The sequence below is a fragment of the Oncorhynchus mykiss genome, chromosome 27, assembly GCF_013265735.2.
Source record: "Oncorhynchus mykiss isolate Arlee chromosome 27, USDA_OmykA_1.1, whole genome shotgun sequence".
In the NCBI taxonomy this organism is placed as follows: Eukaryota; Metazoa; Chordata; class Actinopteri; order Salmoniformes; family Salmonidae; genus Oncorhynchus; species Oncorhynchus mykiss.
The window spans coordinates 13,191,557-13,323,690 of NC_048591.1; the positions used below are offsets into that span (position 1 = coordinate 13,191,557).

At 42.9% G+C, this 132,134-nt stretch overlaps 5 protein-coding genes and 2 long non-coding RNA genes across 12 annotated transcripts; 3 read left to right on the forward strand and 4 right to left on the reverse strand.

The window, feature by feature from the left end:
• Positions 1-6,298: 6,298 nt before the first annotated feature.
• LOC110507591 (mitogen-activated protein kinase kinase kinase kinase 5) lies at positions 6,299-24,717 on the forward strand. Of its 2 annotated transcripts, none has more exons than XM_021587674.2 (31): positions 6,299-6,633; positions 12,510-12,567; positions 13,856-13,946; positions 14,152-14,216; positions 15,011-15,066; positions 15,192-15,239; positions 15,537-15,579; positions 15,695-15,767; positions 15,874-16,005; positions 16,328-16,390; positions 16,532-16,613; positions 17,696-17,812; positions 17,997-18,078; positions 18,181-18,233; positions 18,379-18,440; positions 18,592-18,636; positions 18,751-18,771; positions 20,145-20,190; positions 20,330-20,489; positions 20,717-20,787; positions 20,936-20,977; positions 21,288-21,443; positions 21,731-21,791; positions 21,894-21,996; positions 22,256-22,314; positions 22,473-22,576; positions 22,823-23,000; positions 23,137-23,205; positions 23,348-23,440; positions 23,616-23,739; positions 23,830-24,717. In XM_021587674.2, the coding sequence occupies exons 1-31, from the start codon at positions 6,493-6,495 to the stop codon at positions 23,924-23,926; spliced, it is 2,595 nt and encodes an 864-aa protein (XP_021443349.2). In that variant the 5' UTR covers positions 6,299-6,492; the 3' UTR covers positions 23,927-24,717. The 2 variants fall into 2 exon arrangements, with proteins under 2 accessions (XP_021443349.2, XP_021443348.2); XM_021587673.2 differs by having other exon boundaries at positions 6,304-6,633; positions 20,687-20,787.
• Positions 24,718-24,922: 205 nt separating this feature from the next.
• Positions 24,923-30,714, forward strand: LOC110507592 (WD repeat-containing protein 20). Its single transcript, XM_021587677.2, has 4 exons — positions 24,923-25,745; positions 26,289-26,471; positions 27,593-28,969; positions 29,194-30,714. The coding sequence occupies exons 1-4, from the start codon at positions 25,275-25,277 to the stop codon at positions 29,239-29,241; spliced, it is 2,079 nt and encodes a 692-aa protein (XP_021443352.1). The 5' UTR covers positions 24,923-25,274; the 3' UTR covers positions 29,242-30,714.
• A 104-nt stretch (positions 30,715-30,818) lies between these two features.
• LOC118944664 lies at positions 30,819-34,672 on the reverse strand. The gene is made up of 3 exons (XR_005039965.1): positions 34,359-34,672; positions 34,159-34,243; positions 30,819-34,026 (listed from the first exon to the last, which is right to left on the reverse strand). It is a non-coding gene; the product is annotated as an uncharacterized LOC118944664 (long non-coding RNA).
• A 1,564-nt stretch (positions 34,673-36,236) lies between these two features.
• LOC110507594 lies at positions 36,237-42,691 on the reverse strand. Of its 2 annotated transcripts, none has more exons than XR_002471149.2 (3): positions 42,562-42,691; positions 37,626-37,665; positions 36,237-37,423 (listed from the first exon to the last, which is right to left on the reverse strand). It is a non-coding gene; the product is annotated as an uncharacterized LOC110507594 (long non-coding RNA). The 2 variants fall into 2 exon arrangements; XR_005039968.1 differs by having other exon boundaries at positions 42,516-42,684.
• Positions 41,975-72,881, forward strand: LOC110507593 (hypoxia-inducible factor 1-alpha-like). Its single transcript, XM_036964854.1, has 15 exons — positions 41,975-42,147; positions 48,194-48,381; positions 54,599-54,753; positions 58,000-58,084; positions 58,252-58,367; positions 60,489-60,676; positions 64,114-64,220; positions 67,467-67,614; positions 67,745-67,950; positions 68,245-68,381; positions 68,482-68,574; positions 68,769-68,899; positions 70,939-71,050; positions 71,181-71,304; positions 71,490-72,881. Exons 1-15 carry the CDS (start codon positions 42,116-42,118, stop codon positions 71,549-71,551), a joined length of 1,884 nt encoding a protein of 627 aa, XP_036820749.1. The 5' UTR covers positions 41,975-42,115; the 3' UTR covers positions 71,552-72,881.
• A 1,936-nt stretch (positions 72,882-74,817) lies between these two features.
• Positions 74,818-81,891, reverse strand: LOC110507595 (sushi domain-containing protein 6). Of its 2 annotated transcripts, none has more exons than XM_021587680.2 (5): positions 81,404-81,891; positions 79,452-79,558; positions 78,633-78,839; positions 76,952-77,093; positions 74,818-76,469 (listed from the first exon to the last, which is right to left on the reverse strand). In XM_021587680.2, exons 2-5 carry the CDS (start codon positions 79,543-79,545, stop codon positions 76,145-76,147), a joined length of 768 nt encoding a protein of 255 aa, XP_021443355.2. In that variant the 5' UTR covers positions 79,546-79,558; positions 81,404-81,891; the 3' UTR covers positions 74,818-76,144. The 2 variants fall into 2 exon arrangements, with proteins under 2 accessions (XP_021443355.2, XP_021443356.2); XM_021587681.2 differs by having other exon boundaries at positions 74,818-76,466; positions 81,404-81,875.
• A 2,529-nt stretch (positions 81,892-84,420) lies between these two features.
• On the reverse strand, positions 84,421-120,844 carry LOC110507596 (serine/threonine-protein kinase PAK 4). Of its 3 annotated transcripts, XM_036964756.1 has the most exons (11): positions 102,209-102,534; positions 101,166-101,465; positions 94,520-94,741; positions 93,842-94,062; positions 93,287-93,719; positions 92,701-93,144; positions 92,234-92,367; positions 91,483-91,609; positions 88,698-88,823; positions 88,474-88,608; positions 84,421-88,345 (listed from the first exon to the last, which is right to left on the reverse strand). In XM_036964756.1, the coding sequence occupies exons 3-11, from the start codon at positions 94,718-94,720 to the stop codon at positions 88,190-88,192; spliced, it is 1,977 nt and encodes a 658-aa protein (XP_036820651.1). In that variant the 5' UTR covers positions 94,721-94,741; positions 101,166-101,465; positions 102,209-102,534; the 3' UTR covers positions 84,421-88,189. The 3 variants fall into 3 exon arrangements, with proteins under 3 accessions (XP_036820651.1, XP_021443357.2, XP_021443358.2); XM_021587682.2 differs by lacking the exons at positions 101,166-101,465; positions 102,209-102,534 and adding an exon at positions 120,667-120,844; XM_021587683.2 differs by lacking the exon at positions 101,166-101,465.
• Between the last annotated feature and the right edge of the window lie 11,290 nt (positions 120,845-132,134).

Sequence of the window (132,134 nt, forward strand, 5' to 3'; positions counted from 1 at the left end):
TCAGAACTGGAGCCTGTATTGTGGGAGGTGCCCTGGGCAGGAATGGGTTGTGTGACGGGCTCCGGTGATTTTGTCCCTTTGAGTATGGCGGGGGCTGAACTGCCTCCATTGTCAATTGTGGATATAGTGAGGGAGAAACGGCCACAGGGGGAGCCGTGGGCAAGTTCTCAGGCGGAGCTTTAACATCCCCCGACGCCACAATAGCCACGCCCATCATGTCTGGTGTGTTTTTGGGCAGCACCCTCCTACTCTCCTGTATGGCCCATGTACCTATCTTGAGCTCCCCCTCTGCTCTCTCTCTCTCTCTTGTACCTACTTTTTTGAACCTGTGTATGTTGTTTCTCTCCGCCTCACTCGCTTTTGCATGCTCTACTGCGTCCTCTAATTCTGTCTGCATATCTTGGAGTTTCCCCCCTGTAGGTGGTCCTCCGCTAAAATAACCTGCTTGTGTCCATCTTATCCGTAATCCTTTCCACACTTTCTCCACTTTCCCATACTGTTTTTTACCTCCCGCTCTATCAATCATACTCTGATCTAAATAATCATTGAATTTTAGTTTGGGCGTGGTAGCTGCAGACATTTTATCTAGTTCGTCTGATAATGTGTATAATGCGTTATTTAGGTATATTCAATCCTTACTATGTGGTGTTTATTTCTATCGTTGTATGCTTAGCCTGTCCCTGGTCGAGACAAAGGGGGTTATCAATATGTGACGCCCGCCACGTGTGTATTTCACCGGTATTTTATTTGAATTTGTTCAGCGATTCGTTTAGGTATTTTCTATAAATGATTCTGCGATTTCCTTTTGGAACAATATATCAGTGAATATATGCGGTTCTCTAACAATTTTCAGAGTAATTCTAGCTCTTTAGGAAATATCGATAGAATTTCTAGACAACTAAGAGTTGTTCAGTGAATTATTTAAATACTTTCTGTAAACAATTCAGTAAATTCCTTTATGAACTTATATCAGTAAATTCGAGCGATTCTATAGCAATTGTCAGAATAATTCTATATATTTAGGAAATATGGATAGAATAGAAAAACCCCAAAATCAGTGTGTAGCTTTTAGCGTCTGTAAAACAAAGTCTGTATTAAGCTCGGCGGCTTATTTAAATACTTTCTAGAAACAATTCAGTAAGTTCCTTTATGAACTTATATCAGTAAATTCCAGCGATTCTATAGCAATTGTCAGAATAATTTAAAACTCTAGGCAATATCAACAGGAATGGAAAAAAAAACGAAAATCAGTATTTCGGCCCGGCTGCTGTCAATCAAAATTGCACGGCCATTCGATACTAAGGTGGCTTTGTCTACCAGCACGTGTGCATAATAGCCCAGTTACGTATCCCAACCTACTCCGCGACAAACGTTTCTTTCAATTTAATTTCCCCCATCTCCAAATCATGGAATGTCAACTCTGGTTCATCTTATGTTTATTGTTTGATGTGCAATAGCCACATCATTCCCGATCTCTGTCTAGTGGAAGGCCAAACTTACATATCCTGTATCTACTCGACTACACCTCTTACAAAACCTATTAAATAATACACAGCTTTTTTAATAGGGCATTTTTCATGCAGATTCATTCAATCCAACCACACCTCCACAAGACCTATTCGATGTTATATGTATCAACAGGAGATTTTACTTGCAGATCCGGTTCATCTATCATTCAACTATAACCACACCTCCACAAGACCTTATTCGATAGTACAGAACGTATCAAAATAGGAAATTTTTACTTGCAGATTCGGTTCATCTATCATTAAACTATAACCACACCTCCACAAGACCTTACTTGCAGATTCGGTTCATCTATAACCACACCTCCACAAGACCTTACTTGCAGATTCGGTTCATCTATAACCACACCTCCACAAGACCTTACTTGCAGATTCGGTTCCTCTATAACCACACCTCCACAAGACCTTACTTGCAGATTCGGTTCATCTATAATTCATTCATTCGTATGAAATTCTCATTGAATTTCCAACATCCATAATTGTGTCCATTACGTGTTAAAACACAGCCACTATTTAACGTCACCTCTATACACAACCCAATACATATATAATTAGGACAGTTTTCTATGCAGATTTCAGAACAAATAGGGTCCCTGGAGGAATTTAACACATTGGTCAATCACAATTCACACATTCCTATTAAAATAACTGAGTATAGGCCCATTAATAAGAATATGTATATATATATATTTTTTTTTTTACAAAACAAGATATCTTTAATCAATGTCTTAGGTTCTTATGTAAAAAATTTGGGCACCGATTCATACTCACGCCCAGTACTTTCTGATCAAAATTTGGTTTAGACTATAATACAATATGCAGATTTCGATATAACGGGCTCTGCTCACCTTTATATAGAGCGCTCCGATCAGATTTCCTGAGGCAAGATGAATGGCTGGGGAAGTCACTCTTCCGTCTGATTTTTTAGCCGTGATCAGTCTCGTCCTCTCACACTAACTTATAATAGATCGAATTCAAGAATAACCATCCTCTGCTACCAATTCTGTTAGTGTTCAAATACTGGAGAGTTGAGACCAAATCACGGACGCTGGACAGAGTGGATTTCAGTTGTAACGAAAGACAGTTTTAATGAGTCAGAGATATCTTGTCCCGCAGTTTTACGTGCACGGACCTAGTTCACATAACTCGGCAAGGAGCCAGGTGAAAAAGAGGCCTATACAATGGTTACATACATTTTTATACATAGAATAAAGTAGGTGGAGTCTTGTCGTTTCGGTCTTCTTGACTGGTCGGAGGGTTGGAGGCGGGCCTTGCTCTAGCCAGAGCGGGCCCCATTGGTGCACAGCAAAAGTTCTTTGCTCTTGGGACCGGCCAGTTAGAGGGAGATGAGATGTGTGTTTATATAAGGAAGAGGGGGTCAGTCTTCTGGCTGGGTGTATGTGTTCTTACGACGGAATGTCTTTGTTTATATGAGCTATGTGTATGAATATTTATATAACAAATGGAGTATGAACTAGGAAGATAAATATGTTGGTTGCTGTAAAATCAGTAGATGTATTATTGTTCTCATATTGTAATATGCTCTATAGTTATAAAGTTGTGGTCATTAGCGAACTAATTTACCCCTAGAGCAGGGATCAGCAACTAGATTCATCCGCGGGCCGATTTTCTTCTTGAGCGAATGGTCGGGGGTCCGGAACATAAGTCATTTGTAGACTGCAATTTAACCGCAATAATCCCAAACATATAATATTTGATAAAAACATAATTACGATCACATGTTGCTCTCTTTTGCGTGAAAATACTTGGGAACATATTTCCCAAAATTAATGGACCTCACTTTACAGAAATGCTTTGTCGAGATCGGTGTGGAAGAACCTCAACCCCATCGAACACATTTGGGATGAATTGGAACTCCGACTACGAGCCAGGCCTAATCACCCAACATCAGTGCCCGTCCTCACTACTAGTGGAAAGCCTTCCCAGAAGAGTAGAGGCTGTTATAGCAGCAAAAGGGGACCAACTCCATATTAATGCCCATGATTTTGAAATGAGATGTTCGACGAGCATACTTTAGTGTATGTCTAACACCAGTGGGTGTTTGTGCTATGGCTTTTGACAGACACTGTGGGCTTGCTTGTATGATCAGACAGGGGGTGGCAAAGACCAGGCAGGGGGCGGGGTGTTAAATGTCATACTTTTCTATATTTATAATATGTGACAACTAATGCAAAATGTGTGCACTCACTCATCAACAACACAATAGTTAATTGAACGGTTACCTGGACTACAGTGCATTCTGAAAATATTCAGAACCCTTCTCTTTTTCTACATTTTGTTACATTACAGCCTTATTCTAAAATTGATTAAATAAAAATAACATCTTCAATCTACACACAATACCCCATAGTGACAAAGCGAAAACAGGTTGACATTTTTGAAAATGTATATAAAAAAAACATACCTTATTCACATAAGTATTCATACCCTGTGCTATGAGATTCAAAATCGAGCTCAGGTGCATCCTGTTTCCATTGATCATCCTTGAGATGTTTCTACAACTTGATTGGAGAACACCTGTAAATTCAATTGATTGGACATGATTTTGAAAGGCACACATCTGTCTATATAAGGTTCCACAGTTGACAGTGCACGTCAGAGCAATAACCAAGCCATGAGGTCGAAGGAATTGTCCGTAGAGCGCTGAGACACAGAGCTAAGAAAGGGTACCAAAAATATTCTGCAGAATGTCCAGGCTCTGGCTGGGCCACTCAAGGACATTGAGAGACTTGTCCCGAAGCCACTCCTGCGTTGTCTTGGCTGTGTGCTTAGGGTCGTTGTCCTGTTAGAAGGTGAACCTTCACCCCAGTCTGGTGTCCTGAGCGTTCATCAAGGATCTCTGTACTTTGCTCCGTTCTTCTTTCCCTCGATCCTAACTACTTTCCCAGTCCCTGCAACTGAAATACGTTCTCCACAGCATGATACTGCCACAATCATGCTTCAACGTAGGCAGGTTTCCTCCAGGTGTGACGCATGGCATTTAGGCCAAAGAGATCAATCTTAGTTTCATCAGACCAGAGAATCTTGTTTCTCATGGTCTGAGAGTCCTTCAGGTGCCTTTTGGCAAACTCCAAGCTGGCTGTCATATGCCTTTTTACTGAGTGGCTTCCGTCTGGCCACTGTCATATAGGCCTGATTGGTGGAGTGCTGTAGAGATGGTTGTTCTTCTGGAAGGTTCTCCAGACCTCTGTCAGAGTGTGTTTCTTGGTCACCTCCTTGACCAAGCCTCTTCTCCCCCGATTTCTCAGTTTTGCCAGGCGGCCAGCTCTAGATTGAGTCTTTGCGGTTCCAAACTTCTTCCATTTAAGAATGATTGAGGCCACTGTTCTTGGGGACCTTCAATGCTGCAGAAATGTTTTGGTATCCTTCCCAGATCTGTGCCTCGACACAATCCTGGCTCGGAGTGCTACAAATACTTCCTTAGACCTCATACCCTGGTTTTCCCTCTGAAATGCACTGTCAACTGTGGGACCTTATATAGGCAGATGCGTGCCTTTCCAAATCATGGCCAATCAATTGAATTTACCACAGGTGGACTCCAATCAAGTTGTGTAAACATCTTGAGGATGATCAATGGAAACGATGCACCTGAGCTCAATTTCGAGTCTCATGGTAAAGGGTCTGAATACTTAAACTGAAATACCTTATTTACTTTTCATTTTTAATACATTAGCAGAATTTTCTAAAAACCTCTTTGCTTTGTTATTATGGAGTATTGTGTGTAGATTGATGAGGAAATGTTTTTATTTGGTCAATTTTAGAATAAGGCTGTAACAAAACAAAATGTGGAAAATGTTAAGGGGTCTGAGTACTTTCCAAATGCACTGTATACACACACTACACTGACACTCACACAAACCCACACACATTCACATGCTCTAAATACACACACAACACACAGGAATAACGATACCACACGCACACTTTCACATTCATCATAAGCTTCTGCTAGACTATTCTTACTCTTATTATTATCTATCCTGATGCCTCGTCACTTTACCCTGCCTTCATGTACATATCTAGCTCAAATTCCTCATTCACCTACCTGCACATTGATCTGGTACTGGTACTCCCTGTATATACCTCCATTCTTGTGTATTTTATTCCTCTTGTGTTAATTATTATTATTAATTTGACGTAGTTGGGGAAGGCTCATAAGCAAGCATTTCACAGTCAAGTCTTGTATTCGGCGCATGTGACAATATTTGATTTGACAATATCATGCTATATAACCTGCTGTCATTCTAACAGTAGATGCATATTACAGTACAACACTTTTAGTGCTGTCAGCAGGTCCAGCAAATGTGTCCTCTCTTTTATTTTGGTTTTAATTTCTTTTCACCAATACTGGAGCAATGTGATGCCTTTGACTTATGTCCTTTTGTAGTCAGAGTATATATATATATATATTTTTTTTTAACTTCCTCATTGACAATAACATTTTAGCTAATGATCTCTACCACTCTGAAGCATGGCAATTTTTCATGTGTATCGACATGCTACTGTTGCTCTACGGGAAGTCAGGCCATTATAAATGGTTTCAAACGAGAGCAGCATTGCATATTTGTAGCTCACACTTCTGCAGGCATGCCCAAGTGACAAGAGAAAACCCACACAGAGAACAAGAGTAACGCAGCTACACACACACACACACACACTACAAAGAATGTCAAAAAGACAATGGTGAAACTAAGTCTCTCCTCCCCACCCCGCTCTCTCTCTCATACACTCACACCTTCAGAGACTGACACCCAACAGGAAATAAAACCAGAGAAAATGTAAATGAGCTTCACTGAAAATCAGAGATCATTTAGTTCAGGCAACAGAGTGAAAAAAGAGACGAGAGAAGGAGGGGGGTCTAACTGGTGAGTGAAGAAGGAAGGTGAGAGAAAGTGGTGTTTGTGCGCCTGCAGCAGGAACAGGAGTCAGTGGAGGGAGTTTGTGTATGTGTGTGAGTTTGCGCCATGCCCCAGGAGTAATGGACTCCCAGAACCGGGCTGCACTGGACATCTCCACCCGGAACCCCCAGGAGGACTTTGAGATTCTGCTCCGGGTCGGTGGAGGCACCTATGGCGAGGTTTACAAGGTCAGAGATAAAAACAACTCACAGCCAGGACATTTTCAGAGAGTTTTATGTTACCTTGTTGCTGTGCTTTTTACTTTTTTTTGTGATGTTTCTCATGGTGGCCTGTGTTTCGAATGTCAGTAGTCTGATTTACAATAAAATATTCAATTTTATTTGTGGCTGCAAGCTATGGTTTGATTTCATGTAGGCCTAAATCATGTCGCAAGTAAATGAACCTTGTTGGATTAGTTTATTCACATTCTCAGGAAGTTTAGACTTCAGTTTTTTGTAATTCCTGTTTCAAAAAAGGAAGTGGTTTTCGAAAAAGCATATATGATCAGATATTTTCGATTTTTTTCATACACGGGTTTCCTTTCTCTTCATCTTTCACTTTTGGTTAGTGAACATGGCCCTTTGTCTATTACATGAAAGTGTATTATCTCAATTCTGTGGAATATGTTTCCCCAAGTAGTGAAGGATTGTGTCATAGCTCACCAGGGAATAGAGGTTGATCTGTTGTCCTTCTTCAGGTAACTGAGTCCTATACTCTTACCATGAGGTCAGTTGTGTTTACCCCTCACAGCTCAACCCCAGTCAGTTACACTGTGACTTGGTATACAGCAATTTTGTTAATGGGCAGAATGTGTTCTAAGTCAGTAACTGTGTTGGAACAAGACAACCTGTCACCTGTCAATTCACTGTCCTAAAGACACATTTATTGTGACCACATTAGGTACACAATGTGTTTACCTCGAATCAGGATAGGGCCTAAGGATGTGACCAATAGGTGAGTTGGAACATCACATCCATTCAAACAAATACAGAAGCTTGTCATTGATATGCATGGATGTTGGGAGGCAATATCCAACTGTATCTTTCAGTAACACTTGTTACAGACAAGTTGCAAGGACACATTTTCGATCTCTGAAGAAGTCATATTGCATCCTGTCACAGAACTTTGCAGAAATGCAGTGTGTTTTGCACCTGTTTGAACACCACATGATGAGTGTGCTATTCCGCACCAGCCATGATCATTTCATTCAGTTGCTACGTATAGCATGAATTCAATGTGGAGCACACCATTTTCACTTTTATTCCATAAGGAACATTTTGTGTAAAATGTGTATCTTATGTGGAATTTATGCCCTTTCCAGAATCTTGGTATACTCTACAATGTCAATAATGGTATTGTAGAAGAAGGACAAAGATTTTATAATGTCATAAATGGTCTTACTGGACAAGCTTTGGCAGAGTTTGCCAGCTGCTGTGTTCAGGAGCTTGTCCACTGTACATGTGACTGATGCAAAGTAGGGGGGATATGAAGCGTACTTCCTCTCCCAAGAGAAACGGAGGCCACCGATAGATTCTGCTCTATTTTCACAGTGGTTTGCATTTATTCAACAACTTATGGTAGCAATGCCTGCGAACAGACAGTTGAATGTGAATAAATACACATTCAAAGCACTGAAGCCACAGGGGCTTTCACATACATACACTCACCCACAGGGGCATACACACAAGCTGACACATACAGGCACACACACACACACACACACACACTCATCCACCCTCGAAGCCAGCCTATGTGTTGATTCAACAAGCAGACTGAACACTGATGGAGACCTGCAGATGCAGCACTTTGCTTACCCACAGTGTCAGGGAAACAGGCCAGCCTTGAGTGAGCATGTGTGGGAGAGGGAGAATAGGTTCGGTTAGCATGCTGTCTGAGTCAACAGTGTCTGGAGGGGGGTGGGGGGTCAAGGAAACAAAAATAAACATTGCCAATATTTGTCAATATGTTAGTTTTTAGTTTTTCTTGTTGGGCAACTTTATGATGCTTCTCAGTAATTCAAAGAGCTGTGGGTTTTTATAGGTTGGTAATTCTGAACTCTATGTATCCACAACACCACTGTGGGTACATCTCTGTTGAACTACCTTGTTATCAGGCCTCCCAACTGTCCCTAGGCCTCCTGTAAACACTTCCGCTTCGGCACACTTCCATAAAAGCAAAATATTTGTTGGTACACATTGAACTAAGAATCCTTTTTTTTCAACTTAAACTCCTATCTTCTATCTAGTGTAAATTCATTTGAATTCAATCATTTTTTGATAGCACCCCCTTTTGATTTGAACTAAACCTTCCATACATACAGTATTTGCCCATTGTAGAAGTGGTCAGAAAGGGACTATTTTGGACCTGAATGTCAAAACATTCAAGAAATAAAGGTGCTCAAAGTTGACCTATTTTGCTTTTAAATTAAACCAAATTCAACCATTGGTATTTTCCAGTGATGAAGACATGGATGTCTCATAGTATGGTGGGGTATGCAAAATGGGTCAAATTTGAGCACCTCTATCTCCTGAATGTTTTGGAATTCAGGTCCAAAAAGTCACTTTCTGACCATGGGCAAACATTTATGGATACTTTCAAAAAGTGATTGAATTCAAATTGATTTACCCTCCTATGCAAGTAGACTTGTTACATCTGTAGGCAGGGATCCTACTGATGTGACATTCAGAAGAACTACTTACACAATTCTCAAGTTTTCGATGCAATAGAATTGATCCCACAGGCTCATAGGCATTGACTCCACAAAGGACAGGATAAGGTTGAGTTTCAGCCAAGCCACAATACTTATAATACTGAAAACAGTGGGTTATTGTGATGTGTCTCTGCCAATAAAATGCGATGACATTTTGTGCTGGGTGCAATCTTTGACAGAAAGTGGAAAATAAAGAAGTGAGAGCGTCATTGGTATTTACAGAATCTACACTTCACAATTAATGTGTATGTGTGTGTGTGTGTGTGTGTGTGTGTGTGTTTAACTATACTTGTGGGGACCAGAAGTACCCACAAGAACCGTAGACAAACAAGGGTCAAATGCATATTCTAAGGGGTTTAAATTTCGTGACCCCACAAGGTTAGCTGTACAAGACTCTGTGTGTGTGTGAGTGTGTGTGTGTGGGGGGGGGGGGGGGGGGGGGGGGGGGGGGGGGGTAACTTCATCACTTTAACTCTAAGAAAGAGGAAGGGAGAAAAATCCTTCCAAACAAAGGTGAGAGGTGATCTACAGTTCTACTTTGTGAAGTACCACTGGGAGGAAGTTAAGTTGTGATGTTCCTAAGGTTCACACACAGTGACACTCTTAAAGGTCACCTATCACCATTTACCATTGCACTGTTAAACCCATCCTTCATCCAAAACATGTTCTGCATTCGCCTATTTTTAGACATTTAATTTGAGTGATCATAAGTTACTCATCATTATCGACTGCCGTGCTTCTTAAAATACATTTGTCACTTCGTCCTCTGAGTGTAAGAGCTTGTGAGTGTCTGCATGTGTATCTATGTGGTGTCAGTCTGTCAACAAGGTCATTGACGTCACCATGGAAACTGCCTGGCTTCGATCACAACGTTTCCAGTGGTCTGCGAGATGAGCACTGTTTGTTTTGTGGCTTTTCTTCAGTGGCCATCTCTCTCCACTCAACCCAGCCCCCTGCCAGCCAACCCCATCCTATTATCTGTCTACTTTCCACTGTGCACATTCATGGGCTATGTTTAGTGTTGTTGTGTCAAATAACAAACAGGGTCTCTCATTGGTGTGCTCTAGTGTGTGTAGGCTTTGTGATTTGGCAATGCAGAAGTAATTAACAGTGTCAGAGTCTGGGCAGTCTTGGTAGGTGTTTTGACACACTAAACTCTTTCCTGAGAAGTAGTTGGTGAACCAGTAAACAAAACAGTGAACGCCACAGTAAAGCTACGCCAACTCAACTCTCATCCGATAATGAACACACATCTTCAATAGAAAGTAATTGTAGCATAAACTCATAGACCCAACATGATCCTAAACTGGGACATGCTTAACACCACGGCCAATCTCAGCAAATTATCAATGAACCTACCAGGTACAACCCCAAATCGGTAAACACGGGCACCCGTGTTTAACAGTTATCCTAACCAACCTGCCCTCCAAATACAACTCTGATGTCTTCAACCAGGATCGCAGCGATCACTGCCTGCATCCGTAAAGGGTCTGCAGTCAAACGACCACCCCTCATCACTGTCAAACGCTCCCTAAAACACTTCATTGAGCAGGCCTTTCTAATCGACCTGACCCGGGTATCCTGGAAGGATATTGACCTCATTTCGTCAGTAGAGGATGCCTGGTTATTCTTTAAAAGGGCTTTCCTCACCATCTTAAATAAGCATGCCCCATTCAAAAAATGTAGAACCAGGAACCGATATAGCCCTTGGTTCACTCCAAACCTGACTGCCCTTGACCAGTACAAAAACACCCTGTGGCGTTCTGCATTAGCATCGAATAGCCCCCGCGATATGTAACTTTTCAGGGAAGTCAGGAACCAATATACACAGTCAGTCAGGAAAGCAAAGGTCAGCTTTTTCAAACAGAAATTTGCATCCTGTAGCACAAACTCCAAAATGTTCTGGGACGCTGTAAAGTCCATGGAGAATAAGAGCACCTCCTCCCAGCTGCCCACTGCGCTGAGGCTAGGAAACACTGTCACCACCGATAAATCTACGATAATTGAGAATTTAATTGAGCATTTTTCTATGGCTGGCCATGCACTCCACCTGGCTACCCCTACCCCGGTCAACAGCCCTGTACCCCCCCACAGCAACTTGCCCAAGCCTCCCCCATTTCTCCTTCACCCAAATCCAGATAGCTGATGTTCTGAAAAGCTGCAAAATCTAGACCCATACAAATCAGCTAGGCCAGACAATCTGGACCCTCTCTTTCTAAAATGATCACACAAAATTGTTGCAACCCCTATTACTAGCCTGTTCAACCTCTCTTTCGTATCGTCTGAGATCCCCAAAGATTGGAAAGCTGCCACGGTTATCCCCCTCTTCAAAGGGGGAGACACTCTACACCCAAACTGCTACAGACCTATATATATCCTACCCTAACTTTCTAAGGTCTTCGAAAGCCAAGTTAACAAACAGATCACCGACAATTTCGAATCCCACCGTACCTTCTCCGGTAGGCAATCTGGTTTCCGAGCTGGTCATGGGTGCACCTCAGCCACGCTCAAGGTCCTAAACGATATCATAACCGCCATCGATAAGAGACAATACTGTGCAGCTGTATTCATCGACCTGGCCAAGGCTTTCGACTGTCAATCACCACATTCTTATCGGCAGACTGAACAGCCTTGGTTTCTCAAATGACTGCCTCGCCTGGTTCACCAACTACTTCTCAGAAAGAGTTTAGTGTGTCAAATCGGAGGGCCTGTTGTCCAGACCTCTGGCAGTCTCTATGGGGCTGTCACAGGGTTCAATTCTCCGGCCGACTCAATGATGTCGCTCTTGCTGCTGGTGATTCTCTGTTCCACCTCTACGCAGACGACACCATTCTGTATACTTCTGGCCCTTCTTTGGACACTGTGTTAACTAACCTCCAGATGAGCTTCAATGCCATACAATTTTCCTTCCGTGGCCTCCAACTGCTCTTAAATGCAAGTAAAACTAAATGCATGCTCTTCAACCAATTGCTGCCCGCACCTGCCCGCCCGTCCACCATCACTTCTCTGGATGGTTCTGACTTAGAATTTGTGGACAACTACAAATACCTAGGTGTCTAGTTAGACTGTAAACTGTGAAGCTGTAGACTCATATCTCCCTCACTAACTTTAAGCACCAGCTGTCAGAGCAGCTCACAGATCACTGCACCTGTGCATAGCCCATCTGTAAATAGCCCATCCAACTACCTCATCCCCATACTGTTTTTTATTTATTTGTATTATTTTTTGCTCCTTTGCACCCCAGTATCTCTACTACTCTACATTCATCTTCTGCACATCTATCACTCCGTGAATCAGGTTATACTCCCCCTTCCATAACAAGCCCACTGACTGATGCAGCTGTCTTTTACTCAGGCTCGGAACAAGCAGAACGGGGAGCTGGCAGCTATCAAGGTCATCAAGATGGAGCCAGGTAAAGAAGTCCCCTCTGTTACTACAGATACTAGAGACCACACATCAATGATTTATATATACACTAGATGACTGATAGGGGGTGCTTTGTTGAAGCCACCGTGCCTCCATCTTGGCACTCCCACACCGTTGTAAAAGTATTTTGGAAGATATAAAAATGCATTTATTAATGTCTCAATTTGTTTTTTTAATAAAAAACATGAGCTGGAGCACACCCAAAGAAAATGATTCTATGTAGAGGTGCTGACTAACGGCAAATAAACTATAAACTATAAAAAATAAAGAGTTGCACACTCTATATATAAACTCCCAGTAATTTACTGGGTAAATCACCAATGTTTCATGATCACTTTGCCTTCTTCAGGGTAATGTCATGAATACTTGAACCAGGTTATGTAGACAACCAGTGCAATTAGTGCAACCAATGACAATAGTGAGGGGTGTGTCATAATTATTAAGTTAATTAGAATGAATTGAATGAAGCTGTTAAAAAACAATAGTTTATGGCATATTACATTTATTAGGCTATTGTTATCACATGGAAACATAACTAAATATTGTACATAATATTAGCATCAACATATATTATTGATTAATTCAATTTTACATATATATTTTCTTGTTTCCTATTTCATTTTTTGTTACATGTAAACTTTTGGTTCAACTATAATGCATAATAAGCATCATCAACAGGGGGGACATATTGGGTGTACAACAAAAAATACTTAAACGTTATTTTGTCCTTGAAACAGTTAATTGAAATACTGTAGAATTGCATCCATTCCTATGGAGGACTGCTCCTACTGGCGAGTGCCAATATGGCCAACATGGTGGCTTCAAGGCCTCTCAATGGCCAATACAGAGCATCAGCAATCCAACGTTTATATACTGTACATCATCGGTTCAAATACTATTTGATATCTTTCAAATACTTGGAGCGTTTACTTTAACCTGTCTGGAGTGCCAGGTGGGCAGGGTTTTGGTCATTCTAGACATTTATATTGGTTCCATTACAACAGGCAAGCTCAATCGAGCACAAAAATAGTATTTGAAATGATTTCAAGTAGTATTTCAACCCAGGTCTGAAAGAAACAAACCTTTCAATTCACATTGGTATCATATTTCTGCAGTAATGCAGGTGTCAAATGTTACCGTTCCAAAAAAGTAGTTGGTAACAAACCAAGATGATGTTGTGGTGCTATATTGTGACATCATCTGGCATCCATATGCACTGCAGTGTGGTACATGGTATAAAATGATATGAGATGTTATGACCTTTTCCCACACAGAGGAGGACTTCTCAGTAATCCAGCAGGAGATCGTCATAGTGAAGAGCTGCAAGCACCGCAACATTGTGGCCTACTATGGCAGCTATATACAGTGAGTGGGCACTGAGCAGGCCCTGCCACACACAGCCACATATCATACACTAGTTGGAATTGGATGATACGGACTAATTGGAAATATTATCAGTTGTGATCATGATAAAGTTACTGGGAGTATAACCCTTTCATATGACAGATAAAGTGTGTGTGTGTGTGTGTGTGTGTGTGTGTGTGTGTGTGACATGCGTGTGTGTTTCCAGGGCCAACAAGCTGTCGATCTGCATGGAGTTCTGTGGAGGAGGCTCTCTTCAGGATGTTTACCATGGTGTGTTTGTGTGTTTGTGTGTGTGTGTCTGTGTGTGTGTGTGTGTGTGTGTGTGCCAGCTTAGGTTGATTTAGGATTTATCTCTTCAACTGAGAAAACTCTGAGAAGGAAGGTGAACATATCAGACAAACAAAAAGCGAGAGGTGATCTACAGTATGTGTGAATGAGAGACAAATAAGTGGTTTGATCAGGCTTTGAATACAGATCAGTCTCACAACCAGCCGGGTTTACTTTGTGACAAACATCTGGCAGGAAGTCATGTCATGTTATGATGTGCCCAAAGTTCAAACACAGGGACACTCTTAAAGGTCAACTACACAACTACACTAGATAGCACAAAAAGGTGCTATCTAGAACCTTAAAAGGTTATTTGGCTGTCCCTATATGAGAACCCTTTGAATAACCCTTTTTGGTTCCAGGTAGAACTCTTTTGGGTTCCATATAAAATCCTTTCCACAGAGAATTTTATGTGGAACCCAAAATAGTACTACCTGGAACCAAAAAGGGTTATCCTATAGGGACAGCCGAAGAACCCTTTTGGAACCCTTTTTTTCTACTGCAAAACCCCTCTGCCCAAAACATATTTTGCATTTGCCTATTTTTATAGATTTGAGTGAGTTCCTCATCATTAGCGACTGATGTACTTCTTAAGACATTTTATCACTTCGTCCCCTAGAGAGTGTGTGTTGAATACAGGTGTGTGTGTGTGAGTGAGAGTATGTGTGTGGGTGAGCAGATTACGCTCTACTACTGTAACAGAGTGTCCTACTTCACCCCCTCTTTTCTCCCTCTAGTGACCGGGCCTCTCTCTGAGCTTCAGATTGCATTTATCTGCAGGGAGATGTTTCAGGTAAGATCACTCATATCACACGTATAGAGTATAGAGTGAGAGTGTATAACATGTCACTTTGGTTGTTATAGATAATAGTTGCTTTGATATCAACACGTAACAGTGTACTAACTGTCTACCTGCAGGGTCTGGATTACTTACATGGCCAGAAGAAGATTCACAGAGACATAAAGGTGAGATGACCAGGGTTGACTCCCTAATCTGCTGGGATGAGTTAGGCCTCTATAACGGTTATGAATGGCCCATAGGGGCAGGAGCCTATCTCCTGTTTCAGTAGCATGAGTCAACTAGATGTACTAGAACACCTCCTAGACAGGACGCTAGTCTGTCACTAAGGGCCGTTCTGGCTCAGACAACGCTTGCTTTAAGTTAGGATGCAATGTTTGTTGTGTTTTCATGCTGTCCAGACAGAATATACTGTACACATTGCTCTGTCGTGATCGCTTGTGTCTCCTCTTCCTGTTGTCCAGGGGGCCAACATCCTCCTGAATGACCAAGGAGAGGTGAAGCTAGGTGTGTGACTGTGAAGCCCTAAAACACTCAACAGGCGGTAAATCATGACACTTAAATCATAGATTTTTGTCCTCACATATTAAATAAGTGACATATTTATTGTCTGGCTGTTTAGCGGACTTTGGGATTTCGGCACAGATCACGGCTACTTTGGCACGGCGGATGTCCTTCATCGGGACTCCTTACTGGTGAGGTTGAAGGTCAAATGAGTCCCCTCCATGTGGCTCTTCTCGAGGTTGTATGTGATGTCAGATGGTCTTGATGTTGATGGTAGCGGTGGCCCGTGTCTTCCAGGATGGCGCCAGAGGTGGCTGCCGTAGAGATAAAGGGGGGTTACAATGAGCTGTGTGACGTGTGGTCTGTGGGAATCACTGCCATCGAGCTGGCTGAGCTGCAGCCTCCCCTATTCGATGTGCACCCACTACGGTAATCACAAACACACTCAAATCATTCCTTTAACCCACACACACAACATTCTTTCTTACATTCACGCTCCCCGCAGAAAGAATCTAGACTTTCCTCCTTCCACACCCCCTCATGTTCCAGTTGGATATACATTCATGCTTTTAACCAATTACGCACATGCCTACCCCACTTTTTATTTTTTATATACTTTATAAGTCAATTAAGAACTAATTCTTATTTACAATACTGACTTGTGACGACACACACACACACACGCACACAGACAGACAGACAGACAGACAGACAGACACAAACCTCATATTAAAATCTTGTCTTTTCTCAGGGTGCTGTTCCTCATGTCCAAAAGTGGCTACCAGCCTCCAAAACTAAAGGAAAAGTCCAAATGGTATGCAGTAAGACCATTACTATCCACTTGAGCTGTGGAAATGATACCTGTATTCCTTCATTCATTCAGTCAATTCATCTACGGTCTGTAATATGCAGTTGGTTAAAACAACAGTATTTTCTTCTACCACTTTCATGTTAGGTCCTCGATTTTCTATAACTTTGTCAAGACGATGCTGATCAGGAACACTAAGAAGAGACCCAGTGCCTCAAAGATGCTGACAGTGAGTAAACCTCAAGAAACACAGATAATGTCTCTCTTCTCTGCTCGATCTTACTCACCCACCTCTCCTCTTTCTCCTTGCCTCACCTTTCCTAAAAATGCACTAGCTAGAATGGTGCAAAATCTCAAGAGTCCAGCAGAGTAGTCTGTCTGACCTGTACAACAGACAAGTGGTGAGGAAGGCAGAATCCATCCTGTCTGACTGTACCCACCCCCTACACCATGAGTTCCAGGTGCTATCCTCTGGCTCCCAGTGTAGATTCCCCACTGTTAAGACTATGTACAACTATGTACAGACTACATGTACAAGCACTCCTTCACCCCCTATGGCCATTGCCCTTTTCAATACATGGAAGAGAAGGAGGTAGGCTAGGAACGATGATTTTGAGGATGATGACGGTAATATGTTGTTGATGATGGTGGTGTTGACGTTTGTTTTTTTAGTTTTTTTTGTCAGCACATTGTTGATATGTTGTTGATGAGATGATCTAAGAACGCACTGAGCACTTTACTTATTAGGCAACTTTGGCTTGCTATACTTTTGTGGTGCTGCTAACGTCGATCACTAGTAGGCCTACTGTGTACACTGAGTATACCAAACATTAAGAACACCTTCCTAATGTTGAGTTGCACCCCCTTTTGCTCTCAGAACAGCCTCAATTCTCTGGGACATGAACTCTACAAGGTGTCGAAAGCGTTCCACAGTGATGCTGGCCCATATTGACTCCAATGCTTCCCACAGTTGTGCCAAGTTGGCTGGATGTCCTTTGGGTGGTGGACCATTCATGATTCACAGGGGAAACTGTTGAGCATGAAAAACCCAGCAGCGTTGCAGTTCTTGATACAAACCAGTGCACCTGGCACCCACTAACAAACCCAGATCAAAGGCTTGAGCTCCTCTATTCATGTCTTGTAGTACCTGTAATCCTTTTTCACTTCCTAATTTCTCTCTCGCTCTCTCTGTCTCTCTCTCTCTCTCTCTCCCTGTCTCTCTGTCTCTCCCTGTCTCTCTGTCTATGTGTCTCTCTCTCTGTCTCTCTCTCTCTCTCTCTGTCTCTCTCTCTCTCTCTCTCTGTCCTGCAGCATCTGTTTCTGACCCAGCCGTGTCTGAGACAGGATCTGATCTTGGATCTGCTAGAGAAGCTGCGTCACCCTGAGAAACTGAAGCCCTGCCTGCCGTCTGAGGAGGAGGACGTGGAGGTCAGAGCATCACACACTTGCCTTCCACAATCAAACACACACACAAACAAACACCATAAAATCCTATAGTAATAAACATTGTATATACAATAAATATGAATAATACACATCAATATACATGATCACACATTGTAAAAGACATGTAAATGCAGTACTCATGGCTATATGGTGATATCTCCTATAGGTTGTGGTACCTGGCTCCTTGAGAAGGATTCACTCCATTAACAGACACAACCAGGCAGAGAGAACCAACTCTGACATCAGCTGTGAGATATATTCAGTTTGTTTTTTCTTTGTGAACCTGTCCAGGAAATGTTATCGGTTGTATACATGTGCAACTAATCATTGGATTGGTATATGTGTTATAGTGGAGCAGCTCTACACCAAGAGACCAGTAAAGACAGCCCCACCAGAAGCAATGGTACGTGTCTGTGCATAAGCGTGTGTGTGTGAGTGTGTCCATGTGCGTACCTATGGTGCTATCCATGCCTGTGCTTCCCAGTACAAACGTAGGCCTGCGTGTCTTATTGATCAGAGTCGTCTGTCATTGTCTTTCTGTGCTTCAGGTACGACCTACAGTACAGTGTTCCACACTGGGATCCACTGGCAGCGACAAGAGTCTAATCAGGTAAGTGGATTACTGCTTAGCAAGCCAATCACACACTGACTGACGGCTCCATCATCTCCAAGTCTTACAGGGCAAATGATCCAATGAGTAATGAGGAGACCACTGTTGACTACCGATCTTAACCAGCACTGTGTTGATCTCGTTCCCGTAGGGACCAATGCCTGGACTCGGATGATGACTACGATGACGTGGACATGTAATCCTAACGCACACTTGATTATTCATTCATCAGCTTGACATTTCTTCAGTTGTACATTTGTCTGATTCCTTTGACAACCCTCTCTTCCTCCTCTCCACACTCTCTCCACAGTCCCACCATCTGCACCAGGAGGTAAGCAATCCTACTGAGACATATACGTACTTCACCCATTCCCTCTGACCTATGTTTCTGGGCCCGCATTCATAAGGCGTCCCAGAGTAGGAGTGCTGATTGATCGGCACCCCCTCTCTTATCCATTGTGGTAAAACTCTTCCTAGATGAGCACTCCCACTCTGATACACTTAGTGAACACAGGTCTGGATGTACATTCTTAGAAAGAAGAATTCCAATAGGGTTTTCCTATGATGAAGAATACTTTTTTTTTTTCCTGAGTGTGTACTGTATTTCTCGGATGGGATGGAGTCAATGGACTGCTCTCAACATCATTGTCTTTACCATGCTTGTAGCATAGACGGGTTGGTTGTCTAGTAACAGAACTGAAGCGTGCGTAACTATGGGACATGCTGAATGCACCGAGGTGTCTGTTTAAACTACTAGCACACAGCTCAGACACCTATCCATACCCCACAAGACATGCCACCAGAGGTCTCTTCACAATCCCCAAGTCAAGAAAGGACTATTGGAGGTGCACAGTACTACATAGAGCCATGACTACATGGAACTCTATTCCACATCAAGTAACTGATGCAAGCAGTACAATCAGATTTTAAAAAACAGATAAAAATACACCTTATGGAACAGCAGGGACTGTGAAGAGACACACACACACACACACACACACACACACACACACACAGGCCCAGACACACATACACATTATAAGACACACACTCTACACACACGTACAGATTGATGTTGTAATGTAAATATGTGATAGTGGAGTAGTGGCTACATTTATTGCATTAAGTGTTTTGAAATGCAATATTTTAAATTGTATATAACTATCTTATTAATGTTGCTGGACCCCAGGTAGAGTAGCTGTTGCCTTGGCAGCAGCTAATGAGGATCCTTAAATACAGATGGGACAAAATAGAGAGGGTTGGCTTAGACTGTTGACAACATGTAAACTATATTTGTCTCCAAATGTTTATTGAAAATATAAATACATTTGCACAATGAGCACTTGTTGTCTCTCAAATACATCGTTACATTTGTTGGTAGCAAGCTAGCAAATGTTTTTCCATATTATGACATGCGTTAAAACACCTCAAAACAAGACATGGTATCAATAAGAAGATACAACGAGCTGAAACGAGACACCTACTATTCCCCACATGGCAGCCTCTTGTTATTGTTGCTAACTATCTGACCGTTCAGAATGATAACAACACCCACCTTCCGGCCACATCGATGCGCACATAATTTTTTGGGACGTTGTCAGCCAACCCGTCTATATAACAGAGCTTTATGGGAAATTCGATTAAAAGATTTGGCTAAAAACAACCATCTGAAACACTGAACTATTTCTGTTTCTCCCTGAACAGCGAAACAATCCCACTAGATGACATCCCACCCCCACTCCCTCCTAAGGTATACAACAACTACATTTTTCTAAACTACAGTATGTCAATTTGTTACCTCTACAAATCCCATGTGTCTATAAATATGGTGTTGACATACAGTTGATAAAGGCCACATTTCCAGTGCCTGACTTTGTTTTCCCACGCAGCCCAAAGTTTATACCAGTTCAGAGGAGGTTGTGACAGGGGAGGACGAACGTGGCCGGATACTGCGCACCCTCTACGCCCCCTCACCGCTCCTGCGGACATCTAGTGGCACCCACACACGCCCTGTCCCTCGTCCACGGTCCCAGCGAAACGTCAACTCCGGTGAGTGTCAACTCCACTCTTATCCCTATTTGTTACCTACAGTTACAGATATAGGATCTTCATTTGATCACCCGGTTGTCCCTTCTGAATTGCGTACCATGTACAGTGAATGACCTTTGACCTGTGACATTTACCCTGAAGCGCATCTTCTCCATGCTCTCTGATGTACAGTAACAACATGATTGTGTCCCCTGTAGACCCTGTTTCCTTCCCATTACACATAACAGACAGATCAGCGGGCCTCCAACCACCTGAGCTGCCCCCCAAGAAAGACAGGAGAAGGAGACAGCCCCCCCAGGTATGGATGGGACCAGAAATTAAAACAGCACTTAATTTTTCCTTCTGAGTGGTGGACCAGGAAAACGCATCACTTGTTGGCTCACAGAAATGTGGATGAACTGATTCCAAAATGCATGTTTAGAATAGGTGTCTGATTTCTATTTTAGGATCCAGTTGAATGTCCCAGCCCTGTGCTGAAGAAACCACCAGTAAGTTTGTCCACCAATCTCACGAGTACGGCGATCTACAGTTTACGACAATTACTGTAACTGTGTATCGATGCACTGAGACGTACTCACACCTTTATCTGGAACACTACACACACTATGAACAATGAGAGTGACTCCTGGGCCCGTTCATAAAGCGTCTCAGAGTAGGAGTACTGATCTAGGATCAGTTGAGTTTTTTTTAGATCCTAATGAAGTTGATTATATAGACATGAGGGAAATGATCCTAGATCAGCACTCCTACACTGAGATGGTTTATGAATATGGGTCCTGTTCTCCACCTCGTGTCTAGGTGTACTTTAAGAAAGTATTCCATGGTTGTCCATTGAAAGTGAATAGTTCAACGATGTGGGACCATCCGACAACCAAAGACCACCACCTGATCCTGGGAGCAGACGAGGGGATCTACACCCTCAACCTGAACAGCTCAGAGGCCACCATGGAGCTGGTGAGAATCTGCTCGAATGTCTTTCCATGTCTGCAGCGAGGCTAGATCTGGTCGCATTGCGTGCTGACAATAGCGAGATGAACGCGTTCCAAAGCCCTGGACCAGAGCTATAGTCAGGCTGAATTTATGGTCTTCGAGATTAAGCTCATGCTACAGTATGACAGCACAATTCAGGAAGATGGATGTTGTAGATACATTATTGCATTTTGCTTTCATATTGCTTGTAATCTCTGTTTAACTCTACATGTGCCTCACTCATCCGCTGTTCTCTTCCCCCTCTCCTGCAGCTCTATCCAGGAAAGTGCAGCTGGGTTTACACCATTAGTAATGTCCTCATGTCAATATCAGGTGAGATTCAGCAAGCCATAGTCATTCTACAATACTAACATCTGTAAAATAAATTGATAAAATAAACTGAAATTATCTGTGTGTGTGTGTTTTCCTCCACAGGTAAGTCGTCCCAGCTCCATTCTCACTTACTGAAGGAGTTGTATGAGCAGGCCCGAAAGGAGCAGCGAATGGTGGCCTTGCCAACCCACAGACTATTGCCTAGGTAACCCTATAATCCATTGCCACACGCTAGTGCCGGGTCTTATTCATTAGTGAACACCGTAGCAAAGCCTTTCCCAACAGAAGAGCAAAACAAGCATTTCTTATTGGATAAGTTCAGTAGTAGTCCCTCCCCGTTTAGGCCCATTTCCTTCCGCTTGGTTCCTAGTGAATACGACCCTGGTGTTTGTTGTTGATTATAACATTTTCTCCCCCTGTAATTAGTATTATTCATCAACATACATCTTATTTCTTGTTTGCAGGAAGTTTGCTGTCTCATGTAAAATACCGGACACCAAAGGCTGCAAGACCTGCTCAGTGGGTGAGAAAAGAGGAGTTGAGAATTCTGTTTAACTTGATTAAAAAAAAGGGTCCAGGCGATCAGTCACTGAACTTCAGTTGTAACATGAGTGGTGGGTTTGAAGTCAAAGTTGATTTGACTTCAAGTGTCTGCTAAATGACTGTTAACGCTCCCTCCAGCCAGCAACGTGCAGCGAGGCTGTGTGTTCCTGTGCTGTGCCCTGGAGACCAGTGTGGTGCTCCTGCAGTGGTACGAGCCCATGCATAAGTTCATGCTCATCAAGGTGAGTACACACAGGATCTCACAGCATCCCTTCTCATCATCCTGCTGCCCACTGTCTTCCTGGGTCCTATTCAGTAGGCACATCGTAGCAAAACAGTTAGCAAAAGACCTAAGTTCAGGTAGTTCTTCCCTGTTTCGCGCCGTTTCAAATTGTTTTCTCCCTACTAGACACAACCCTGTATTGACGTCTACTGTCACAGCTGACAGTCTCTGACTACTTCCCTGACTGTGTATTTGTCCCCTGCAGCACTTTGACTTCCCCCTGCCCAGTCCCCTGCGTGTGTTTGAGATGATGGTGGCTCCGCAGCAAGAGTACCCTCTAGTGTGTTTCGGGGTACACAGGGGCCCCAGTCCTGAGCAGCCCATTCAACTGGACAACATGAACCTCAACTCCAACACCTCTTGGTTCACCAACACTGGCTTAGGTACTATGAACTGAATACTCAACTGGACACATCGCGGGCTTGTTTCTATGAACATACAGTTCAATGAAGTAGTGAGCTTTCTTCTTAGTTTGGACCAATCTAACAGATTTGTTGTAACTGTGTGTTTGTGTTCCAGAGAGCCGGTGTCCTGGCACAGTGCAGGTGAACCAGCTGGACTGTAACACTCTGCTGGTGCTCTTTGAGAGTAAGTCATGTTGTTATCATCACCATCCTCAGGAAGAGTAGGCTAGTTACAGACCAATGACGGTGTCTCTATCAGTCTATAAGAGCAAAATTAAATGTGTAGGAAGGGCTAATGTGTGTGTGCCTCTCTGCCCTCTGAATAGATTCAGTACACATAGTGGGCCTGGAGGGGGCGCAGAGGAGCCACTGGACGCTTCAAGCTGAGACCACTTTCACTTTTGATGTGGAAGCTGTAGGTAAGAAGGGGAGGAGTAGAGGAGTATGGTCATCATGATACAATCATTGTGAGGTTTGAGGGGTGGGGGGAATATTGGGATATGGAGGGCCTACTGCACATTCTCACCCTCTGTCTGTCTCTCTGTCTGTCTGATGGCCTAATTTACATTCTCACCCTCTGTCTGTCTGGTTCAGTGTATTTTGAGAACACTCTGCTGGCCATGTGGCGTCATGGCTGGCAGAGGAGAGGAGAGGGCCCAGACATACTGCAGGAGATCACAGACCCCAAGAAGACCTACCGTCTAGTGGGATCAGACCGGTATGTGTGCCTGTATACTTTCATGGGATACACACTCTCACACACACAAAATCAAATATAGTTTTGATTGACTCATTAATAACCCCGCAGGATAGTTGTCATGGAGACGCGGCAGTGTGAGGACCATTCGGGGCTCTGTAACCTGTACATCCTGGAGATTGCAGAGAACTATGTCCCAGTACCTTGAGAACTCTAGAACATGGAACCGAGCTCAAAGTAGCACCCCTGCGAACACTCCAAGCAGCAGCCATGGCACTGTGTTGTCCATGCCAAACAATACTGCTTTGCTGCTGGTTTAAAGGAGCACAGCCTGAATTCATCCCTCATAATATGTGAGCAGCTTCCACTGCCAGCCCACACAGGCAGACTGTGCCCAGACACACATGTGCATTCATTCCTCCACAAATACCTATTTATCCTGTAACAGTACCACAGTACTTGCCCTCTGCTGCAACCTGGTCTCAGAGCATTTCATATTATTCTGTATGTAAATCAGAGGCACGGCACTCCATTTAGTATGATATGCTATGTTTCGTATGGTATGTATTCATTTGTGAATGTCCATCACTAATTTCGTATGATATGTTAAAAATTACAATTCCTATTATGTTTTGAATTTGCAAAATGTACAATATGTAACAAATTTGCAAAAGTACGATATGTTACGAATTCTAGCTAGGTGGCTAATGTTAGCTAGACCAGGGGTTAGGGTTAAGTTTAAGAGTTAGGTTAAAGGGTTATTGGAAGGGTTAGCTAACGTGCTAAATAGTTGTAAAGTAGCTAGAAGGTAGTAAATTATTGAAAAATTGCTAACTATCATACTAATTTCAGTGTTCCAGAATTACATTTACTATGTTACGTCCAGTCTTTGAGACCAGGCTGTCTTTTTTTCATCCACAGGCTCACACACATAGGGGCCTACATTTCCCATTACATTCAATTCAAATAAATGGGGAACGTTACCCAATAAAGATCTTCCAAATCTGACTTATTTTTCATAACACTGGAATGTCAACAAGTGGCCAACTAATTTCACAGTGCATGAAAGTGTTTTTGGAGTGACAAAGTTGAATTGCCCATAGACACTATTCTGAATGGAGCTCCCACTTCTCTGAGGTCTGCACAGACTGCAATGAAGCCTTCAATTAGTGAATTGTCCTGATAACAGGAAAGGAGGGCTGTTTTAATCATATCAGGAGGTTGCTGCAAACTGATGTGGTTTTAACACAAGTCGAATATGATTTGCTAGTTCATGATGGTCAGCCAGAGGGATGAATAGCAAAACTTTAAATCACCTCATTCTAAACATCAGTAGTCTAGCTGCAGCTCCTCATTACAGATGTATGGCAGCACCACTCGCACTATTCGAGGGGGTGCGCGCTACCTGTGCTTCGTTGGCTGTAATAACTAGGCTACCATGACCAATGATTTCTGACATTTGAAGAGGGTCTCTCGGCTTGCTCACTGAATAGTAGTCTTTAAAAGAAATGTGCTTGATGACCCATTAATTTATTGGATCTACAGGCTCACTAACTATGCCAGTCGCTCCCATTTTCATTGTAGTTTCGAGTATTATTTCCAGGTCAAAATTTCAGTTTCCTGTGTGGCTTGTTTGTAGGCTTCTAAAAATGGCCGGTGATGGAGGCGCTCTGAAGGATATCAATGAGATTAAATCCCAGTTCAGGACTAGAGAGGGTTTTTACAAACTACTGACCCTCTCGGATTCACAACAACGAGGCGGACTACCTCGGGGTTTGTCCGCAGGTACCACGGTGGGCCCCGGGGGTGGACCGGGTTCGATACCCGGTGGTGGTGTAGGTGTGGTGCAGGGGCCCGGAGCTGCCTCCAGCAATGCCGCAGCCAACTCCTCTCCGGCGGGATTCCTCCCTCCTGTCAGGGTCTCCATGGTGAAGCTTCAGCCGGAGGACCCGAGCGAAGAATCCGAGAGAGTGTGTTTTAACATCGGAAGAGAGCTTTATTTCTACACCTACACAAATATAAAGAAAGTAAGTTGAATAACGGAGCTTGCAATTAATTGACGACTGAGATTGATTATTAGCTAACGTTAGCCACGTTCGTTTGAGGAAATCGAATCATCGTGCATTCATTATTGTCTTGCTAAGCATCAGTAGACCACAGAAAATGTTGCATGCGAGTAAAGGCGTGTAGACGGTGTGGCTGGAATGCAACACTGTTGCAACATTTCAGAAATACAGTTTCAAGAATGTAGCTGCAGTGATGTTACAAGTAGCGTGTCATTTTTGTGACAGCAAACGTTTGCATCCGGTTTTACACCACTCAATCGTGGTTTTGAATTCCAAAAATGACTGAATGGGGAATAATCTCAATATAAAACACGTATTTCCTCTATTCTGCCATATTCAAATGTATTTTTAACATGCACCAAATTGAACTTCCACAAAGGGGACAATCACTGAAATAGAACATAAACACGGAAACATTTTTGCAAAGGCTCTTTTGAATGACCTTTACTGTCACTTGTTCTTTCTAAAAGCTGCTTGCTCCTAACTCTCTTCCCCTCTGTGTAGGCTGTGGACCTCAGTAAACCCATAGACAAGCGTATCTACAAGGGCACCCAGCCCACCTGCCATGACTTCAACCAGTACTCTGCCACAGCAGACAGTGTGGCCCTCATTGTGGGCTTTTCAGCAGGCCAGGTTCAATACCTGGACCCCATTAAGAAGGAGACAAGCAAGCTCTTCAATGAGGAGGTGTGTGCGTTGTGGGTTTGTCTGTTCGTCCGCCTGTCTCTGTCTTCTTGTCTGGGGGGGAGCGAGCTATAGCCTATGTCTGTGTTGGGGGGGGGGGGGGGGGGGGGGTTGAGCTATAGCCTATGTCTGTGTTGCCATTTGCTTTATTTCATAGGAATATTTGGAACACTGAAAATACTTTTTTAAGAGCTCTTTTGAAGTATTGCCTGCCTTTTTGGAGAATAATGTTCTTAAAGGTCCAATGTAGCCATTTTTATATGAATATAACATTTCTGAGTAACAATTAAGTACCTTACTGTAATAGCTTTCCATTAAAATGGGTAGAAACAACAACAAATTCTCAAGCAAGAATTTTGCTAGGACTGTCTGGGAGGGGACTGAGTGGAGAGGGTAAATTTGAAAACCAGTAGTTATTGACAGAGAGGTTTGGAACTCTCTGTTATTGGCCTACTAACCAATTTAGTGAATGCTGATGTCACCATGGAAAACTGAAACTACCGCACATGCAAACCTGCTGATTAGAAGGTCTGTAGATTGTATTTTAAACTAGCAACTATCAGGATTTTTTACATTGATAAAATGTTTTATCAGCTGTTGTAAAATATGATATTAAACACATGAAAAACAGATTTTTGGCTGCACTGGGCCTTTAATTAAATTCAGAAGCTGGAGTGTGATAATGATCAAGTGTACTTTTCTTTGCCTTTGCTTGGTTTCTCCTCTAAGTCAATGAACCTCCTCCGGAGCACTGGATCTAAATCCACTCCCTCTGCTGTTCTACCTCTGTCACAGAGCTCAGATATACCAGCAGATATACCAACATTTTCATATCAAATCCAACTTTTGGAGTGTAGAGCTTAAAGCTTCACTGTCCAAATACTGAGTGCACTGTAGGTCTGGTTTTTCAGACACATATTAAACCTAGTCCTGGACTAAAAGCACTTTAGGAGGACATAGAACCACTAACAGTTCAAATATTAGTTAGTTGTTGTGACAGTTGCCATTCTCTTTCAGATACATCTCCTACCATTGTCGCTGAAAATAGCATATAAGCGTGTCTCATGTTCCCGTGTTGCTAACATAAAAATCTTATTCTCCTCACACCCCATGTCACCTTTCAGAGGATGATAGACAAGTCCAAGGTAACCTGTCTGAAATGGCTGCCCAAGTCAGAGAATCTGTTCCTGGCCTCATACGCCAGTGGTCACCTCTACCTCTACAACGTGGAGCACCCGTGTGGCACCGCCGCCCCGCAGTATTCCCTGCTCCGCCAGGGCGAAGGCTTTGCCGTCTACGCCTGCAAGACGAAGACGCCCCGAAACCCGCTGCTGCGCTGGGCCGTAGGAAACGGAGGCCTTAATGAGTTTGCCTTCTCGCCGGACGGCGTGCATGTGGCGTGCGTGGGCCAGGACGGCTGCCTGCGTGTCTTCCACTTTGACTCCATGGAGCTGCAGGGCGTGATGAAGAGCTACTTCGGTGGCCTGCTGTGCGTCTCCTGGAGCCCCGATGGCAAATACCTGGCCACGGGCGGAGAGGACGACCTGGTGACGGTGTGGTCGTTTACGGAGAGCCGTGTGGTGGCCCGGGGACACGGCCATAAGTCCTGGGTGAATGTGGTGGCCTTTGACCCCTTCACCACCAGCCTGGGGGACGAGGAGCCCATGGAGCTGAGTGGCAGCGAGGAGGACCTACAGCAGGGGCCACTGCACTTTGGCCGCGTGCGCACCAGCAGCACGCTGTCACGCCTCTCCCGCCACAGCTCCAAGGGCGGCTCGCCCTCCGTCACCTACCGCTTCGGCTCGGTGGGCCAGGACACCCAGTTCTGCCTGTGGGATCTGACGGATGACGTGCTGTACCCGCGGCTGCCTTTGTCCCGTGCCCTCACCAACACCTTCGGTCCCACCATCCCCTCCTCTGTCAGCGGCACCATCAACAACACTACAGGCGGAGGGAGTGGAGGGGTCGTAGGCGGGGTAGAGGGCCACCACCACCCCACCACTAACCCCCACCAGCCCCCCACCATGCCCCTGCCACTCCCCCGCTCCCTGTCGCGCTCCAACTCCCTCCCGCACCCCGCCGTGGCCAATGTCTCTAAGGGCCAGAGCACAACAGAGGGCGGGGGAGGGAGCGGAGGGGGCAACGCCACCCCCTTCAGTATCGGCCGCTTCGCCACGCTCTCTCTGCAGGAGCGGAAGTCAGACAAGTCTGGAGGGAGTGGGGTGGGCGGGGAGAAGGAGCACAAGCGCTACCATAGCCTGGGAAACATCAGCAAGAGCAACGACAAGATCAACGTAGCGCCACGCAGCAGTCGCCTAGACGCCGCCAAGGTCCTGGGCACCACCCTGTGTCCGCGGATGCACGAGGTGCCCCTGCTGGAGCCCCTGGTGTGTAAGAAGATCGCCCACGAGAGACTGACCGTGCTGGTATTCATGGACGACTGCATCATCACCGCGTGCCAGGAGGGCCTCATCTGCACCTGGGCACGGCCTGGTAAAGTGGTGAGTCCTGCGCCCAGCGTGCGTGACGTTATGGCAGCGAAACATCTATCAATGAATAATGCTCTGTAGGCTGTCCTATCAGCTTTTAGTGTAGCAGTTTACACTCCAAGTTATTTGAAAGGACTTCTGCTCTTGAGTATTTATGGATTACTTGCCATGAGTCTAAACTTTCTTCCTTTCTCTCTCTCTTTCCCCTCCTTGACGCTGCCTGTCCCCTCCTCCAGAACTTGACAGCACAGAACGGGAACTCTCCCAGTGGCACGGTAGTATAGCTGGAAGTGGAACTTTGCACTCCCTCCTCCCCCCCATCTGCACCCGATCATCACAGTATTGCACCCCTGATGTACCCCCTTGCCTTTCACCACTTCTCTTTAGAAAGACTACAAAGCAAAATGTGGACCGTCCCTCTTTTCCCAGAAGCATAGAGAAGGCAGACTCCTCTCCACCCTGCTAACACTACAAAAGTCAGTCATTTTATTTATTTATTTTACCTTATCACAAGACTTAAGTAATTTATATTGTAAATAATTATACAAATACTCTATAAATTCAGAGGATAAAGAGTATTGAAATAATGACTCAAGCGAGTGAAAACAATAAAATAATATCACAATATGTAGATCCTATATTGTACATAGCGACACAGTTAACATTGAATGTCTGCAGTTAGGGACCTGAAGATGTAGTGTTTTTGTGTGATAGAGGTCCTTGATTTGTCGTGTCCCTTGACGCAAACTGGTTTGGTTTGTCAATAAAGATGGACGCATTTAGGGTCTTCGGCATCAAAGACTTGACCCTTGTGCAGTACAGAGAGCAATCTTCCTATGGCTGCTACTGCACTCTTCAGCTGAGACTGTCTGCTCCCAGGTATTCTTGTTCCTAACATGACAGCACAGAGTGACACACTGTACACAAGTATGCTTACAATCAGTGTAGCTTCAAATAGGCTCCATTCCACTCACACCTGCAATGCCTCTTGCAAGATTTTGCACATTCGACAGTCAGAATTTTAGCCCACAGAAGGAAACTAGAGGCAGTTTGTCTTGTTGTGATTTCTCTTTTGTGTTATGTTAATTTATTTCAAGTTATTTCAAGCTACTGATTCTAACTGGACTGTATTATTTGTGGATTCTCTGTATGTGATATCCATGATATTCTACCAACCTGTGGGCCTTGCATCAAACCATTGTTTTACCTAGAAATTATTTTGTGTGGGTTTTGAGGTTCGGTATGCTGAAAGGCATGCGACAACAAATGAGTCAAACCTACTAGTGTGATAACACCAGACTAGAAATGGTGGTGGACCAACAACAACAAAAATGTGTGGAGAAGAAGTGACTGTGTTTTTAAGATCTGGCCAGTTAAGAACACTTGGTAACAGAAATGTTTACCCTGGCAAGTTCAAGGGCCTACCATCTTATTAGTGTATGTCCTAATAACAGTTGTGAAATAGCAAAAGGTGACACTAAAACCAAGACTCAAATCATTTAATGTACACTGAAGACTACCAACTGACTGAATGCCTTGTTCAATACTGCAAGACAATGGGAACTAACCATTTTATGCCAAGGGAAGAAAATCCATTCCATTTGTTTCTCTTTTTGACCGTTTACAGCAAACCATAGCATGTAATGTTTAATTCAGTGTGCATTATACATATGCCTGAGGTGATGAAGTTAGTGGCAAATGATATCACAGTATCAAGTTTGTATATGGAGTTCTGTTAATAAAATTCTAAACCCAAATGCTACCTGTTATTCTCAGGCTATCTCCATCGTATTGATTTGCAATAGGATTATCTGAATCTAATTCAGTTTGTTGTTATAAATACTCCAGGTAAATTATCACAAAAGAGGTTTATCTTGTCATCCAAGATCTATTCACTTGTTACCAAAGTTTAAAGTTTTATTTTCCATGACTTTGATAAATGTGAAGATTTATGTTTCTTGAACATTGAAACCCTGTTGTGATTTTCATCATCTCCGGCACCCAGAACATTTCACTTGTGCTGGCCAGCTACTCAATGTATTTGCTAAATCTTGCATGAGAGACTGGTTTTCATGACAAATTGAGTTAAAAACATGCCGGAGAATGGTATCTGGTAGGGAAATATTACATTTAAAGAAAGAGCAATAATGTAACATATATGTTTGAGTTTTCTTGTAAGTGTAGACGGCACTGAGAGTTTTATTTCACTGGGCTATAACGAACACATTTTTCGCCAACAGGTTTCTGCGCCAGTGCACCAAACAATCAATATGCAAAGTATAGTCCTGCATACCGATTACCGACTTTGGGCGCTTCAAAATCATGGTTTGCGTTTACAACACCACAATCAAATAGACTACTGTATGTCAATCTCGACAAAGACAAAATACATCCTTCCCTACCTTGTACCAAGTATCGAAGGCTTGGCTTGACAATATCCGAATGTTATTAAACCTTTAGGTGTTTTGTAGCGGATATCTCTTTCCATTCATCAGTTTGAAAGCTGGAATTATATTGGAGTGGGCGAACGTGTGCAAGTAGCCTACAGGAGACTTCTGAAGTAGCCTAATAAGATGAAAACATTCGCACTGGGCACACATTTCAATGTGGAGAATTGGGTAATAACTTAAAGAACACACAACACTGAATTGGGTAATATTTGGTAGAAACGTTGATCGATCATATTCCAACCTATTTTCACCCACTCAAAAAGACAGCAAAAAGTTTGTTGAATTCCCAATGCGTTATCACTCTGCTTTCAACCATCTAAAAGCACAACTAATGGAAAGTCAATGTCTAAAATGTTTATTTAAGTACAACTGACTGTTTAATCACTGTTCTTGATCTAATAGCACAACCAAATAACCTGGATTGCAATTAGTTGAGATGACATTAAAGTACATGGTGCTAGTGATCAATGCCGTTTGAGATTCTGTGCAGATTATTATAGCAATTGTGAAGATTTCCACAGACCTGCGACCCTGAACATGCACGCTTTCTATGATTTAAATAAAATAAATGTATTGTTACAGTAACCTCAATGTGTCCATGGATGGGTTCCTTATTTTAAGTTTGAATAAATAAAGTTTTATTTGTTTGTAAGAAAGCCTTAACATTAGGCTATTTACTGTCTTACAAAAGTCATATAGAATTGTGTTTGGTTGACAAAACAAATCAACATTTAAAGGAGAGTTCCATCTGAAGCACTGGCTTATTCCTATTCTTTAACTTTTATTTTTGGTTGAGATGGAGACTTGTATCCAACATATAATGTTTAAACTTGTCGACAAGTTAATAGGCTATTTACATTATCTCAAAAGTTATTAACTTGTGTTTGGTTGTCAACGAAACCAAATATAAACATTTGAAGAAGAAGAATCTTCTGCTTGGATAGCGACATCTGTGCCACTGAGTCTGGCTTTAATTATACGTTGGATTCACGTCTCCATTTCAACCAAAAATCTAAGTTGAGGAATAGGACTAAATCATTTCAAACTTAAAATGCATTTAAATACAGTTTGATTTGATTTAATCATATTTTTTAACTTTTATTTTTGGTTGAGATGTAGATGTGAATCCAACATAACTTGTAGATTCCATTTGAAATCAACCAAAGCTTGAAACTCTAGGCTTATATGTATCGTCTATTTTTAGTTGAATCCTGGGCTAATTTTAAACAATAGCTTTTGATGACTTTCCAAATGCTATATAGGTATAAATAGTATCATTGATTATACATGATTGATAAAGGATGGTTACATTTCATTTGCTATGTTGATCCTACCCTTTGGAATGACTTCGATAGCAACAGTGAATCTATTAAGTGGAGATTTTTCAACAATCATTCTCACGATAGCACATTGGTAATAGTCAATGACAAATACCAAAGCTTGGTTAAAACCCTGTATGGGCGACTGAAGAAATAACTATAGTAGGTGCTGCCCAGCCTATAGTTTTTTTTCTTATTGTTGATATTACATTGAAGATCTGACATTGTTTCAAAGATACAAATTCAACATATGTTATACAAAATGTGTCTATATTGAACATTGGTTACCATGATGACATCATCATGTGACTGAAATGTAACCCCCAAAACAACAGTTGATTACTTTTTTCAAATCCAGTATACTTTTCACGTAGATTCCACGGCACAATAAATTGACAAATGATCATGCAGCCATCGCCTGGCAAGTGGGAGGCACTATTTGTCAACCAATCATTAGGGTGTTTTTGTATTGTGAATCACGAACCAGCCCCTCACCCCCTGCCAACTCGCAGGGCCCTACGTGGTCACGTGTTGCTGACGAAACTCTTGAGGATGATTTCCAAAGAGTGATCAATAAACACATCGGGTGTAAGTAAGGCTTTAACGCAACCGATTGTAGACGAAAGTCGACGAGTGAAGTCGGGGAGGGGCACGGTTTACCTACACCAACAGAGAGACTATAAGGATACTGCTGACCTGCAACATGACTAACCGAAATCTAAATCTAAAACTGACCCTTAACTCTAACCTTAACTAAATCCTTAACTACTTTGGTCCCAGAGATTCTCACAGAGAAAAAGCTGAAATTCATACTTTCCTCTGCTTGCTCTGCCCTCATATTTTCTGGAGTATTGAATAACAATTATGCACCCCTCAAGATACACATGATTTAGCTAGTTAAAATGAAGTGTAACACCTAGTAATTACATTATAATTCTGCAGATATTACATGTACTCTGTAGTGTACTAGTGCAGGGTTTCTTAAACTTGTTGTGGACTTGACACCAAGTACAGATTGTACATTTTTTGCTTTAGTGTGTGTGTCCAAAAATCACTTGCCCAACAACTTCTTAGTTATGTTAGGAAGTTTGCCATCTTCATGACCGCCCTGGTAACTTCACCCCAACTTCTCTTATCCCCAGAACATAGTAACTTAAAACATAAGTGTTTTTCTGACATTTTAGGGAAATTTAACTGAAAAAAAAGTCCCCAAGTCCCATGGGGATGTCCTGTAGGGCGTGCATGTTGTCCCCATCAAAGGCCAGCGGGATTTCACTCTTATGGTGAAATGGATTTCCGCCTTTGTCAACAAAAGTAAGAAAAGATTAATACACATACAATTAACAAAGAACATAACAAATGTTCAGCTGTAGTTTCATATAAGCATGCACACTTATGTTTATGAAGAAAGATTATTTGTTTATAGGCATACCTTGTCACGGATATACTGTAAAGGCCACTCGGGTCCTCATTAAAAAGGTAGGGCAAGAGCAGGATTGCTGCTATGGTGTCGAGTCCTAGTAAAGTAAAGCAATGGTCTTACTACACTTGCTAATTATATAACAAAACACACATTTTTAATGTACTATGTATAGGCTACATTACAGAAAGGGAAGGAATAAGAGCAAATACCTGTGTGCCTCTTCTGTATTGTCCTTCAGGGACTGTCGAAATAGCAGGATGATGTCCTCACCCCTGCCTCGCCTCTCTACCTCTGCTATCATTTTGCCACTAGTCCTTGAATTATCCTTTTGCCTATTTCCATGTTCTTGCTTAATTTCTGAGAAGATCTGAAAACATAATTTTTACACATTGTATTTCTGGAGGTTTAACTTAATTCACATACTTAATAAATAGCAAATGTGTGAGCTAACTCACAATGCTGCAGTGAAGCAGTGCAGGAAACTCATTAAGGCTCTCTTTGAAACACTTAGGTTGGAGTCATTAAAACTAGTTTTTCAACCACTCCACACATTTCTTGTTAACAAACTATAGTTTTGGCAAGTCGGTTAGGACATCTACTTTGTGCATGACACAAGTCATTTTTCCAACAATTGTTTACAGACAGATTATTTCACTTATAATTCACTGTATCACAATTCCTGTGGGTCAGAAGTTTACATACACTACGTTGACTGTGCATTTAAACAGCTTGGAAAATTTCAGAAAATGATGCCATGGCTTTAGAAGCTTCTGATAGGCTAATTGACATAATTTGAGTCAATTGGAGGTGAACCTGTGCATGTATTTTAAGGCCTACCATCAAACTCAGTGCCTCTTTGCTTGACATCATGGGAAAGTCAAAAGATATCAGCCTAGACCTCATCAAAAAATTGTAGACCTTCACAAGTCTGGTTCATCCTTGGGAGCAATTTCCAGACGCCTAAAGTACCACATTCATCTGTACAAACAATAGTGCGCAAGTATTAAAACTATGGGACCACGCAGCCGTCATACCGCTCAGGAAGGAGACAACGTACTTTGGTACAAAAAGTGCAAATCAATCCCAGAACAACAGCAAAGAACATTGTGAAAATGCTGGAGGAAACAGGTACAAAAGTATCTATAAACAGTAAAACGAGTCCTATATCGACATAACCTGAAAAGGCTGCTCAGCAAGAAAGAAGCCACTGCTCTAAAACTACCATAAAGAAGCCAGACTACGGTTTGCAACTGCACATGGTGACAAAGATCGTACTTTTTGGAGAAATATCCTCTGGTCTGACGAAACAAAAATAGAACTGTTTGGCCATAATGACCATCGTTATGTTTGGAGGAAAAAGGGGGGAGCTTGCAAGCCGAAGAACACCATCCCAACCGTGAAGCACAGGGGTGGCAGCATCATGTTGTGGGGGTGCTTTGCTGCAGGAGGGACTGGTGCACTTCACAAAATAGATGGCATCATGAGGTAGGAAAATTATGTGGATATATTGAAGCAACATCTCAAGACATCAGTCAGGAAGTTAAAGCTTGGTCGCATATGGGTCTTCCAAATGGACAATGACTCCAAGCATACTTCCAAAGTTGTGGCAAAATGGCTTAAGGACAACAAAGTCAAGGTATTGGAGTGGCCATTACAAAGCCCTGACCTCAATCACATAGAAAATGTGTGGGCAGAACTTAAAAAGAGCATGCGAGCAAGGAGGCCTACAAACCTGACTCAGTTACACCAGCTCTGTCAGGAGGAATGGGCCAAAATCCACCCAACTTATTGTGGCAAGCTTGTGGTTGGCTACCCGAAACGTTTGACCCAAGTTAAACAATTTAAAAGCAATGCTACCAAATACTAATTGAGTGTATGTAAACTTCGGACCCACTGAGAATGTGATGAAATAGTTGAAATAAATCATTCTCTCAACTATTATTCTAACATTTCACATTCTGAAAATAAATTGGTGATCGTAACTGACCTAAAACAGGGTATTTTTACTAGGATTAAATGTCAGGAATTGTTGAAAACTAAGGTGTATGTAAACTTCCGACTTCAACTGTACACAGCTGAAATATTGTTTTCCTTTTATTGATTTAAGTGGATTGACAACCTCAAATTCATCTATATAAAAATGAGGCCACATTGTTTGTTTTTGCGTGAGCAAGGGATTGCTCTTGAAAAATCCCTCATCTGTGAAATCACTCAAGATTTTATCATTGGCATGTTCTTCTTCTCTATTTAAGCTCGCCCAAACATCTTCATTTTGTGCCACCTTCTTCAAAAGGTAAGGTAGTGGGATGTATTGAAAACTGCCTCTGTCCTGTTCTTCACCACTCAGATGTATCTCACTCAGTCTAACCATTCCCATTTCTTTACAGCATTATTGCTCCAGTACTCTGTGTTGATACTTCTCATGCATCACTCTTCAAAAACCTTTATCTGGTTTAAAAGCTCACACAAGTTATTGTCCTCATCTATATTGATGTGAATGTTTTGAAGATGGAATTTCAAGGCATCGCTGTAGTGGGACATTCATTAATCAAATAGAGAATGAAGATCCTCCACTATACTGCTCTGCACAGTCCCAGGAACACAATGCTTCTCTCTGATCTCCAACATAGAAAGGAAGAGGTTTCTCTTAAGGCATCTAACCAAGTCTTCAGTTTTGAAGTCCATGGACACAATAACATTAGTTGCAGGTGCCCACACGATATCAGAGTAATCGTCGTTCATATTTTCCTTAATGTAGTCAGGCACAGGGATTACAGAACCATAAGGCCTCTATGTCAGCAAATGATTGTGTTTTCTGTATATATGTGTCCTATATGACGCAAAGCATTTACATGTTTTCATGCAACCTCCAAGTCCACATGTTAACAGGAACCCTGGCTCACTCTGGTGATACAGACCAATGTGGCAAATCTGTTTTATGAGCAAAAACAAAATGCTTGTTCCATATTAGGCAGTTATACAAAGCAGGCATTTTGACTGGCAGGTAGCCTAGGATTTAAAGCATTCGAATTGTCCAGCAGACAAGGTGAAAAAATCTGTTGTTCTGTCCTTGAGTAAGGCAGTTAAAACACCCCCATTACAAGAGCTACACGGTAGTTGGGTTAAAAGCGGAAATCAGGTTTTGGTTGGACCTTGCATGCAATTGATGTATTTAAATGTAAAACTTTGGAATGGAGAGGTGTAGTCCGCCAACTGATTTTGCTGAAGCCACTGGCAGACATCCTCCACTGACCATCCAGATACTTCGGCATTTCTGAAAACAAACAACAGAATCAGGTTTCATGCCGGAGTCCAGTTAGGCTAAGCAAAGGTACCACAAGGAATACCCATGAAATGACCAAAACCAACTCACCAAAGACACTTTGGTGTACCATTTGAATCGATTTCAGTTTGTATTGACTGTTATGTAGGTTAAATTCACACTTCAAAATGCAGCTGTCCTATAAAATCCTTACCTTCTCCTTGATCGCAATTGCATTGGGTCCATGTTCTGTCCTATAACAATGTCAAAGGAAGGGAAAATGTGTCAAAGAATAGTCTTACAAGCATTTCTATTAAATCAATATTGAGAGATAAATGGCATTGACGTACAATTCAATGCAAAATAGAATAACATTTTGGCGAAAGCACTAGCCATACAGTCAAAGTACTGCCATACAAGCCTAATATCACATTTCAAGCTATCTTTTATTCAATATTTTATCAGGCAGACTTGAAAGATTATAGGCAACACTTTGCTGCATGGCAATATTGTGTTTGGATTCTGAAGGGCATGCCGTACAAGAGGTAGTTTAGTCACTGTATTAATAACATTATGCATTTGAATCCCATGTATAACTACCATCTAAGCTATTAATTTCCTTAATAACATTATGCATTTGAATCCCATGCATAACTACCATCTAAGCTATTAATTTCCCTCCACAAGGGAGCATACATGTAACGTTTCCAAAATGGGATAGTATTGTACATGTAATGTTATGCCCCCTTGTGAGTTCATGGCATTTCATGCTCCAGCAGGCTATATAGGAAGCCCTCCATTGCCAGATTCAGTTCGTTTTTTTAAAATGATTTTAAAAATGTTTATGAACACACAAATACAAAAAAACTGAAATACACAAACAAGAGTACATAAACCTAACAGACAAAGGTATTACATATCAATATTAATTTTCAATTTGTTAAATACTTTTATGTTGCCTATTTCTTTTTTGTTTTTACATTTACTGATAATTTCAAAATAATATTTAAATTAAATGTGAAAATGGGTTTGTTCTCTGGCCACTTCATTTTATGGATAACGAATCTTCCATGAAAGATTAACAAATTAACAATGAAGCCAGATTCAGTTCGTCGTGACAGCTCACCATCCTTAATTACAGTAGTTAGTTAGCTAACTAACGTCAACGAAGCTAACTAGTTCATTCTCACAAAAGTGAGAACTTCTCTAGATTGGAAACTTGGGTTCATGACAGTAAAGCCATGTTGGCTTTATGGAAACGATATATAAAATGTATGGGGCAGAATGTCGTTCATTAAATAATACAAACCTAGTTCTGCCTAGTTAGGACATAACGTTACTACTAGCTACTGTAGGTCATACAACGGTCAACCCCGGCTTTCTAACGTTTACATTAATTATTCTGAACTAAAGTAGCTAGCTAACGTTATGGAATTAGAACTCCTGATGAACCCCTCATTTTTTGAGTTTCTGAACCCACCCACACCCGTGAACCCGTGAACACCTACTTATCACCTTGCACCTTCCCGTGCAGCCACTCTACGTTTGTTGAAGTCAGTTCAATTGATGCGACCTCCCGTTTGGCAGCAAAGGCTTCTCAAATGATAAATAGGAACATAATTGCAGCAACTAAAGAAACGAGGGATCCGATTGAGGAAACAGTATTTCACAGAACATACTTCTCTCGGTGGATAAGAGGACTCCAACCTGCCCTGTCTTTAGAATCACAATCTAATGTTTTGGTTAAACTATATTTCCTATATCTAATAGAATAAAAATAAATCTACAGAAACATCAGCCTCATATGAGCTCTGGTTTAAGGATCAGGAGAATGATGGGAGTAAAGCACGGGTGCCCTCTGATGATCATTTAAGTCAGGATAAACGAATTACACTTTGGGCAATTGATGTTGTTCATAACCACTTTTGCAGGTGTTCTGAAATAACTCCCTGGGTTTGCAGTCATGCTGTGGATGTTTGGTCAGTGCGTGTCGTTTTAATATGTCCGTTTTGAGAGACTCATTACTAAGCACTTCCCCGCACAAAACACATTGTGGGCGCCCCTCGATATTTCTCAAAGTTTGTATGAAACCAAGAACGCATCACTGTATGAGGCTAGTTTAAATCCATTTGATGATGGCGAGTGAGAATGACAACTCAGTGTCTGACAAAGCTGCAGCATGTGGGTCGCGGAGTGATCTTCAATAAAACTACAGAAAAAAAGATCCGATGAACCGCGAAAGCACACGGGCTTTCACACCCTCCCACTCGCGCAGCTGCGGAACTGAGCAGAGACACGGCTGCTAGGCAGAGAGTGCATTGAAAAGAGAACGCAGCTGAACCTGGCCAAATCAGTTCCAGTAATGAATGAAATAATTATACTCTGACACGTCGCGACCCATACTTTAAGAAAGGCTGTACTAGTGTGTTTATCTTCCTACTTGGATCGCGCTTCCAAAAGCTTTCAAATTAGGGCCAGGTTGGGACTTAGACCCTAACCTAATTTTGACAAATTCTGAAATTAAATATCGGTTTGCAGGTCAGGAGTGTCCTATAGCCATTTCCCTACAGCAAGGCTCCTAGGCAGCATGACAGTGTTGCCATTGTCTATACAGGTTATTTGTAATGTCGAAATAAACATATATCTGATAAGGGAATTATATGCTTTAAAGGTAATGATTAGAATATTCCACCCTGAAACCGTATAATTGTATGAAATGTATTAGAATCATAAAACTATAATCTGATGATGTGTGTAGTTTTAGTCAGAATGAGAACAAGGACCTTTTGTTCCTTTTTAGTATGTAAGCAGGGTGCAAGTGGGAAACAAATGATAAGAGGAGCTATCAACAGACAAGCTGGACTACTGTGTTCCTTACAGGACATTCTGTCTCCACCCCTGGAGGGGAGACACTGTTAGGCTTGCAGAAAATTATGAAACATGTTGCAGATTAAACAATGTATCTGTATAATTGGAAAAACACAGACTGTCTGAGCAAGGCGTAGTTTAAGATTTGAACTTGTATGTATGTGCGTGGGATATCTACTGTTTGTGTGGAAGTATGTGCGCAGCTATAAAATGAATGTCTTTGTATATATAATGGACTTCAGAACGGTCTCGTGAATAAACTGTACTTTCTTTTTGCATAAGATGAGTCTGACTAATTATTATTAAACCCATGGTTTTACAGGTCTCGGGGATTGGTCAGAGCTATTGATTGTCAGTTATTATCATTGGGATTGAAAATTCTCGTGACAATATCCCACGCCCATATCACACACTCACAAACTTTACATATATATGTGTACATTGTACTATCAATTAGTGAGACTGAGAGCCTTGAAATTTCACATTAAATTGTACATATCCACTGTATAGCCTACATATGAGTCGTGGTAAAGGTGGTCCCTGTTTCAGTCAGGTCTTTGGTCCCATTTGCGTGGGTCAAACAAAAAAAACATAATGAATAGTGCCTCCCACTTGGTAGGCTAACTGCATGGTGCAGTCGGTGACAAGCAACTGCAGTGACTTGAAGGTGACTACATAAAAAAAATGCATGACCTTTGATCACATGTTTTTGCAAAGTTCACGTAGTGTACATGTAGATGCAAGTCAGATTTGTTTTCTTCCTATAACGCAACACACTGACATTTATTTTGCGAAACGCATCCATAGGAAGGATCATGGGCGTGCTCAAACTGATCACCTTTGTCAGTCGCCGGCTTCCAATGTGTGTTGCATTATGGGGACACACATTGCCTGACTTGCAACTACATGTCGACTGCATGCACTTTACATAAATCATGTGATCCGATTTCATGACGTTTTGACTACAGTCAACTGTTAGTTTCTGCAGTTGCTCTTTAACAAGTTCAACCAATCATTAGGATGTTTTTGTCTGACCTACACGAACGTGATCAAAGACGTTACTGAAACAGGAACCAATTTAGCTGCCCTGCCGTTCATGTACACAGTAGATGTATACAAATTAATGTGATATTTGAGACCGTCACTAATTGAATGTACAATGTGCACACATTTGATTTAAGTTTGTGAGTGTGTGCTATGGGGGTTGGAGGCGTATTCATTTCGACATTATAAAGACAAACTTTCATTAATAATGACCCTGCCATGCTGATCTGAGCCTTGCTGTTGGAAAACCACATTAGTGTCCGACTTAGGCTGTCGCAAATGCACCTCACCCGACTTCACTCGAATTTATTCTAGTCGGTTGCTTCAGCCTTACAATATCAAACGAGCCCAATAGATCAAAATTGTGCTTGGGTGCCTTCAGGTCGATTGAACGTTTGCTACGTTGCGTGACCGTTTGTACCGAACGGTACGTTAGCTCAAAACGTTCTTAAACAGACTTTGAGGTACGTTTGCTCCGTTGCTTGAAGCAATAACGTACGTATTTAAAGGAAAGCGGAGCGTTCTCTAAACCCAAACCCTCTCAGTTTTTCAAATGGTCGTTTAGAACAGCACCATTTCCCTTTAATTGAACGTTGCCGTACTTTTGTTTCGCACTGAACGCAGCCCTGTTGTTCATATGGGAATCTGTCCTCTCATTGGCTATAATGTCTGCAAAGGCGGAAGGCAGGCGGTACGAGGCGTTGTGGTTAGATCTTTCTCGCGTTGAACAGAACAGTCAGTATAGAATAAAACAATACCTGAAGTGTTAGATTTAACGTTTACGATTTGAATATGGATACGAAAGAAGAGCCTGTTGGAAAACGGTAAGACATTTTTAAACGAGTTCTACATGTATGTTTTCAGTTAGACATTGTCGACGACGTATTCCAAGTGTTCTCGTAGCCTATTGTCTGCCGACTCCAAAATAACTTGGACATGCGCACCCATGTACACATCCGAAATATCAAAATGTTTAACACTTAATTTTTTTTTTTTTTTAAGTACAATTCACTTATTCCATTTTTCAAGTATTGTCTCCCAGGGGCGTCATGTACCCCCAAAATTTGAGAGGGCACAAAGTCCATGAGGAGGAACTGCTTTTTCCTGCTATTTAGGGACAAACATCTGGGTAAGGAATGTAAGTCTTATTCAGTACATTTAGTTATTGCTTGCATTTCTGAAGTCTACCAACCTTGCCGCACAGGCATGTGTAGCTGATGGGGATGTGTGAAACTTACTCCTCAGCCTGAAGGATCCCCACTTCAGGCTTCAGCTATCTTTTCATGTGGCGTTGACTGGTAAGACTCTTCAGGAGAGTGGTTACTTGTGCTAGCTAGCAAGGCAGAGGATCTGAGCTCGCTCCAGGTATGGTCCGAAGTGGTACTCGGTAAGCAAGCAGCGTGATGTCCCTTACACATGCCAGCTAAGATAGTCAGCCAAGCTACCTACTCTAACTTGATTGATAGCCTGAAATGGCTTCTTGGTAGCTAGTTATGAAGTTGGGAGATTAGGAACCTATCTGGGCTAGCTAAAGCCAACTTGATAAAAACTATGGCTAGTAGTATTACAGACAAATGTTATTATCCTTTATATATAATATATATATTTTTACAGATGACAACTGTGTGGGGGCTTGTGCCCCCCCAATGGCCATGACACCTATTTGTCACTGCATTTAGATATTGGCTTTGTAAATAGTCCAACAACTACTAGACAACCTTATTTTATTTGTTGTAGAACATGTTGAGCATATTTAAGTATTTATTTTGATACATAGTTTTGGTTGAGGGATTAACTATAATTCAGGATAGGTTTGAGTCTACCCAATTCACACACCTCAATATCATCAATCTTGCCCTTATCATGACTCCGGTTGCATTGCATTGGCTCATTCCATGTAGGCTACTTATATGCCGGGTGTGGGAAATGGTCTGATGCTGCCCAAATGCTCCATCTAAATGTTGATCCCCCTCGCTTGCGATCTACGGTTTTGGAACCGTTTGGAAGCTAACTTTTTTTATATATATTGAAGAGAAATCTTTTTCAAAAATCAAAAGGTTAAAGAGAGAGGCCTTAGTTCAGTCAAAATCTACATTTGGGTAGATTTACCTTGAGTTGTCTGAACTGAAAGCCCATGGTGACGAGAATCCACAACAATATTTTTTGGGGGGAATTTTCAGCTTGCAGTGCAGCATTGTTAACATCAGTTTGGCTGTTTACATTCATGAAATTTGGCCATGCTGGCTGTAGCAGAAGTAATAAATAGATGATTGTAGAGTCACCATGGGCCTTCAGACACAACTCAATGTCAGGATAATTAGACCCAAATATACATTTTGACTGAACTATCCCTGAACTAAACACCTTTTTATAGGACTCCATCATGTTTCTGCGGAGGGCTTAGACAGGTTCACAGTGTTTGGTCTTAAACAAATCTTTACCTTTTCAAAAGTATACATCTCACACAGTATGGGCTTCAATTGAAGACACATATACCATGTCAAATACAAATTTAAATGTATTTAAGTTTGAGTTTACATCCCAATATTACATTGAAATATAACAAAATGCCTTGTTTCTTTATTGAGCTGTACATGAAGAGACTATTCAGAAATGCTAAGTGGTTGCCTGGCTACCCAAACTCCTTGCTCCGGCCAAATGCTACGCCACACCCATGGACATTAGTTTCTTCTCCGCAATGAGTCTGGATCTGAGTACCCCCTTGGCGATTTCTAGAACACAAAAATATTCAAACCATTCTGATTGGTCCCAGAAACCGATTGGTTGGGCCAGAGCAAGAACACACGTGGATAAAGCGTCATTTTGGAAAAATTGTCATTGGCTTTGATACTCTGGTTAGAGATGATCCAATCGCTGATTACTTTGTTTTGTACAATACCCCTCCTTTTGACATCACCACAAATTACTTCAATGATGGTAGTCTCAAATTGAAGTATGCAGCGAACATAGAGCAGTGGAAAAATTCAGTTTGAGTCATAAGGCTAGCTCAGTGGGTCAATATTCCACTTCAGTGATTCCCCAACATCTTGTCAACATGTGCACAGAAAAGGGAGCAGATATCTCATAACAATCTGTCTGTATAAATGTTTAACTGTAACAAGGCCCAAGTGTTCTTTTGGTGTCAAAAATCTCATATCAAATTGTATAAAATCTTTTCATTCCTGTAACTTAAGACAGTATTTTTATGGCCAAAATGACATTCTTTGATAGACCTTTTTTTTCCTTCATGTTTTTTCAACCCCTACAAATACAATTATGTTTTAAGACAGATTCACAAAATATCTTGCACTCTTTAATCATGTAAAAAAAGCTGACGAACAGGCTGGCTGAAAGGCTCCATCTCACTCAAATACCCCTCCCCCACCCCAGCATACCAGCCACTGACCTATAAAGATCCCAGGGGTTAAAAGGATCTGGCTCCAATGAACTGACCAATCAGCAGTCGGGGCCTTGCAGGCAATGCACTCTGACCCCTTCAACACAACAACTGTTACTTCAACAGCAACAAGTACATTATGGGACAGTATGGGCCGGCTGCAGTATTGCTGTGAGATACGAGTGTGACATAGCCTATACCAAGGCAGAAGATGGAAACAAAATCATCTATTGACAAACAAAATGTTATTTTGCATAGTGTGGGCTGTAGCATTTACTTTTAAATTGTTTGAATAATTGAATAACAATCAATCGTGCAAAATGCGTGGCCAGTGTGTTTGGGAAAGGTGACTAAAATATTAAAACATTCTGGCCACACCTCTACAGAAATGTAATCAAATTTGCCATTGTGCTTTATTTTAGAAAGTAACATGGCCTAGTTCAAACATTTCCAAATCATACAACAAATGAGGGCATTTTCTTTACCATAAAAGGTGAATGGGGGGGTGCATTATTCAGGGGGGGGGTTGTATTTTTCAGGGGGGGTTGTAACGCTCGTTCACAAGAGCGCAAATATAATATGGTTCTGATTTATCAATGAAAACGTGTGTATGTTGCATATGACAGTTTGATAAATCCCAATTTGTGGCACACGAAAATCTTAGAATCTTCACGTACGCCAGAACCTAGTAAGACATTTACGCACGGTTGATAAATTAAGGCTGGTTTTAATTTGCCCCAAATCTAGAAGTCCGTGATTGGTTAAAATTTGGACCTGACCAAATCTGAACCAATCATATGTCTATGTTTCACAAGTTTGGACAGTACAGTAGTGCACAGTGTGGTACAGTACATTACATTCAAGAAAAGTATAGTTTAGTACTGTACAGTAAGGAAGAATAGTAGAGTTCAGTACAGCACACGAGTGCACTAGAGTTGTGTACACGAATGTACTGAACTTTAATGTACTTTACTGAACTATACTCTACTTGACTGAACTGACCTCTACTGTTCTGTTCCCTGCTGTACTGTAGAGCGTTGAATCCCACGGGACCTGCGGGTCCCTACAGAGAGCATTGCCATTCGGTAGCATTTCTTTCATGCTGGGAGCGGGTGGTCAGACGGACAACTTTGGCATGATCAGATTTTTTTAGTCCTGCAGATTATTTTGAACGGTTGGTCTTTCTGTTTCATTTTTTGTGTGTAATCGATTGTATTAAAGCACCTGTCGCACTATTCACAAACTCTCATAGGATAATTATTCTTCATGTTCAGTTGCTTACATCATCTTTTTTTGTGTTGGGTGTGTAAGATCAAATGTGCCCATGCATGTTCTTAGTTAAATAACTAGGCCAGGCCTCTCCAACCCTGTTCCTGGAGAGCTACCTTCCTGTAGGATTTAACCCCAGTTGGAACTAACCTGATTCAGTTTATCAACCAGCTATTGATTAGGATCAGGTGCGCTAGATTAGGGTTGGAGCTAAAACCTATCTTCCAGTAGGTCTCCAGGAACGGGGTTGGAAAGCCCTGCTGTAGGTTATATGCATGGGCGGAGAATCACATGGTTGTTTTTCCATGGAAATTAACTTCCTAAGTATGATGGGCCGGTGGTTCCTAACCGGTTTTCCACTGCCCGCTGGTGTGCCTTGAGTAACTCTTAAGTGTGCCATGAAACTTTTCCTAATCTTGATTAACCTTTTTTTTTTAAGAAACTCATTTGTAGACGTGGAATGCACATGGAATTTTGACTTGGGAGCACTAGTGTCGGTCAGATACATTAAATGGCACATGGTTGCATCTGTACCCTCGTTTCAGGTCCAGTGCGCTCAGGTTGTTACAAATGTATCATTTGAGGGGCACACACATCACGAGTCATTTGGATTATTTTACTTTGTCTTTGAAAACAATTAGCACAGGAAAGTCTGATTAGGCTTAGCCGAAGTAATTTATTTCTTTATGTATGGCTTTGGGCATAGCCTCTGCTATAGAAACAAACGGAGCATGGTTTGTGTCCCTGGTTGCACCTCAACAATGCAGAAAACCGCTCATCTGTAGCCCAAACTGTTCAAAACTAAAGACCAGGACTGCTAATCAAGCTGCCTCATACACCTAAAATAACTTTGTGGGACTGTGGTCGGGTTCAGGACCAGTTCTTGGGGAGGAGGTGGGAGTCGGACAAGACATCAGTGGGAGTGGGCGGGCGTGGAAGGAAAAGCAGCGGGAGCGGAATGAAGAAATCAGTCCCACACTGTACTGTATTCTACTGAGCTGTACTTTGATGTCCAAACTTGTGAAACAGAGACTTCTATGATTGGTTAAGATTTTGTCCGGTCTGGACCAACCATATTTGTTTGGTAGCGGATGGCATTAAAATAATAGCCAGTGTGTAGAATAATACCCAAATATGCGAAGGAGGATATTGCACATTTCTACCTTTTTGTGTACATATTTAGAATGCATCACCATGAAGAGAATGGCATCCATAATTATGCATTTCTGTGTGGTACAGATCAGGGACCCATGATGGAATTCCGTTACCGCATTTGTTACCGGGTATAAATCCACTTTACTTACTGTAGTTCTGCACCTTTTGAATCTTAATTCGGAGCAAATTATTTTGAAAAACGTGGTCACATAAAAAGGGAGATTTTACCAAACCTCTGGTACCAAACTTTGCATCTGCACAGTTCTTCCAGTAATGTTTTTTTTTGTTTTTGTAAAATGTTCAGGGAGGGGGGGGGGGCAATGACAATGGAGGACATGAGGGAGAAGCGGAAGTGGGGGTCCGACTGTTGATTGGGGTCAGATGCCATAAACAGGTTAACAGAGCCTGCCTGTGTCCCTGTGGAGCGAGGGAGGAAATCAGGGGAGGGAGGTAAGAGGAGATTTGAGGGCTATGGTTTAGGTAGGATTGTTTCCCTTCTCCCTCCCAGACATAGTGTGACTTGGTGAACACGTAAACTACAAATGGTGGCCCCTACATGCTGAATTAAAGCAGAAACAATTTAGGAAATACATTTTGTTCCATCTGTATGTGTGAGTTTGAATATTTCCATATTGGGTTATGGGGGTGTGATAGCGAGAGTAAAAAGGTCAGAAGTTTGATAATGAAGAGTATTAAACCAATGTTTGAAATTAGAATTTTGTTTGGTGTCTGAGAAGGAAGTGGATATTACACTGTAGATACGAAGTGGATGTTAAATATCTAGTTTGGCATTGTGGACCCAATGACTGACTTCACAGAAAAAATATATTGATATCTGTTTTAAAGGGTTTTAGTCGTTTGATTGGTTAGAATTTCACACATCGGAAAATTCGATTACATTTGTGAGCGCAGGGATGTCAAGAAATCTCAAAGGATTTATCTTCCTGAATGAACACCTCCTCAGTATGCCTTGGTCTGTTCTTCTACTTCTCTTCCTATCTTATCACTTCCTCACCATTTTTTTTCTTCTCCCTCTTCCCTCTATCCAGGTCGAGTACGGATCAGCGGAAGGTGCGTTCCCGGGATGCGGCGCGCTGCAGGCGGAGTCTGGAGACGGAGCTGTTCTACAAGTTGGCCCACACCCTGCCCCTCCCCCGCAGAGTCTCCGCCGACCTGGACAAGGCCGCCATCATGAGGGTGACGCTCAGCTTCCTTCGCATGCACCACCTCCGCTCAGGTGGGCTCCCATTGGCCAGTTAGTGGGGCAAAAAAGTATTTAGTCAGCCACCAATTGTGCAAGTTCTCCCACTTAAAAAGATGAGGCCTGTAATTTTCATCATAGGTACACTTCAACTATGACAGACAAAATGAGAAAAAAAATCCTGAAAATCACACTGTAGGATTTTTAATGAATTTATTTGCAAATTATGGTGGAAAATAAGTATTTGATCACCTACAAACAAGCAACATTTCTGGCTCTCACAGACCTGTAACTTCTTCTTTGAGGCTCCTCTGTCCTCCACTCGTTACCTTGATCCAAGATGGCGTAGCAGTAGGACGTATTGTCGTGTTGTGTCCCTTGTATATATATATATCGTTTGTTTTCGTTTTTTTTTTCTTCACATATCTTTAAAACTTTTTGCTGAACCTCAACTTCTTCTAAATACTCTCCTGCAACCCGCCTCACCCAACGTAGCTATTTTTCCTAAAGTATTTATATTTACTTCGGACCTTGGAACCCCTCAACTGAAGCTAGCCAACGAACTACCAGCTTCAGCAAAACATTGCTAGCGGTCTTCAGCTAACCGGTCATCAGCTAACCTTTAGCTCGGAAAGCTCTCGCCAGTTCGAACAACGCGACTCTAACCAGAGCATAACGGACCTATTTATTATTTTATTTTATTTTTCATCCCCGGATTCCCATCGCAAACGGAACATTTTGAGCTCCTGGGCTACAATATCCAGACCCACGACCGGTCCATCGATGTCACTGCATGAAGAGGAATAAACAGATACCCCCATCGCGACGTCCCCAAAGGCTAACTCTCTAGCCCTTGCTATCTCCTTGCTTGCAAATTCGGCCTGCTAACTGCTAGCTTGTTTAGCCCGGTCCGCTAACTGCTACCGTGTTTAGCACCGTCTACTAACTGTTAGCTTGTTAGCACAGGCCTGCTAACCGTCTGAATCGCCGCGTCCCAAACACTCACTGAACCCATATTTACTTTCTACCCCTTTTCGATTTTTAATTTGTTTATACCTTCCGGTAACCTGCCTCACCCAATGTGATACGGAACCGCTATTATCTTTACATTTTTAGAACACACTCAAGAACCTCCAGAAGCTAACCAGCTAACTGGCTACAAGCTATTTGGTCATTGTTAGTTTTCTAACCTGGATAACACTCGCCAGTCCAGCTTCCCTGCCCCATCCACCGCTGCCCCTTGGACACTGATCACTTGGCTACATAGCTGATGCATGCTGGACTGTCCATTAATCACGGTAATCCATTCTGCTTGTTTATGTTTTATCTGTCGGCCCCAGCCGCACTTAGGCTCTGTGTGTAGTTAATCCGACCCTCTCTGCCTAATCAATCGCCATTCTACCTGCTGTTGTTGTGCTAGCTGATTAGCTGTTGTCTCACCTACTGTTTTAGCTAGCTCTCCCAATTCAACACCTGTGATTACTGTATGCCTCGCTGTATGTCTTTCTCAAATGTCAATATGCCTTGTATACTGTTGTGCAGGTTAGTTATCATTGTTTTAGTTTACAATGGAGCCCCTAGTTCCACTCTTTATACCCCTGTTACCTCCTTTGTCCCACCCCCCACACATGCGGTGACCTCACCCATTACAACCAGCATGTCCAGAGATACAACCTCTCTCATCATCACCCAGTGCCTGGGCTTACCTCCGCTGTACCCGCACCCCACCATACCCCTGTTTGCGCATTATGCCCTGAATATATTCTACCATGCCCAGAAACCTGCTCCTCTTATTCTCTGTCCCCAACGCCCTAGGCGACCAGTTTTGATAGCCTTCAGCCGCACCCTCATACTACTCCTTCTCTGTTCCGCGGGTGATGTGGAGGTAAACCCAGGCCCTGCATGTCCCCAGGCACCCTCATTTGTTGACTTCTGTGATCGAAAAAGCCTTGGTTTCATGCATGTCAACATCAGAAGCCTCCTCCCTAAGTTTGTCTTACTCACTGCTCTAGCACACTCTGCTAACCCTGATGTCCTTGCCGTGTCTGAATCCTGGCTCAGGAAGGCCACCAAAAATTCTGAGATTTCCATACCCAACTATAACATCTTCCGTCAAGATAGAACTGCCAAAGGAGGAGGAGTTGCAGTCTACTGCAGAGATAGCCTGCAAAGTAATGTCATACTCTCCAGGTCCATACCCAAACAGTTCGAACTACTAATTTTGAAAATTACTCTCTCCAGAAATAAGTCTCTCACTGTTGCCGCCTGCTACCGACCCCCCTCAGCTCCCAGCTGTGCCCTGGACACCATTTGTGAATTGATCGCCCCCCATCTAGCTTCAGAGTTTGTTCTGTTAGGTGACCTAAACTGGGATATGCTTAACACCCCGGCAGTCCTACAATCTAAGCTAGATGCCCTCAATCTCACTCAAATCATCAAGGAACCCACCAGGTACAACCCTAACTCTGTAAACAAGGGCACCCTCATTGACGTCATCCTGACCAACTGGCCCTCCAAATACACCTCCGCTGTCTTCAACCAGGATCTCAGCGATCACTGCCTCATTGCCTGTATCCGCTATGGAGCCGCAGTCAAACGACCACCCCTCATCACTGTCAAACGCTCCCTAAAACACTTCTGTGAGCAGGCCTTTCTAATCGACCTGGCCCGGGTATCCTGGAAGGACATTGACCTCATCCCGTCAGTTGAGGATGCCTGGTCTTTCTTTAAAAGTAACTTCCTCACCATTTTAGATAAGCATGCTCCGTTCAAAAAATGCAGAACTAAGAACAGATATAGCCCCTGGTTCACTCCAGACCTGACTGCCCTCGACCAGCACAAAAACATCCTGTGGCGGACTGCACTAACATCGAACAGTCCCCGCGATATGCAACTGTTCAGGGAAGTCAGGAACCAATACACACAGTCAGTCAGGAAAGCTAAAGCCAACTTCTTCAGGCAGAAGTTTGCATCTTGTAGCTCCAACTCCAAAAAGTTCTGGGACACTGTGAAGTCCATGGAGAACAAGAGCACCTCCTCCCAGCTGCCCACTGCACTGAGGCTAGGTAACACGGTCACCACCGATAAATCCATGATTATCGAAAACTTCAACAAGCATTTCTCAACGGCTGGCCATGCCTTCCGCCTGGCTACTCCAACCTCGTCCAACAGCTCCCCCCCCCCCCCCCCCCGCAGCTACTCGCCCAAGCCTCTCCAGGTTCTCCTTTACCCAAATCCAGATAGCAGATGTTCTGAAAGAGCTGCAAAACCTGGACCCGTACAAATCAGCTGGGCTTGACAATCTGGACCCTCTATTCCTGAAACTATCCGCCGCCATTGTCGCAACCCCTATTACCAGCCTGTTCAACCTCTCTTTCATATCGTCTGAGATCCCCAAGGATTGGAAAGCTGCCGCAGTCATCCCCCTCTTCAAAGGGGGCGACACCCTGGACCCAAACTGTTACAGACCAATATCCATCCTGCCCTGCCTATCTAAGGTCTTCGAAAGCCAAGTCAACAAACAGATCACTGACCATCTTGAATCCCACCGTACCTTCTCCGCTGTGCAATCTGGTTTCCGAGCCGGTCACGGGTGTACCTCAGCCACGCTCAAGGTACTAAACGATATCATAACCGCCATCGATAAAAGACAGTACTGTGCAGCCGTCTTCATAGACCTTGCCAAGGCTTTCGACTCTGTCAATCACCGTATTCTTATCGGCAGACTCAGTAGCCTCGGTTTTTCGGATGACTGCCTTGCCTGGTTCACCAATTACTTTGCAGACAGAGTTCAGTGTGTCAAATCGGAGGGCATGCTGTCCGGTCCTCTGGCAGTCTCTATGGGGGTGCCACAGGGTTCAATTCTCGGGCTGACTCTTTTCTCTGTATATATCAATGATGTTTCTCATGCTGCGGGCGATTCCCTGATCCACCTCTACGCAGACGACACCATTCTATATACTTCCGGCCCGTCCTTGGACACTGTGCTATCTAACCTCCAAACGAGCTTCAATGCCATACAGCACTCCTTCCGTGGCCTCCAACTGCTCTTAAACGCTAGTAAAACCAAATGCATGCTTTTCAACCGTTCGCTGCCTGCACCCGCACGCCTGACCAGCATCACCACCCTGGATGGTTCCGACCTTGAATATGTGGACATCTATAAGTACCTAGGTGTCTGGCTAGACTCTAAACTCTCCTTCCAGACCCATATCAAACATCTCCAATCGAAAATCAAATCAAGAGTCGGCTTTCTATTCCGCAACAAAGCCTCCTTCACTCACGCCGCCAAACTTACCCTAGTAAAACTGACTATCCTACCGATCCTCGACTTCGGCGATGTCATCTACAAAATTGCTTCCAACACTCTACTCAGCAAACTGGATGCAGTTTATCACAGTGCCATCCGTTTTGTCACTAAAGCACCTTATACCACCCACCACTGCGACTTGTATGCTCTAGTCGGCTGGCCCTCGCTACATATTCGTCGCCAGACCCACTGGCTCCAGGTCATCTACAAGTCCATGCTAGGTAAAGCTCCGCCTTATCTCAGTTCACTGGTTACGATGGCAACACCCATCCGTAGCACGCGCTCCAGCAGGTGTATCTCACTGATCATCCCTAAAGCCAACACCTCATTTGGCCGCCTTTCGTTCCAGTTCTCTGCTGCCTGTGATTGGAACGAATTGCAAAAATCGCTGAAGTTGGAGACTTATCTCCCTCACCAACTTCAAACATCTGCTATCTGAGCAGCTAACCGATCGCTGCAGCTGTACATAGTCTATTGGTAAATAGCCCACCCATTTTCACCTACCTCATCCCCATACTGTTTTTATTTATTTATTTTTCTGCTCTTTTGCACACCAATATCTCTACCTGTACATAACCTTCTGATCATTTATCACTCCAGTGTTAATCTGCATAATTGTAATTATTTGCCTACCTTCTCATGCCTTTTGCACACAATGTATATATAGACTTTCCTTTTTTCTACTGTGTTATTGACTTGTTAATTGTTTACTCCATGTGTAACTCTGTGTTGTCTGTTCACACTGCTATGCCTTATCTTGGCCAGGTCGCAGTTGCAAATGAGAACCTGTTCTCAACTAGCCTACCTGGTTAAATAAAGGTGAAATAAAAAAATAAAAAAATAAAAAAATAAATAAAATATTAATGGTACCTGTTTGAACTTTTTATCAGTATAAAAGACACCTGTCCACAACCTCAGTCACACTCCAAACTCCACTATGGCCAAGACCAAAGAGCTGTCAAAGGACACCAGAAACAAAATTGTAGACCTGCACCAGGCTGGGAAGACTGAATCTGCAATAGGTAAGCAGCTTGGTTTGAAGAAATCAACTGTGGGAGCAATTATTAGGAAATGGAAGACATACAAGACCACTGATAATCTCCCTCGATCTGGGGCTCCATGCAAGATCTCACCCCGTGGGGTTAAAATGATCACAAGAACGGTGAGCATAAATCCCAGAACCACATGGGGGGGACCTAGTGAATGACCTGCAGAGAGCTGGGACGAAAGTAACAAAGCCTACCATCAGCAAGGGCATTGAAGATGAAAAGTGGCTGTGTCTTTCCGCATGACAATGATTCCAAACACACCGCCTGGGCAACGAAGGAGTGGCTTCGTAAGAAGCATTTCAAGATCCTGGAGTGGCCTAGCCAGTCTCCAGATATCAACCCCATAGAACATCTTTGGAGGGAGTTGAAAGTCCGTGTTGCCCAGCAACAGCCCCAAAACATCACTGCTCTAGAGGAGATCTGCATGGAGGAATGGGCCAAAATACCAGCAACGGTGTGTGAAAACCTTGTGAAGACTTACAGAAAACATTTGACCTCTGTCATTGCCAACAAAGGCTATAACAAAGTATTGAGAAACTTTTGTTATTGACCCAAATACTTATTTTCCACCATAATTTGCAAATTCATTAAAAATCCTACAATGTGATTTTCTGGATTTTTTAAATTTATTTTGTCTGTCATTTGAAGTGTACCTATGATATAAATTACAGGCCTCTCATCTTTTTAAGTGGGAGAACTTGCAATTGGTGGCTGACTAAATACTTTTTTGCCCCACTGTGTGTCCATGTCCTGTACTCTGGTTGAGAGAGCCAGGCCTACTTTCGTTATTACTTTCCAAGTAGTAACCAACTCCCAAGATGGTGGTAGTCCAGGCCAAGCAGGTTCTGACATGACATGGGGTGTGTTTTCTAATGTGTGTTTTATGTCATTGCAGGGGACACGAGTGAGGACCGCGTCACAGATGGGGACGAGGACACGGTGGATGCGTTCTACCCCCGGGCGCTGGCAGGCTTCATCCTGGTGATGACCGAGGAGGGGGATATGATTTACCTGGGTGACAGCGTCAGCAAACACCTGGGCATCCCACAGGTACATACAGCCCTATGTTCTTGGCAACGTCTGGGTCATGGGTTCGATTCCCACTGGGACGATCCATATGAAAATGAATGCACTCACTGTTGTAAATCTCTTTTGAATAAAAAGCATCTACTAATGGCATATAGTAGTACTATAGCCGTTTACAATTCCACTGCTGTTGTGTGTTGTTCCCATGTGTTTACAATCAGGCTGTATCCACAAAGTTCTATTGAGATTCAGGTAGAATGAATCAGTTAAAGACTTAGTAGAATGCAGACATGATACACTTCCTGCTCGTCGAACATCTCATTCTAAAATCAAGGGCATTAATATGGAGTTGGTCGCCCCTTTGCTATAACAGCCTCTACTCTTCTGGGAAGACTTTCCACTAGATGTTGGAACATTGCTGCGAGGACTTGCTTCCACTCAGCCACAAGAGCATTAGTGAGGTCGGGCACTGATGTTGGGCAATTAAGCCTGGCTCGCAATCAGCGTTCCAATTCATCCCAAAGGTGTTTGATGGGGTTGAGGTCAGGGCTCTGTGTAGGCCAGTTAAGTTATTCCAGACCAATCTCGGCAAACCATTTCTGTATGGACCTCGCTTTGTGCACGAGGGCATTTTCATGCTGAAACAGGAAATCCCCAAACTGTTGCCATAAAATTGGAAGCACAGAATCATCTAGAATGTCATTGTATGCTGTAGCGTTAATGTCCCTTCACTGGAACTAAGGGGCCAAGCCCGAACCATGAAAAACAGCCCCAGACCATTATTCCTCCTCCACCAAACTTTACAATTGGCACTTTGCATTTCGGGCAGGTAGCGTTCTCCTAGCATCCGCCAAACCCAGATTCGTCCATGGGACTGCCAGATGAAGCGTGATTCATCACTCCAGAGAACGCTTTACACCACTCCAGCCAACGCTTGACATTGTGCATAGTGATCTTAGGCTTGTGTGTGGCTGCTTGGCCAAGGAAACCCATTTCATGAATCTCCTGATGAACAGTTCTTGTACTGACGTTGCAAACTGCAGAGGCAGTTTGGAACTTGGTAGTGAGTGTTGCAAACAAGGACAGACGATTTTCACACTTTGCGACCTTCAGCACCCGACGGTCCCGTTCTGTGAGCGTGTGTGGCCTACCACTTCATGGCTGAGCCGTTGTTGCTCCTAGACGATATACAGTGCCTTGCGAAAGTATTCGGCCCCCTTGAACTTTGCGACCTTTTGCCACATTTCAGGCTTCAAACATAAAGATATAAAACTGTATTTTTTTGTGAAGAATCAACAACAAGTGGGACACAATCATGAAGTGGAACGACATTTATCGGATATTTCAAACTTTTTTAACAAATCAAAAACTGAAAAATTGGGCGTGCAAAATTATTCAGCCCCTTTACTTTCAGTGCAGCAAACTCTCTCCAGAAGTTCAGTGAGGATCTCTGAATGATCCAATGTTGACCTAAATGACTAATGATGGTAAATGCAATCCACATGTGTGTAATCAAGTCTCCGTATAAATGCACCTGCACTGTGATAGTCTCAGAGGTCCGTCAAAAGCGCAGAGAGCATCATGAAGAACAAGGAACGCACCAGGCAAGTCCGAGATACTGTTGTGAAGAAGTTTAAAGCCGGATTTGGATACAAAAATATTTCCCAAGCTTTAAACATCCCAAGGAGCACTGTGCAAGCGATAATATTGAAATGGAAGGAGTATCAGACCACTGCAAATCTACCAAGACCTTGCCGTCCCTCTAAACTTTCAGCTCATACAAGGAGAAGACTGATCAGAGATGCAGCCAAGAGGCCCATGATCACTCTGGATGAACTGCAGAGATCTACAGCTGAGGTGGGAGATTCTGTCCATAGGACAACAATCAGTCGTATATTGCACAAATCTGGAAGAGAGGCAAGAAAGCCATTTCTTAAAGATATCCATAAAAAGTGTTGTTTAAAGTTTGCCACAAGCCACCTGGGAGACACACCAAACATGTGGAAGAAGGTGCTCTGGTCAGATGAAACCAAAATTGAACTTTTTGGCAACAATGCAAAACGTTATGTTTGGCGTAAAAGCAACACAGCTCATCACAATGAACACACCATGCCCACTGTCAAACATGGTGGTGGCAGCATCATGGTTTGGGCCTGCTTTTCTTCAGCAGGGACAGGGAAGATGGTTAAAATTGATGGGAAGATGGATGGAGCCAAATACAGGACCATTCTGGAAGAAAACCTGATGGAGTCTGCAAAAGACCTGAGACTGGGACGGAGATTTGTCTTCCAACAAGACAATGATCCAAAACATAAAGCAAAATCTACAATGGAATGGTTCAAAAATAAACATATCCAGGTGTTAGAATGGCCAAGTCAAAGTCCAGACCTGAATCCAATCGAGAATCTGTGGAAAGAACTGAAAACTGCTGTTCACAAATGCTCTCCATCCAACCTCACTGAGCTCGAGCTGTTTTGCAAGGAGGAATGGGAAAAAATGTCAGTCTCTCGATGTGCAAAACTGATAGAGACATACCCCAAGCGACTTACAGCTGTAATCGCAGCAAAAGGTGGCGCTACAAAGTATTAACTTAAGGGGGCTGAATAATTTTGCACGCCCAATTTTTCAGTTTTTGATTTGTTAAAAAAGTTTGAAATATCCAATAAATGTCGTTCCACTTCATGATTGTGTCCCACTTGTTGTTGATTCTTCACAAAAAATACAGTTTTATATCTTTATGTTTGAAGCCTGAAATGTGGCAAAAGGTCGCAAAGTTCAAGGGGGCCGAATACTTTCGCAAGGCACTGTATGTGTATGTGCTCCATATATGTGCTTCCTTTTCTTCTTTCAGAATAGGTTGTCGTCTCTGAGAACCCTCATTCTACAGAAATATATATTTTTTTCTTAACTTTATATATTATAATTGTATTTTCTTTTTTTATCAGAAATTGACGTGTAGCCATGCAATAATACAATCAACAGTCATTACAAATAATCATCCCACAATAGTGACGTGGAAGCTAAAAGTTAATGGTCCCATAGATTACCCCGCAGGACAAATCTAAGAGTCTGGTTGGATTGCCAAGAAAATGCAGACATCATCCTGTTTGTAGAAGTTAGCAAATACAAGCTACAAAGCACCTGGTGTGATATTCTCTGACTTAGTATTTTGAGAGAACCTGCACTGCAGCATTTCAGAATCTGTAATTCATGGGAAGGGGCCTGTGTGGTATTGTATTGACATGGTTGTATTGTTATTATGTTGTTTAGCTGGAGTTGCTGGGTCAGAGTGTGTATGACTTTGTCCACCCATGTGACCAAGAGGAGCTACGGGAACTCCTGGCGCCTAGGCCAGGTGAGACAAACCACCCTTTGTATGTTTGTGTGTGCATTCATACGTACTAGTGTGTGTGAGTGACTGCATGCATATGTGTGTGTGTGTGTGTGTGTGTGTGCGTGTGTGTGTCTATGTTCATCATGCATGCTCACATAGGTTCCAACTCTACCATCTCTCCAATCCAGGTGTGTCCAAGAAGAAACCAGTGCAGCAACACACAGAGATTAACTTCTTCCTTAGGATGAAGAGCACTCTGACTAGTAGAGGGCGCACTGTCAACATAAAGTCTGCCACCTGGAAGGTACGTCTGTCCCCAAGAATCCTCCAGATGTGACGCTTGGCATTCAGGCCAAAGAGTTCAATCTTGGTTTCATCAGACCAGAGAATCTTTTTTTTCTCATGGTCTGAGAGTCCTTTAGGTTCCTTTTGGCAAACTCCAAGCGGGCTGTCATGTGCCTTTTACTGAGGAGTGGCTTCCCTCTGGCCACTGTACCATAAAGGCCTGATTGGTAGAGTGCTGCAGAGATGGTTGTCCTTATGGAAGGTTCTCCCATCTCCACACAGGAACTCTGGAGCTCTGTCAGAGTGACCATCAGGTTCTTGGTCACCTCCCTGACCAAGGTCCTTCGCCCCCGATATCTCAGTTTTGGCTGGGCGGTCAGCTCTAGGTATTCTTGGTGGTTCCAAACTTCTTAGATTTCAGAATTATGGAGGCCACTGTTTTCTTGGGGACCTTCAATGCTGCAGTAATTTTTTGGTACCCTTCCCCAGATCTGTGCCTCTACATAATCCTGTCTCGGAGAACTACGGACAATTCCTTCGACTTTATGGCTTGAGTTTTTCTGACATGCACTGTCAACTGTTAGACCTTTATATAGACAGGTGTGTGCCTTTCCAAAACATGTCCAATCAAATGTATTTACCACCGGTGGACTCCAAGTTGTAGACACATCTCAAGGATGATCAATGGAAACAGGATGAACCTGAGCTCAATTTTGAGTCTCAATGCAAAGGGTCTGAATATTTATGTAAACATTTCTAAAAATCTGTTTTCGCTTTGTCATGGGGTATAGATTGATGACGATTTTTATTTAATCCATTTTAAAATAAGGCTGTAACATAACAAAGTCAAGGGGTCTTAATACTTTCCGAATGCACTGTACCTGCTGTCAACTTGTGCACTAGGTTAATATATGAAGCAGATGGCGTTCTTCATTTTGCCTGTTTCATTATGAAGTCGTTCCCCAAGCAGCTTATTGAGTCAGTCACGTGGTATATTGGTTTGCAAAGAGCACACAGAGCAAATGGAAGCGTTGTGACGTGCCGATCCATCCACAGAGAGGTGATCAAGTTACACTTGAAACTCACAACTGTTTGCTAGCTAAATTTTGTCCAGCTATACATTTGGTTTGCTAAGTTGCTAGCTTGCAAGATTTACAGCAGAGACTAGTCCCCTCCTTGATCAAGATTCTTGCTGTTAGGCTGGACAATAGAACGAGTCAAAATTCACCCAAGGCTGAGAGGTTGATCCAGGCGATAACACACAGCTTTATTTTCTTAACATTTCTGGACTTTTTGTGGAGTAAACATTTTTGACCATTGCAAATCATATTTTTTTCCTAACCCCTAACATTAACCCCTAAACCTAACCTTAACCCCCAAACTCTAAACCTAACCCTTAAGCTTAAAATCGCATGTGAACAAATTCAGGACATGAAAGAAGTCCTGACTTTTCAAAAAAGTTGTTTTCCTACCTTGTCAGGACATATGGGTGAGTTGTTAGGACGTTGGGGTACTGATAAGATAGGAAAACAAGTGTACACACACACACACGTGCACCGACACACAGGGCAGGGGTCCATCAGAGACCATGACGGTCAAAAAGCCTTGACCCAGTTACGCTCTGGACTCCAGTAGAGGTGTGTTATTGGGGTGAGTCTGTGTTCTCACTCTTGGCCATGTTACAAGGGTGCCACATCCCAATTTAACACTGTCAATCCAGCACCTCTCCATCTTTCAGTTAGTTGGTCTGCGCCAGAGCTCTGGTCTAAAGTAGTGCACTTTATAGGGAATAGGGTGCCATTTGGGATGGGAGCCTTACTCTTCTATTGAAGAATCCTTTAAATGTTTTCACTTTCTTCTAACAGGGCATGTCTAGCTTCAAGTCCCACTGTGAATGTTGCTTAACATAGTCCGTCTGCCCTGAGTTGACGCTACAACAGAGATGGGCTACACGTGGTATCAAGTATCAATTCCCACACAAAATAAAATGAGCAACTGCAGCCCCTTATGATGAGTTCAGATTTGTTTGTGTCCCCCATCCCTGCTCTACAACATTCACATGGGTCCTGATGCCCATTCATGTGCCCTGTAAGTATATATGGATAGCCATTGTTATCTTACTGCAGTCTGTGGCCCCCAGGTGCTGCACTGTACAGGCCACATGCGTGTGTGCTGCAGTGGCGAGGATTCATCACCTCCTGCAGGCAGCTTCATGACAGTGCTGTGTGAGCCCATCCCCCATCCGTCTAGTGTGGAGTTCCCCTTGGACCGGAGCACGTTCCTCACTCGACACAGCATGGACCTGTGCTTCACACACTGCGATGGCAGGTGAGGCTGAGCGAACACACACTTTTGTGCCGGTTCTGTTGCAAAACATTTCTTCAACGTGATGTAAAATATGTTGGGTTCTTAAACGGAAGTTGTAGTTGATTTAAATGTTATGATTTCCACGCGTTGCCATTCCAATCCGAAAAGTGTTTGGCTCCAGCTGCCCTTCTACAAATGAATGGGGGGGCAGGACCGAGTTTGGGAAACCCTGCTTGATAGTGGAGGGAAGTCCTGGGGTCGCTTCCAACTTCTTCCAGACGCAATTTTTATTTTTTAAGAGCGACACGACTGAACTGCAATTTCCGTTTAAGAACAAAATGCAACTCAACAGCGTTTGGAGTGAAGTTTTGTTTTGCAAAACGTTTTTGCAACAGAATCACAGAATACACCCATGATTAAACCAGACCGAACGCTCACTTTTAGGCTAGTACACACACACACACACACACCCACATCCCGTTAGCCGGTAATAGCAGGCTTTTGTTCGAACAAGTTAATTTTATTTTTTTGCAGATGGAAATACGTTTGACTGGGCATATCAGTCTATAGGTTAATTTGCATAATCTAGTGAAATTTAATTGGTGCGTGTGTACAGTATATTTGTTATGTAGGTGTACAGTATATTTGTTATGTAGGGGTACAGTATATTTGTTATGTAGGGGTACAGTATATTTGTTATGTAGGGGTACAGTATATTTGTTATGTAGGGGTACAGTATATTTGTTATGTAGGGGTACAGTATATTTGTTATGTAGGGGTACAGTATTTATGTAGGGGTACAGTATTTATGTAGGGGTACAGTATTTATGTAGGGGTACAGTATATTCGTTATGTAGGGGTACAGTATTTATGTAGGTGTACAGTATATTCGTTATGTAGGTGTACAGTATTTATGTAGGTGTACAGTATATTTGTTATGTAGGGGTACAGTATATTTGTTATGTAGGGGTACAGTATATTCGTTGTATCTTATTTATCACCCGCATACAGATACAGAGCCTTTGAGTGGAAAATCTGTCAGACCTCACAAGAGGTGCTGCTGCACCTGGGAACTCTGAAAATACGAGGTCAAATCATGACATCTGTGATCTTCAGGTTTGAAAGTCGGAGCTATAGCAAGAGGCCCGTGTTGGAATTCCGAGTTGGATGACTGTTCAAAACAAATTTCACAACAAAAGTTTTCCCGTTAATTGCATTCAGAATTCAGTAAGAAGGACCGCACGTCGTTGCATCCTCGACTTGCATGTTCTGTTAATACGAGTTACCATATTCTAAAAGTGGTTTCTGTCACTCTGAGCACCGTGGGTAGACTCCCTAATCAGGTTACGCACTTAGTGCATATTGGTCCGGTACATTTCTCAAATATCTGGTCAATTAAAATGTTGCCGGTCAAATGTCCTCTGTCACATTTTCCGAACAGAAACCCTGATACACACACACACACACACACACGCAATGTAAAGGGGATTGTCAAGTGAATAAAAGCTGGGGTTGGAACCGGTTCAGGGAACCGCACCAAAAAACGTAAAAGAGGAACGGAAACAGAACCGGCAACGAAAGTGTTCAATCTCCAGTGTTCCGGAACAGAACCGTTATTTTCAAATCTTGAGAACCGTTTAATAATATTTTTTGTTTAAAATATATGCATAATATCTAGTATATAATGATGTAATTCAGTGAAGTGCTGATGCTAGTAATAGCCTAAACACATTCCAAGTCATGCCATGATGTTCAGAACTTCAAGCCCCCTAAAAGTTCACCCCTTTTTCTCGCTCTCTCACCACTCATGAAATTTCAGTCGCACCTGCACTTGTATGCCCAATCAAACCACATGTAAACTACTTGCTCACCTGTTCCGTAGCAAGCTTCTCTATCTACGCTAATTGGTGGAGTAAATGAATGAGCTGAATGTAAAATAATGTTGATTTCACAAGTTAAAAAAATTACGAAAAGGAACTAAATAAACCATTACTTTTGGGTGGATTTGACCCGGTTCAGAACTTTATTATATTATAGGAGTTCAGAACAGAATGATTGGGAAATGATTTTGGTTCCCAACCCCTGAATAAAAGAGGAGCAGTTGCCGATATATCAATCATAAATCAATTATATTTCATATGTTGCAACAGGGAGACAACCTCCAACATAGAAAAAGTCTGCCTGGACTCCTCGGATAAGGCCCTTCATCCACTATCAGCAGACAACTGTTCTGTCAACAAGGTCATTAAATATTCTCAGACTGCAGCTAAATCAGTGGCCTTAGCCACCGTCGGCACAGATTACCAGAAAGTATACCATCGGCACTTAAACAGGTCAAAGGTCTGTTTTTAAGAAGTTAAAAGATATCAGTAGTCAGTTAAAACGGATAATTATAGACTAACAGAAAACTACTTAACCAAACATGTCATTAACATAGCAGCACCCACTCGTAGCACGTGCTCCAGCAGGTATATCTCACTGGTCACCCCAAAGCCAATTCCTCCTTTGGTCATCTTTCCTTCCAGTTCTCTGCTGCCAATGACTGGAACGAACTGCAAAAATCTCTGAAGCTGGAGACTCGTATCTCCCTCACTAGCTTTAAGCACCAGCTGTCAGAGCAGCTCACGGATCACTGCACCTGTTACATAGCCCATCTGTAAACAGCCCATCTATCTACCTACCTCATCCGCATACAGTATTTATTTATTTATTTATTTATTTATTTATTTATTTATCTTGCTCCTTTGCATCCCAGTATCTCTACTTGCACATTCATCTTCTGCACATCTACCATTCCAGTGTGTAATTGCTATATTGTAATTACTTCACCACCATGGCCTATGTATTGCCTTAACTCCCTTATCTTACCTTATTTGCACTCACTGTATATAGACTTTTTGTTTTCTTTTGTTCTACTGCATTATTGACTGTTTTGTTTATTCCATGGGTAACGCTGTGTTGTTGTATGTGTCAAATTGCTATGCTTTATCTTGGCCAGGTCGCAGTTGCAAATGAGAACTTGTTCTCAACTAGTCTACCTGGTTAATAAATAAAGGTGAAATTTAAAATAAAATAAACATTATATTAGCATGGCTAATTCCAGTTTCACCTCCTAGGGGAATGTATCCCTCGGGGTCTCTCCACATATACAATTATATTTATAACATATCATTAACAAATAAAATACAGGAAATCATTTAATAAAATCATTTCCCACTACACACAGACAGCTGGAGATGGTCATCCCCATACCGCGGGAAAGTTTATAACCATTGTTGCCCGCTCTCAGCGGGGCTCATAGAATTACAATAACTCATAACTAATTTACCCCAGCAGATTAAGATACCATGTTATACCATTCCCTCTTGCAATACTACCATACTACATCATCTCTGGTTGTTGACTCCAAGCTGACCTCTCACTCCTGACACCTCCTTCTGTCTCCACTGTCTTGCCAGGGTGTCAGAGCTAGTAGGATACGAGCCAGAAGATCTGATTGGCAAATCTGCCTACAAATTCCATCATGCCCTGGACTCAGATCATGTGACCAAGAGCCTGCACATCCGTGAGTCTCTGAGAGCAGTGTGGATTGTAGATGGAAGGGCCCATGCTAAAACATTGGTTTCACTGAACTAGACCGCAGTCCAAATTCAAAGTAGACAGCCCTCGGCCCTAAACGTAAAGTGTCACATTTACATGGCTAGCTAGTTTTATAGTTTGGTCATTTATTCCAATACATTTCAGAATTCCCAAACATGTTTATGAAGCTAGCTACTTTTTATAGGGTCCTCATTATGACACTAAGCAATTTGCCAATGATAAAATCATTGTAATCTGTATATATACATATATAATATTTTTTAATGCAAGCTAGCTTCATAATTTTGTCTGACATGCCGAAAAATGCAGCAGTTTTGATTAAATGTGACACTTTACGGCCACCGAAGTATGACGTGACTACAGTTTGCATTGAATTGTGGGTCATATCAAACACCACAAGTGATTAGTTCTTCACTCGCTCCCTTGAGCAAAATCAAGTGCTGAGGGGGCAATGTTACATCTTGATCACACCGATAGTGTTATTGTGCGAAATAGTAAGCAGCATCATCTGGATATGTGTGCAACAAATGTTCAACATTCACCTTCTGCTACCATTTGTCAAGCCGTCTACCAGACAGTTTGACGCTTACGTTCAATAAATCCAACATCTGCACCACACAGAACGTAATGCAACTGTCTCTGCAACGCAGTGCTGCAAGGAAATGAATATACTTCTGGTGTACCAAAATGCCATGACGCTGTCAATCAAACTGCATCCAGTTTAGACTGGGATTTCCTCCAAGGGAAAGTGACTAGCACGAGGGCTGAGGGGGGTCAAAATAACGTGTTTGGACTGCAGCCCTAGTCTCCTTTGTAACTTTATCATGTGACAAATGACAGTACTATGAGAGTATGTGTAACACTGTAACGTGTTATGCCTGTGAGTGATGCGTAAGTAACTTGACACTGTGAGTACTGGGGACGAAGTGTTGTTGTGACAGCTGTTGTCGGGCAGACTTGATATGCTACTGTTCAGCCTTTCCTCCTGGGTGCATGTGGGAAGCAGACTGGTCAGTGTGAACAGAGCCATGGACAAAGACATCAGAGCTACTGCTAGGCTCTGCTCGAATGCATAGGGGTGTTTCTCAATATGCATACTACCATGCTCCACAATCTCATGCTCTGAGTGCATTCTCCCAGGACGTTCTCTTGAGCATGTTCTTGTGAGGATGAGAGTGTGGAGAACACAAACATTACATTTAAGAAGCACTCGCACTCCCCCTTACTGTATTACCTCACACTATACCTCCCCATTCCCTGAACCTTCTTCCAGCCAGGGTAATGGCAACAATGGAGACCAAACAAGATATACACAAAGCAAACATTGTACTTCATAATTATCAGCTAGCTATACTGACTTGCCTAGTAAATAAAGGTTTAATAAATGTGAATCATTATAATCTAACTAGCCAGCTAGTTAAACAGGCAAAAATGACCTAAAACTGTTTTGCAAGGTCAATTCTTCGTGGGTAGTTGGCCACAAATAATTGTTAGCTAGCCAGTTAGACCTACTGACTTACGCTTTGATCAAACCGATAGTTTTATTACGCGAAATAGTAAGCAGCATCATCTGGATATGTGTCCAACAAAAGTTCAACATTCGCCTTCTGCTACCATTTCTGCCAAGCCGTCTACCAGACAGTTTGACGCTTACGTTCGATAAATACAATGGATGCACCACACAGAACGCACTGCAACTGCCTCTGCAACGCAACGCTGCAAGGCAAACGTAGCATTCCATTGGAAATTAATTGAACTTCTGGTGTACCAAAATGCAATAACGCTGTTGTTACTCTGGGCTCGCAATCTACGCACAATACTGTGGGTATTGTAGGCAGGGTAACATCTCAAAATTAACACAGCATGTATTTATTAATGCATCAAGATAGAATATTGTATTCTGACAACATATGAGATGTGAATGGGCAACATTTAATTCCAAAGTCTGAGTTTATTTTTCTCTCGCTTCAGCTCAAAGAATGGCTGCCATTGATTTTCAAGAAATGTGCGTATTTCTTTTACGTGGTTGCTTCATATATCTGTGCATACTTTCCGTTGAAGCTTGTATCGACGCATGCTTCAAAATACATTCAAACGGGAGTACGCATTCGAGAAGTGCCCTCTGTACTCCGTTTCGCATACTTTGATTTAGACCGGCATGGTAGTATGCATTTAGAGAAACATCCATAGTCTATCATCAGACCACTGAGGCTTTGAGTAGCAACAATCATCACAGAGTTCTGATAAATGTAACAGCTGCGTAGTGGAGCGAGATACTCAACGCTTTTTTATTTAAAAAAAAAATATATATCCATCAAATATTGACTGAAATTATATCAGAAACAATTGTATAATAACAGACACGTATGTAATTCATCAGTTTTGGTGGGAATTCAGGTTTCATCTTTGACATATAATGTTATTTTGTGACAACCTAAAGCTTTCACCGTAGATTCCACTCATTCATGGTTGTTTTTTTGTCAAATCCTCTTGTATATTCAATATTAAGTGGTGACGATCTTTTTAAGAAAATTATAACCCCCAGTTTTATAATACAAATGCTGTGCTCTATAATTGACCAACGCTCAAATAGTTTACATTGTGTGGAAGATCGAAACCCGTATTTAGGAGATTTGGTGAGTTACTTTGTGAACATTTCAAATTATTTAATTATAACTTTTTTTAATGGCCCATAAAGGAACACTCACCTGTACAAAGATCGCTTTCTCCTCTGTCTTGTGGTATAAATATCGTCTTTGTGCATTTTAATCCCCATCCACGTGTCGGCGTTGTAAAAGATGCCGATCAAAATCTTCATATCGCTGTTGACATTTTGAAGGGAACCAGCATGTGTTTGAGCGGTTATGACAGACATTAGCGCAAACATAAAATCTACAGGAAAATTTGCATTGTACAAGCAAGGAATGGGCATTGATTTTCTTTTTAAACAAATCGACCCAACAACAATTATTTGACATTCATTTTACACCACACAAAAAAACAGGGAAGTAATGGCTGGAAAGGAGAATCCTGAGGTGGGCGGGGCATGCCTTTACTAGCTATTAGGAGTGCTACAGTGAAGTGGTCAACTTGAAGTGTGCGTGTGTGCCGGTGGGTATATACACATGTTTTATCTGTGTACATTTATATGTGTACATTTCTAATTGTCAACCACTGACCTGTCCTACCCACTGCCCCTCCCCCATCCCAGTTCTGTCCAAAGGCCAGGTGTGCACCAGTCTATACCGTTTCCTGGCTAAGAGTGGGGGCTTCGTGTGGGCAGAGACGCAGGCTACAGTCATCTACAACAACAAGACCTCTCAACCAGAGGCTGTGGTCTGTCTTAACTTTATCCTCAGGTAATGCCCCACCTCCTCTCATCTCCTTTTTCATGACACATATGTTAATCCCTTTCCATTCTCCCTACTGTACATCTTCTCCATACTTATCATCTGTCACTGTCTGTCTGTCTTTGTGTCTTTCTCTCAGTGTGGTGGAGCAGGCGGATGTGGTGTTCTCAGTAGAGCAGACTGGCTGTGGGCTGAAGAGTGATCCTGTCTCTGAGGCCTCCGAGGAGACCGTGTGTGACAGTGACAACAGCAGCAGTGCAGAGCTCTCCCTCCAGCTGAAGGAGAACCCAGAGGACCTCCTCCAACTGGCCCCTGTCTCAGGAGACCCCATCGTACCCCTCACAGGTCATCCTCAAACTTGAATTCACACCTTAGTACTATACTAACGTGTGGTTAGTGTCTCCCCTGAGATTGAAAGTTTGGGAGTTTGTTCCCCGGTGGAATACCAAAAGATTCTGTGGCCTGAGGTCCTACGACAGACTCGTGTACTAGTAGATCAAGCTGCCTCATGCTACAGAAGCAGCCTCCTGCCCTATGGGCCATTCTGGCTCAGACGAGGCTGACTTACTACAAATTAATTCACTGTCATTAGTGCTCACAGGGCTTTTTATGTTTGTGCCTTGACATGTGTTTCTGCAGACTTTGCGGAGCCGTCGTTCAGTCTTCCATCAAGCTCTGACTCCGCCCCAGATTTCCCTCAGGAACTGTGCACCCCTGAGCTGTGGAAGCTCCTCTCACCCATATTCAGCAAGCTCACCTCATCAGCACCAGCGCTGGTAAGAACTTTAGTTGATTCTTAAATGTCAGTAAAGATACAGTATCTAGAGTCTAGTGTTCTCACTGATGAGGAGTCCACTATATATCTGTCCTCTTCAGATCCCCATTGAGGAGCTGCCAATAGAGGACGAGGTGGCGAAGTTGTTTGCGGTCTGTCCAGATGAGAGCGTGCAGAAGAGAAACCAGCCTGAGGTACATGCAGTATACAGCTGAACACATAATGATGTGCATGGTCGCCACACAATTACCTAGCTAGACCACACACAACAGAGCTGGATTTCTAGTGCTTTCCTATTTCTTCAATACCTCAAACTATTTTGAGAGAGGGACATTAGTAAGAGGGAGCCTATACCTGGGATTGAGCAGTCTGTCTCCTGTGCTGGTAGGACATGGAAGTGGTTGATCTGGACATGCTGGCTCCGTATATCTCCATGGATGATGATTTCCTGCTCAGCGTCCAGGTCCCTGAGACCCCTGACAGCCCCTCCCCAGAGCCCCCCACTGCTACCAGGAAACGGTAACCATCATCTACTCTACTGACCCACTGCTGTCTGGGTCACACCAGTGAGAGAGACAAGCCGACCGGTTGGATTTAGTGACAGTGGTGTTTGGATGTTTTGGAGTGACAGTGATGTTTTGGAGTGACAGTGGTGTTAGTAGTTTTGGAGTGACAGTGGTGTTAGTGGTGTGGGCTGTTTTGGAGTGACAGTGGTGTTGGCTGTTTTGGAGTGACAGTGGTGTTGGCTGTTTTGGAGTGACAGTGGTGTTGGATGTTTTGGAGTGACAGTGGTGTTTGGATGTTTTGGAGTGACAGATGGTGGTGTTTGGATGTTTTGGAGTGACAGACGGTGGGTGTTTTGGAGTGACAGACGGTGGTGTTTGGATGTTTTGGAGTGACAGATGGTGGTGTTTGGATGTTTTGGAGTGACAGACGGTGGGTGTTTTGGAGTGACAGACGGTGGTGTTTGGATGTTTTGGAGTGACAGACGGTGGGTGTTTTGGAGTGACAGACGGTGGGTGTTTTGGAGTGACAGACGGTGGGTGTTTTGGAGTGACAGACGGTGGGTGTTTTGGAGTGACAGACGGTGGGTGTTTTGGAGTGACAGACGGTGGGTGTTTTGGAGTGACAGACGGTGGGTGTTTTGGAGTGACAGACGGTGGGTGTTTTGGAGTGACAGACGGTGGGTGTTTTGGAGTGGCAGACGGTGGGTGTTTTGGAGTGGCAGACGGTGGGTGTTTTGGAGTGGCAGACGGTGGGTGTTTTGGAGTGGCAGACGGTGGGTGTTTTGGAGTGGCAGACGGTGGTGTTTGGATGTTTTGGAGTGACAGACGGTGGGTGTTTTGGAGTGACAGACGGTGGTGTTTGGATGTTTTGGAGTGACAGACGGTGGTGTTTGGATGTTTTGGAGTGGCAGACGGTGGGTGTTTTGGAGTGGCTGACGGTGGGTGTTTTGGAGTGGCTGACGGTGGGTGTTTTGGAGTGGCTGACGGTGGGTGTTTTGGAGTGGCTGACGGTGGGTGTTTTGGAGTGGCTGACGGTGGGTGTTTTGGAGTGGCAGACGGTGGGTGTTTTGGAGTGGCAGACGGTGGGTGTTTTGGAGTGGCAGACGGTGGGTGTTTTGGAGTGGCAGACGGTGGGTGTTTTGGAGTGGCAGACGGTGGGTGTTTTGGAGTGGCAGACGGTGGTGTTTGGATGTTTTGGAGTGACAGACGGTGGGTGTTTTGGAGTGACAGACGGTGGGTGTTTTGGAGTGACAGACGGTGGGTGTTTTGGAGTGGCAGACGGTGGGTGTTTTGGAGTGGCAGACGGTGGGTGTTTTGGAGTGGCAGACGGTGGGTGTTTTGGAGTGGCAGACGGTGGGTGTTTTGGAGTGGCAGACGGTGGTGTTTGGATGTTTTGGAGTGACAGACGGTGGGTGTTTTGGAGTGACAGACGGTGGTGTTTGGATGTTTTGGAGTGACAGACGGTGGTGTTTGGATGTTTTGGAGTGGCAGACGGTGGGTGTTTTGGAGTGGCTGACGGTGGGTGTTTTGGAGTGGCTGACGGTGGGTGTTTTGGAGTGGCTGACGGTGGGTGTTTTGGAGTGGCTGACGGTGGGTGTTTTGGAGTGGCTGACGGTGGGTGTTTTGGAGTGGCTGACGGTGGGTGTTTTGGAGTGGCAGACGGTGGGTGTTTTGGAGTGGCAGACGGTGGGTGTTTTGGAGTGGCAGACGGTGGGTGTTTTGGAGTGGCAGACGGTGGGTGTTTTGGAGTGGCAGACGGTGGTGTTTGGATGTTTTGGAGTGACAGACGGTGGGTGTTTTGGAGTGACAGACGGTGGTGTTTGGATGTTTTGGAGTGGCAGACGGTGGGTGTTTTGGAGTGGCTGACGGTGGGTGTTTTGGAGTGGCTGACGGTGGGTGTTTTGGAGTGGCTGACGGTGGGTGTTTTGGAGTGGCTGACGGTGGGTGTTTTGGAGTGGCTGACGGTGGGTGTTTTGGAGTGGCTGACGGTGGGTGTTTGGATGTTTTTGGAGGGACAGTGTTGCTGAACGTTCCAAACTGTAACTTCCACAGAAGTCATGAGCAGGATGAAGACATGCCCTCCCAGCTGATGAGTCAGGACAAGAGACCGAGACACTTGGTGTCCCCCATCCAGCACAAACTGCTTCTCAGCTACGCCCTGCTGGTGAGGAGGGCCTTTAAGGTTGTGGGAGGAAGGGGTTGGGAACAGTGGATAACATTTGTTCAAGGTATCATTAAAATGACTTCATGCACAATGATGTGTTATTTAAGTTGAAATGGTTTGTTTGTTTCAGGACTGCCTGGAGGATGTAGACAACCCAGAGTTGGAGCTGGGGTCAATCCCCCACAGGCGGAGCCAACTGCTGACGGACAGAGACCCCATCCTCGGTGAAGCCCAGGGACTATGTGACACTGCAGGTACAAACACACGTCATGGTACTACTGTATCTTGGGCAAATATTTAGTACACAAATGCCAGACATGAAGCCTGTCATACTGTACCTACCAAATTCAACTTAGCTAATATCTACTGAAATAGGTGATGATGACCAATCCACCTCAGTTCTCCACCTCTTCCCCTTCTCTCTCATGTTCTCCCCCAGCCTTGATGAGGGACCTCTTCTTGTCCCGCCCACCTGACCCCCTGACCTCCTCTCTGACTTGAGGAAGCAGCTGCCAATCTTCCCCTGCCAGCTGGGGAGTGCAGAGATCACAGAGCCTCAACAGGATTCACACACTCCCCAACCAGACACCAGCACCTCCTACTCAGACTTCCTCACTGTTCACAACAACAGCCTGTTATGGTTTTCCTTCTTTTCTCTCTGAAATACTCTTTCATGTCTCAGAGTAGGTGGCAGTACTAGGTTCACCCCCCCCCCCCCCCCCCCCCCCCCCCCCCACCCCCTTCTCATTCAGGGTTGATAAGTGTTCTCCTCTATTCTTGTGAACACTTGTAGACTTTAGTCTAAACACTACACTTGACCCCATGGTGCTTCCGAGGTCAGAACAGAAGAAGAACCCATACGTACAGTAAGTCTGACAAAGTGGTGTTTTAGGACACAGTGATGACCCTTCAGTTGGTCTATTGTTGTTTAGTACGGTATGTGGACCTGACAGTCTGTACAGGACATTTTAGGTTAATTATTATATTATTATTTTGTAACAAACACACAACGGTTATCTCCCAATAATACCTCAGAACGATCGTCAGTGGCATATATGGGTCATTTTTATAAGAAAAGATCAAATGAATTACTACCAACACAAGCCATTGCTATTGACCAGTTGGATGCAGTACTCAGGCAGTTGTTACCTCAACAAATAATCTGTAGATCAAACTCGACTGTCATAAAAGGGCTCTTTGACTGTCATCTCTTTCCAACCAAACTGACAAATTATTTGAGGCATCTTTTTACCTCAGCTTTTTTTATATACTTTACATGCTAGACTTTAGAACAATTTGATGTATTAAAATGTTTTGTATGCTCGCTTATAAGACTACTATTGTATGAACCGCAATGTTTTCGTTGTTTTTATCATGTATTTTTCTAGGTGGCGCCAGATGATCACCTTGTCATTTAATGAGTCATTATTTCTTTTCGGAATATGGTTGCTATTTTGCAAATCCAGTGGATAAATATCTGATATACGCCTTTTGCGTATTCATTTCACACCAAGTAGAAATGACTACTTAACACCTTGTCAATTACTCCCCCGTTGTTGTCTTTTATTATGAATCTATCGTTTAGGAGAAAAGATCATTGGTTTGAAGCACACCCAGGATTTATTTTAGTTGCTTGTTTATAAGATTATTGCATTTAGATTCATCTTAATGTTTTAGTTCCATTTAGACATTTGCCTTTTATCATAACTTTCATTTTCAGACTAGTGTTATTGACTGAATAAACTGATAGACAAATTCACGTTTTATTATGTTAAGAAATACTGCCATCTTGTGGTGTTAATGGTAGATTTATATTTAGTTTGCTGCCTGACTTCGGCTTGCATCTTGTTGCTTTACTTGATATTCAATAATGCTCCTTTATCAGGGCAAACTGATATCGGAAACCCAGAAGTAAAATCTGTTATGTTACATTTGTCTGTCTAGAGATTAGGGCACTTCTGACCTTGTTTTATTCAGGGGAAGTTGAACATTTTCCAAGTGTGTGCCATGACCATAACACCCATAATACTTCACCATAGCTACAAAGTAACTGGCACTTTAGAGCAGGATTGTCCTGCTCGAGGGGTCCAATCCAGCCGTGTGTGTGTGTGTGTATATGTGTATATATATATCACACACATACATATGTGTTTGTGTATATACACTGCTCAAAAAAATAAAGGGAACACTTAAACAACACAATGTAACTCAATCACTCACACTTCTGTGAAATCAAACTGTCCACTTAGGAAGCAACACTGATTGACAATAAATTTCACATGCTGTTGTGCAAATGCAATAGACAACAGGTGGAAATTATAGGCAATTAGCAAGACACCCCCAATAAAGGAGTGATTCTGCAGGTGGTGACCATAGACCACTTCTCAGTTCCTATGCTTCCTGGCTGATGTTTTGGTCACTTTTGAATGCTGGCGGTGCTTTCACTCTAGTGGTAGCATGAGACGGAGTCTACAACCCACACAAGTGGCTCAGGTAGTGCAGCTCATCCAGGATGGCACATCAATGCGAGCTGGGGCAAGAAGGTTTGCTGTGTCTGTCAGCGTAGTGTCCAGAGCATGGAGGCGCTACCAGGAGACGTGGAGGAGGCCGTAGGAGGGCAACAACCCAGCAGCAGAACCGCTACCTCTGCTTTTGTGCAAGGAGGAGCACTACCAGAGCCCTGCAAAATGACCTCCAGCAGGCCACAAATGTGCATGTCTGCTCAAACGGTCAGAAAAAGACTCCATGAGGGTGGTATGAGGGCCCGACATCCACAGGTGGGGGTTGTGCTTACAGCCCAACACCGTGCAGGACGTTTGGCATTTGCCAGAGAACACCAAGATTGGCAAATTCGCCACTGGCGCCCGGTGCTCTTCACAGATGAAAGCACGTTCACACTGAGCACATGTGACAGACGTGACAAGAGTCTGGAAACACCGTGGAGAATGTTCTGCTGCCTGCAACATCCTCCAGCATGACCGGTTTGGCGGTGGGTCAGTCATGGTGTGGGGTGGCATTTCTTTGGGGGGCCGCACAGCCCTCATGTGCTCGCCAGAGGTAGCCTGACTGCCATTAGGTACCGAGATGAGATACTCAGACCCCTTGTGAGACCATATGCTCGTGCGGTTGGCTCTGGGTTCCTCCTAATGCAAGACTATGCTAGACCTCATGTGGCTGGAGTGTGTCAGCAGTTCCTGCAAGAGGAAGGCATTGATGCTATGGACAGACCTGCCCGTTCCCCAGACCTGAATCCAATTGAGCACATCTGGGACATCATGTCTCGCTCCATCCACCAATGCCACGTTGCACCACAGACTGTCCAGGTGTTGGCGGATGCTTTAGTCCAGGTCTGCGAGGAGATCCCTCAGGAGACCATCCGCCACCTCATCAGGAGCATGCCCGGGCGTTGTAGGGAGGTCATACAGGCACGTGGAGGCCACACACACACTACTGAGCCTCATTTTGACTTGTTTTAAGGACATTACATCAAAGTTGGATCAGCCTGTAGTGTGGTTTTCCACTTTAATTTTGAGTGTGACTCCAAATCCAGACCTCCATGGGTTGATAAATTAGATTTCCATTGATAATTTGTGTGTGATTTGTCAGCACATTCAACTATGTAAAGAAAAAAGTATTTAATAAGAATATTTCATTCATTCAGATCTAGGATGTGTAATTGCACATAGAGTCTGCACCCCAACCATGTGATCCATTTTCCTTTGACTAATTCGTCCCAGAGAGCACCATAACCGAGTAAGGTCAAGAGGTTTAACAATTAGAAACAATGTTGACTTTTAATCTTCTGTGCAATACAATATAAAATGTTACATTACATCATTTCATTTTTTTCTATTGAAAAGAAAAACTACATTCAATAAGTACATCCTGGGGGTTTCTGCCCCCGACCCTCCCCATTCTCTGGTCAATCATTTGAAGCAGATAGGAGAGGTGGTTGGTGCATACTCAGCGTGGGGTACACTTGGCATGGTGGAGGGTTTCATGTGCGTGCCTGGTGGGTGTAGAAAGTGCAGTGGTGTAAAGTATTTAAGTAAAAATAATTTGAAGTGCTACTTGTCTTGAGTATCTGTACTATTTATATTTGACAACTTTTACTTCACTACATTCCTAAAGAAAATGTACTTTTTACATTTTCTCTGACACCCAACAGTAATCTTTACACTTTCAATGCCTAGCAGCACAGGAAAATTCACACCCTTATCAAGAAAACATCACTGGTCCTCCCTATTGTGGACTCACTAAACACAATTTACAAATTGAGCATTTGAGTGTTGAGTGTGCCCCTGGCTATCCATAAATAGGTAAAAACAAGAGAATTGTGCCGTCCTATTATATAAGAAACAATCTATACTTTTACTTGTACTTTTGATACTTAAGTATATTTAAAACCAAATATTTTTAGACTTTGACTCAAGTAGTATTTTACTGGGTGACTTTCACTTTTACTTGAGTCATTTTCTATTAAAAGGTATCTTTACTTTTACTCAAGTATGACAATTGTGTACTTTTCCCACCACTGTGGTGAAAACACTTCCATGTGGTCAGTCAGTCACCACTCCCAAAAACAGCAGTCAAAATTGGACTGGGGTTGTAGCTAGAGCTCAAAATGTTTCAGGGGAGGGAGAACACAGATTTGACTCCTAAACTGACATCACCTGATCTCTGTGTACACTGTCCAGTCACCTGCTGGTTTCCATAATCGACGCTACAACTCAGCCATCATCGCAAATCATAATTCAACAAGGAAAGGAGAGTGAGTAACCTCCATTTCTACTCTCACCAGCTGGGTTGACCCACAGTGCACAATAGAGACACACAGGTCCCTGTGATGGAACAGTAATGGCATTATCAAAGTCACCTCAACAAACGAGGCTCAGGTCCCATCACTGATGGGATATAAACCATGTCTCCATGGCAGGATACACCTCATAACATCACAAACAGCCAATCAGAACTGGTGTTCTATGTATAAGGTTGAAACCCGATAAAGCTGGTAGGCTTGAATCTATATAAGTGCCTGAGCACATTTTAAAAAATCAGTACATCATTGGTGGGTAATACAAATACACCAGTCGCTCAAATGTTCTTGTCATCGGAAAGTGCAACTTGTATGGCCTGCACATCACCCTCACTCTGACCCTCTCTGGGATGGGATTCCATCTCTTCGTAAGGGGGCGGAAGGATATCGGGGCTTTGACTGGATGGATGGATACGGTGACTGGAATCTGATAGGTTGTGCGCTAATGATGGACCTGGAGCCGCCTGGGAAAGTAAGAGTTGGGTGGGCCCTCTGCAGGGTGGCAGGCGTTGCCCCCAGCTCCCATAGACAGCCTCCTCATAGCTGGGCAGAGACACAGGCAGGCCATGCACCATCAGATCCATCTGGTCAGAGGAGCGCCTGCTGAACAACAGTTGAGAGATGATCAGATGACTTCAGAGACAGGACACAGCACTCACACAGTGGATGGAGTTATCTACAATCTAATAGACACTACAGCTTTGAAACACCCACCATTGATGATAACAAGATGACTATCAAACAACTGAATTAAATTCTTCCGTCTCTTAAAAGGTCTTTCAGCTTTCACTCATCAGATTATTAAAGGGGCTTTCATTACAGGATGTGATGCCTTTCCAAGCCTCTACTTTTCAAAGCCACTACAGTGCTGTAACCATCCCTACAGAACAACACACCTGATTCAACCTAACATCAAGACCTTGATTAGCTGAATCAGGTGTGTTAGTCCTGGGCTGGAACAAAATCTACATACACTATAACGCACCAGGACCAGGGTTAGTAGTGACCACACTGCTATAGAGGCTCCAGTCATATGAATATAGTTGTGTGAGTGGCAGGGATAAGAGCCAATCATATCTGCCTACCTGTGTGAGTGACAGGGGAAAAGGCGAGACTTGATCACCAAGCAGGCCGTGGTGGTGAGGAGGAATATGGACACGCCCACCGCCGTCGTGGCAACGCTGGGGAGTGAGTGGGCCACCTTGTCCTCATAGTTAACATGTCTGTCTGAGAGAAAACACAACACAAACAATCAACACACACACCTACAACACACTTAGCTCTGGTCCAAGGCGTTACGAACGCCCTGGACCAGAGCTACAACACACTCGACAAACACATAATTTTGATGAAACACACTACTGACACTCATATGGACAGTATGATACAGGGTCTTTCAAAGGGAGTCATGCATCTGTAGGTGTGGTTTCTTATATCCATGATGCAGTACATTTCCGTGAGGTTTAATAGGGCAGAGGAAAGAGACTGGTTAGTTTGGTGACTTTGCTCACTTCCTGTTTCTTGATGCTGGTTTCCTGCCTCGATGCAGCACAGGCCTGAAAGAGGAAGCACGAGGCTCGGCTCTATGACTTGAGAGTAAGATGTTTAGAATCTGCTCTGTCGGCTTTTGCATCTAACATAGGTCAGTGATCTACTTGGTGTATGTTGTGTGGAAGTCCCAACAGTCTAATGTCAGCACTTAGCAGGACACACACCATACTGTTAAGCACCCTAAAACACTGCTCAGCTCCTCTCTAGTGTCATGCAATGTCTATGTAGGCTATACTCACGGCCATTGAAAAAAAAAGAGTCATGCTTACATAAGGATTATAGCTTTTAAATCTACTGGTACAGAGTGGATAGAGTGCATGCTTCCACCTGCCTCTTCCACATCCAATAAGAGGACGAATGAAGGGGGGTGTTCATAGCATTGCTATTCCTCAGCTTATGAGATGACTATGTAACATTTACATCATCCACCCATAACCTCTGTGCATAAAGACAACCAGGAACCAGGCAAAGTAATAAGTGTTAGGTGTCCGAGTTCATGCATTTACCAAGTCAGTGAGTCTGAGTACAGGGCCTACCTTAAATCACACTGCAACCTTTGACCTGACTGTAGTTTACCTAACACTCACCTCATATCAGTCACTCATGGACATACTCCACACAGACATGCTTTTGTAGGCCCGCGGATCCATTTCCAAAAATAACAATAAACACAAGGTCCAATTTCGAAATTTGTTTGTGTGCATCAGCAGTTTTTCTCTTGTTATTTCAGTCACTGATAGTCACTCAATTACCCCATGTCACCTAAAATGTTTTAGATTGGTAAATTAGTCTAACAGCCAGCTATCTAAACTTATAATCATGGTAGAATTTCTGACTGGGGGGCCCCCATTGATTTTGTTAGTCACTCTCACTCAGATATCAAAATATTCTCTACGCCCCATGGCAAAACATGTAGAATTGCAGGAAATTAACTCTAAAACTTCAATTTTGCTGTCAAGAGGGTGGCCACTAAAATATTTTGCTCACAAGATGGGCTACGTCTGGCTCTGACTGCATTCATGGGTATGGATGTGGGTAAGGATGTGGGTATGCAGATCCACAAGCCACTGCAGCCCCCAATGATGAGTTCCGATTCTATGGCCCCCACCCCCACCCCCATCAAAGTTGCCCATCCCTGCTCTAGTCCATTACACTATGGGCAAAGGTTTCCCGCTCCTCCCCCTTGGCCGTGGTGACTCAGTACACGACACTCACCTCGCATGGCGAGACAGGTGGGCACGCTGGGGATCCATTTGCCTTGGAGGCAGCGCAAGCTGCGCACCATCTCTTTTGGGATGGCATAGCCGGGCTCACAGAAGAAGTAGATCAAGCTCTTCTGGGGGAAGCCTCGGCAGGGGGAGGGCTCGCACCGGAAGCCTCCGTGTTCTGGCACCAGCGGGTAGGTGCAGTTCCCTTGCCTGCCTGCAGATGAGGCATACAGTTCAGTTGTTTGACTTTACTGTTGAATCTAACCTGCAGTTATTGCATCTCAAAGCTCTGTGATTCAGGTTTGATATTTGCTATTTTATTAGGATCCCCATTAGCTGTTGTGAAAGCAGCAGCTACTCATCTTGGGGTCCACACAAAACATGATATAATACAGAACATTAATATACAAGATCAGCTTGTGGACAGAACTGCATCAATTTAAAAATGGCACACGTAGAATACATACAAACTATCTAGGTCAAATAGGGGAGAGGCGCTGTGTCGTGAGGTGTTGCTTTGAAGAGGGGAAAAAGCTTTCGTTAAGAGAGTTTATTATTAGAGACAGTAGTTTGGATGGAGTAAGACAGGGGGGTGTCTGGGAGGAAGAGTCTTGCAGGTCAGGGGAGAGGGCTGAGAGTCAATGCACTGTGATGTCGGGTGTATGTCCAGATAGTTCACTAATTCCATGGATTACAGCTTTCGGGTGCAGTGGTGACTATTTCAACTAGTGCATGGTGGTGCAACATGGATCCCTAGCAGAGGTAATCACTGTGGGTGGGCAGTTGTGGGTGGTTAGCGTGGGTGGTCGGGGAGGGAGATGGATACCTGTGGTGAGGTCTGGAAGGGCGACCAGGAGAAAGAGCCCGTAGCCCAGAATGACATGTCCACGCAGCCATAAAGACCCCCACCGCGCAGACATCAAAACAGTCTACCTGCAGACACAACAAACAGAGGACTCAGTGCCCTGCAGATAGTCATGCACACACTTATGCACACACACAAGCATGCATGTACACACACACACACACACACAGTTGTTAAATACCAACAAATATCTAATCATGCACATGGAAATCATACCCTTTTGCTGTGACAAAGGCAGGGGACAGCAGTTCACAACTGCAGCTACCATGAACACAGACAGCCTGACCCTGAATGAGCGAATCAATGCCCTTTCATTTCCCAAAACTGAAAACTAAACTTGGGTTATTGTTTAACACCTGACATTTACCAACATTACTTATATGACTGGTAGTGTTTTTTTTCACCGGGTCCATATTTCCTGTGTTAGCAATCGACTTGGCACATAGGTACGGCACAAACACAAATGCCATGGTGTGGTGGGTTTTGGAGTGCCAGTCATCTCTGGAGCAGCGGGGGAGGTCCCTGCCAACACCATGTGTGCTGTTCTCACACAACCTACAGGTGTAGGATCTTCATTTGAGGCAGTTTGCTACAGCAGGAAAATAATCCTGCAGCAATAGGGAATGTGAATTATGTGGATTTTAATGAATGGACATTTTTGTAGGTGTTGATAACATTTTCGTAAGGGAAAACCAAGTCTGACATTTTTAAATGGAAATTACAAACTTCCGAAGCCTATCTATGAAGCCCATCTATTAAACCTCAAATACACTACGAATGTTACCTTTCCTGCATTGCTGGAAGGTTCTCCTGCAACAGGGTGATCAAATGAAGATCCTACACCTGTATCTATCAGGCAGTGAGCTGTGACCACAATGTAGGGGGGGTGGCATATTACTCACCATCATATTAAAACTTCTGTTCTGCACAAGCTGTGAAGTATGCCATTATACATTTCTCCAGCTCCATTATAAAGCATTACTTTAAAATGCGACACCATAAAATGAAATGTAATAAGTATGTATCAATAAAACGCACTCATTTGGACATGTCCAGTAAAACATTGATGTATTTCTCCTGTGTGGATTTGGTAAATGTTTCATCTTCTGCGTGCCAACAAGGATTCCCATGTTTGATGGGTTATTACTGACTAACTAACCTATTGGTTTCATGACTTTTGCTATGCAGTACTTTGCACTTTCTGCTCTGACTTTCAAACTACTCAGCTGCATCCCTTCGAGATGTTCCTGTTAGTGTAATACATGGAGGACTGACACACAGTGACACTTTTCCTGCCATCCCACTGATCCAAGAGGAATAGGTGCGCCTTCTGTGACTACACCCACATCCCATATAAGTGAACCATTATAATATGACTCACGCTACTTATGTCTTTGTGTTGTCATGGAAATTAGGACATGCAATCAATAGTGTTTTTAGTGTGTCCTATCAAGACACAAATGATAAGGACCTTGTAGACTACGGCAGAATATGGTAAGCTAAAGCTATTGTGTTCGTCAAAAGCAGGTAGGCTCATAGAAATAAGGCTAGTGTTTGTGGAACGTTCATGAGAAACCAACTAAATAGCCTATCAGCGCTCGCTGAACATAAATGCGCAAGGGAGCTGAATGCACAGGTGCAAACCCAGAAATCACCAGATACCCCAAAATAAATAACAAATGCCAAAGCTGACGCATTTATACCATATCCAGAATGCTATTATATCAAACCACTAATTGAAAATCACAATTTCTCTAGCCGAATAAACTCAACTCCCAATAATTCAAAAATGATTCCTACAGCCTACAAGCTAGCCATATCTTACATACGTTATATTATTGGGGTTAAACTGATTACATTTTGAAAAAAAATGAGTTGCCTAAAAATAACATCTCACCGATAAAGCTACTCACCTGTAGAATCTAGATATAGGAATATTCTGTCTAAGGTTTAGTCCAAAATGGAATAAAGCAATACTTCTCCGTCTGTTTGATGTACGATCCGCTCGAGATTAATATTTCATTTTTTTTATTCGACAAATCTCCTCCAGATGAATGTGGCATATAGCAACAAGTGGATCTATTTCACAGCCGCTGACAATTTAATCATTGCTCAGCTGTGTTTCTGACAGGAACTGAGAGACTTATCATAGGCTGCCGTCCCGACTACGCGCGCTGCTGACATTTGTTGATTCGTTTTACATGGCCTGGTGCCACGGGTGGGCGGAGCTGCCTTATTTTAGACAATTCCATGGGTCCTTAAAATATTCGTCATCCCCCGGGGTACCGGGCCATGCTACACGAACTCCACCACAGTAACCATTGAGTCTTCACACAAAAACCCCGCCCTGGAGCAAACGTCCGCTGGACCTTCACATTCTGGAAATTCAAGCTCAATTTCGCAGAGCTGTGAAAATGTAACTTTCAGTTCACCGCAGTGTAATGAGCGGTCAGTGTTTTCGACCACACTTTTTACAAATCCTGTTAAAAACAAAACTGTCCCCACCATGGTCGCCTGCTAAAATTAGTGAAGTGAACAAACAAAAGTATACAGTGCCAGGCCCGATACAGAATCATATCTGATAGAATGACTAGACGGAAGTGCTAAAAATAGTGCCGAGTGTGCTAATGCAACAGAATTTAGTTCCTCCCGGAGATACATTATTGTATGATGTCATATTTGATCTCATCATATTTCCCCAATGTATCAGGTTGATAAATATGAAAAGACAAACGTTTGGTTCTACCTAAGACACAATATAACTGACTTCTTAGCAGTCAACCACCTATATAGTACATGGGCTCCAGCCCATACTTTCAAATAGATGACGATTTAAAACCATAATCACAGCCAAATGTTATCATTCATCAACACCATCAGCAGTCTCTATGGGAGTGCCACAGGGTTCAATTCTCGGGCCGACTCTTTTCTCTGTATATATCAATGACGTTGCTCTTGCTTCGGGCGATTCCCTGATCCACCTCTACGCAGACGACACCATTCTGTATGCTTCCGGCCCGTCCTTGGACACTGTGCTATCTAACCTCCAAACGAGCTTCAATGCCACACAACACTCCTTCCGTGGCCTCCAACTGCTCTTAAACGCTAGTAAAACCAAATGCATGCTTTTCAACCGTTCGCTGCCTGCACCCGCACGCCCGACTAGCATCACCACCCTGGATGGTTCCGACCTAGAATATGTGGACATCTATAAGTACCTAGGTGTCTGGCTAAACTGTAAACTCTCCTTCCAGACTCATATCAAACATCTCCAATCTAAAATCAAATCTAGAGTCGACTTTCTATTCCGCAACAAAGCCTCCTTCACTCACGCCGCCAAACTTACCCTAGTAAAACTGACTATCCTACCGATCCTCGACTTCGGCGATGTCATCTACAAAATAGCTTCCAATACTCTACTCAGCAAACTGGATGCAGTTTATCACAGTGCCATCCGTTTTGTTACTAAAGCACCTTATACCACCCACCACTGCGACCTGTATGCTCTAGTCGGCTGGCCCTCGCTACATATTCGTCGCCAGACCCACTGGCTCCAGGTCATCTACAAGTCCATGCTAGGTAAAGCTCCGCCTTATCTCAGTTCACTGGTCACGATGGCAACACCCACCCGTAGCACGTGCTCCAGCAGGTGTATCTCACTGATCATCCCTAAAGCTAACACCTCATTTGGCCGCCTTTCGTTCCAGTTCTCTACTGCCTGTGACTGGAACGAATTGCAAAAATCGCTGAAGTTGGGAGACATTTATCTCCCTCACCAACTTCAAACATCTGCTATCTGAGCAGCTAACCGATCGCTGCAGCTGTACATAGTCTATCGGTAAATAGCCCACCCAATTTTACCTACCTCATCCCCACTGTTTATATTTATTTACTTTTCTGCTCTTTTGCACACCAATTTCTCTACCTGTACATGACCATCTGATCATTTATCACTCGTGTTAATTTGCAAAATTGTAATTATTCGCCTACCTCCTCATGCCTTTTGCACACAATGTATATAGACTCTTTTTTTTCTACTGTGTTAATGACTTGTTAATTGTTTACTCCATGTGTAACTCTGTGTTGTCTGTTCACACTGCTATGCTTTATCTTGGCCAGGTCGCAGTTGCAAATGAGAACTTGTTCTCAACTAGCCTACCTGGTTAAATGAAGGTGAAATAAAAAAAATATTTAAAAATTCCTCACATAGCCAAAGGTCAAGTCTAACAGCATTCATCATATGTGCTACACTGAAAATAACTGGGATGCAACTATTAATGTCACTAAGACCATTATTAACTAACTGTAACGTCATCAAGTTAACCTGTCAGCACAACTTCAAAACAAGTTCATTCCTGGTACCTCACTGGGAGTGGCATGTACAAGCCATAGTCCAAACTCTACACAGTATAAAATATCAGTGACTATGTTCCTCATTTTATCCTTTCTCACCACCTGTTAGGGCTACGCCTGTATTATGTTGTAACCCGATCTGTAGGTTGAAGCCCTGTTGGGCAAAACATCCCTCATTAAAGATGGAATATGTTATTTTTTCAGTGTGAATACTGAGTGCAGACCTCATAGGGGGTTGGGTTAAATGCAGAAGACACATTTGGGTTGAATGCATTCAGTTGTGCAACTAACTAGGTATCCCCTTTCCCTTCCTTATTTTCCTATTTGCAGTCACTGATAAAGCCACACCCCTCTATTTACTAATACAGTATTGCAGGATGTTTCTGGATATAGCAGACTGGCTGACACTGGCTCTTTAGTGTTTTAGCAATGAGCAAATTAGTACCATCTGAGGAGACAAAGGCTATTGCTGTAACAACGTTTGAAATGGTTGACATCAATGGTCACAATACACAATGACAGGGCATGACAACAAAAAAAAAAACTTACATTTTAGAAAAACTGTATTTGCAAAAAATATCGAAAATCTGCAACGTTTATTTTTTTAATAACCAGTGGAAATTCAAAAATCCAGGGGGGTTTGGACTCTTCAGAAAAATGGTCAACTATGACAAACTTGACAATACTGATGCATAAATGATTTAGCGTACAAGTGTGAAAAATGATCATACAGACAAGTTGGAGAAATTCACACATAAATATATTACCAAGTAGGCCAGTCAGTAGTCGTCACAGCTCCTAATTGGAATTTGAGCATCCTCAACACAAACCAGCGAGAACAACAATAAGTTTACACAGAGGCACTAGACTCCTTGAGATGAGTAATATAATAATGTACATTTGCAACTAACAGTAATTGTAAAGAAAGGGAATCATATTAAATCATGTTACTCTTCTGAACGTTAAGGCATTAATACACACAAAAACCGATAAAACTATGTTAAGCCATTCTAACCTTGACAGCCATTCATTTAAGTAGAAGCTACAGGAATGTCAAATACCAACTGAGAAATGTACGTGATTGGTTTCATACCAGCCACTGAAAACTGTGGTAGAAGTGACTGAAACCAATGGCGATTGAACTCCTATGTAACATGTGGGGGTTAATGAGATGCTTCAATTCTGTAGTTTGAGGAATGATAAGTCTATAGATTTTTTTTGCATTCATCATTATACAGTATTTAATAAAAAACACAAAATACCAAGTGTGTGCCATCACTTCATGGACCTTATTAAGTGATTTAAAAATATACATACGTAAAGATGGATTTACTGAGTATCAAAATAGGATTTGTTTAGAAAATGTGTTTGTGTTGTCAAAATGCTACACAATTATAGTTACAAAACTTTGTGAGCAATGAAAAGTGATCAGTTTAGAATATTGTTGCAAAAGCAGTTATTTACTCCTACTAACTTTGATTGTCATTCTTTCAGCCCATCTTTTCACTCAGTTTTACTAAACTGGAAGAACATTCTTTTTTTTACACAGGGAACAGACAGATCACATCTTATTCAGGCATGCCAACCATCGTGTCACTTTAAACAGACTTCCACTTGTCTTTTGTAAATATGGAACATTGTCTCACATTTAAATTCAACCAGACTACCTTTTGAGCATCCGTAAAAAGTACTGAAATGGATTAAGTGAGCGGTGAATAAAATATTATTGTAAAACAATTGGTTAAATCTAGATTAAATACTCCAATTTGCTACAAGCAAGTACATTTGAGACAGAATGTTAAAACAGTACACTAACCTCTGCTATGACACTTCAATTCTGTATCTAAATACAATACTTCACAATGTAGTGTTAGTGTCTACTTATGGACAGTCTGTTCCGATTTCCCCACTGAAATTCAGAACAGACACATTGGCTACTCTTTGCTGTGCACTAAGGCCTCGTGGTCTTTGGATGCTCTCTATGGTACATGTGCGACTTGGTCTTGCTACTCTAGAATTGGGGGGGGAAGCTCAGAGAAAAAAAAATGGGGAGTAACAATGAATAGGGCCCTATAATATCGGTTTTGTTTTTCCAGGATCACACTTTTTAAATAGAACATTAAATCTTGTTTCACAACAATGGTTAAAACATACCAGGTGAGCACTTTTGAGGTCTTGGGAAAATCTAAGACATTTCTGGGTGTAGATACCCTTTAATTCAAGCGTGCACCAGCCAAGAGACTTGTTTGGTTATCTGTGTGTCTGTGGCGCACATGTGAATGCAGTTTGCCTAACTTAAAACATTTTTATTTTAAGTATCTCCATCTACCAGAAGACGGTTATCATTAGCATCATTGCTAAAAGCTACACAAAGCGGCAAACAACCTTGCACACGGATAGGGGAATTCCCATGCCTTTGATTCAGGGAGTTAAAGGAAAATATAAATCACTAATGCAATTTTATGTCTTATGATAATCTTGGCAAAATACATTTTGTAATACATTTAGTTGATTTCCTATTTTTGAATTCCGTTTTAAGGGCTGAATTCGTGATTCCACCCGCATCGCAGACTTTTGTTGGGCCCTGCATGAAGTGTGTGTGGGTAATTGCGGTGAGTTTACTACTTGTGTTTTTTTTTACCTTTATTTAACTAGGCAAGTCAGTTAAGAACAAATTCTTATTTTCAATGACGGCCATTGAAAATGGCAGTGGGTTAACTGCCCGTTCAGGGGCAGAACGACAGATTTGTACCTTGTCAGCTCGGGAATTTGAACTTGCAACCTTCCGGTTACTAGTCCAACGCTCTAACCACTAGGTTACCCTGCCGCCCCTGTTTGCATCTGTGTTTTCTGCCATACAGTTCCTGTCGTTGCTACATTGTGGACACAATAGTTCAGTTCTAGCAGCTGTTGCACACTTCATTAAGCTAAACACGGATTTTCACCTTGTGTGTCAATTTCTTGTTGTAATAAGCCCTTAAATCTGGAATCCTTAATGGTGAAACAGCCACGTCCGTTTGCGATATTACCTTCAACAAAGTAACTGCAAACAGTTTTTCGCCACTCGGACATCTTTTCACGCGCGACAGAAGAGCACAATATGTACTGCTATTTTTTTTTTGTGTGTGTGTGTGTATATATATATATATATTTTTTTTTTTATGCTGCGCGACGCTCCTTAGCTCGGCAAGACAAACAAATGACAACAGTGGTGGGGGCGGTCGGTGGCGCCGTTTCACCCTACTGCAGATTCCATCTTTAAATGCAGAGCTTGTTTGTGACTCAGCACTACATTCATATAGTCCAGACCCATTGTCCAGGTCAGGCAATAAAGAAATGCATCTTTAGGGGGAAAAAAAGAAATATTTAACCGATCTGGAGAATTCCTGTATATACACACAAACACGTGTATGGTGGAAGGGGTGCTTCATAAGGGCTGTCCTTGCATTGACCTAGTAGTCACTACTATAGACTAACAGTTGAGGTCTACAGCAGCGGATCGAGAGGTTACAGAGAGCACAATCTACACGGCTAAATCCCTAAAGTAAAAATAACAGCTAAAACTGCCTTGATGTTCACTTCACCATGATATTCTATTAAACACAGGTAAATTAAAAAACTAAACGATTTAAAGAACTAGACGCTATATTGGAATCAACCAGGAGTGCAGCTTCTATCGGAGAAGAGTGCATTAAAATCATCTCACTGTAACCTAAACAAAAATCATAAAATAGAGAAAACAAAGCAGATATATCTCTATGTTCATCATACTTACACAAGAAATATAAAGAAAGAAATATCTAAAAAAACACAACTCCAGTGTTGACCTTTTCTTAGTGTTTGTAACAGGGACCAAGTGTTTTTCAGACTTGTACTCATCGTGTGGTAAGAGAAAAGCATGGTCCTCCTTCAGTAGTAGTTTATGATGTCCTGTCTATTGCAATAGAGTTGAGACTGGGCCATGTAGTGAGGAAGTCCTTTAGTGTGGAAGCATGCTTTTCAGACCATTCAGCTAGGATGCTAACAGTCTCCCCAGCAGGTAGCTTAGGTTCTAATGATCCCACAACACTTTCCAAGTCTCATTCTGCACCAAACCGCTCAAGCTATAAATCCTTGTAGTGTCCAAATGTTTTTCCCCCACAGGAAAGGGACAGACAGAGTCCCTTTTAATTTCAAAAGGTGCATTAAAACAATGCTTGACCAACAAAAATGCTAATACAAACTGGGCAGTGCTTCTCCGCTGTTCCCCCCCCCGCTCCAGATCAGTGTGAGTCCGAGGTGTGAGCTTGGGTTTCAGGGTCCATGTGACTACTACCACTTAGTGGGGAAGAGGCCTCTGCTCACTCTCATCTCATGCGGTTCTGCCTCATGAGAGGCACGATGCAGGAGGGCGGGCCAGCCTTGCTCAGGAAGGGGTGCTTGAGCAGCTCATTGGCTGAGGCCCTCTGGGTAGGGTCTCGCACCAGCAATTTGTCCAGGAAGCCCTTGAGGAGAGGAGAAACCTGGGAATGGAGAGAAGGAAAAACAACATCAAAGAATGAGTATCGACTTCAAAATGTTGAATAGCAGGGACATAGTTAACCATGTTGGGGCCTTGTAAGAGATGGGCTCTTTCTGGTGTGCCTAGTACCTTGTGTAAGTTCTTGAGTTTGGGTGGTAGGTTGTCACGGATCATCTTCATAGCTTTGAGGGGGGGCTCATTGAAATAGGGGGGTTCTCCGTCCACCATCTCGATCACCATCACCCCCAAGGACCAGATGTCCACCTACAGGTTAGAATATTGTATATACACACAGTGATCAACGATAGTTTAGAATTATAATGCACAAAAAAACAAAACTAACGGTACCTTACCTCAGGCCCATAGGGTAGTCGTGAGATGAGCTCTGGGGCCATCCAGTAGGGTGTGCCTACCAGGGACTTGCGCCGCTGGACCTCTTTAGACACCTGGGCGCAGAAGCCAAAGTCTGACAGCTTCACCTGAGGGGGCAGAGGAGAGGGTCAGAGCCACACTACAATTCACACACAGGACATTTTCAAAATAATGTCACCGCTGAGATTAAGAAACCTGAGTAACTGTTGATCAAATGCTTTTAAAATCTACCTAAAATCATAGCAGTATTTTTTAGAATGTATCTTTGAAAATGACAGACTTTTTCAGCTGACATGGAAGTTGTGTTATAGATTGACAGGCTCAACCCTTTGTGTACAAAGAACAATCCTCTATCTAGCAATATGCTGCGTTACAGTACTACACATCACAGCAGAACAACTCCCACAGTTTTCTGAGAAAACCTTTGCAATGCCTGGGTGGATAAATATCCTGTCTGCCAATTGTGACCTCTGAAGAACAGGGCTCACTGACTAAAGCATGCTTTGAATTGGTAAGGGGAAATGAAACACGCAAGTGAACAAGCTCGCGCACACACCCACCCACACTCATCTGCCGAGAAACAGCTGAGGGTGACTGACTACACTTCCCCTTGGGTCAACCACAATAAGAGCTAAGCGCAGCCCGTAGCATGCTAATCATGACAGCTACAAGTGACAAGTGGGGCTTGAGGTTGACACCTGGGCTCAATGAAACTGTTGTATCATCTGCAAACTGTTGTCGGGTAAATTAAAAACTAAATTAACAGCTTGAGCTTCAAGCCCTCCATTACCTCTCATATACAGTACCAGTCCAAAGTTCTATATTTGTCCTATTTTTCTACATTGTAGAATAGAAGACATCAAAACTATGAAATAACACATATGGAACCATGTAGTAACCAAAAAAGTGTTAATCAAATCAAAATAAATTATATATTTGAAATTCTTCAAAGTAGCCACACTTTGCCTTGATGACAGATTAGTAAAAATAAAGAAAAATCCTTGAATCAGTAGGTGTGTCCAAACTTTTGACTGGTATTGCATTACAATACTTTGGGAACAAACATGACTCAAACAAGTTCCTCTTTTCCCATATCTTCATTTTGACAGATGGTTTTAAAGCAGACTTTCGTTTCAATATGAAAATGAAAGCCTGTTATGACTGGGTGGTATGGGGAGGGTTGTCACAATACTCTGAAGAATATCATATCAAATAAACAAAACATGAATCAGACATTTCACACACAGCCTTATTATTCACTCAGATTCAGTTATTTCCCAAAGCTAGGCCTATATCACAAAATATTTCATATCAAACAGCAGGTTTTTCAAGGTCCATAGAGTTTAGTCTGTCTCGTGTTTTCTTTTTTTGCCATGGAAAATTATAATATTTGTGTCTATGAAGGAAGTAGTGATGTAGAGTTGGGGTCAGAGTTTGGTGTCTTATAATTGTCTGATGGATAGGTAGTGATGCAGAGCTGGGGTCAGAGTTAGGCAGGGGTTAAAGCAACAAAATAATTCAAATGATTGACACTTGAAGTCGATCTCGGATCAAGTTCATCTCCCTTTCAAGTAAGAAAGTCATGTTTGACCAATTCCAGTCCCCTTGCTTAGGACCCCGGGATCATCAAGGACTGAAGTGGTCAGTTTCGGTAAATATTTTGGAAGGACATTCTATTCCAAAATGAATGGAAATCACATGATGCCATCTAAAATTTCATTTCTACCTCCAGAAATGGGCCCAATAACATATTGGTATAAATTATTTTAACATATTGGAGCATGTGCATATAACCTGCATGGTCTATATTATCAGATGTGCTATTACTAATTAGCATTATCACCTGTAGCCCAACTGATGAGCATAGAGGCTATACAATTTAAATAGGCTTAAGCATGGGGCTTGTCCACCTCCATTTACCCCACTGGACACAACATCCTGACCGTCATTATTAATAATTTTATTATAAATATTAATATATAAATTATTAACTCTAAAAAAATGACATTTTTTTGTTTTTATTACAAAGTATATCATTGCCCTTTTAAGACGACAACGCTCCTTTAAATTGGTCTGTTGTGCAAACCATGCTTGAAACTCCAATTGTACAACTGCATTTGTAAAACGATGCCACGCGAATTTGAAAGAGTACAGAAATAAACGTGGTAGCAACGTAAAACTGCGATCCCCCAGCTTTCAAAAGTGTTTTCCCGTGATTGCATGAAGAATAGTTGTGCATTGACTGCTTGTCAGAATACGTTTCCCCTCCTATGGCTCTAGCAACTTGAATGTGCCTCGAGAGGAATGTTTATCTCACATAGAACACGCAACAAGCCAACTAGGTAAACTATCCTAATAATCAGGTTGTCTGATTATGTTTTAATAACATTACATGGCAAAAATTGTGTCACTGGAAAGCTCCATCCTGAATGATAAAGTAGAGGCTTTGAATGACTGCCAGTAGCTACAGAAGGCTAGACAGCGCCGTCTGAGCTGAGCGCTGCTGTGGTTCGCATTAAAGACCATTTCATTCCCTTCATCTGAACATTGGCGTGTCATCAACAATCATACAGTACATGTCAGTTCAGTGCACATAGTGTAACAGAGGAAAATAAAATAATTGGGAATAGATTTATTTTGGAATATATTTTGTAGGAGAGACATGCTTCTGTCTGTATTAGGCTGTGTCATTTCCAAACTCCCCAACGTGACAGAAATCCGTCGCATTGATGGAGAACTTTAACCCCTGGAGTTCAGAGTACTTACTCTGCCATCGTGGGTGAGAAGGATGGAGTCACTCTTGATGTCCCTGTGGATGACGCCCTGGGTGTGCAGCACTGACAGAGCCTTCAGCACAGACAGGCACACTGTGGCTATCTGCTCCTCATTCATCCTGGACACACACACACCGGTCATTAGCCCCCCGAGTTGACAGAAAAATAACATCACACACACAGTACAGGTCGCATTGCAGTGACGTGATGGTGTAGCTATGCGACACTACCACCTAGTGGTGAAACATAACTAAACAAAAAACATTTTGAGTGGTTATCATTTCTTGTATTGTAAAAACAACTATGATTTGAGCAGTTGAATATTATATGACTAGTATGAAACACAGACAATCTTAAATCACCACAGCCCAGGGTGGCCCATGCCTCTTCCTGGAGATCTACCGTCCAGTAGGCTCACTCCAAATCTATTGAAAACACCTGATTCTACTTATTAACCACTCACCAATACCTTTTACTAGCTGAATCAGGTATGTTAGGGTTGGCCTGAAAACCTACAGGATGGTATATCTCCAGAAAGAGGGTTGGACAGCCCTACCATAGTCTTCTGTCCTGCTGGTCGTTTGTCAGAGAAGCAGATCAACGGTCATTGCTATCCGGTATTCTTGGTACGTCCAACTCCGACATCACCCCATTGAAGTCGAAATATAAAAAAGGTTAGAGTTTAGGGTAGGGACATCCCAAGGATTCCGGATAGCACAAACCACCGATCAACAGACACGCACCTGGTGTGTGTGACGATGTCAGTCAAAGCCCCTCCCTCCAGGAATTCCATGACGACCCAGAGTTCATCTCCCACCAGGTAGCTGTTGTACATCTCCACCACGTTGTCATGGTGATAGTCCCGCATTATCACCACCTGGAGATCACAGCAACCAGAGTTACTGAGGAGACCGTGGGAAATTACACGGCATATGACATCACTCATTACACCCCTGCAAAGATATGCATCAACTTCACCCTCCATGAAGGACACTTTTTACAAATGTCAGCAAATCAGCTCTGTAATAGCCAATTCCACTATAAAAGGTTTTGGATCACACAACTAATAGCTTATAAATTCATGGCCTGTGTTCCCTAAATATCTACAATCTTAAAACCTGTATCATCTCAATCGCATTCTGTGTAAGTCAATGACAGGGTCAAAAACAAGACCCCCATCCAAGTCCATTACAGTGACCAGTGTCCCCACCTCATTGAATAGCAGCTCCCGGCGCTGCTGCTTACGCAGGTCCATCTTCTTGACAGCGACCAGTTTTCCGGTGCTCTTGACGGTGGCAATGCACACAATGCCGGTGGAGCCCTCTCCGATCTTGATGTAGTGGTCCAGGTAGGTGCGCGGGTCACCCGGGTCCACCACCATCTGTAGTGCGGCGCGGAACTGCTCATGGGACACCCGCTGGGGCTCCCTCTGGGGTGAGAGGGCCTGCTGTGGTGGTAGGGCAGGGGCCGGAGGGCGGGGAACAGGAGCCTTCAGCTGCTGGTAGCCGTGGGGGGGCTCAGGGCCCAAGACAGGGTGGGAGGAGTGGTGGGGGTCCCCTCGTAGCTGGCCCTGCTGTGGGGCTTTGCCCCCGCTGCGGCCACTAGAGGGACCGTTGTGGTGCGGTGTTTCGTGTGGTCGGGCTGGCTTCAGCTCCTAGAACGGAGATAAAATGATGACACTGTAAGAACAACATCTTTATGTCTGAGAAGTCTGTCGATAAAACATTAGCTACAATGGTTTCCATTTTCTCCATATCACCCAACGTTCTGGTGTTCTCCTAACAGCATGTCAGTACCTGGCTGGTGGGGCTTCTTCCTCCTTCACTGTCAGCGCGGGGGTAGGTGTTGAACGGCCTACTGCTCTGCTGTGCTGTCTTTATCACCCCCTCTGTGACAGGGAGGTTAGGCATACGGATGTTGGGCCCCGAGAGAGGCCTCTTATCCCGGGGCGATTGGGGGCTGCCGTCCCTGCCTGTGTAGCTGGACTTGGGCCTCTTGTCGCTGGGCCCGTCCCTGCGGACTACCTGGTCGTGGTGGTCCCGTGGGTCCATGTCTCTGGGCTTTGGCGGGGGAGGGGGTGGGCAGGGCCGCTCCCTCTCACGGTGCCTGCTGCCTGGCTCCTGGCCCCGGGGCTGCTGCTGTGGCCGGCCATCCTCTCTCTGAGAGCGGGATACCCGCTGGGGCTGCCGTGGGTCTCCACCAGCTAACTGGTCCGGCCTGGGCCGCTCCCTAGTGCATCAGAGACACGGTAAATAGGTTACATTTCTCTGGAGTGGTGGAAACTTTTCCGACAAGAGCCATTTTACAACAGTTCTGAAAACCTCCTGGCCCGCTTTCTACCGACACTGTACCTATCTCTGTCTCCATAGTGATCTGGGTGGTGGTGTGTCCGATGGGCCAGGTCCCCGTTCTCATGGCCTCCTCCCCCCGAGGATCTGGAGTCTCTGCGGGGCTGGATCGGGGGGCTGCCTCGCCTCAGGGAGTTGGAGCGGGTCACCGACATGGTGTCAAACTCATCCAGCAGCCATGTCAGCGAGCCGTCCACAGCGATCTTACTACCCCGCACTATGGTCTACAGGAGGGAGAGACACCAAGTAAGGAGGGGTTGAGATCAGACCAGTCAGGACAAGAGAGACTTCCTGGACTGTCACAGCTTCATTCTAAAAATAGATATGATGACAGGTAGATTCTATTTTCAGTGATGTATTTTGCATTTGCTGTGTTTATTGTTTCGGAAAGAAGACAATCATGTTTACTGTTTAGGTTCTGTGCATTCAGACTGTGATCCGAATCTGACGTACAGTAATCTGAGACAGTAATAGTTTGGTGCCCTTTCCCCATGACCTACACACTGAAGAAGGCTGTAAAGGCAAAACGTCTGTGTACGCTATCCCTGATGCAGTGAAGAGAATAATACAAATAAAAACGTATCCAAATTTGTCAACAGAGAATGACCCTACAGTGAAAACATCACTTCCTGTTTATGACACACGCCTTTCCTCCCATGTCCCTTTGTGACGAACCCTGACCTTGCGGGGCTCCACAGTGGTGATGACGGTGACGTCGATGAAGGGCTTGGGCCTCTTGGCTGTGTCCTCGATCAGAGACTGCCATTGCCGCGGCAGCCCCACAAACTTCTGTTCTTGCTCGTCAAAGTCTGTGTGCACGCGGTGCTCGAAGTTGGAAGGTGCCGAAATCTGGACGCGGGGCTTCTTCTTCTTGGTGAACATGGCAGCAGCCGGGCATCAGACCTGGAACACAGAGAGGAGAACAGGGGTGTATTCATTAGTGCACACCGTAGTAAACCGTAGCAAAACATTTTGGAAGGAAAAACAGTTTGCAACAAAAAAGAAAAATCTTATTTCACAATTTCAGGTTGCTCCCTACCCGTTTCGGTCTGTTTGCTTCCGTTTTTGAATACACCCCAGGAATGACTTTGGGGGTTGCAGTGGAACAGTGTTAAACACATCAGCAGTCCATGATGATAAGTGATAACATCAAGGATGTCCTGCTTCTTTTCAATAGCGCTGAGAGGCTAACACATGAAAACTTGATCTGCCAATCGGCCATTGACACACCTCAGACTAGAGAGTAGAGGTCGACCGATTAATCAGAATGGACGATTAATTAAGGCCGATTTCATGTTTTCATAACAATCGGTAATTGGCATTTTTGGACACCGATTATGGCCGATTACATTGCACTCCACGAGGAGGCTGCGTTGCAGACTGACTACCTGCTATGCGAGTGCAGCAAGGAGCCACGGTAAGATGCTAGCTAGCATTAAACTTATCTTATAAAAAACAATCAATCTTAACATAATCACTAGTTAATTACACATGGTTGATGATATTACTAGTTTATCTAGCTTGTCTTACGTTGCATATAATCGATGCGGTGCCTGTTAATTTCTCATTGAATCACAGCCTACTTCGCCAAACGGGTGATTTAACAAGCGCATTTGAAAAAAATCACTGTCGTTGCACCAATGTCTACTTATCCATAAACATCAACACCTTTCTTAAAATCAATACACAAGTATATATTTTTAAACCTGCATATTTAGTTAATATTGCCTGCTAACATGAATTTATTTTAATTATGAATATTGTGTCACTTCTGTTGCGCTCTGTGCAACAGAGTAGAGGTTGACCGATTATGATTTTGACGCCGATACCGATTATTGCCGATACCGATTATTGGAGGACCAAAAAAAAGCCGATACCGATTGATCGGCCATTTTTTAAAATGTATTTGTAATAATGACAATTACAACAATACTGAATGAACACTTATTTTAACTTAATATAATACATCAATAAAATCAATTTAGCCGCAAATAAATTATGAAACATGTTCAATTTGGTTTAAATAATGCAAAAAACAAAGTGTTGGAAAATAAAGTAAAAGTGCAATATGTGCCATGTAAGAAAGCTAACGTTTAAGTTCCTTGCTCAGAACATGAGGACATCTGAAAGCTGGTGGTTCCTTTTAACATGAGTCTTCAATATTCCCAGGTAAGATTTTTTAAATTATTTTAAATTATTTTTATAAATCGGCCAAATCGGTGTCCAAAAATACAGATTTCCGATTGTTAAGAAAACTTGAAAATCGGTCCTATTAAAATCGACCATTCCGATTAATCGGTCGACCTCTACAACAGAGTCAGGGTATATGCAGCAGTTTGGGCCGCCTAGCTCGTTGCGAACTGTGTGTAGACCATTTCTTCCTAACAAAGACAGCCAACTTCTCCAAATGGGGGATGATTTAACAAAAACGCATTTGCGAAAAAAGCACAATCGTTGCACGAATGTACCTAACCATAAATAAGTATATTTTTTGAAAGCTGCATATTTAGTTAAAAGAAATTCATGTTAGCAGGCAATATTAACTAGGGAAATTGTGTCACTTCTTTTGCGTTCATTGCACGCAGAGTCAGGGTATATGCAACAGTTTGGGCCGCCTGAATTTTACAGAATTATTACATAACATCGAAGGTTTTGCAATGTGTCATGACACTGGCCTGGGGGTAGGTTTATAACAGTCATAAATACCTCTACCCCCTTTTTTCTTCTCTCTACCCTACTGATGTGACTATTGAAAATCCCTTGGTTAACATAAGAGATTCTGGGAATATCAGAAGGTGGAGGGAAATGAACCATATTTTGGTAATCCAACCAGTTGAACATATGCGTTGGTACTTAATGAATATGATGTCAGTTCGGTCGTCATCTGAGACATTCTCATCAATGATAGGATGACAAACTGTACAGTGGAAAGTCTAGTTATCCGATTCACATGGAATTGTTGTGCAATTTAAATGTTTGAATATGAAATTATTTGTGATGGGATGAAATGTGATTTTCTCTTCTAAAATGTGAGATTTGGGTTTTCATGAGTGAATTATGGAACGACTCAGTGGCCTGCCCACGTGAAGAGACATTGGTTATAAACTATGAAACACGCCCTCCTCTCCCTTCCTATATAAAGCCCTGACGACAATATAACTTCCTGTTCCGGGGACATTAAGGCGACGGCCTTGACGTTAGAAGGACAGGTGACACCTACAGAGCAAAGTCAATCTCAGCTACCTAACGAAATTAGCATTGAATTCCCACGTGAAGAGGACGATCGACACGTCGAATTTTGACAATACCAGCCAGAATATAGCATGAGCATATAAGCATGGCAACGGGGTATGAACTTTGAACTCTGATTCACTCCAGCCGCCAAGCGTGGACTGGGAAATGACAGAGTATACCGTCTACCACACAACGACGTTACTAAAACGGGTACAGTTTACCATCAGAGACGCTATTCAAAAGATGGGCAACTCGGCCTTCCATCTACCACCAACCTATTGAAGCGCAGCTCAGACTAAATATTCATTGCATTTTCCAAATAGGCGGTAATTTAGAATGCAAGGGATCCTGTATTTACGATAGCATAGCTTCTCCCTTTGTTCCTCAGTCTTCTCGCTCTTTCAATCAAACTCAAACCCCTTTCTTTGTGTAGCGAGCTGCCATGTCGGCTCCGTCCGCCGGGGACTTTTTCTTTATGACAATTTGTAATCAATGTATTATCTAGTCGATTTATGTAATTCTGTGTGATTAGTTAGGTATTTAGTAAATAAATAATTCAACCCAATTTGTATTGCTGATTTAACGTGTTAGCTAGGGTTTGTGAAGATAACCAAGAATGTACCACTTTCAGATGAGACTGAATAAGGTTACCAGGTCTTTAAGAGTTTATTCGGAAGATAACTGCTCTATAAACATTATTTTATGGTGCCTCCACTTTCTAGTTAATTATCTAACTGATTAGCTTAAATCAGGTATTATTAATTTACAGAGAAATTATTTTTTAGAATAGCAGGTCATATCACTTAATCTGGCATAGATAACAAAACGACAAATGTAACAGCAATATTTAGACTTATGGATGCCACCCGTTAGATAAAATACGGAATGGTTCCGTATTTCACTGAAAGAATAGACGTTTTGTTTTCAAAATGATAGTTTCCGGATTTTACCATATTAATGACCTAAGGCTCGTATTTCTGTGTGTTATTATATTATAATTAAGTCTATGATTTGATAGAGCAGTCTGACTGAGCGGTGGTAGGCAGCAGCAGGCTCGTAAGCACTCATTCAAACAACACTTTCCTGCATTTGCCAGCAGCTCTTCGCTGTGCTTCAAGCATTGCGCCGTTTATGACTTCAAGCCTATCAACTCCAGTGATTAGGCTGGCAATACTAAAGTACTTGTTAGAACATCCAATAGGTTAATGAAATACAAATGGTATAGAGAGAAATAGTCCTATAATTCCTATAATAACCTCAATCTAAAACTTCTTACCTGGGAGTATTGAAGACTCATGTTAAAAGGAACCACCAGCTTTCATATGTTCTCATGTTCTGAGCAAAGAACTTAAATGTTAGCTTTCTTACATGGCACATATTATACTTTTACTTTTTCTTCTCCAACACTTTGTTTTTGCATTATTTAAACCAAATTGAACATGTTTCATTATTTATTTGAGACTAAATTGATTTCATTTATGTATTATATTAAGTTAAGTGTTCATTCAGTATTGTTGTATTTGTCATTATTACACATTTATATATTTTAAAGTTAAAAAAAATAAAACAATTTTTTAAATAATATATACATACATACACATATATATACACATATATATATTTTTTTTATCGGCATCAGCCTTTTTTGGTCCTCCAATAATTGGTATCGGTGTTGAAAAATCATAAAATCGGTCGACGTCTACTAGAGAGCATCTCTGAAAACCATTTAATGTAGACTGACACAATCACACTGAGTGAATGTCCTTTGGCAAATGCACAGAGAGAGAAACAATCAGAGTACACAACCTACACAAGTTGACATTAGAAAATGACAATATAATTTGTAGGGAGACCTCCCTTAAAGACAAATAGCTTATACAAGTCGCAGCAATTTTCTTCAGAGACAAGAATTGTATTAGTCAGGTAATACTCTGTCTGAGGCCCCGGGACACAGGCCCCAAGCTGCAGAGAAAAATGACTTCCACCTTTCCTTCACTAGCACATTTTTCCTCTAGCGTATTTCTCTATACTCAAACACACACACACACACACACCTTTTACATTCCGGATTCCTTCTCTTCCTCCTTCTCTATCCCTGAAACCAAATGCTGGGCTGCCTGCCTGCGATATACTGCCTGTTCCTGACCACGGTCCTAGATCCACCCAAGCTGCAGGGAAGGGGTGCTTGGCGAGGGGCTGAGGAATACTGCCTGACTGGCCCAGAAAGCAGAACTGACTCAACACATGTTTGAAGTGTAATGGGATCATCCACCCATCTGCACTAAACTGTACAAAAAGGGCCACAGATGAGAGGTCAACATGGGCCTTCCATTAACTATTTAAAAGCCACTACTGCTGGTCAGAGTTGAACGCACAAGTCAGCATGATGACTATATCAAATAAGGCAGCGGCTACTGACAGTACTGCTAGATCATTTAGTTGTTTACAAAAACTGCGAGATGAGTTATCGGTCTACAAAAACAGATTGAATGGGAAACATACTGAGCAGCAACCACAAAAAGTGTAAAGTGGTTTGCTGAAGTATTCAATTGCTCCTCTGAAGCCCTGTCTTAATGGAGCCAAGCAACAATGGGGGAAATAGTTCAACACAGCCAAGGAAAAATGATTATTCAATGCCAGAAGGACAAATACCATCAGAAATTACTTTAGAGATGACGAAAACAGCAACAAAACAGTGCCTTCCCCCAGGATAAGTGACTGAATGAAAGTGGAGAGCAGCACAGATCGCATGATGGAGCTCAGGCAGCAGTCTGCAGGCAGTGCACCGGTGAGACAGGTTTGAACAGGTGAGGCTCAGCTGAGAGTCGCAGCAGGTGTAGTAGCACCTCCCCCAGAAGGCCCTAGGACACAGACCTCTCTCTTCCGTGTTCTACACTTCCCCCTACGGAGAAGGTAGCAGGGGGAGCGAGAGACAGGTGTCCACGCACTCAGACTAGACAGATACAGGACAGAAAATAAGAGGCCCAGAGAAAACAAAGGATGGTCACATTTTCAAATGTATTAACTCCATTTTCTTCTTCCTGTCGGTCAGTAAAGCAGTCATAAAGCCTAGCTTATATATCACTATCATTCATGAATAATTTCCCTCTGTGTATGTAGAGAGTAGAGCTGCAACCTCCCACAAAGTGAACAAAAAACTTAAAAGTTCAAAACATGCTCTCCCCGGTTATGGAGTCCCTCACAATACATTAGCATTCTATTATGCACTGGTGAGCAGCAAGAAAGACACTTCTGTGGCAGTGGAGACCCAGATGGGTCATGGCCAGAGAGCTACTGTCTGTCCAAGCACAAGGGGTGTTCCACCAGACTCTAGGCACAGCCACGTGTGTCAAGTATGTAATGTAGCAAAGCAAAAACACCCAATTTGAGCTCTTTGATCGGTTAAAGATGGGCTCTCGGTCAAACCAGTTAACATCAAAACAATTGTGCTTAGGGCAGACCCACTCTGGATGATAAACAGTCAGGCATGAGTGACGCTGCAGCCATTAACAGGAAAACGCCTCATCATTCAGACTCCACTGTCACCACACAGACCCGGACAACGGCACGTCTACTCGTCAACTGCCTTATTCTGCCAACTCAAAATGGTTTTCCTCTTTCCCATGTAGGCATACCTCACATACAATTTTTGAACTACAACACTTGGGAGGGTAAAGGACATGTAAACACATTTCAAAAACAAAGATAGATTCAGGTGATGACTCATTTCCAGGGAGACTTAAGAGATTGTATGAAACTGTTTGAGACAGACATAGCTAATCACAAAAGCACATGTTTATGTCAGAGTCTAAGAGTACACACCTGGCTTAATGGTCTCACTATTGTTCAACATTGCAAAACCTTGTGATCATACAGGAATATGCCTATATTGTATAGTACAACACACACATGCCTTTGACATGAATCATGTCATGCCAACTATATTCATTGCATTTCTCTCTGCAATGTTCAGTGTGTTGCGCTCTCTCCTGAATGCAAAAGCAGTAGGCTGGGTCATCTCGGACACTATGCAGCCGAGTTGCACCTGGGTTCAGAGGTGATGAGGTCACACATCTTCAGGGAATTGTCTCACCTTGCCCCGCGTTACTCTGCCTGTAGCATCAATAATTCTGTCAACTTATCAGGATGTAGCCTAGTCTAGATGTTTGTGGGTGTGCTCTACTGTTACCCTCTTTCATTTGAGGTTACTGCCCAGTGTTGAGTCAGAAGTGCAAACTAACTGAATTCTTCCTCTGAGATTCGCAGATTTACAAAGTGCAATGCAAACAGTGTGACCTTGGAACCGGCCCCCAATTCCAGCCAGATTGCTTCTAGCTAGGCATCAGTCTTGCCTAGCTGTTGTTTACCAAGCCTGGTGTTGGGCTGCAATTTGCTGTAAAACAAACGAGGAGTAGGTCTGTGAGCAATTACAGTAAATGTAGGAATTAAGATAAGAATACCAGCTTCCCATACTGTGTGTCAGATCCAACTAAATTACTACTACTACACCATTGCTTTCGAGAAAAAAAAGCAAACATCAAACATATGCGTTAGGCTATAGCTTGCAAACACACTACCAAAGAGATGAAAGCTAGCCTGAAAAATATTGTTACTTCAGGGTGTAGCCTACCTCCCTCAATTTCCTGAGTGCAATCCCGTTGTTTCTGATGACTTTGACAGTTGTTTACATGTGAAGAAACACTGGAGAAGCAGTGTTTCATGATTGTTTGGCAAAATACAACTACATTAATTGAAAAATAACAGACGTCAGCAGGTTTACGAAGCAAACGTCTGGTGGGAGGAGTGAATAGATAGATACCAGATGTTACGCATGGAATACCACATGCTGGTGGTAAAGATTGTGTAGCGAGAAATCACTGCGTTTATTACTAATGTAATGGCTGTAAATAGCGAATTTGTTGGATTTGACCGCTACAATAACTTGTTTGAATAACGTGCTGGCTAATCTTATGTGTTTAGACCTCAGAAGTAAAGATGCATTTTTCAACGGAGATTACATTTCTCACGGTGGAGAAGCATTTTAGGTTAGCTTCTATTCGCTATTTTGACGTAAGAATAAGTATGAAAACAATGAATAACTACAGTAAAGCAACATGTTGGTTACGATCTACTCACCAGAATGTCTATCCAACGCGATACAATCCAATTGATATCATTTCACGGTCACGCATGAGAACAAACGTGGAAAAAAATTATCCTGGCAGCCTCGCTCTGTGAGAAGACTCCCCAGGAGTGAGATAAAGAAGTTCATTTCCGCAGCGTTTCAAATCGATAAAGAGCTGCGGTTAGTGCACACGCCGTATTTAGCCAAAGGCACATTTATGACAGAACGAGTTATAAATAACTTAATCCGAAACAGAACTGTAAATCTCTTAGAAGATCAATTTTGTCGCATTCCGATGGTTTCACAAATGCTGGCCAGTATCATGACGTCACCGGGAAAAGGGGGTAAAAAGAGTCACGTCAGACTCTTTCAAATCCAGGAACGCCTACTGCCTTTAGCTGTGGTGTGTCTGTTCAATGATCATAACTTCGAACTATTCATTGTGGTTGAAAAGCAAGACAAATCATTCTCGATATTATTATCTATTATATGACACGACCAAACTGAAAACTTGACTCACTTTGCCACAGTAGTGGGAAACTGGAATGTTCAACTACTGGTAAATACTAATGTACTCGCTTATTTATTATAGCACTGTTTTATGAAGGCTTTAAATGGCGTCTTGTGAAATACCCAGCGACTGCTAATTTGAACAGGATTGTAAACGGATGAACACAAGCAAACAGTAAAGAGAAATGCCTCTCAGGGAACAAAAACATGCATAGTAGCTTCCTCAATCAAAACTGTTCATAGTGTAAGCAAACGTAAACAAATAATGCTGATGAAGCAAATGTCACCAAGGAGATTTGTAATGATCCCCTTTGACATCCATCATAATGAGTTGCTGCTAATGTGCAAGGGAATACAGTATGCTATAAATAAGGGTTGGAACAGAAGTAGTTTTCCAATCGTTTCGTTCTGAACAGAACCCCTATTTATTTTGTTCCGTTCCACTGTACTTTGATAAAATATTGGTTTTACTTGATTACTATTATTTAATTCCAAGTCAAATTATCAATATAGAGCTGCTGCCTATGCTCTCTGACAAAATCACTGTCAGTAGTTCTTAAAATAATGCCTTATTTACTTTTATGACTGCTGAATACCGACCATCAATCACTTATATCATGTATTTTCAGGCTCGCGAAGCAACTGCTTCGATTCCTCTCCATCTTGTGCGTTCTCTCTTCTCTCTGTCTCGGTGTCTGCTCCACACAGACCGGACAAGTTTAAGCGGGTGCACAATGGATTATGGTCATTGTAATTAATTACCAAGTATTCTGCACTACACTATGTAGAATATTGGCCTGTTGGAAACTACAACTCCCTACTACATCGCACAGTTCAGGCTTCATCTAATTTATCTCTACATACACTACACACAACACTCACAGAAGGAAAAAAAATGTAATCCCAAATAAATTGACCAAAGTTAATCAATTAGTTGTTTAAATAATGAAAATATTAAATGTTGGTTAATAGCTCAGCACTATTGTTTACATGCGCGATGGTTAGAAAAGTATAGGGCGGTGGCCTCCCGGGTGGTGCAGTGGTCAAGGGCGCTGTGCCACCAGAGACTTTGGGTTCGCGCCCAGGCTCTGTCGCAACCGGCCGCGACCAGGAGGTCCGTGGCGCAACGCACAATTGGCCTAGTGTCGTCCGGGTTAGGGAGGGCTTGGCCTGTAGGGATATCCTTATCTCATCGCGCACCAGCGACTCCTGTGGCGGGCTGGGCGCAGTGCACGCTAACCAAGGTTGCCAGGTGCACAATGTTTCCTCCGACACACTGGTGCGGCTGGCTTCCGGGTTGGATGCGCGCTGTGTTAAGAAGCAGTGCGGCTTGGTTGGGTATCGGAGGACGCATGACTTTCAACCTTCGTCTCTCCCGAGCCCGTACGGGAGTTGTAGCGATGAGACAAGATAGTAGCTACTAAACAATTGGATACCACGAAATTGGGGAGAAAAAGGGGTAAAATTCAAAACAAAAACAAAAAAGTATAGGGCGCAAGATGTGACAAATTTTGCAGGTTGAGAGAAGGTGGAGGCGGCTAGGCTTGAAGCGCTGGCATTTTATTGCATGCATTAGCTATCTGAATTAGGCCCACATAATTATACCTATGGAGGAGCAGCTTCTATGGAGGAACTTTGATTATCTCTGAACTTCCAAGAGTTGGCTTAACGTTGGACCAATGCTACCTAGCTAACAAGCGTGTGTGGGCAAAAGCCACCAGAATTCAAAACAGAATACCTTTTTGTAGTTAACAAATCCAATGTGAAACATAACTATTGTATCCGTAACTAGCATTGAAAAATGTAATCCATTCTTCTACATTAAAAATCTGTATTAATTTCTGAAATCCCGCTGAAATGTCAGTAGGTTACAGTATGCTTCGGAGGGGGAGGAGCAGGTAGTTTACACACAAAGATTTTTAGCCGGCAGACAGACACTGGAATACGTTTCTAGTGACAGAGTGAGGGCTTTGCATATTATTGCGTTGTGGGACTGAATTTTTTTCTCTCCGTAATGTAAAAAAAAAAACTTTATTAACCGACTTCTATCCGTTAAAAATAAAGGTTATGTTCTGGAACAGTATTGATCACTTTTCTTTCTTAGCTCCGATTCTGTTCCTCTAAAAATTTTTTTTTACCGTTTTCTGTTCTGTTCCCCGTACTGGGTCCAACCCCTGACTATAACATAGTAACACCAGGAGTGTAAGGATGTTCTCACTTGGTCCCTTTCAGACAATTTTTTTGTTGGGTGAACACTCAAACTCAGATCCCTCAAAAATGACCAACCGAACTGAAAATAGCAAACCGAACTGAGACCATTGAGAGATTTGAGTTAGGTTTGCTTGAATTTTGTGATCCGGTTCCTTTTTTAAGGCCAACATGCACCACCCACTAGACTACTAGTGCAACACCGTTTCCCCTGCCATAAACCCTCATATTAGTACCACAGAAGAGAGAATATGGTTTGCAGAAAAAACATGTTGTTTTTGGGATATTAAATAGCGATTTCCAAGGATGCACAGAAATTCCAAAATTGAGTTTTTAGTTCAAAATATGCTAAGAAAACTTCATAATCTGTTTATTCAACTGTGGGGTTTGAAGTGTGAGAAGACAACATACTTGGTTAGAATCACAACATAAGAGCTAGAATAGATTTTCTATCCTAAAGGTAGGGTGTTAGTTGACGCAACAAATGATGGACGCTCTGCGATAATTCTACAAAAAGCAGCAGGAAACAAATCCATTTTCACTAAATGTCAATGTGGTCGTCAAAATATGCAGTGGTGTAAATCAAACTAGTACTTCAAAGTATTTTTACTTATCTGCACATTACTATTTATATTTGACACATTTTACATCACTACATTCCTAAAGAAACAATGTACTTTTACATTTTCTCTGATCCCCAAAAGTACTCATTACATTTTGAATGCCTAGCAGCACAGGGAAATGGTCCAATTCACACCCTTATCAAGAGAACGTCCCTGGTCATATTGCCTCTAACCTTGTGGACTCACAAAACACAAATGCTTAATTTGTAAATTATGTCTGAGTGTTGGAGTGTGCCCCTGGCTATCCATAAATAGATACAAGAGAATTGTGCCGTCTGGTTATATAAGGAATAAGAAACAATCTATACTTTTACTTTTGATACTTAAGTATATTTTACCAATTACATTTACCTTTGACTTAAGTATATTTAAAACCAAATACTTTTAGACTGACTCAAGTAGTATTTTACTGGGTGACTTTCACTTGAGTCATTTTCTATTAAGGTATATTTTACTCAAGTATGACAATTGAGTACTATTCCCACCACTGAAATTATATAATAAATAATTTGAAAACATGAATATGGCAGTTGTAACCAATGTCTAAAAATCCCAATACTGTAAGTTATTAAAATTTACACGACATGAGCCCAAATGTAACGCAACTGCCATGCTAAGAACTTTCAACACTGCGACAGCCAAATTTGTGAAAACTGAAATCGGTGTGTATATATATTCTCTTGGCAGAAGGTATTCCTCAACCTACTAGAGTAAGATCGATGTGACATTGTATAGCAAAGTCCTGAGGGTGTTTCACAGTCATTAGAGGTCCTTGGACTGAAATGCGAGGTAAAACTTTTTGGGGGGCTCATTTAAATGTAAAAAAATTCAGAGACAAAAAAAGAAAAAAAAGTTACAAAGTAGAGCTTTGCAGCTATGTTTTGATGTATGGGTTGTCAGGGACTGGGCCAAATTCACATTCCGCCAACCCCATTGATAATGAGTGCTAGCTTGCTAGCTGTGTAGGAGTGGTTGACGCTGTTCGCTGAGGCAACAGTGGTGCGAGGCAGCGCTGAGCGGAATTGGCTGTATTGTGCCAGTGGAGAATTTTGTGATTAATGGTTTTATCCTTTAATTGAAAACTACCAGAATTATGTGGCTACAGCCCCTTAAAAATGACAAAAACATAGCTAAATACCAGCTAATTGAAAATGTTTCCCATCTTGCTGTGCAGCTGGCAGCTCACTGACCGTCTCATCTGAGCCTAGGCTAATTGTTTCCCAACACTAGAGTAACTCAACACCAAAAACAACATTATAATGTAACCAAACTCAGGTGTAGGCCTACCTAAGTACATTGCCTTGAGAAAGTATTCACAGCCATTTACTTTTTCCACATTTTGTTGGGTTACAGTCTGAAATTAAAATGAATTAAACACAATACCCCAAAATGTCAAAGTAGAATTATGTTTTCACAAATGAAAAGCTGAAATGTCTTGAGTCAATATGTATTCAACAGCTTTGTTATGGCAAGCCTAAATAAGTTCAGGAGTAAAAATATGCTTAAGAAGTCACAAGTTGCATGGACTCACTCTATTCAATAACAGTGTTTAACATGATTTTTGAATGACTACCTCATCTCTGTACCCCACACACACAATTATCTGTAAAGTCCCTCAGTCGAGCAGTGAATTTCAAACGTAGATTCAACCAAAGATCAGGAAGATTTTCAAATGCCTCGCAAAGAAGGGCACCTATTGGTAGATGGGTACAAATTTGAAAAAAAAGAGTAGACATTTAATACACCTTTGAGCATGGTGAAGTTTACACTTTGGATGGTGTTATCAATACACCCAGTCACTGCAAAGATACAGGCGTCCTTCCTAACTCAGTTGCCGGAGAGGAAGGAATCCGCTCAGGGATTGTGCCATGCGTCCAATGGAGACTTTAAAACAGAGTTTAATGGCTGTGATAGGAGAAAACTGAGGATGGATCAACAACATTGCAGTTACTCCACAATACTAACCTAAATGACAGAGTGAAAAGAAGGAAGCCTGTACCGAATACAAATATTCCAAAACACGCATCCTGTTTGCAAAAAGGCACCAAAGTAAAACTGCAAAAAATTGGGGAAAGAAATTAACTAAGTACTGAAAACAAATAATTGCATTTGGTCCGAATCCAATTTAACAGATCACTGAGTACCATTTCATATTTTCAAGCATGGTGGTGGCTGCATCATGTTATGGGTATGCTTGTTATGGGCAAGGGAGTTTTTGATAAAGAAACTGAATAGGTCTAAGCACAAGCAAAATCCTACAGGAAAACCTGGGTTAGTCTGCTTTCCAACAGACACTGGCCAAATATACACAAGTTGCTTACCAAGACAACATTCAATGTTCCTGAGTGGCCTAGTTAATTTTGTCTTAAAAATCAGCTTTACAATCTATTGCAACACTTGCAAATGGGTGTCTAGCAATGATCAATCAGCTTGAAGAATAAAAAAAATATTAATGTGCAAATATTGTTCAATCCAGGTGTGCAAATCTCAGACTCATAAAGGCTCAAAGCTGTAATCGCTGCCGAAGGTGATTCTGACATGCATTGACTCAGGGGTGTGAATACTTATGAATATTAGTTATTTCATTTAATACATTTGCAAACATTTTTAAAAAAAACATGGTTTTCACTTTGTCATTTTTTTGGTATTGTGTGTAGACGGATGAGAGAAAAAAATGTAATCCATTTTTAATTCAGGCTGAAACAAAATGTGGAAGAGGTGGCGGATGGTCTCTGCCACCTCATCAGGCGGAGACCAACTCCTGGACAGTCTGTGGTGCAACGTGGCATTGGTGGATGGAGCGAGACATGATATCCCGGATGTGCTCAATTGGATTCAGGTCTGGGGAACGGGCGGGCCAGTCCATAGCGTCACCTACATGAGGTCTAGCATTGTCTTGCATTAGGAGGAACCCAGGGCCAACCGCACCAGCATATGGTCTCACAAGGGGTCTGAGGATCTCATCTCGGTACCTAATGGCAGTCAGGCTACCTCTGGCGAGCACGAGGGCTGTGCGGCCCCCCAAAGAAATGCCACCCCACACCATGACTGACCCACCACCAAACCGGTCATGCTGGAGGATGTTGCAGGCAGCAGAACGTTATCCACGGCGTCTCCAGACTCTGTCACGTGCTCAGTGTGAACCTGCTTTCATCTGTGAAGAGCACAGGGCGCCAGTGGCAAATTTGCCAATCTTGGTGTTCTCTGGCAAATGCCAAACGTCCTGCACGGTGTTGGGCTGTAAGCACAACCCCCACCTATGGACATTGGGCCCTCATACCACCCTCATGGAGTCTGTTTCTGACCGATTGAGCAGACACATGCACATTTGTGGCCTGCTTGAGGTCATTTTGCAGGACTCTGGCGGTGCTCCGCCTGCTCCCCCTTGCACAAAGGCGGAGGTAGCGATCCTGCTGCTGGGTTGTTGCCCTCCTACGGCCCCCTCCACGTCTCCTGATGTGACTGGCCTGTCTCCTGGTAGCGCCTCCATGCTCTGGACACTACGCTGACAGACACAGCAAACCTTCTTGCCACAGCTCGCATTGATGTGCCATCCTGGATGAGCTGCACTACCTGAGCCACTTGTGTGGGTTGTAGACTCCGTCTCATGCTACCACTAGAGTGAAAGCACCGCCAGCATTCAAAAGTGACCAAAACATCAGCCAGGAAGCATAGGAACTGAGAAGTGGTCTGTGGTCACCACCTGCAGAACCACTCCTTTATTGGGGGTGTCTTGCTAATTGCCTATAATTTCCACCTGTTGTCTATTCCATTTGCACAACAGCATGTGAAATGTATTGTCAATCAGTGTTGCTTCCTAACTGGACAGTTTGATTTCACAGAAGTGTGATTGACTTGGAGTTACATTGTGTTGTTTAAGTGTTCCCTTTATTTTTTTGAGCAGTGTAGTAACCCTGCTTTTTGTTCATGAACTTGTAATCCCAGTTACTCTGTTACCACACCTGGTGTGTGCACTTTGCCCCTCAGTGTAGACTCCCAGTTCTGCATAAAACAGCAATATATGTTAACATAAACCCATTTAAATTCAGGTGGTTAACATGCTGTATTTTATAATTCCAATGAAGCAATTATCATATTATTACACATCTCATTTGCATAAAGTAGTATTAAACGTTTTCTAATTTCATAACTTGTTTCAAATTGTTACAAACTCTGTTGTTTTGCATAAAGCATGACAATGTGTTAATATGACCACCCTACCTTAAATGATCGGGCTTAAGTTCATGCATATTAAGTGGCTAATTTACATAATTTCATAAAGATTTTATATCAAATCAAATTTTATTTGTCACATACACATGGTTAGCAGATGTTAATGCGAGTGTAGCGAAATGCTTGTGCTTCTAGTTCCGACAATGCAGTAATAACCAACAAGTAATCTAACTAACAATTCCAAAACTACTGTCTTGTACACAGTGTAAGGGGATAAAGAATATGTACATAAGGATATATGAATGAGTGATGGTACAGAGCAGCATAGGCAAGATACAGTAGATGGTATCGAGTACAGTATATACATATGAGATGAGTATGTAAACAAAGTGGCATAGTTAAAGTGGCTAGTGATACATGTATTACATAAAGATGCAGTAGATGATATAGAGTACAGTGTATATACGTATACATATGAGATTAATAATGTAGGGTATGTAAACATTATATTAGGTAGCATTGTTTAAAGTGGCTAGTGATATATTTTACATCATTTCCCATCAATTCCCATTATTAAAGTGGCTGGAGTTGAGTCAGTGTGTTGGCAGCAGCCACTCAATGTTAGTGGTGGCTGTTTAACAGTCTCATGGCCTTGAGATAGAAGCTGTTTTTCAGTCTCTCGGTCCCAGCTTTGATGCACCTGTACTGACCTCGCCTTCTGGATGATAGCGGGGTGAACAGGCAGTGGCTCGGGTGGTTGTTGTCCTTGATGATCTTTATGGCCTTCCTGTGACATCGGGTGGTGTAGGTGTCCTGGAGGGCAGGTAGTTTGCCCCCGGTGATGCGTTGTGCAGACCTCACTACCCTCTGGAGAGCCTTACGGTTGTGGGCAGAGCTGTTGCCGTACCAGACGGTGATACAGCCCGACAGGATGCTCTCGATTGTGCATCTGTAGAAGTTTGTGAGTGCTTTTGGTGACAAGCCAAATTTCTTCAGCCTCCTGAGGTTGAAGAGGCGCTGCTGCGCCTTCTTCACGATGCTGTCTGTGTGAGTGGACCAATTCAGTTTGTCTGTGATGTGTATGCCGAGGAACTTAAAACTTACTACCCTCTCCACTACTGTTCCATCGATGTGGATAGGGGGGTGTTCCCTCTGCTGTTTCCTGAAGTCCACAATCATCTCCTTAGTTTTGTTGACGTTGAGTGTGAGGTTATTTTCCTGACACCACACTCCGAGGGCCCTCACCTCCTCCCTGTAGGCCGTCTCGTCGTTGTTGGTAATCAAGCCTACCACTGTTGTGTCGTCCGCAAACTTGATGATTGAGTTGGAGGCGTGCGTGGCCACGCAGTCGTGGGTGAACAGGGAGTACAGGAGAGGGCTCAGAACGCACCCTTGTGGGGCCCCAGTGTTGAGGATCAGCGGGGAGGAGATGTTGTTGCCTACCCTCACCACCTGGGGGCGGCCCGTCAGGAAGTCCAGTACCCAGTTGCACAGGGCGGGGTCGAGACCCAGGGTCTCGAGCTTGATGACGAGCTTGGAGGGTACTATGGTGTTGAATGCCGAGCTGTAGTCAATGAACAGCATTCTCTTATATGAATCATCCCTATGTTCTACATCAACCCTGAAAATGTCATAATATTTTGACCACTATATAAAACATTGGACTTAAACGTGTTGAAATTAAGAATTCAGACAAGATGATTTGCTGCCTTTTTTCAGGGATTATCATTGACCTGTCCATTACCTTTTTGACCTTTTCTGTTCATGTGAAAATAATATCAGCAATGGTAAATCCTAACCTCAAACTAAAGTGTTCTGTGTCCTGATACGCTAATCTATACCATGGAATACAAGATAATACCAGAAACAACGTTTGATTTTGACCCCTAACACTATGAAAGGGGAAGGAGCCTACATTTTCAATTACAACATTATTTAATCTGCAGTTATTCTTCTGACATTTATTCTGTTACCAATAACATTTATATATTAATAGTATCTTCTGATTACAAATATGTCTCATAATTTAACTAAATGCAATCTATTAGATTCCAAAATGTAAGTAGATATCTAACTGTCCAATAACACATTCTGATGGAATGTCTTGTGCAATGTGAAAGCAAAGATGACTCAGACCACAAAATATTTTAAGTGAACTGTCAAAAGAGTTGAGTCCTCATTCAAAGGCAAGGGTAGCATAGATACAAAGAACAGTTTTCTATATGTGAAAACACCCTAACAATACAGTGTGAATGTGAATGGGGCTTGACATGTCAGATACTAACCAATCCAGAAGCTGGGTTCAAACAAAGCCCTTGCTGCCTTGGCCAATCCATGCAGACTTCCAGGTCTGGCCGAGGAATGTGGAAAGGTCAATGATAAAGGATGGAATGTGAGCTTTAACTGGGATACAGGAGTCAGTGCTTTGATAGCCAACACTACATCTGAAATAATCTGTCTGGACTTCATTACAGTCAACGAGAAGGGCCTCCCTAAAATTGTTGTCAAAAATACAAGCCGTTACATAGGCCAAGAAAAAGAGAGAACTATATATAATGTCACAAATTCTTATTTTCAATGATGGCCTAGGAACAGTGGGCTAACTGCCTTGTTCAGAGGCAGAATGACAGATTTTTACCTTGTCAGCTTGGGGATTCGATCTTGCAACCTTCCGGTCACTAGTCCAACGCTCCTACCACTAGGCTACCTGCCCCCCATGAGATTAACTTCCAGCTTGCAACTCAATAGTCGTAATAATGGTTCTCCTTAGTTGAGCCTGCAGGGGTTTACAAGCCAGGAAATTGCATAACGACTCTGGGGCTATTCCAACATCTTGTCAAACTAAGCTAACAAGCATGTTAGAGATATCAAATGCTGTTTCAGTTGAGAAACAAAACAATTACATTTCAAATTAGGAGAGTTCATGTAAACTTGATTGACCGATTCAGTTAAAAAGGTAGAGTCAGCAATTCACGAAGTAAACAGCCATATCAGGCTGACCTCTGCAACAACTAAGAGCAACAAGATTTGTATATATTTTTTTATGTAACTAGGCAGTGAGGCTAAACTTCTCTGCTGTTTTTGTCTGGCTGCTATCACGTTGTAGCTTAGTGATGCATACCCATACGCAGGTAATCCATAGCTGTGTTCGAATACTCTTACTAACTGCACTATTTGTGACTTGAGTACATAGTATGCTTATTGGTCATAGTATGGATATAGTTGTATGCCAAAAGTTCCCAGATGACGTACTAAATTCACCAAAATACGAAGTATACATGCAGTGGACACTATTTCCATAATGCAATTCTTCCGAAAATGGGCGTGGCTTTTTAACCTTTCAGATTTGAAGAAAAATGGTGGAAAACATGCAGCCGAAGTCGGACGAGATTGGATACAAATTCATTGATTTAATTGAACTAATTATGACAAATGATAAGTAATAAAGTAATGCCTTTTCAAATAAGTTGTTACACATTGGCTGACAATTTGTAAGCTACGCTATCCTTACAAACTGCATAGCATTACAGCAGTATGTATCGGTATGTTAGCTAGTTACCTAACGTTAGTTGGCTACTAATACATCAAACTTGCCAGACAGCAGATAGTTAATATACTAACTACCCAACATTTATTGACATGATTATTTACATAACTCTGAGCTAAGTAGTATAGTCGTGCGATTCAATGGATCTCTCCTCCGATTTCAGAGCAGTCTCGCGTAGAATAACTCATGAATTTACGAACGCTCAACACCCGTTGAATATGGCCGGTGTCAGTAAACGTTGGCAAAAAAAATTATTAAATTGTTGGTAGCAGCACAGTTAGTCACCAACTCTCTGGATAACATAAAAACAGCCTATACAGCTCTGCTAGGGTGAGTAAAATGGTCAGATTGGGTTGTTTTCTCATTTGAATCTGGAAGTAGCTAGCCAACGTTAGCCAGTTAGCTTGGGTGCTTGACTGCCGTTGAACACTTGGAAAAACCCTACTTCTCTGCCAGAGCATGCAGTGTGCTCTCTGACCACTCCCGAGAGCGAAAACACTCTGAATTGACGAACGCCCAAGGAGAACTCTGGCACTCCAGATTGAATTTACGAACACACCCGAAATCGTAACATGTTTAGCTAGTAATTTGTTATGCTAACAAGCTAGCAAAAAGTTGCATAGCAACAGCATCAACTTCCGGGAGACAGGCAAAGCGCTAGTACCCTCAACTGAAACGATACCATTCGTTTACAGTATACTAAAATGACCTAATAGTATATACTCATTAAGTATGTAGTATACAGTATGGGTATTCAAACACAGCTTATGTCACAGTATGCTATTGTGCTGCTGGGCCCAAGAACTCGTGGTCTTGGTCAGCCTCTAGAGCAGGGATGGGAAAATTCAGTCCTTGGGGGCCTGATTTATGTCACTTTCGCACCAGCCCCAGCTAACACACCTGACTACAATAATCAACTAATCAGGACCTTCAGTTTAGAATGCAATTAGCGTAATCAGCTGTGTTTGCTAGGGATGGGGGGAAAGTGTGACGCCACTCCGGCCCCTGAGGACTGGAGAGACCCATCCCTGCTCTAGAGCTCTCTCCATCTCTCCAGTGCAAACAGCAAACCACACAAAGCCTAGCAGCCCATGGAGGGCTGCACCTCAACATAGTAGGGCCACACATCACAAAAGACCTGGGAGAAATCACAGCAAACAGTACAGATGAAAAAATAAACTGTACTCGTCAACCCACAGTCTCCAATTTCAAAGAAGCTCCGTTTGGGGGAGAACATGGATGTACGAATCACATAGCTACAGCTTACACACTGTAATTGGCAAGTTAATGTCCCAGTGCATAGCCCTGTAATTAGCCTATGATATGTTACCATCATCAAAACAAAAATGAAGTCATACTGTCAAGCACTTGTATGACCACATGTAAACAAAGTCAAAGTTGGCCCCCTGGGCTAATATCTAGCTTGTGCAGAGCAGCTTGGAAATGTTGGTGTGAAATACAAAAATAAATGTATGATATTAATATAAAAATGGCAGTCAAAGCTAAGTCTTTGCTCAGTCTGCACATTCAGTGCTCTTCTTTTCATGCATACAGTGGCAGGGCCTATTCACCGGCAGGAACAAAAACACTGCCTCATTCACTTAGAATATTCCAGGGTTCTGCCTGCATAATGCAACAACACCTTTTCTTCTGGTTTTGCACCCACAATTCATTATTCTATTCTTTCATTGTGCAACAGTTAAAGCAGAGGTGAAATGCAGCCAGCCCATTACCCACAATCCCCTGCCAAGCTGTGTACACAAGACCTTTCTATTGCCAGGGAAGCAGGTCCTGGCTTGATTGTGAACCTCTCCGATTGAAACGATTACACATTGCAAACAATTCACTGCACTGTGTATAGCCTAAAGTCTACTACACTGAGCCTATATTACAGTCAGGCTGACCTACACAGAGAGGGCTTTGTTTAAGAGACATAGATGACAAGAGATTCACGATGCCATCACGGTTACCCACAGAGTGACATCAGCCTTGTCTGAAAACAACACTAGCCAGCTGCAATCACTGGTTAAAGGCAATGTAAAACTGAAATGCAGGAGAATGAGAATGTGAAGCCAGGGCTGAAGAGATGACCAGTCTACTTCACATATTCAGGACTACAGCATAATATCCTCTGGTCACTCTCCACTCAGTGAGACTAAGTTGCTCCGAAGACAGTGAGGTAGGACTCAGTGAAAGAGAAAGCGAGACAGGAATGTGCAAGCGAGGGAGAGAGAGAAGCGCTACTGATGAGAAAGTCCATTAGATTCTGTGTTTATAAAATTATAAATCAGAGAGAGAAAGTGAGTTAAAGACTGAACGAGGGATAGACTCCATCTAGTTGAAAGTTGGAAAGTGAGGCACCTCCCTGGGTCAAGGGCAGATGAAAGCATTTTCATAGCCAAATAGTGAGGCATGCTGTGAAAATAGCAGTAGCTGTGCTAAAGCCCTTCAAATGAAAAGCTGACTCCACCTTTCACCAGGGGCAGAGAGAGAGGGCCCCTAAAAAAACATGAAATAGTGCATTCAGAAGGTATTCAGACTCCTTGACTATTTACACATTTTGTTACATTAAAGCCTTATTCTAAAATTTATTAAATACATTTTCCCACTCAATCTACACACAACACCCCATAATGACAAAGCAAAAAACTTTTTTCCCCAAAAACCTGAAAAACCTTATTTACATAAATATTCAGACCCTTTGCTACAAGACTTGATATTGAGCTCACATGCATCCTGTTTCCATTGATCCTCCTACAACTTGATTGGAATCCACCTGTGGTAAATTCAATTGATAGACAGGTGTGTGCCTTCCAAAATCATGTCAATGTAAGGTCCCACAGTTGACAGTGCATGTCAGAGCAAAAACCAAGCCATGGGCTCGAAGGAATTGTCCATAGAGTTCCGAGACAGGATTGGGTCGAGGCACAGATCTGGGGAAGGATAACAAAACATTTCTGCAGTATTGTTGGAATCAAGAACAAAGTGTCAATTATTTTTAAATGGAAGAAGTTTGGAACCACCAAGACTCTTCCTAGAGCTGGTCACCCGGACAAACTGAGCAATCGGGGGAGAAGGGCCTTGGTCAGGGAGGTGACCAAGAACAGAGTGGTCCCTGACAGTGCTCTTGAGGTCCACTGTGGAGATGGAAGAACCTTCCAGAAGGACAACCATCTCTGCAGCACTCCACCAATCAGGCCTTTATGGTAGAGTGGCCAGGCGGAAGCTACTCCTCAGTAAAAAGCAAATGACAGCCCGCTTTGAGTTTGCCAAAAGGCACCTAAAGGACCCTCAGACCATGAGAAACAAGATTCTCTGGTCTGATGAAACCAAGATTGATCTCTTTGGCCTAAATGCCAAGCATCACGTCTGGAGGAAACCCTTGCGCCATCCATACAGTGAAGCATGGGTTGCAGCATCATGCTGTGGGGATGTTTTTCAGCAGCAGTGACTGGGAGACTAATCAGGCTTGAGGGAAAGTTGAACAGAGCAATGTAGAGAGAGATCCTTAATGAAAACCTGCTCCAGAGTGCTCAGGTCCTCAGACTGGGGCAAAGGTTGCCCTTCCAACAGGACAACGACCCTAAGCACACAGCCAAGACAATGCAAAAGTGGCTTCAGGACAAATCTCAATGTCCTTGAGTTGCCCAGCCAGAGCCTGGACTTGAACCTGATTGAACATATCTGGAGAGACCTCAAAAGAGCTGTGTAGCGACACTACCCAGCCAGCCTTACAGAGCTTGAGAGGATCTGCAGAGAAGAATGGGAGTAACTCCCCAAGTACAGGTGTGCCAAGCTTGTAGAGTCATACCCAAGAAGAGTAGAGGCTGTAATCACTGCCAAAGGTGCTTCAAAATATTGAGTAAAGGGTCTGAATACTTATGTAAATATGATGATATTTCAGTTACATTTTAAAAAATGTAAAAAAATCTGTTTTTGCTTTGGCATTATGGGGTACTGTGTGTAGATTGATGAGGAAAAAATACTTTTAGAATAAGGCTAACGTAAGAAAATGAAAAAAGTCAAGGGGTCTGAATACTTTTCGAATGCACTGTAAGTAGGCCTACAGGGTCTGGATTAGCGAGTAGGGGGAGAAAAAAAACACCACATTATCAGCTAGCCTACATTACTTTGGTAGCTAAAATGATGAGAAGATGTCACACAATGGCCATTAACATCTGAACATACACTGGAAGTCTGGTTTTGGGCCTAGTCTATGCCCTACATGTTCAGGTTTAACTTATCCACACGTTCGTAAGTGGTATACAAACGTGACCAATGAAAGCATATAAGTCATCCTCTATAAATCAGCACTAGAGGCAACTCATGCCTCCTATTTCTCTGTCTGATTTATTCAGCTGTGTTTTTCTCCCCTATAGAGGCAATCGTAGGGCTCAGATCAAAAGAACGACAACATGCCACCCGTGATCATGTGAAACCAGTGTGGCTGCAGCCTCTGATCTAGGGTGTCTCCACTACAACCCCACGCTGCTGCACCACTCCGCTCTCTACTAAAAGGGGATTTATGCAGGCAGAAAAAAGGGAAATGAGAGACGGGGCTAATTGAAGCCTCCTGTTAAGAGTTACAATTATAAGCCTAACTATCAGTGACCTGAATGGTCTGGACATGGAGTTCTCTGAATAACCACCACCAAAAAAATACATCTGAGAGCACAGAGCAGTAATAAAACAGCTTTTCTACTGACCACCAGCGAAAGCATAGGCCAGGCGTCCTAGAATTAGCTTCTTATTTTATTCGCTTCCTTGCCAAACTCTCAGAATTTATGGGGCAAAATTAGCCTATGCCACACAAAAATGCTTATCAGAAACGTGTTGGTTCTGATAAATAGCCACCTATCACAGCGGTTGTCGGTGAACAAACTAAAACAGCCAGTCTGTTTCTGGGCAGTGTGTAGATACCCTGTCAATGTCCTAACAGCACAAAACCGAAGAGCTTAATCATTTGACACATAGCCTAGGTGGTGGAGCACACTAGTCATGACTATTCCAAAACCCCTTACAGCTTATCACTCACTGTCTGTTGATCTCGAGCACCCATCCCTAACAAACAGAGATGGCTTGGTGCTACAGATTGAGTTCTTGGGGGTGACTGGATGTAGTGTAGGTCTTTGAGTGGGTAGAGTGCAGGGGTTCCGTCTGTGTGACCCTCAGCAGTACTCAGACATGCCAGGAATGTGTGGAGTGCCCAGCACTGATTGCACAACCCTGCTTACTTGCACCCTGTCACATCAGCACTATACACTTATCAGCTGCTAAGTCTCAAAGTAAGGATGGAAAAAAAAGAGGGGGGGGGGGGGGGGGGTCTCCACTTGGCACTTACATGCAACTTCTGCTATCAGAATACGAAGATCCCATTGAAAAGACTGGTATAGACTCAAAAAGGCGCTAAGTGGTCTGATTGTGTTCAGATCCGGCTGACCATTTCAGGAGGTAGTCAGGGATGCATTGTGTGCAGATTTCTCCTTAGTCTAGACGCAAATCAGGCTTCTCGAAAGCGCATACTGTGGGCAACATCATCAGCACTCCTCCCACAAGTCTCCAGAAAACCCGTGTTTTGGGACTGAGAGGCACCTTTTCATTGTAATATGTGAGGAATGTGTCTGCTGGCATCATAAATGCTACCCAGGAAGCTATTATTTAGAAGGGAAAAAAAGGTGTTTGGCAAGAGTTATGCTAACCGGTTTGCAATCCCTTTAGCGTTGCTTGCTAGCTAGCTACAAAGGTTAGCTAATGCCATCAGTTGTTATGTTATCATATTTAGCCTATTCCACCATTTGTAGAATGTATACTGCCATTTGAATATAAACTCAGCAAAAAAAGAAAAGTCCCCTTTTCAGGACCCTGTCTTTCAAAGATAATTCAGAAAAATCCAAATAACTTAGATAGATCTTCATTGTAAAGGGTTTAAACACTGTTTCCCATGCTTGTTCAATGAACCATAAACAATTAATGAACATGCACCTGTGGAACAGTCGTTATGACACTAACAGCTTACAGACGGTAGGCAATTAAGGTCAGTTATGAAAACTTAGGACACTAAAGAGGCCTTTCTACATACTCAAAAACAGCAAAAGAAAGATGCCCAGGTTCCCTGCTCATCTGTGTGAACATGCCTTAGGCATGCTGCACGGAGGCATGAGGACTGCAGATGTGGCCAGGGTAATAAATTGCAATGTCCGTACTGTGAAACGCCTAAGACAGCGCTACAGGGAGACAGGATGGACAGCTGATCGTCCTCGCAGTGGCAGACCACATAACAACCCCTGCACAGGATCGGTACAGGGCTAGAGTTCAGGATTTCATAGATCAGATAAATAATAATTAGGTGAGTGCTTACATTTGTCCTATGTCACATGTACAAATGTGTATTGTGTGTGAATTAGACATTTGTTTTGCATATCCCACTGAGACACCGTCTGGGTATGGGGTCACGGCCAGGGAACAGCCATTATTGATGGCGACCCTGGAGCAATGAAGGTTAAGTGCCTTGCTCAAGGGCACAGACAGATTGTTCACCTAGTCGGCTCGGGAACTCGAACCAGCGACCTACGTACGCTCTGAACCCCTAGGCTACCTGCAGACCTGTTCTTCTTACAATACATTAAATTAGGCCATAATAGAAGGCCTGAATTCTTCAGTAGAGCAAATAGCTAGAATAGACTGCATCTAACAAAGGTTAGAACCTCAAATCTCGACTTTCCAAACAAAGTAATTGCTCCTCCTAGTCCTACTACACTAACGTTACAGCAGAGACAACGCACATCCCTTAGCTCCCCTAGACTTTAGGGCGTGTTTGAATCGTTAGAGGTAGCTAACAAAATCATTGTTTCTCAGCATTACAGCTATAGTACTTTGAGGTGCAAGGTTTCTAGCTATAGCAGTGGATTACTAACTAACTTTAACCAAGGTAATGTTAGTTTACCAGTTGGATATGTCAGCTCACTAAACTAGCTTAGAGGTTGTTATTGGCTGCTAGCTAGTTATAGTAGCTGTACATGTTTACAATAAGAGTAACCTAACGTTATAGTAGCTGCTATATTTTTACAATAAAAAGAGTAGCCTAACGTTAGTTATGGTAGCTGTATATTTTTACAATAAGAGTAGCCTAACGTTAGCTCTTGTGACTCATTTCACTGGGTTAGCTGGGTTTCCCGATCCATCATCAATTACTTTATTACATAAAGGTACTCTTATTCTAGAAAAGTCCGTTTTTTGTTCACTAGCCAAACTATCCAAACAATTTCACTTTAGCTAGCCACTTGTTAGCTAGTAGTAATGGTAGCAACCAGCTAGCTAGCTTAACTTAGTTTGGGCTGGCTAAGATGGATAGCTAGCTAACAGTAGGCGCAGCTGAATGAATGAAATAAATGATTAGTGTCATAATTACCTTAAATTTCCTTCGTGCACCGCTTAAATTGCGATAGTTTATTGATTCGCTTAATAAAAGAAGCTGTCCAAAATTCAGTAGCATTAGACGAAGTCTCACTTTCTTGTCGCCATGTTGAGGCTGCTGGTGGTAACACTACATCCGGGGAACTGCTACGACTACAAGCTCGAGCTCCGTAGCAACCAATACAATCATGCTGATTGATTGACTTATTGATATATTTGATTTGACTGATATGACATCAGGAACCGTTCACTAACCGTTCACTTTGCCAAAATCACAGTTGGTTTAACACTAAAAGGAGGGTAATGACTAGGGAGTTCAGCATGGTTGCCCCAGAGCCATTTATGTATCTAAATATACTGCTCTGGGTAACCCCATAAATGCAACTCTATGGGCAAACCATGATCAATCGAGAATTACCACTGAACATGCTTTTTTGTCCAGGGTATACAAACCTCAATATAATGCCCTGGGTATGTTACATCTCAACATAATGGAAGGTGAGCCCTTTAACTCCCCCTCAAGGTCCCCTTACCAAAATACAAAGAGCCTACCTGTCATGTGCTTTTAGTGTCACCATAGCAACATACCACCTCCAATAAACTGAAAGAGCATCAGCACCACAAAAGGATGATGGTATTAAAATATATCTACATGGGTTAAAAAAAAGGTTAAAGGCTCATTGGCATCAAATATTTGAGAGAACAAAGAGAGAGACGGAGAGAGAGAGGGAGGGAGGAACAGTAATGGAGAGTGTTGACAGCTGGGGGGTCTTTCCATCTAATCAATGTGATATTGTCATTGGAATTTCATAGTTCCTATAATTGTACATTATTTTAATCACTCAGTCTATTTTATAAGAATTTGCAAGATTCCTATTTGCATAAAATAGACAGAGACCAGTCTTATCAAAATTAGATAATAGTATTTATTCTCGGAGCGCGCTGCCATGAAACCACGAACAACAGTTTATATACAAAATATGACGTCATAGGTTATAAAATGTCCTTCCCCTTATCGACCAGGACAGAACAGTTCAAAAGTTTATTCCAACCCACTAGCTCGCTCACTCCAGACACACACTTATCTAGATTAACTTCTGGAATCTTCACCTTCATCCATCACTATTTAGAAGACAGTTCCAGATCATGGAAAACCCAGGAAAACACTCTCTGCCTTATCTAAACATCCAAGAGCTAAGTTGAGTCGCTTCAACCATAGGTTAACGACCCTTTTTGCTTACTTAAAAACCCACAATTCCAGTCCTCTCTAACCTGGCTAGAATGGTATTTATTTTATTTAATTACCCCCTGTTTCATGCTCCACAATCCCTCCCTTATGAATTAATATTATTAATCAGATATAATAAAACAGAGTATAAGTTTCATTAGTTATAGTTCTATTTAAAATGTAGATGTTGTTTGGTCATTATTCATAAAAATTACAGTTATTGGGCACATTGCAATACAGACTGACCATGCACACTCAATCCACATTATGGGATGTTATAGTGAGTGTTGATGGAAAGAGAGTGAATGTGTTGAGCTCTTCTTCACACCTTCACACCTTCACACACCTGCTGACATGATGCCCATGGATGCACCAGGTGGTCTGATCAAACAGCGATCTGGTGTGGGAATCTTCCTCCAGGCCATGGAAGAAGGGAAGATCCAGATGGCCCACTTCATCCTAGCTGCACTGGGTGAGGCTGCGGTAAATGCCACCATAGAGGAACAGCAGGGGTTGGCGACAGGCCCCAATGATGTGTGCCGCAAAACTCCCACGGACCGCAGATAACACCCATTTCCTGAGCCTGCTCCTTGCTAGGGGGCGGAGGTGGAACGTAGAGACAACAAAGGTCGCACCGCCCTCAGCCTGGCCAGCGAATGCGGTCATTTGGATGCTGTCCGCCTCCTGGTCCTGCATGGGGCACACCCAGGCAGCTCAGACAACCAGATGAGGACGCCTCTTGCCTATGCTGCCCGCTGTTGCCACAGTGCCGTGGTCAAGTTCCTAGTGAAAGATCTGAAGAGCAGGGGGAGGAGGGGATGGGGGAGAAGGCTATGGGGGAAGAGACATGGCTGCTGGGAGAGGAAGAGGAATATGATGGTCCCTCACTGAAGGATCTCCATGGAGGGGTAGAGGGGTCCAGAAGAGCCAAGAGAACCCTCAGAGGATGGACCCTCAGCAGTTGGAGCACAGGGTGGGCAGAGAAAGTTTGTTGTCTCTACGTTCCACCTCCGTTCCACCTCCGCCCCCTTATGGAGACTGCAGATGTTGAAGGGTCAGGTAGTGGCTCTTTCTAGTCCAGACTGAGCGCTCCACCAAAAGACATGGGTTACCTTCTCTGTCAGAACACTGTGGGTCACCTGCTCCTGGTTGACAATGTGATTTGCAACCCCTATTCCCTGGGCGAGGAGCCTGGGGATAGGTGTGTTAGTGGAATGAGCCGTGGCCACTGCTCCACTTGTTCAGCTATGTCCCCACTCCTCCTCCAGCCACTGACTGACCAGGTCATCCAGAACTCTATGCTCTGCCAGTCAGGAGCCAGAGAGGAGTATGTCTGCCACTCTCATCTGTACATTATGCCCTGAATCTATTCTACCACTCCCAGAAATCTGCTCCTTTTATTCTCTGTCCCCAACGCACCAGACGACCAGTTTTGATAGCCTTTAGTCGTACCCTCATCCTACTCCTCCTCTGTTCCTCGGGTGATTCGGAGGTTAACCCAGGCCCTGCGTGTCCCCAGGCACTCTCATTTGATGACTTCTGTAACCGGAAAAACCTTGGTTTCATGCATGTTATCATCAGAAGCCTCCTACCTAAGTTTGTTAGCACACTCCGCCAACCCTGATGTCCTTGCCATGTCTGAATCCTGGTTTGGGAAGGCCACCAAAAATTCTGAGATTTCCATAACCAACTACAACATTTTCCGTCAAGATAGAACTGCCAAAGCGGGAGGAGTTGCAATCTACTCCGGAGATAGCCTGCAAAGTTCTGCCATAAATTCCAGGTCTATGCCCAAACAGTTCGAGCTTCTAATTAAAAAAATTAATCTCTCCAGAAATAAGTCTCTCTCTGTTGCGGCCTGTTATAGACCCCCCTCTGACCCCCCCATCTATCTTCCGAGTTCGTTCTGTTAGGTGACCTAAACTGGGATATGCTTAACACCCTGGCAGTCCTAAAATCTAAGATAGTTGCCCTCAATCTCACACAAATTATCAAGGAACCCACTTTTGTACAACCCTAAATCCATAAACATGGGCACCCTCATAGATATTATCCTGACCAACTTGCCGTCCAAATACACCTCTGTTGTTTTCGGGATCTCAGCGATCACTGCCTCATTGCCTGCATCCGCTATGGGTCCGTGGTCAAACAACCACCCCTCATCACTGTCAAACGCTCCCTAAAACACTTCTGCGAGCATGCCTTTCTAATCGACTTGGCCCAGGTATCCTGGAAGGATATTGACCTCATCCCATCAGTCGAGGATGCCTGGTCATTCTTTCAAAGTAATTTCCTCACCATCTTAAATAAGCATGCCCCTTTCAAAAAATGCAGAACTAAGAACAGATATAGCCCTTGGTTCACTCCAGACCCGACTGCCCTCGACCAGCACAAAGAAATCCTGTGGCGGACTGCACTAGCATCGAATAGTCCCCACGATATGTAACTTTTCAGGGAAGTCTGGAACCAATACACGCAGTCAGTCAGGAAAGCAAAGGCTAGCTTTTTCAGACAGAAATGTGCATCCTGTAGCTCTCACTCCAAAAAGTTTTGGGACACTGTAAAGTCTATGGAGAATAATAGCTCCTCCTCCCAGCTGCCCACTGCACTGATGCTAACACTGTCACGACCAATAAATCCACGATAATCGAGAATTCCAATAAGCATTTCTCTACAACTGGCCATGCTTTCCTCCTGGCTACCCCAACGCCGGCCAACAGCTCCTCACCCCCCACAGCTACTTGCCCAAGCCTCCTCAGCTTCACCCAAATCCATACAGCAGATGTTCTGAAAGAGCTGCAAAACCTGGACCCGTACAAATCAGATGGGCTAGACAATCTGGACCCTCTCTTTCTAAAATGATCCACTGCCATTGTTGCAACCCCTATTACCAGTCTGTTCAACCTCTCTTTCAAATCATCCGAGATCCCTAAAGATTGGAAAACTGCCGCGGTCATCCCCCTCTTCAAAGAGTGGGACACTCTAGACCCAAACTGTTATAGACCTATATCCATCCTGCCCTGCCTTTCTAAAGTCTTGGAAAGCCAAGTTAATAAACAGATCACTGACCATTTTGAATCCCACCGTACCTTCTCAGCTGTGCAATCCGGTTTCTGAGCTGGTCACGGGTGCACCTCAGCCACGCTCAAGGTACTAAACGATATCATAACTGCCATCGATAAAAGACAGTACTGTGCAGCTGTCTTCATCAACCTGGCCAAGGCTTTCGACTGTCAATCACCTCATTCTAATCGGCAGACTCAACAGCCTTGGTTTCTCAAATGACTGTCTCGCCTGGTTCACCAACTACTTCTCAGATAGAGTTTAGTGTGTCAAATCGGAGGGCCTGTTGTCCGGACCTCTGGCATACTCTATGGGGGTACCACACGGTTCAATTCGCGGGCCGACTCTTTTCTCTGTATATGTCCATGATGTCGCTCTTGCTGCGGGTGATTCCCTGATCCTCCTCTACGCAGAAGACACCATTCTGTATACATCTGGCCCTTCTTTGGACACTGTGTTAACTAATCTCCAAACAAGCTTCAATGCCATACAACACTCCTTCCGTGGCCTCCAACTGCTTTTAAATGCTAGTAAAACCAAATGCATGCTTTTCAACCAATCGCTGCCCGCACCCGCCCGACCAGCATCACTACTCTGGACGGTTCTAACCTAGAATATGTGGAAAACTCCAAATACCTAGGTGTCTGGATAGACTGTAAACTCTCCTTCCAGACTCATATTAAACATCTCCAATCCAAAATTAAATCTAGAATCGGCTTCCTATTACGCAACAAAGCCTCCTTCACTCACGCCGCCAAACTTACCCTAGTAAAACTGACTATCCTACCGATCCTCGACTTCGGCGATGTCATTTACAAAATAGCTTCCAATACTATACTCAGCAAACTGGATGCAGTCTATCACAGTGCCATCCGTTTTGTCACCAAAGCCCCATATACCACCCACCACTGCAACCTGTATGCTCTAGTCGGCTGGCCCTCGCTACATATTAGTCGCCAGACCAACTGGCTCCAGGTCATCTATAAGTCTATGCTAGGTTAATCTCCACCTTATCTCAGCTCACTGGTCACGATAACAACACCCACCCTTAGCACGCACTCCAGCAGGTATATCTCACTGGTCATCCCCAAAGCCAACATCTATTTTGCCGCCTTTCCTTCCAGTTCTCTGCTGCCTGTGACTGGACCGAATTGCAAAAATCGCTGTAGCTGGAGACTTACATTTACCTCACTAATTTTAAACATCAGCTATCAGAGCAGCTAACCAATCACTGCAGCTGTACATAACCCATCTGTAAATAGCCCATCCAATCTACCTACCTCATCCCCATATTGTTTTGATTTACTTTTCTGCTCTTTTGCACACCAGTATTTCTACTTGCACATCAGTATTTCTACTTGCACATCATCATCTGCTTATCTATCACTCAAGTGTTAATTTGCTAAATTGTAATTACTTCACTACTATGGCCTATTTATTGCCTTACCTCCTCGCGCCATTTGCACACACTGTATATAGACGTTCTTTTTTTCTATTGTGTTATTGACTGTACGCTTGTTTATTCCATGTGTAACTCTGTGTTGTTGTTTGTGTCACACTGCTTTGCTTTATCTTGGCCAGGTCTCAGTTGTAAATGAGAACTTGTTCTCAACTAGCCTACCTGGTTAAATAAAGGTGAAATAATATATATTGTTTAAACATCTGCAGCCACCGCGCTCCAAAACTGGTGCTTTCTAGAGGAGGGATATGTTGGGAGTAGGATGACAGATGGTTCTCTACAAACAGGATATGGGAGACCTAACAGGGTCAAACGATGCAGGCTGCCTAATGAGATAGAAACAGCAGACCCCCTCAGCAGGCAAAGCGTCACCGCTACTATCACTCAGGATCTAGGTCTGGGTGTAATGTGTTCCGAGGACTCCGATACCACATATCCCGGAGTTGAACTACCAAAGGGAAGGGTCTGACACTGATCTGGAAGAGACGGTTTCTGAGGAATACACTTAGTTTCAGACTGGCTGACAACAATTCACTCTAAGAGATTTTGGAATGCCAACAAAATAATGTGAGTTGTCCATGTTGAATTTTTGAGTTGTGTTACTATAATATCTAGTTTTGTACTATACAGAATGTTAGAATTATTAAAACTAGCAAGCAAATATTGATTGCTGAAAATGAGCAAATACAGTTGGTCGGAAGTTTACATACACCTTAGCCAAATACATTTAAACTCAGTTTTTCACAATTCCTGACATTTAATCCAAGTACAAATTCCCTGTCTTAGGTCAGTTAGGATCAACACTTTATTTTAAGAATGTGAAATGTCAGAATAATAGTAGAGATAATGATTTATTTAGGCTTTTAATTCTTTCATCACATTCCCAGTGGGTCAGAAGTTTACATACACTCAATTCGTTTTTGGTAGCATTGCCTTTAAATGGTTTAACTTGGGGTAAACGTTTCATGTAGCCTTCCACAAGCTTCCCACAATAAGTTGGGTGAATTTTGGCCCATTCCTCCTGACAGAGCTGGTGTTACTGAGTCAGGTTTGTTGGCCTCCTTGCTCGCACATGCTTTTTCAGTTCTGCCCACAAATGTTCCATAAGATTGAGGTCAGGGCTTTGTGATGGCCACTCCAGTACCTTGACTTTGTTGTCCTTAAGCCATTTTGCCACAACTTTGGAAGTAGGCTTGGGGTCATTGTCCATTTGGAAGACACATTTGCAACCAAGCATTAACTTCCTGACTGTTGTCTTCAATATATCCACACAATTTTCCCACCTCATGATGCCATCTATTTCAAGAAGTGCACCAGTCCCTCCTGCAGCAAAACACCCCCACAACATTATTATTATTATATTTCTTTTTTTAACCTTTAACTAGGCAAGTCAGTTAAAAACAAATTCTTATTCTCAATGACGGCCTAGGAACAGTGGGCTAACTTCCTTGTTTGTGGGCAGAATGACAGATTTTACCTTGTCAGCTCGGGGATTCGATCTTGCAACCTTTCAGTTACTAGTCCAACGCTCTAACCACTAGGTTTCCTGCCGCAACCAAAGTGTATGTAAACATGATGCTTCACGGTTGGGATGGTGTACTTCGGCTTGCAAGCCTCCCCCTTTTTCCTCCAAACATAACGATTGCCAAATAGTTATATTTTTGTTACATCAGACCAGAGGACATTTCTCCAAAAAGTAAGTTCTTTGTCCCCATGTGCAGTTGCAAACCATAGTCTGGCTTTTTTATAGCGGTTTTGGAGCAGTGGCTTCTTCCTTGCTGAGCGGCCTTTAAGGTTATGTTGATATAGGACTCATTTTACTGTGGATATAGATACTTTTGTACCTGTTTCCTCCAGCACCTTCACAATGTCCTTTGCTGTTGTTCTGGGATTGATTTACACTTTTCACATCAAGGTACTTTAATCTCTAGGAGACAGAATGCGCCTCCTTCCTGAGCGGTATGACGGCTGCGTGGTCCCATGGTGTTTATACTTACGTACTATTGTTTGTACAGATGAACGTGGTACCTTCAGGCGTTTAGAAATTGCTCCCAATTATGAACCAGACTTGTGGAGGTCTGCAATTTCTTTTCTGAAGTCTTGGCTGATTTATTTTGATTTTCCCATGAGAGGCACCGAGTTTGAAGGTAGGCCTTGAAATACATCCACAGGTACACCTCCAATTGACTCAAATGATGTCATTTAGCCTATCAGAAGCTTGGAATTGTGGAATAGTGAATGATAAGTGAAATAATCTGTCTGTAAACAATTGTTGGAAAAATTACTTCTGTCATGCACAACATAGATGTCCTAACCAACTTGCTAAAACTATAGTTTGTTAACAAGAAATTTGTTGTGGTATGTAAACTTCCGAATTCAACTGTATACAATGTTACTTGTGTGCTTCCATTACGTCAAAATACAATATTAATGTCCAATTGCAACTGGATGTATTAGTATATAATTATTTTGGGAAGGTCACCAAGGACAACAGATACTGTGGTTATAGATAGGAACAGAAGACTGGCATATGATAGTTCACGTACTTTTTATATAACAATGACCCCTAGTGGTGAAATGGGTATCTTCGCCCTCATTTATATTGTTTTGAACAGGAAATGGTTGCAAATTATGACTTCACACATTTTACACATTTTCTAAACTGTAATGAAATATTAATCATTTACAGTGTTCTATTAGAGCACAACAAATGCAATTATGTGTATTATTATTTTGATGCCGTTCTTCTATTAATTGATAACAAAATGATAGATAAAGACAATTCTACCTTCCTAATGACTTGAATTTACTGAATTTCCATTGGTCCAACAGTCTTGAATCCAGAGTGGATATTGTTATCAAGAGAATTCCCCAAAACCAAACTAAGAACTTTAAGGAAATGATACCATTTATTGTGGAAATTAAACAATAGCAGCTATGGAGACAGGGAACATGTCCAATCTTGTTTGCAGTGGATGTAATGAGAGAACATTAGGGCACAGTGGTACCATGGCATTGTAGAGCACCAATGTCATTTTCAAATCAGCACTGTAGTGTACTGTTTAATATCAAGTACAGCAGTGTGGTTAATATTGATATCCCTACCCAGAAGGCAGAACTCCAATAGAGCTGTCTGGAGACAGCCTTGTAGGAGTCAGATCCAGTCTGATCCAGCTCAGATAGGTGCCTCAGTTCCCTTCTTACCTCTGTCATCTTCTTTCAGGATTGTCCGCACCTTCCCAGTTCCCACCTTGCTTATTCAAAAGTTTGGTAAAATAAAGTTGTCAATTTAAAGGTTTTTATAGGAGCAATCACATCACAGCTGCTGAAAAAGCGTGACATGCTGAGTCATACATGGGTCTCGCCTCGGAGAGAGGAGATGGAAGCAAAGGCAGCTTGGGAGAAGGAACGGGTCCTGACAACTTCCTCTGCAATTTAATTATTGAATGGAGTGTTGCAGCTCTCTCCCGCTTCACCCATATGCCCCTGAGACATAGGGAGAGAGTATAGCGCGGTACAGCGACTGTTCAATTGTAACAATAATTGTCAATCATAGCTACTGTTGTGATGTTTGATAGCAGTGGGATAGTAGTATGCTAATTGTTTACTTCTCTTGGCAATATACCAACTGAGGTTTGATTAAACAAAGAAAGATATACACACATTGAGGAAAATTGGACATCAAGATGAGTTTACAAACACCGGGGGCACTTAGAGGACAAATTTCACTCTTTCATCAATATTGTGAACAATGAAACATGTAGGATCGTAGGAGACACTTGCCTCATTAAAATACAGGGGCAGATGTAGTGTGCCAATTCCTGTGCCTGTTCTCCATGGAACAGTAACAAAAGGAAGCATCTTCTTTTTCCCTCCACCTTTATTTGACCAGGTAGGCTAGTTGAGAACAAGTTCTCATTTACAACTGCGACCTGGCCGAGATAAAGCATAGCAGTGTGAACAGACAGAGTTACACATGGAGTAAACAATAAGTCAATAACACAGTAGGGAAAAAAAGAGTCTATATACATTGTGTGCAAAAGGCATGAGCAGGTAGGCGAATAATTACAATTTAGCAGATTAACACTACATGATCAGATGGTCATGTGCAGGTAGAGATACTGGTGTGCAAAAGAGCAGAAAAGTAAATAAATAAAAACAGTATGGGATGAGGTAGGTAAATTGGGTGGGCTATTTACCGATAGACTATGTACAGCTGCAGCGATCGGTTAGCTGCTCAGATAGCAGATGTTTGAAGTTGGTGAGGGAGATAAAAGTCTCCAACTTCAGCGAGTTTTGCAATTCGTTCCAGTCACAGGCAGCAGAGAACAGGAAGGAAAGGCGGCCAAATGAGGTGTTGTCTTTAGGGTTGATCAGTGAGATACACCTGCTGGAGCGCGTGCTACGGGTGGGTGTTGCCATCGTGACCAGTGAACTGAGATAAGGCGGAGCTTTACCTAGCATGGACTTGTAGATGTGAGTAGATAAATTGGAAGCTATTTTGTAGATGATATCGCCGAAGTCGAGGATCGGTAAGATAGTCAGTTCCACTAGAGATCTGCCCGATTCTAAATGACTGTCGTTTGAGAATATCATATTACACACAGAGAATCATGAAATTCAAACATTCATTGTGAATGTTTATTATGTACTTACATACTAAATGTTTGTAATATAAAAAAGTCTAAACTGTCACGTTGTTATTCCACCTATTTAAATAGTACACGGGGGGGGAGGGGGGGGGGGGGGGGGTGTACAGTGCCACATAATAGAAAACAGATAATCTATAGGGGTTTGTTTCAGGTGACAACAGTTTCACTGTAGATTAACTATTTGTCTGGAGTTACGTGCTAAACTGTCTTTACAGGTCTATCGTAACAGAGAAAATCTGAGTGGATGGGTTAACTGATTAAATGTCCCTCCCTCTGCATCCGAAAAGCTACAGGCAATCACAAGTGTTTCGGTTGTCAAACTCTATCATTTGATTCCTCGATAGGCTAACCTGAATAGTTCAGCGGACTGCTGCAAAAATCCCAATATCCGTCTTCAAATAATGTCATGCTATCCCCTCTGTCGCGGTACACCATTGCTGCGTGTGCCGGTGTTTTCTCCAGGTGTCTGTCCTACAGCGGATCCAAAAAGTCTCAACCATTGCGCGGGCTATCACCGCGGAGGATAGCCTATCGATCTCACGCAGTCATAACCTCGGCTGGCACGTTGTGTTGTTGGTTACTGACGGGATGGTGACATTGTCAGATGCCGGGCTATTGACAGGATCCGGACTCCAAAAGAACACATAGTAGATTGCCAGAATAAAGGCAGCTATTGACACGCATAGAAAATAAGCAATTGCCATCGCCACTTTAACCCAAATCTTTGTGGTTAAGTTGGCATGCTTCACCCGCTGGTCGCCCGGATAGCTCGGCCTTCTGTTCATGTTCCCGTTCTGCTTCACGGTGGTAACTTGTTTGTTGGCTTTCATCCTGCAATTGTTATATCCTTTTTCTGGCGTCGAATGTAGTCTGTTTCTTTGTCAGTGTCCAAAGCCTTCAAATTCTATCTTTCCCCTTCAAGTCAGGTGGGCATTGTGGAAACGCTGTCACTGCTCCTGATGGGACGATGCTTTAATTAACCCTCTCTATGAACAGGACGGGGCGTCTAGAGCGCACCAGCTATACAGAACAGTTTACAATTTAATGGGATGAAATAGGGC

Excerpts from the sequence above, each read along its gene's own strand:
- LOC110507591 (XM_021587673.2), top strand. The coding sequence starts at position 6,493 with ATGTGTGTGAGTTTGCGCCATGCCCCAGGAGTAATGGACTCCCAGAAC. Across the intron at positions 17,813-17,996 it reads CTGAGGAGGAGGACGTGGAG|GTTGTGGTACCTGGCTCCTT; the intron begins GTCAGAGCATCA and ends TATCTCCTATAG. Across the intron at positions 20,978-21,287 it reads CTGTGCTGAAGAAACCACCA|GTGTACTTTAAGAAAGTATT; the intron begins GTAAGTTTGTCC and ends CCTCGTGTCTAG.
- LOC110507592 (XM_021587677.2), top strand. The coding sequence starts at position 25,275 with ATGCCAGTCGCTCCCATTTTCATTGTAGTTTCGAGTATTATTTCCAGG. Across the intron at positions 25,746-26,288 it reads CCTACACAAATATAAAGAAA|GCTGTGGACCTCAGTAAACC; the intron begins GTAAGTTGAATA and ends CCCTCTGTGTAG. Across the intron at positions 26,472-27,592 it reads GCAAGCTCTTCAATGAGGAG|AGGATGATAGACAAGTCCAA; the intron begins GTGTGTGCGTTG and ends GTCACCTTTCAG.
- LOC110507593 (XM_036964854.1), top strand. The coding sequence starts at position 42,116 with ATGGATACGAAAGAAGAGCCTGTTGGAAAACG. Across the intron at positions 68,382-68,481 it reads CCTCATCAGCACCAGCGCTG|ATCCCCATTGAGGAGCTGCC; the intron begins GTAAGAACTTTA and ends TGTCCTCTTCAG. Across the intron at positions 68,575-68,768 it reads AGAAGAGAAACCAGCCTGAG|GACATGGAAGTGGTTGATCT; the intron begins GTACATGCAGTA and ends CTGTGCTGGTAG.
- LOC110507595 (XM_021587680.2), bottom strand. The coding sequence starts at position 79,545 with ATGTCTGCGCGGTGGGGGTCTTTATGGCTGCGTGGACATGTCATTCTG. Across the intron at positions 78,840-79,451 it reads CCTTCCAGACCTCACCACAG|GCAGGCAAGGGAACTGCACC; the intron begins GTATCCATCTCC and ends CCTCATCTGCAG. Across the intron at positions 77,094-78,632 it reads CACCTGTCTCGCCATGCGAG|ACAGACATGTTAACTATGAG; the intron begins GTGAGTGTCGTG and ends GTTTTCTCTCAG.
- LOC110507596 (XM_021587682.2), bottom strand. The coding sequence starts at position 94,720 with ATGTTCACCAAGAAGAAGAAGCCCCGCGTCCAGATTTCGGCACCTTCC. Across the intron at positions 93,145-93,286 it reads GAAGAAGCCCCACCAGCCAG|GAGCTGAAGCCAGCCCGACC; the intron begins GTACTGACATGC and ends TCTCCGTTCTAG. Across the intron at positions 91,610-92,233 it reads GACATCGTCACACACACCAG|GATGAATGAGGAGCAGATAG; the intron begins GTGCGTGTCTGT and ends GTGTGTGTCCAG.